Source organism: Lampris incognitus, chromosome 1 (assembly GCF_029633865.1).
Source record: "Lampris incognitus isolate fLamInc1 chromosome 1, fLamInc1.hap2, whole genome shotgun sequence".
In the NCBI taxonomy this organism is placed as follows: Eukaryota; Metazoa; Chordata; class Actinopteri; order Lampriformes; family Lampridae; genus Lampris; species Lampris incognitus.
The window spans coordinates 105,698,714-105,842,892 of NC_079211.1; the positions used below are offsets into that span (position 1 = coordinate 105,698,714).

Genomic DNA, 144,179 nt, shown 5'->3' on the forward strand with positions numbered 1-144,179 from the left:
GTCCTCGATGTGAGAAAAGGAAAAAAAATCAGGAGAGCGAGAGCGAGAGAGAGACTGTGAGACAGAGCTGGGTTGGAGTGGGGCAGTACTGGATGGGTATGTGGGGGGGGGGGGGTCACATCCAATGACTGGCTATAGTTGCATCCAAGTTGTCAGTGTCTAGGAAGAGCGGCTCGCCGCGGCCGGACCGCAGACACCAAACAAACAACAGCTCTCAGATCAAGTAAGCATCCGCGGACGGGCGAGACGCTGTGAAGCCTCCCTCTGTCTTCCGGTTGCCTTAATCAGGCCCGCCGTGAAGGCGATCGGAGGGGACACCCGTCCTATTAGAGACAACAATGCTGCCGCCACGTCGGCATCTGGCCTCGTCGCCGGCCGTCGTCCTTCGCCAACACTTTGCCTTTGGAAGAAAAGAAAAAAAGAAAAGGAGAGCCTGTTGACAAGCTCCCTCTGTGCGGCGTTGTGTGGACACAGAGGACGGAGTCTTGTCTGTGTGCAGCAGCAGATGTCTTGTGGCACTGGCTATAAATAAAGCCGATGAGACCAGCCGGCTGCTGACGACCAGGAGCCACTGGGAGGCCGAGTGTCTGTCTGGTCATTGCCCACATCGGAACCCCCCGACCCCCCCCCCCCACACACACACACACACACATATTTGTATTCTGATTTTGGGATGAATTGGAGAAGTCTGGCTCTGGATCTTTTGTTTTTATCTAAATCCAGTCGTCACCTGTCTCTGCTCTCTATGTGCTTTCAGTTATGCCCATTCAAAGTACACAAAGAGCCCGAACTGATGAAGGGATACAGATAAACCTTAAAAATAAATAAATAAATAAACCACAAGATGTGGGGCCTAATGGGAGGCACTGTGAACACGTTGAGGTTGGTGCAGAGGACGTGTATGCAGCATGCAGCCGTTACCCAGAGTGCGGGCCTCAGAGAGAAGGGCGCTACGACACACTCGTTTCATCGACGACCCCGGCGAGCCCAAAGACACCGGTGGCCCGGGGGCCTGTCTGTCTCCATTTAAACCAGGGTAACGCTGCCTCGTTTGGAAGGGAAGTGGTGTAGTGTCACCGGCCAAGAAACAGTAGGACATAACGAAGCGCTGATGTTTTCCTCCCGCGTCACAGACCTCCACGTCCATATCTGGTGCTGAGCGTAAGCGGGCCGAACCGGCCACGTCGCAGGAGACTTACCGTGGTTCTGCAGCAGATGGCGTGTGTTCATAAACGTGTCCCGTTCTGGCGCTGATGGAAGCGGTTCTGCACAGGACACTTGTCAACTGATCGTGATGCACTGTGAATTCAAACTCCATTACAAACCAAACGGGGGACACAAGTGGAAGAGGAAGGGGTTTTTTTTTGGGGGGGGGGGGAGAAAAGGCCCATGACAGGTTGTCACAGCAGATCAGATAGGAGCCAGGAGGAAGGTGGCGGGTGGGGCTGGGGGTGGGGGTGTCCTTATGGAAAACAATGTCAGAGCCCACGGGCCTCACTACTTTTGATAGGTGCATCGCCACTGGTGAAAGCGCCAGAGCCTGATCTCTCCTCCCGTTCAGCTGAGTGCAAGTGGCAGATAGAGAGAAGAGCGCAGCTCGCCCAGCTGAGACCAGCAACCCCCCCACCTCCACCCTCTAGACACACACACACACACACACACACACACACACACACACACACACACACACACACACACACACACACACACACACACACACACACACACACACACACACACAATGGGTCCCTTGCGACCATTGGTAAACACCCTGGAAACATCATGGCCAGCCTTTCTCGTCTTTCTTGGTCTTCGTTGAATTTATATATTTGTCAGTAATGTTTCTGCTTTGCCAGTCACTGCCAAGGTTGTAAGTAAGATCAACGGGCTGAGAGAGTTACGCCTCGTTTGTGTGATTTATTTTTTGATATTAAGTAAAGTGTTTTATTGTAAATCATTGCGAAGAAATAAAAAGCAAGATGACACACACTGAAGCAAGACATAAAACCTAAAACACAGGAAAACAACACAAATGGGCTGTCAACAAGGACGCCAAGCAAAAGGAAATAGATCAAGTGAGAGAGTAAAAGATATGTGTGGGAGGATGTGTGTGCATGCACAAGTGTATTTTTCACATGGTGAAAAATCAGGTATGGCCAATTAATAATAATAATAATAATAGGCCCTGTGATGGCTTGGCGGCCTGTCCAGGGTGTCTCCCCACCTGCCGCCCAATGACTGCTGGGATAGGCTCCAGCATCCCCGTGACCCTGAGAGCAGGGTAAGCAGTTCGGATAATGGATGGATGGATGGATGGATAATAAAAACAATGATAATAATAATAACAATAAAAATAATTTATATAGCACTTCTTAAAACACAATTATAAAGTGCTTCACCAACAGGATAAAATACACACATACAAATACAAGTATGCATACATACATACAATGTATGCATGATACGTAGACAGAAATGAAAGCACACAACCAAAATAAACAAAACTAAAGGCAAACAGAGCATCTATAAAAAGGCTAACCTATAAAAATGAGTTTTCAGCAGCCGCTTAAAACAAACCACAGATCCAGCAGATCTGGTGGAAAGGCTGTCCCAAGCAGCTACAGCCTCAAAAGTACAGTCCCCCCTGGGTTCAAAATGAGAACGGGGAACAGATAAAAGGATGCAGCACGGTGGCGCAGTGGTTAGCGCGGTCACTTCACAGCAAGAAGGTCCTGGGTTCGAGCCCTGGGGTAGTCCAACCTTGGGGATCGTCCCGGGTCGTCCTCTGTGTGGAGTTTGTATGTTCTCCCCGTGTCTGCGTGGGTTTCCTCCAGGTGCTCCGGTTTCCTCCCACAGTCCAAAGACACGTAGGTCAGGTGAATCGGCCGTACTAAATTGTCCCTAGGTATTAATGTGTGTGTGTGTGTGTGTGTGTGTGTGTGTGTGTGTGTGTGTGTGTGTGTGTGGGCCCTGTGATGGCCTGGCGGTTTGTCCGGGGTGTCTCCCCGCCTACTGCCCAATGACTGCTGGGACAGGCTCCAGCATCCCCGCGACCCTGAGAGCAGGATAAGCGATTGGGATAATGGATGAATGAATGAACAGATAAAAGGCCTTGATCAGAAGACGTGAGTGGCTGACAGCTCCAGCAGGGGCGTACCAACTCTGCCATATATGCAGGGGCCAGGCCGTGCAAGGCCTTGTACGTAATGAGTAAAACTTTAAAATCAATTGTGTTTAACTGGAAGCCAGTTAATGGAGGTGAGACTTGGGGTGATGTGGGGCCGATGACTAGTTTTTGATGACAGCCTAGCCGCTGCATTCTTCACCGACTGCAGGCAAGCAAGAGAGGACTGTGTAATGCAGGTAAAGAGGGAGTTACAGCAGTCTAAGCAAGAAAAGATGAAGGTGTGCACCATTACTTCCAAGTTTTTGGCAGATAGTATAGTAGGTCTGATATTTCCAATATTTCTCAACTGAAAGAAACGAGACTGAATGAGTAATATGAGGTTCAAAGTTTAAATGTTGATCAGAAAGAAGACCAAGATTCTTAGGGGCAGTCTTGATGTTGTTAGCAAGGGGGCCCGATTAGGAGTGGCAAACCCAATTCCAGAGTCACGACTACAACTGTAGGAGATTCTTGTTCAGCCTTGCAACCACACGTTACCGTGTTAGCACAGCGGCTGACACTTTGCAGGAGTGGATATGCTGAGAGGGATATTAGAAGTGTTAATGAAGAATGCATTCCCATTTGAGAATAAGGCAATTAATTAGGGTGTAAATGCAGAGGGAGGACCAAGTGTGACTTCCTTTCTGAGGGAGACCCTCCAACAAATCTCACCTCTGAAGTGTCTGCAGAAAACGTGAGGCTTGATTGGGATTAGTGTGGACAGTTGGTGACGGTAATATTTTACACCACGATGACCAGGAGGGGGTCATGATGTCCGGTGAATAACCTTCGTTTCAGTTAATCCCAACAGCACTCAATATAGTCAAGTCTCACTAAACTCTGGTGGTTTCAGACCAGTGTTACAGGTAAGGCTAGTCAGGTATGGCCAAGAAAAAAGGAGTGGTTAGAGTTATGGAGAGGGACAGGGTTTACCACACTTAATCAATGATGATGTTCTAAAACCCCTGGATATTACTGAGATCCCTATGTAGTTGGCATGCTCAAACATAGTATATGTTTCTTAAGCATTTGTGTTTCGTACATTCTGTCATCTGTACCCCCGTATCACTGACAGAGCCAAGAGAAAATTAAGTTATAGGGCATAAAGGCCAATGTACGTAAATGAAATATGTTGTTGTTGTTGTTGTTGTTTGAACTCCAATTCAAAGAAAATGGAAAATTAATAGACGGCAATGGCCCAACTAGCCATTAGCTCAAATCGGCTAAGAATTGTATCTCTATTGATTGGACACAATAGGGTACACTGTTGGGCATAATTTCATCACCAATTGTCAATATTATGATAGTTAAAAAAGTGGACTTTACAATGTGATTGATTTGATAATATAATAATTTCGTGTGTGTGTGTGTGTGTGTGTGTGTGTGTGTGTGTGTGTGTGTGTGTGTGTGTGTGTGTGTGTGTGTGTGTGTGTGTGTGTGTGTGTGTGTGTGAGCCCTGTGATGGCCTGGTGGCCCTGCCCAGGGTGTCTCCCTGCCTGCTGCCCAGTGACTGCTGGGATGGGCTCCAGCATCTCTGCGACCCTGAGAGCAGGATAAGCAGTTTGGATAATGGATGGATGGATGGATTATCAAGAATGGGATATATGTTGAGGTTTCAGGTTGTTGTAGGGGTGGCTCTATCACTAGTTCAAAGATTTGGTCCTGGAATACTATTGTGTTACAGCCATGCAGTAGGCTTTTTGTTTGTATGAAAAGTGCTACACAAATGAAGTCTGATTGATTGATTGATTGATTGATTGATTGATTGATTGATTGATTGATATCCTGGTCATGCTGGCGGCACACTGGCTCAGTGGTTAGCACTGTTGCTTCACAGCAAGAAGGTCCTGAGTTCGAACCGAAGGCCATCCGAGGTCTTTTCTATGTGAAGTTTGCATGTTCTCACCGGGTTTTCCGGTTTCCTCCCACCATCACAAAGACATTCATGTTAGGGTTAATACTGTAACGTGCATGGATTAGAAGACACGCTGGCCGCTGGCTCGCGGGTCTGACCCCTTAGTCTAGCGGTTAGCGATGTCTCCTGCGGTGCGGGCGATACGGGTTCGCTTCCCGGCCGCGGCAGCTCCTGTGGTTGCGTTGTCCCCCGAATTCGCTACATTGGTGTCAGAAGTGGGATGGGGCGACCGCAAGGCCATTGGAAGCGTATGCGCCCTGAGGCGTGAAGGAGCTGATATGCTTAAACACGGGGACGCGCTTCCCGAAGGAGGGGGGTAGTGTAACGTGCATGGATTAGAAGACACGCTGGTTAGCGGGTCTGACCCTTTAGTCGAGCGGTTAGCGATGTCTCCTGCGGTGCGGGCGATACGGGTTCGCTTCCCGGCCGCGGCAGCTCCTGTGGTTGCGTTGTCCCCCGAATTCGCTACATTGGTGTCAGAAGTGGGATGGGGCGACCGCAAGGCCATTGGAAGCGTATGCGCCCTGAGGCGTGAAGGAGCTGATATGCTTAAACACGGGGACGCGCTTCCCGAAGGAGGGGGGTAGTGTAACGTGCATGGATTAGAAGACACGCTGGTTAGCGGGTCTGACCCTTTAGTCGAGCGGTTAGCGATGTCTCCTGCTGTGCGGGCGATACGGGTTCGCTTCCCGGCCGCGGCAGTTCCTGTGGTTGCGTTGTCCCCCGAATTCGCTACAGTGCTCCTGCCTGTGTCCCTGACCTGCAGCTGCCCACTGCTCCTATACAATAGAATGAGTTAAATGCAGAGAACAAATTCATTGCAAGAATTCAATTCGTTGAAGGAATACAATGACAAAATAAAGTGGCTCTCTTTCTTTCGTCTCATATACTAATTGTTGTCAGTAGCTAGTCCATGTAGCAGGAAAAATATATTAATTGAAAATCATGAAGGATAATAAATAATGGTTTCTTAGACTGGCAACATTTTGTTCCTTCGTTTTGTTCTCTCTCTCTCTCTCTCTCTCTCTCTCTCTCTCTCTCTCTCTCTCTCTCCCCCTCTCTCGCTCTCTCTCTCAATTCATTTCAATTTGCCTTATTGGCATGAGAAATTGTTCATCTGTGATGCCAAAGCTTTTGATACTTTAAAATGTATGTAAAATTAAAAAAACAAAGTAGAAATAACAATAAGTGATAGTAATTAACGTCTCTCTCTCTCTCTCTCTCTCTCTCTCTCTCTCTCTCTCTCTCTCTCTCTCTCTCTCTCTCTCTCTCTCTCTCTCTCTCTCTCTCTCTCGCTCTCTCTCTCTCTTCCCCTCCATTTTATTCAGGCATTCGGTCGGGGCGCTAACCGGGTGTCCTTTATTGATGACGTTGGTACTGATTTGGAGAGTGGTAGAGATGAAACTTTGTAAAGGTTGAGTTGTTCTGTAAATAATAGTCATATCACCTGTACTAATGTACAGCAACTTTTATAAACCTCAGAATGGATCCAATTGTAAATATACAAAGTTAAAAGGTAAGTTGTTGGTCTTCCTGGCCCTGACGGCAGTGACGTGTTTAGGTACAGCGTCTCGCGCAGGAGCTAGCGCGTTAGCAAGAGCTTTGTGCCCAAGGTAGTTCTGTTTATGGGGCCAGTTAGCTTCTTAGCTAACGTTAGCCTTTTCTGTTTCCGCCACATAATGCTGTGGAAAAACCCAACAAAGCTGGTTTAGGCCAGGCCTGTAGTTTTTGCTCAGCTGTTGACTGGAACCTCCAATATAATCACTTAAAGATAACCGAGCTCTATTGCCGTGCTTTCTGTCCGCCGGCTATTTATAAACTTGTCTAATGCAAATGTCAGGCAGCATATCAAACAACTGTTTTGTCCCTCTGCCACAGTAACTGACATATATTGAAATTCATAATGTCTGTGACGCGTCAACCAGCCAGTCCGGTTTTTAGTTTAATAAGAACTCCTTATCATAGTTGGTTACCTTCCATTGATAGAATGGACTAAGTAGACTCGCGTTGTTTATACAAGTTAATGCCTTGGTTGTGAGGAAATTCATTGTAAATTCATGTTTTCAGCTTCAGGCCAGATTAAGGCAAATCCCCCTGCAACTGCCATGCCCCAGAAACTGCTGAAGAGCGCCCAGACTGCACATTACATTGAGCTGGGCAGTTACCAGTATTGGCCAGTACTGGTGCCTAGGGGGATCCGGCTGTACACCTATGAGCAGATCCCAGTGTTTCTAAGGGACAATCCGTACATCACAGATGGATACAGGGCTTACCTGCCCTCCAGACTGTGCATTAAAAGGTGAGGCATCAAAAGAAGAGGCAGATTGCTAAGAGCAGGATGCTATCATGTATGACTGCTTAAGGAAACTGTAGCCTGTTGAAATGGCTAAAATAATCATGGTTATTTTGTTTACATAAGGCTGATTGTCTCATGGATATTGTGACAATTTTTCCACTTATTTTTTCTTTTTAAATAATGCAGTTATTTTGATTCTTACGAGGATTTTAAAGTAAGATAAATCATTTAAAATTTTCAACTCCTTTAATTACTAACAGCCATGTTTGCTAAAAAGATTGTTGCAGCAGAAATTGTCTGATACCTATCATGGTGTTCATGCCACGGCAACAGGTCAGTCAGGGCAGGTACATGTTTTGCTCTTCTGTACTTATGAGCCCCAAAACTGGTATAGAATCCTTAAGAAAGCCATTTTCTACAAATCATGTTGGTCATCATGTAGCTGTTGAAGCGATTATGTTCTAGCTTTAGTGAATGTTTTGAAAAGCTCTCAGCATTCTCTTATTAAGGAAAAACTACCTGTTTTACTCTAACTTCAGCAACTTATGGTTGGATGGATTTTTTTGGTCACAGTTCATGACTCAGTCTGCCAAAGATGGTGGTTCGGTTTTTCATAATATTATATGAATGATATAAATTTCATGTGATAGGTTTTTTTAATGTGAGCCAGCTGTTACAAACTGAATGTGCCATGTAGCTGTACAGCAGGCTGTAGAGGGTAGCACCATGTTACATCTATGTCATCAGGTGAATCGGCCATACTAAATTGTCCGTAGGTGTGAATGTGTGTGTGTCGGTCCTGTGATGGCCTGGCGGCCTGTCCAGGGTGTCTCCCCGCCTGCCGCCTAATGACTGCTGGGATAGGCTCCAGCATCCCTGCAACCCTGAACAGGATAAGCGGTTTGGATAAAGGAAGGATGGATGGATGGTTCATTTACCTTCACTGTGAATATTGCACACTCCTTCATATTATCTAGTAGATTGAAAAAAAGCCTTAAAAAGAAGTTATTCATTCAAGACAAGTTTAACCCCGGAGGTGTACAATTCCATAAATGGCTAGGCTGGAAGGTACACTGGCTTGTGGTGCAATAAATGAAAGATTTATTATGCACGCGTATCAGTGTTGATTGCTTAAATGAATCTGTACTGATGCTTATTTTGCTGGGTGTACCAGGGGAATGTATAGCAACATGGCCACGTAGCCAAATCTACCCCTTAAAATCATTGCAGCTGATAGGTGAAGTGAATATTCACCGTTGATATCTTTAAATAACTTTTGTACTCTCCCTTTGTCCAGCCTCTTCATTCTGTCCAATGAAACGGTGAATATCTGGAGCCACCTGCTTGGCTTCCTGCTCTTCTTCTGCTTGGGTGTGTACAATATGGCCTCAGTGCTACCCTCCACAGGAGCCTCCAGAGAGGACTATGTCATCTACTCCATAGGACTCTTCTGCTTCCAGGTACTGAAGCTCTGATAGAATGGGATTTGAGCTTAGTGTGGCGAAACATGTCATCTGTGATGTTAAAGGGAACTCTCATCTGGTCAAGGCAGACTTATGCTGCCTTCAAGTCATATCTAATTTACTGTAATCATGAGATGACAAATTTCTGAGTGTGTGATGTTTTGGGGCTTGTTGGAGGTCAAAAAGATAACCACGAGTCAGTGACATGTGCACCTGCACACACAAACAAAGATCTCTTTAAATTGGCCATCTTTAAATTGGCTCAAAAACTCAATGATTTATCACTTTCATACTTGATGCATTCTTATTCTTTAATTTGTCACAGAACCATAAAGAACAGCAACATCAAGATAGCAATTTTACTTAAAGTGTCTGTTTTGGTGTTATTTCTGACCAAAACCAAAATGGATGAACAGAAAGCCTCCTTGAAGCCCTTCATAAAGGCCTGATGTCTGAATTTCCCCAGCTGTGTATGCTGTGCTCCGTGGGCTACCACATATTCTGCTGTCACCGATCAGAGAAGACCAGCCGCCGCTGGATGGCGCTGGACTACGCTGGAGTCTCCATTGGCATCCTGGGGTGCTATGTCCCTGGAGTTTTCTATGCCTTTTACTGCAATAATGTAAGTCAAATGGGAAACTTAGGGGCTCAGACAAACAGACAATTCTGGTAGTTTTTACAAACTGAGGGAAGAGTTTTGTTTCGGAGTCAGGCTGCTGTGAGTTGGTAAGATATCAGATGCTCTTCCAGCATTAGCCAGCAGAACACCTTTAGACTAGAACAGGACCTCCGCAAAATACAAGATGTCAATTGATGACAGCAACTGAATTCAAGTGGGAGAAGTTGTACAAAAACAACTAAATGCAGGAGGTAAATTTATGTTGAGGGGGGCAGTGTCTCATGTAGGTATGTTCAGAGAAGTTGGACTTGGGTTTTCATCTGTTCTACTCTGGTCCAGTTGTTCTTCCCTGGTTGGGGTTAGGGGGTCGTTGGTTTTATGACTAGACCATATTGGTACAGTTCATCTGATGGTAGGTGAGCCTTAGAGAAGCTTCTTTTAACTGCTAACACACAGCAAGGGTCACACTTGTGTTAAAAGGAAGAGCCTGGCCGCTAAACCTTCCATTGAGATGACTAAGTAGATGTTCTGCTGAGCAGTCAGTTTTGTGGTATAATTAGGACAATTTATTGTGTCGCCTACCTTGATTTTTCAACAGACTGACCTCTCATAGGGTATCAGAAACTTTGCCTGACAGAGTTCTTGGGCTGGACATGGCTAAAATGTTTACATTATCATAAGACTAAGCCAAAGACCTCATTGGAAAGCTCATGATCTGGAGAGTAACATGTCAGTCTTGAGCACCTCAGTGGCTCTTGCAAAGTGTTATTGACCTTTGAACGTTGACTCAGAGACAAATTTGAAGACATGTGACTCAACAACAAAAGGACCTATAGGCCTAGGGTCAAGTGTTTTGGAAAGCTTTTGACTTCTGCTATTGTGTGGGTGTTGTGAACAACAGGGAGCATCGCTGGAATACAACTCCCTATTTCCCAGTTAGATAGCTCAAATTCATCAAAGCGGACATGTTCCTCACCCCCAAAAGCCACTAATTTCCTGCTCAGTTTCATATTCACACCTTCCAAAATAGTAAAAAAAAGAACAATAAAACTACAGTACCCATGCAGCCCTACATTGCTGCATTTTGCAAGTGTCAAATTGTAGTGTCCCCCCCCCGCTTATGGATGGATAAGAATAGATTTGTGAAATTTGGATTTTGAAATATCTTCTCAATGTTTTAAGGGACTAAAGACTGAATTTTTGTACATTTGTGAGATATACGTATGATCTTAGAGCAAATTAAAAAACAAAAACCAGATTGTTTGTGCTGAGCTGTGAAAATGTTATCCAGAAGAACTCTACGCTCATCCCTTTACTGCCCATAGAAAGCTTTAAAGATGGACACACGAACCTTTAAACTGAGCGGCTCTTTAAAGATGGACATGCAGTCTCAGTTAAATGAAGAGAAAAAAAAAGACCATCTGAAGGGTTGTGCGTCATGTGGTTGGCTGTGTGGCTCCAAATCAGCGTTGCATGGTAACAGGCACCACATGTAGTATATGTGATGCCACATATTGCCATAGGAATGGTGTGATTGGTCCGCTGATATCCACGGTTAAAAGGGGTGATGGTGAACTAATGGGTTGCATCAACATATGCACATGGGTATGATGTAATATTTGAACACTTGATAAACACAACGGCAGTGATTTGTTTGTAAAATTATATGAGGAAACTTAAAACTCTTACTTACCGACCATATTATTAATAAGCCCTGATGAACGATGGCTTGTTGGCTTGACTAGTCAGACAAAATGGTGTTGAATAATCAAGAGGGCCTCCAATAAATAGTGTGAAAGTTCACTCTAAAATGTGGAAATGTGTTCAAGTGCGAGCATGTGGAGGCATCCGGGTGGTGTGGTGGTCTATTCCGTTGCCTACCAACACGGGGATCGCCGGTTCGAATCCCCATGTTACCTCTGGCCTGGTCGGGTGTCCCTACAGACACAATTGGCCGTGTCTGGTGGGAAGCCGGATGTGGGTATGTGTCCTGGTCGCTGCTTGGTCAGGGCACCTGTTCGGGGGGGACTGGAGGGAATAGCGTGATCTTCCCACACGCTACATCCCCCTGGCAACACTCCTCACTGTCAGGTGAAAAGAAGCGGCTGGCGACGCCACGTATTGGAGGAGGCATGTGGTAGTCTGCAGCCCTCCCCGGATCGGCAGAGTGGGTGGAGCAGCGACCGGGATGGCTCGGAAGAGTGGGGTAATTGGCCAGATACAATTGGTAAGAAAAAGGGGGGGGACCCCCCCCCTAAAAAAAGTGCGAGCATGTGTGCAGGGACATGATTGTGATGTGAGCGATTATGTCCCCAGTGTGAAGTTGTTAACCAAACCATAACAGCAGAGAGATGTTAAATGTAGGTGCGACAGTCAGAATGTCTGTGCTGTGCTTCACACTGTAGGTTACCTTCCTGCCCACCTTGCCCTTGTTTCCATGGGAAACGCTGTACATAGCAGCAGTAATTGAAAAAAACTATAGCAGACCCCACAATCTCACTGTCCTACATTGTTCCCAGTGAAGAAATGACGCGACACGTTAGCGACGCTGGGTATTTGAGAAAACATGTCAGTTTTAGAGCCTTACTGCAGCCAGCAGCCACCCACCTTTTCTTCCACCAAATGATTGGCTGCAGCGCAGCTTGTGCCCCCCCCCCCATATATATATATATATATATATATATATATGTATTGGGCTGGTTATCGTGGCCCCGAAAAGCATCTAAAAATCTGCTCCAGCCCAAACCAGATGGCTGTGTTCGCGGAGCGGTCCATCACTCCTGCTCTCCACCATATGACGCTCACAAGTGCGGGAGCCGTTTCTGTGATCAATCTCCCACCCACCCCAACCCCCTTCCCACGCCTCGCCAACACGAGGGCTCCGAGTCTTGGTAGCCCCGGCTTAACTGGAGCCAATTCTTAGGAGCAAGCTGAGTTTATATTGAGACTGTAATACTCCAGTCTAGTCCTGTCAGGGTTTTCAAGGAGTCTTGTTTGGTAAAGGAGGTTTGATATTTATTATGTAGATGGTGGTAAAGCAATACAAAAAAAAAACCTGGCTAATTCCAAGTGGGCTTTTTACTTTGCTGTGAGAATGGACAGGATTTGTCATGAGAAAGTTTGACTGGGCTGAGGCCTGCCTATGCTGGTACAAGTGCCCTGAGGGGACAAAGGCTTTCCATAGTGACGTTCCAGTTCGAAACCTTAATTCTCATCAATTTATTTAATGGATCAGATTGTCAGGAACCAGGAGCACTTTATTTGTCATTTTATTTGTGTTTCCACGTTCATGATTAAATTCTGAAAGTAAATTCTCACTTTGTTTTACGCATTCTGTCGAAGCCGTTTAGCCGTTGCTCTCATCCAGACCGGCGTTGCCAGCAGACGTTTTTAAAGAGGACGCCGGGTGTTTTTTCACATTGTGGCGATTCACAGTTTCATCTTTGTAAAGTTGAACCTAAAAAAAAACCCTGAATAGAAAGAGAAAAGACTTTGTGTGGGTGAGACATTGAATATGGCTCATGGACAACGTGTCAGATGAGGGGTAAAAAGAAGACCGTGGGCATCCGGGTGGCATAGCGGTCTGTTCTGTTGCCTACCAACACAGGGATCGGTGGTTCGAATCCCCGCGTTACCTCCAGCTTTGTTGGGCGTCCCTACAGACACGATTGGCCATGTCTGCGGGTGGGAAGCCGGATGTGGGCATGTGTCCTGGTCACTGCACTAGTGCTTCCACTGGTCGACCGGGGGGCGCCTGTTTGAGGGGGAACTGGGCCCTCCCCGGGTCGACAGAGGGGTTGGAGCAGCGACCGAGGTGACAAGACCATAATGAAAGAGACCAGTTGACATCTAACTCAACACTAAAGATTATGCTTGTCGTTAAACACCACTTATAGGCAAGTGACATGAAATGGCCCAAAACTTACAGAACCGATGCCAAGTGATGTGAGAAGGAGTGTGAACGAGAGATAGACTTAACCAAACCCTAACTTTGTGTGTGTGTGTGTGTGTGTGTGTGTGTGTGTGTGTGTGTGTGTGTGTGTGTGTGTGTGTGTGTGTGTGTGTGTGTGTGTGTGTGTGTGAGAGAGAGAATTATAACAGTGTGTGAGGGTGTGTGTGCGCTGTGTCTCTGGGCCGTGGTGCGAGTGTGTCTGAGCTGCTGTTCTGTGATTGGCCAAGCTCTTTTCAATTTTTAACCTGCATGGCTGTCTTTTCCTTTTTTTCTGTTTTCTCCCACAGTACTGGCGTCAGGTGTACCTGCTGACAGTCCTGGCCATGATCCTGGCGGTGTTCTTCGCTCAGATCCACCCCCACTACTTGAGCAAGCAGTGGAAGAAGCTGCGCTCCCTCATCTTCTGCTCGGTGGCCAGCTACGGCCTCATCCCCACCCTGCACTGGGTCTGGATCACCGGTGGCTTCTCCTCGGAGCTTGTCCAGGTCAGAGCTTCTCCGCTCCCGAACACAATTCCTCGAAGGCAAAATCTCAACCTCCCGTCCGGCATGCCCCGGCTCTGAACGGAGAACCTGTTTACTGTAAACCTGTTGAGCTGCAGGCAGTGAAATCTGTCAGCACACCCCCTCCCCTAAAATCCTATCAGTCATTTTGTTCTCATTTTCATTTTAAAGTTGTTTTTTTCCTAGTCAGATTCACACGATAACTGTTGGACTTGGTGAAACGCTAAAAATATACAACACGAATGAGTAGAATATAAAAACCCTTTTTAAATTAGAAAAATAAGTGTGCCTTAGGATATCAAAATAAGACCGTCTTCACACCTCAGCGTATTGGCGTTTGAAAGTGAGAAAGGAGTAAGGTCATTATGGGGCTTTTATTTTGGTAGATATCTTAAGGATGTGTGATTTTTTTTTTTCTGTATGTGTGCGTATGTATGTGTGTGGTATGTTGAAGTTCTCTCCACGTTCTCTGAACTCTCCATTTATTTGTTTATTTATTTGTTTGTTTGTTTGCCATTGAAAGAAGTGCTGCTGATCATTTTGTTCCAGGCTGTGGTCGAATCATTCTCTGTCCTTCTCTCAGGCTTTTGTCCCACGGGTCATGGTGATGTACTTCCTGGCTGCTCTAGCGTTCCTTTTCTACGTTTCTAAAGTCCCCGAACGTTACTTCCCAGGTAAGCAAGTCTCTTCTTTCTGGCACGCTGAGGATGGTTTTGGGAATATCCTCAGAAATATCATAACTGTCATGTTGACAATTGTGATTTAAGTTGCCGTGTTGGTCTGTGGAGAATCGTGTCTCGTGTTGGATAAAATCTTCAGAAAATTCTGTCCATTTTTTCTTCTTTTTTTTTTGTAAGCACCAAAATCTGGTCAAAAGCTCTGTCTGCATAAAACAAAGTTAAAATTGCAATATTTTTTTTTTATTCACCCCACCCACCCCCTTTCTCCCAATTGTACTTAGCTAATTACCCCACTCTTCCGAGCCGTCCCAGTCGCTGCTCCACCCCCTCTGCCGATCCGGGGAGGGCTGCAGACTACCACATGCCTCCTCCAATACATGTGGAGTCGCCAGTCGCTTCTTTTCACCTGACAGTGAGGAGTTTCACCAGGAGGATGTAGCACGTGGGAGGATCATGCTATTCCCCCCAGTTCCCCCTCCCCTTGAACAGGCGCCCCGACCGACCAGAGGAGGCGCTAGTGCAGCAACCAGGACACAAACCCACATCTGGCTTCCCACCCGCAGACACGGCCAATTGTGTCTGTAGGGACACCCGACCAAGCCGGAGGTAACACAGGGATTCGAACCCCTGATCCCCGTGTTGGTAGGCAACGAAATAGACCGCTACGCTACCCGGACACCCTAAAATTGCAATATTAAACAACAAAATCCTATTATCGTTATTTTGTAGCCTACTAGTGAGGCGTCATGTACTACCAGCAAGAACCAAGAGTCTGCAGGTTTTCTTGCCAACTACAAACTGCACAAGCTACTTTCACTGACCTCACCATCTCCTTCCTCCGAGGTAAAAGGTGTGTGAAGTGGTAAGATCAGCTTGTCATGTTTGCTAAGAGTGAAATTGATTAAAAAATAAAAACCCATTTGAAGTTTTATTGATCATTTAGTAGAGTTGCACTTAAAAGGAATTCAACTTGGTGTGGTTGCTCACAATAACAAACCCTGTAGGAGCCGCACACCCTGGCAGCCCTGCATAAAGCAGTCTTGTCTTTTTAAACACAACTGTGCTGCTTCTCTTTCAGGTCAGCTGAACTACCTGGGCGCCAGCCACCAGGTGTGGCACATCCTGCTGGTTCTGATGTTTTACTGGTGGCACCAGTCGTCCAGCTTCATCATGGCCTACCGGCACAGCCAGCCCTGCCCAGACTACCCCCAGCATGCCTAGGGCCGGCCCCCGACACTGACCCAGCAGCAGCTGCAGAGGACCCACCATCCGGCTCAAGCGGGACTGGATCTCGAGCAGTAAATAGTTTTCGGTCTGCGGTGCTACGGTGGCCGACAGGGGTCAAAAGTCACTCTGATTTTGGAGTCAGTCCTTCAACTGCTAATTTTGTTTGACCTTCACAGCGGTCGGCCACTGCTGCAGACAGTTTTAAAAAAAAAACTAGCTATCATCGAAATTTTAGCACTGATCTTTTTTCTTTTTTTTTTTTCCATTAAAATTATGGCTAGTTACTTGCCCAAGTGGCAGGTGCAGCAGACCAAAATATTGTGGTCGGAATTGTTTCGACGCTGGCCGGTGTTAATATCTCGTCCTGAACACAAGCACTGACTGTCACCGCAAACATGCCAACCGACCATTGAAACACTGCAGACCGCCTCAGGATCTCCGCGTGGGTTTATCACAGCTCAGTTGTTCTTTAGGCCCGTGGTTCTCAGTCTGAGCATGATGGCGACAACTCTTGAATTGTGCGAAATCACATTTTGAATGTGAAATTCATCGTGTCTGCAGTCTTTGTGGTGAATGAATGTCTCAAGAAACGGTGATCAATTGAGGTGTCTTGCAGTAATTCAGATGAAATGCTTTGATGGGGGAAAACGAAAACTCGTTTAGTGTGAAAGCTCATGTGACGAAGAGGTTGAGAACCACCGGTCCACACTGTCATGTGCAAAACCTAAATGTACAATTAGCTTTTAATTTTGAACATTTCAGAGTTATTTGAATCACTCCTCACTACCCCGTGCTAAGGTGGGATGCCTTTTCTTTTAAAGTTTTAATTGAGATCTGATGTCATCATCCCAACACAAACCAAAACATGGCAACTGTTACGTGAGCTTAGTGTTCAAAGTCTGTTCCGGGATCAGTTGTGGTCAGCCTGCGAGGTTCGCCATGTGCAACATTGATGCGTCTGTTGCTCTCTGCTGCTCCGGGTAACAAGGATGATTTTTCTTCAACATTGAGTCGGGTCACTTTCCTCTGTTTAGTCTTGAGTCTGTCGGGACTTAAACACTGTGGACTACAGTTATGTCCCTGATGGTTCGTTGTGTTTCTGTCTAGTCTCTACGGTGGGTCTGGGTTGTTTGCACATGTCCATGACTGTTTCAGCGAATTGGGGCTGCATGTGATAAATTAAGGGAAAAAAGTCAGTTACAGTAAAGATAACCAGCAGTACTTCATCGCACGGCTCACCCTACTTTTCTTATCTTGTCAAAAATGACATATAAAGTTTCTTCAGTCTGTTGTGATTTTTTTTTTTACTTCTTAACCTTGAACTAGTTCCCATCAAGTCCCAGGAGCTTGTCAGTGCTGAAGCGAGCTGCCTCGTCCCCTTTACTTCTTTACTTACTGGTGTGTTTAGACCGCCTGGTACAAGCGACCCGGTTCTAACTTTTTTGCGCTGTATGGCACCGATCAGATATGCATTGCACCGAGAAGCACGTGAGAAAAAAAATTCGTTGATCCATTTTCTAGGTCTGATCTGAATTGTTTTCTCTCCTGTGTTCATGACTTAACAACAGATTGGGGGGGAGGGTTACCGGCATACATTTTCTAAATTCCTTAATTTTCTTTTCATCTGTGAAACAGGAGGGAAAAAAAGTTTTGCCAGGAAAATTTTTCTAAGTTACTTTTTTTTCCATCTGTGAAAACAGGTGAAAAACTTTTTTTTTGGCAGGTTGAATTATTTTATTTTATTTTTTGCACCTAGCAAAACTTTTTTTTCCACCTGTTTCACAGATGGAAACAAAATTAAGGAACTGAGAAAGATTATCCTGGCAAAACCCTTTTCCCCCCCTATTAAGTCAAACACAGGAGAGAAAACCCTTCACATCAGACGTAGAAAATGGACCACCAGGATTTTTTACTCCATGGCCTCTCAGAGCTTCCGTAGCATCATGTCCGTGTAACCGTGGAAACAGCACATTCGTGGTCAAAATCAGATATTTTCAGATCTGATTTTTGACCACGAATTATAATTAATTAAATTGATTATAACTGAATTAATATGTGGACTTAAATTGGATATGAATGTCATATCTGCCAGTGTGGGTCTCATCATCTAAAAGCCGGTGAGGTTTTTCGGGTCGTTGCAAGTCGCACACCATTCAAAATGCGACGCCACTGGTGACATGTTGGATGGTGTGGCATACACGCACGGTTGCTAACTTCCTCATCGCTGACCAGACTGGTGTAGGCCGACGTGTGCAGGTTGCCTCAAGTGTGAACCAAAGAGTTGTGGTGTAAGCACAGAAATCAGATCTGGGTCCCTATTAAAAGTACATGCAAACAGGCGGTAAAAAAAATACAGGCAACAAATTGGAGCGGCATCAAGACCTGCAGTGTACATGTCAAGACCTGCGTTGCACATAGCTTTTAATAGAGTCCACCAACTGGAGATGTGTTAGGTGTGTGGACAGTGTTCCTCGAGCTTACAGCCCACGGTATCTGGTGAGCCCACTAGGCTGGTGTGCAATGTCGAAGGTCAGCTGATAACTTTTGTTTTAGAGGTTTCATTCCAAAACCTACCAGTTTGTACGTTATGGTAAGAATCTTAGCTGTTCATCGTGCAATATTTTAAAAATGCAAATGAGTGCATGTGCTTATTATACTGTGTTGCAATCACAAGTCTTACGCTCATGGTCATGTTTTGGTTGGGTGGTGTCGATGGTGGTTTCCTACATTTTGGAATGAAACTCGTTCGTTTAGCATGCTATTTAACACTTCAAGTGAGTCTTAGACCGAAACCATGTCGTCTGGTGTGATGGTTCTGGATTGAAGCTGTTTTGTGTGTGTGTGTTCTGTATTTATACAACACATTGTGTTGCGGGATCAGGATGTTGAGTTTTCCAGGAACACACTGGTTGATATCTTTGTAACGTGAGGCGCGAGAGAGAAGTCTGAAGATTTTCTAGACTCATTTTGTCATGACTGTCTTTTTTTGTTTTTGTTTGTTTGTTTGTAGACTTTCACTATTACACGGCCACAGGAACTACTGGATGAACTCTGCCGACTGAATAAAATCTGCCTATGTGTTCTCTAATACTTGTTAGGATCCATTGTGGGGGGGGTCTGAACTTGCTCCAGCGTGCAGTTAGACCCCCAAGAACCAACACTTTTCTATAGGACATAAAGTGCTTTACAGTGAAGTGACTGCATATAGGTGGTGCCAGTGGGATTTGAACCCCAGCAGCAGACTGGTCAGTGTCCCAGGCGCTGCCGAAACAGATGACCACTAATGGGTTTTGGCAGGGGAAAGTGCCTGGGGCTTCGTGTATAAACGTTGCTCGCGCACAAAACTTCTGAGAATGTAATTTCCCACTCGCACGTAAGAGTTTTAAAGAGTAAACTCGACATTAGGATGCACGTGCCGCCATGTGAACTTTGACCCCTACATACACACATTTTACAGACGATAACTGTAACTCCTATGGCAAAGTAATTAAATTAAGCATGGTGGCTCCTCCACTCTATCACAGTACAGCTATTTTTATACAGTTTAAGTTGCCCTATTAGATAAAACCTACACCCAGGCATAGCCTATCTTTCTATGAAAAGCACAACTCAACTTTTGATTATTTTGAATTGTGTTTGACTAAAACCGGTCTCACCAGCCCTGTACGCAAACATCACATTTTGTTATGGTTGGCTTCTTGGCAAGTTGAGGCTTTTAATTTTGTGTGTTGTGAACTTTTTTTGGGGGGGTCCCCCCCCCTTTCCATCCATCAATCCATCAAATCTCAGCCCATTTAAGTATTATTATTCAGCTACATGCTTTACGAATGCATCATCATTCAGATGAAAATGGCTACCATTAAGACTTGGCTAGTGGTAGCCATTGTGGGCTGGTCCTAGAGGAATGGACCAGACAGCTGCTTGGTGGTCGGTGATACATGAAAAGAGCATCTCATGATTGGTAGTGCGTTCATTATCATTAAGTTGAACGCAAATCAACTTTATGCAACGCTGTCGCCCGCGGTGCAAGAGATACGGGTTCGCATCCCGGCTGTGGCGGTTCCCGCCCCCCCGAATTCGCTGCAATTATATAAATGTAAGAATATAAGCATGAGTAAAATGCAGAAACTAAAAGGGTACACCCAATGTATATTAAACATACCATACAGCTATTAAAAACTCCAAAACATCAACACAATCAAATAAAAACCCCTGCCCTCTCATACAGGCACATATAACCAACGGTACAAGGAACAAGTGCTACCATACAGGTACACACAGAACCGGGAGCCAATGAAGTGATTTCAATACCAGAATAATGCATTCAAATGTTGGTGTACGTGTAAGGACTCTGGCTGCTGCTGCTGCATGAGCTGGAGCTGGCCTACTGACTTTGGAAAATCCCTTGGTACTCCTACCAAAACTCGTTGAGACGCCTCAGGAAATGCAGTCTCTGCAGTGCACCCGCACATTGACAACATTACTCATGTCTGCCTATAGGCCTAATAAACACAAAACACTAGTGTGTAGGTTGATTATTAGTCAAATAAATAATAAATAAGTTCTACTTACATCGTAGGCACGCTCTCCAGGCTTTTTGCAGTACAAAGTCTTGACACTTTGCTAGCTGGCGAACGCTTCTATGTGGATTTTGCTACGCAGTAGTACACATGTCCAGAACTACGCGTGGGCACACTTTGCACATTTTGAACATACCGTATACTGTAGACTCAGTCCTCGAGATCTTTGATACGAAGGTGGTGAGATAAAGAGGGGTCCATGTGTCTGGGCCCTAAACTGTTGCGGGCCCCAGTGCAGCTGCATTTCCTGCATACTATATGGTAGTTTCACCTCTGACCCGCTGACACGTTTGAAATCAAAAGGATTCTAATAAACTGATGAATTGTTTTGTGTCTGAATTGCTGCTATTGTCAACATTAATATTGAAATCACCCAATATGATAATACTGTCAAAATCAATCACAATTTTAGAAGATAATACTGTCAAAATCAATTGTGATTTTAGATAACAGCTCACCAAATTCTTCCAAAAAACCTGTCTCAGTTTAGGAGGATGATCTGCTGCACAACATCTACAATGTTAGCGCCTGCTAGGCCATGGGTCACTGCAGTGTTTGACTGTCTATGAAAACTTTCAACATCAGTTTATGGCTACTTTTGGGCGGTGAGTGTTGTAAGGGGCTCGTAGTTTCAAGCTGATTTGGGATTTAAGGGAAATTGTGCAGGATGGGCCCTATGCAACTTTTAATTGTGCAGAATCTACGAAAATGTCAACACACAAAGGCCAGAGGATTTAACCCGCACTAACATGAAGAACAAATAAAACGAATACAATCATTTGGGACAGGCAGACTGGAAGAATTACACTGAAATGAATATCAGTTGTTTTATTGCATCAGACAGCAGTATAGCATGATAAATATTACAAAAGATGAACCCTCCTGGGAAAAAAAGACAAAAAAAAAGAAAAATGGGTTGTATCAAATGGTTCCACTGGTGAAAGCACAGCAACCTGCGGGTTTCAGTCAAAGTGAATATGCCAATGGTCAGTAAGCACTTAAGGCCGTCTATGTCGGACAGAGAGAACTAGATGAAGCAGGGACATTGTGACTTGAAGATGAGACAGCAGGATTCAGTGGTGAAACGTGCATTCGTGTGGACAACTGACCTGATTTCAAATCACCCTCAGAAGAGTGTTTAGTCAACAGTTTCCCTTTAAGTATATGATGATGATGATGATGATGATGATGATGACTGGCACTCCCGAGCGTACACCAGTTTACTTCCTCAAGAAAGGAGAGTTGTCTTTTTAAGGTGTTTAAACTCCTTTTTATCCTTAGAGGGTGTAGCCATAGACTTTGGAAGTACACCATCAGGCATCGAGAGAACCGCAGTACAGCTTGGGACTTAAGTCTGTTTATAGGGGCAGTAAAGTACTTTGCCCCAACTCCTAACTAATAATTCACTGCTGATTTGGATTTTACTTCATCCTCATTTCTGACCCGAAACTGAACACAGTACTCACACAAAGGCTTACTCATCAGGGGAAATTAAAAGAAAAAAGAAAAAGAAAAAAAAATTATCATCAGCCTAAAAAACCATCCAAATGAACAGATCGATTTTAATAAGTACAAACAAAAAAAATGATCCCTTCTAGTATTCAAAAGGTATAAATGCAACAAAAATCGCAGCCTTAATCGCTACGCTGGGACTACTGTAAAATTATGCATAGAAAAAGATCTAAAATGGGTTAAAGTAAGTGGTTAATGGACTACTCTGAACAACTCCACAGACACAACAGGGCAACATCAAGCCATTTGTGATGTGGTTTCCGAGGTACTGTGCAGCAAGGCAGAGCCATGCTCAGGTAAGGCTTTATGGTGCTAAAAAAATCTTATTGGTAGATCAGAAGGCAAGCCATAAACTAAGCTTTTTTTTGCGGCGAATCAAGCAGTCAAACATTGAGCAAGCTTGTGATCACAGTACGACTGAGTGGATTTAAAGTCTCCATTCCTCCTCATTCAAAGTCTCAAGCATTACAGATGCAGCATAAAAGGCTTCTCAGCAAACAGCTACAGGTGAAAGATATGCATACAGAACCTGGAATACATCACCCATACTCCACAGGATTTAGAGATTTCCTTTTTCAGATTTGTGACATTTTAAAATATTCTAATACCGTGTTGGGACATGGTTAGCTTGTCTGTTCATGTTTGGCTGAAGGTAAAACTCCATTACCCAGCTGAAACCTGGAAGGTTATTTCAGCTGTACGCATTTCATATTATGATTGATAGAGTATGCTTGTATGTGCACTCTGGAAGACGAGATGAGATAGTCACTGCTTTGAGGGGAAAGGTGCAGCTCCGAAGGGGTCCAGCTCCACCTGCTGTGTGGGTGGTTGCTGCTGTTGCTGCTGGGGACCACCATGAATTACAAGTTCTGTGAAGGGCACCGCCCCAAAATCATCCATGATGTTGCTTTCTCCAAGTGCACCGTGAAGATTATTCATCCAGGATCTGGCATTGGCTGAGCCCATGTCACCCTTGCCGTCAGCCAGGCCTTGATACTGGCTGTGTTTGCTAGCATCTTGAGGATGGAAGGGTTTGGCTCCAAATGGGTCCAACATAGCATCGTCTACAGGCAAAGAAGCTCCTTTGTCTTTCCCTTCCCCCATGGTGATATCGATGCTTATATTCTCTTTAGAGTCAGATGTACTTAGAAACTCGTTGCTGCTTTGCGAGTCTCTTCGACCAACCTTCTTGTGTCTGCGGACTCGCTCAGGGGTGCGGAAAGTGGGCTTGTTGGTCTTCCGACCTCCAGTGGGTGTACCGTGATGACGTTTGCCATTGCTGCCACCAGCACTGGCATCCTGCTTAGTCTTTCTCTGGCGGGACGAAAGCTTCTGCAGGCTGCGCTGTTTGAGCCTCTGCTGTTGTGGGCTGGGTGCCTCATCAAAAGACGTACGGAATATGTCTTCTGCACTCCTGGAGGTGGTGGGAGGCGGTGCAGTGGGACCCGGCTGGAAGGGGGAGAAGCCAAAAATGTCAATGCCCTCGGGAGAGACAGGTGGAGTTTGGCCCACTGGAATGTCACCACTGCTCTTGCCCGACTTCGAGAGGTTCCGGTTGAACGGTGCTTTGGTGAAGACATCAAACTCTTCTACAGCGAGTTGTTCATGGCTTACTTGTCTGAAAGGCGCTTTGGCAAAGATGTCTGTGCTCTCTGAGGGCACGGAGGGTGGCTTGGTGCCTCCAAGGAAAGGAGTGGCGCCAAAAACATCCATGGCGTTGACGCTCGGGGTGGCTCTCGCCTCTCCTCTAGGTGACTCAGGAGGGGTAATCAGAGTCGTACCAGAATCTTCCCGAGGACTTCTTCGGGCCGTGGCTCCTTTGCCACCCTGAAGCTTCTTTGAGCGTCCCCTGGCCCTGCCAGGACCACAGTCTGAATCAGAACTGTGCTTATCATCATCGTCGTCTGCCTCTTCCTCAGAGTCCATGAGCAGTGGCCTCTGTCCCAAGTTCTCTGGCTCAGTGTCATCATTAAATTCTCCATGCTCGCTGTTCAGGCCTTCATCCTCCTCAGGCTCATCCTCCTCACTACTCTTTGGGGAAGGTGGGTCAGACTCAAAGTCGCTGTCCGAATCCTCACCTGGTCTGCGGTTGTGCAGACCAGCAGAGTTACTCTTCCTGCCTGGTTTGTGCTCCTTCGCTGCAGGTGGCTGCAGCTCTTCTACACTTGCTGGCACAGGGGCAGAAACACTAGGGTCTTCACTAGTCTTGTCAGTACTTCTTGCATCGGTACCTATGGGTAGAAGACAAAATGAAACATTACCGTAAGAGAATAAATATTGGAGTTGAGGACTTCAATATTTTTAATGTGCACCAGGTCATGTTCTGTAATACATGACTCTGCATTTAAAGTCCTTATACCACACTTCTTTATTTGAGTACTTCCACATCTTCATCAATCCAAGAAAACGCTCTACAGATAAGCGTGAACAGCTTGACGATGAAGAAGAAAATCCAAGTTTCAAGTGTGATTAAGATCAAGGGTTTAAAGATCACTAAAAAAAGGAATAGCGGAAGAATGATTGTCCCACTTTAATAACAATGCATTTTAACTTCTCTGCTACAAAGACGTGGCTTTACTCAGTGAGGATTACTTGGCTGCTATCTGGATTTCCCAAAGTAGTCCTTCATGACATCCGAGATTTTTTTTCTTTTTAACCGAGAACAAATCCCAACAGTTTGTCCAATATTGAAGCAGAAGGAACAGCAGAAGAGAATTACAAATCTCATATGCTCCTAAAGCTGCTGAGTCTTGCCCCACATACACTTAAAATACGAGCAGAGGGCTTAGAAGCAGAAGAAATGAGATGGCCCTGGTTTCTAAGAACCATAGATGGTTCCTTTAAATTCAAAACTCTCAAAGTGGACTGTTTTAAGATTGCATTCATCTTCTCATCTCATTCACTCCACAGGCAAGTACATATTTGCTTGGCTAGTACAACTAGATTTTTTTTTCTTAGTATGCCAACACATATGTGGCATTTGGCGGAAAAGCAACACCGGCACCACTCGTGTTACTTAAAATATTTCTAAGGTTTATAAGAATATTATCAATAAGTTTGGCCAATTAGCAACTGGTCACTCTCCAAACTGAATGGAATTTTTTGCAAACTGTTCAGCACATTTAAATCAGAACAAAACCCCATGCTGTGTGCACCAAACTGGAAATCTGTTGCCATCTAAAAACATCCAAACTGGCAGGATGCAATGACAGAGCCAGAAGCAACACTCCTGATGAACAAACAACAACAGTGACAACAGGGAAGCAATGTAGGGATTCTCTCACACAACATATTAAGGCGAGGTGCAGCATGTGATGAGTTACCCAACTCTTTGTGGATTACAACATCTGACCATTTCCACCTCTTTGGATGAGGTAGTCTCACTGTCCATTGGAAAATCCAGGATCATAGATCTCAACCTAACAAACAAATGTGATCCCCCCCCCCCCATATTCTTTCTGGGGGACAGAGGGTGGCGATGGCAAGATTGGACCCTCTAAAATATATCTTAAAATTTTAAAACAAGCTGTGCATGGAAAACTTGCTGGCGACAAGCCAAAAGCTGCTGCACGTGTGTAGAAGTGGTAACCCAGCAGTTTGTGAAGTGTTAAGTACAACTGTAGTCTTGTCTGAATTCTGGAACAAATGTTGACAGGGATGGAGAATACCTACTACTGCCATAACAGACACATCTGCCTCTCTACACTGCCTTTCACTACTGGCCTTGCTTTAGGTTAGCAGACCCAATGTCATTCTGACAACGCTGCGAGGGGAAAACTCTAAACAATTTACATTTATGAGTTGAGCCTAAGGGGTTTTCACTTGATATCCAGTTTTTACTGAGACACACAATCTTCACTTAATGGGAGAAGATGAGTTAAATTGTCAACAGATGCGCCCGGGTAGCGTAGTGGTCCATTCTGTTGCCTAACAACATGGGGATCGCTGGTTCGAATCCCCATGTTACCTCCGGCTTGGTCGGGCGTCCCTACAGACACAACTGGCCGTGTCTGCGGGTGGGGAGCCGGATGTGGGTATGTGTCCAGGTCGCTGCACTATCACCTCCTCTGGTCAGTCGGGGCGCCTGTTTGGGGGGGTGGGGATAGCATGATCCTCCCATGCGCTATGTCCCCCTGGCGAAACTCCTCACTGTCAGGGGAAAAGAAGCGGCTGGCTACTCCACATGTATCGGAGGAGGCATGTGGTAGTCTGCAGCCCTCCCGGGATCGGCAAAGGGGGTGGAGCAGCGACCGGGATGGCTTGGAAGAATGGGGTAAGGGGTAAATTGGACAAAAAATACAACCGGGGAGAAAAGAGGAGGGGGGGAGCGTCAACAGATGATCTACAAAAACATACGTGAACCTGATCCAAGACCTATTTTGGTAAAAATAATATGTGTAATCATGTGAGGTGTGTGTGTGTGCGTGTGCGTGAGACAGCAGGTATCATAATGGGTTCTATCATCTATGAATCCCTGCCTGGTCAACCTTTTATCTTTTCTAATAAGATGAGATGAATAGCAGCAGTGTAGCACAGGTCCGCAGGTTTACCACATTTCTATTTCTTATCTTGACTCTTCGGACAGCATGATGACGTGAGCTACACATATGAGGACGTGTTCAGCAAACGCCAGAGACTATTCCAAATGTGCCTGTGAGGGTACGAGCAAAAATCAGTTCTGCTGCCAACATGTACTCTGATGACCAGCAGGTTGAACCCCAAACAGAGTAGGTGACTGCAGGATTTATATACATATATTCAATTTTAAAGTGAATACAACTGATCTTTTGGGGGGGGGGGGGGGTGTCATCAATATGGCTGCAGAGATTAGTGGGGATGGAGTCGTAACCCGTACCGGACTACCACGAAATACATCCGTTACTTAAGACGCTGGCATTATAACTTAAATCCAGCTGCCTTTAAATGACAGCTACCAAACCAAACATGACTTAGCCATTATATTTATCCAGTTACCGTCAGTGATTTGGTCAGTTTTAACAGATCTTAATTATTCAGACTCATTGTTTACGACCCTCTGGTTAAGGTAGGGTCCGGGTCTTGAGAGTATGCCTCTTATGGTTCAATATCGGACACAGCCATTTGTCCAGGGTAAACAAAACACATCCAGTGTGGTCATCACACTGCTGCTCCTCTTCTGTTAAGACCACAGTATACATTACAAACTGCTGTGTGTCATTCTGGTTTTGTTTTTTTGTTTTTTTTGGGGGGGGGTTCCCCCCCCCCTTTTTCTCCCCAATGTATCCGGCCAATTACCCCACTCTTCCGAGCCGTCCCGGTCGCTGCTCCATCCCCTCTGCCGATCTGGGGAGGGCTGCAGACTACCACATGCCTCCTCCGATACATGTGGAATCGCCAGCCGCTTTTCACCTGACAGTGAGGAGTTTCGCCAGGGGGACATAGTGCATGGGAGGATCACACTATTCCCCCCAGCCCCCCCCCCACTCCCCGAACAGGCGCCCCCGACTGACCAGAGGAGGCGTTAGTGCAGCGACCAGGACACATACCCACATCCAGCTTCCCACCCACACACACGGCCAACTGTGTCTATAGGGACGCCCGACCAAGCCGGTAGGTAAACATGGGGATTTAAACCGGCGATCCCCGTGTTGGTAGGTGCTATGTGTAACTCTACCTAAATCCTGACCTCTTATCATTCACCTGTGCGAATAACACATCCAAGCGAGAAGGAAAGAAGGTGGACGGACACCCAGCACGTTTGCCGACATCCGACATGAACACCCTCGGTACAGATCGCTCGCTACGATCGCCGCGGGGTTTTTCCAAGGACTGTGAGAGCAGACTACGTCTCTGGGGAACAGCTATCCCAGCCCCCCCCTCTGTGTGTGTGTGTGTGTGTGTGTGTGTGCGTGTGGCACAAGCTGTTAACTTGGTTTCAATCAGTACCACAGTTTGGTCCGATTTCTGAATGTGTTTTCCCTTTCCAGAGTACAGAACAGCCATATCAACAGCAACATCTTGCTCATGAGGCACAGCGGTGTGCACACACCCAGCTCGCCATAAACCCAGAAACACAAAAATGTCCCCCCCTCTTGATTATCTCTATCTGAAGAAGCCGTAAAAAAAACAATCAAAAGTGTACGTTGCTTTTGGATTTTCTTTTTATTTATCAGTAACATTCTTTTAAGATACATTCACACTCACAGTATGATACAAGACCATGTACACAGCCTGCTGAGAAAAACACACAAAAAGTAACATACTTAACAACTTATTCATCTAAACTTGTATATTTTCGGCATGAGACACCAGTCATTCACATCTGGTCATGACTAAACTCGTTTCTGAGGGGTTGAGAAAATGATCAACCGACACATCCCATCGATGTCAGCGAGTCCAAATAAAAAAAGTCGAGACATGGCGTCTGGTGCCCGCACTGCCTCAGCAAAGTTTAAAGCTGATGATGTTGAAAACGGGGAACCACGCCCCCCAAAAAAAGAAAAAAAAATGTAAATGTAAACATAAAATATTCATAATCTACACGTGAAAACCACTGACATGGTCTTGACCGTTGCATAAAGGCCAGGCTGATGTTTCTCCGTTTCTTGGACTTGTTTTTCGTTTATAAAGTGCAATAAATGGTTCTACTACTCCCTTTCACCAAATTCTTTATTTTACAGAAGAAGAAAAAAAACCACCTACCCCCGTTACAACCCTCCACCAACCCGCTGCATGAACAAGATGTTTCTGAGTATGGCTGTCTCACTAGATGGAAACGAAAAGAAAACGGGGCAGCAGGAACAACAGGTGAACTCGGAGTTCGGATTTTCACCAGTTCCAAAGGAAATCGGGTGAGCGGTGAAATGAAAACACACCACGTGACACTAAAGGACAGACGTTTACGGGTTCTCCCCAAGTTCACTCCCAACTTACCTCGGGGCAAAGCAACTGAACATGGTTTTACCGGTGAAACCAGCACAAAACCAGTGCAACAGATTTCACGTCTGTATGGGTGAGTGAGGGTGGCGCACCGTCTAACTTGCTGTGCCGAGGCACGACGGCACCAGCAGGGTGAGAGTCTCACACATACAGCCCGTTTGGCTTGTATGGTCCATGTGTTACACGGTTCAAAATGTTCACCATTTTGAAGAGAAGTGTCTTTGTAGTCTTGCTCCGGTGTAACATTTTTCCCAGCATACACCGAGTACGCCACTTCCATGGTTTTAGTTTAGAGCACAAAGTTACAGCAATGCTGACGAGCTCAACAACCACCAGCCACAGTGGTTGGTTTCCAGCCCAAAATTTCACTATTTTTCTTTTTCTTTCTAATTTCACCCTTTTTCTCCCCAATTGTACTTGAACTACCCCACTCTTCCGAGCTGTCCCGGTCGCTGCTCCGCCCACACCCTCCGCCGATCCGAGGAGGGCTGCAGACTACCACATGCCTCCTCCGATAGATGTGGAGTCACACCAGCCGGTTCTTTTCACCTGACAGTGAGGAGTTTCACCAGGGGGACGTAGCACGTGGGAGGATCATGCTATCCCCCCCGTTCCCCCTCCCCCCTGAACAGGTGCCCCCGACCGACCAGAGGAGGCGCTAGTGCGGCGACCAGGACACACACCAACATCAAGCTTCCTACCCGCAGACATGGCCAATTGTGTCTGTAGGGACGCCTGACCAAGCCGGAGGTAACATGGGGATTCGAACCGGCGATCCCCGTGTTGGTAGGCAATGGAGTAGACCGCCATGCCACCCGAACGCGTAATTTCACTATTCTTGACTTCATCCCTTGAAGCAAAATTATGGTTGGTCTGAGTGGCTGTTATTGCCCTGTACTTTTGGTACAGTTTCTCAGCCAAAATGTAACAGCTCGTGGCTGGTGTCGATTTCCCCACCGTACGCGAGATCATTAAGAATGGATCAAAGTTCCAATGTTTTGGCATCATTCTTCAAAACAGCAAACGAGAAGCTCTGTTGGCATTACTGGCCAGTATTGTGTAACAGTTTAGCATAACAGTCAAACACAGAATCTGTCATTTGGAGATTTAATGACCTCTATGCAATGCTGCCCCGCCGTTTTGTTGTGGGTTGGATTTGAGATAGGGAGAAGGGAGGGGTGATGCTAGCTTGTGAGCGAGTATGAGCTGTGATGCACAAACTTCTTATTATCGCAGAGTCATGAAATTGCCCACGTTTATGGCGTGTTCAAACTAAGCAACGGCAAACTTTGGCACAATGCAAAACAATGCAGCGTGAATGGACAGAGGCAATTTTTTATCATTTGATTTTGATATACTTTATTGATCCCCGTAAGGAAATTATGCTCTGCATTTAACCTATCCTAGCTGTGTAGCTAAGAGCAGTGGGCAGCCACCGTGCAGCACCCGGGGACCAACTCCAGTTCGTCTTGCCATGCCCCGGTCAGGGGCACAGACTGGAGTATTAACCCTAACATGCATGTCTTTTGATGGTAGGAGGAAACCGGAGCACCCGGAGAAAACCCATCGCAGACACGGGGAGGACACGCAAACTCCACACAGAGGACGACCTGGGACAACCCCCAAGGTTGAACAACCCCGGAGTTCGAACCCAGGACCTTCTTGCTGTGAAGCAACAGCGCTAACCACTGCGTCACCATGCTGCCAACCACTGCGCCTCTGTTTTGCCCTGAGATCTGCATAACATTAGGTATCGATTTATTTGTATAGTTGGCAAAACCACGCTAAGCTAACATTCTTAAAGTGACCATATGGAACTTAACGTGAACTCCAACCGAGTCCAACTCCGTCTCCATCTGACTGAGAGGGAGCCGTACTTACTGGCTCGCTGAAAGCAAATTTGTCGCTCAAGTTGAGCATTTTTCAATTGAAAAGATGGTGGCTTGTTGATATCACCTCTTTCCACTGACTTTGATCCGTGCCTGCACCAAACTTTGGCCACAGCACAAGCCCGTGATTGCTCTCAGCATCGAACGCTTCTGAGCAATGGAGGGCTCTAAAATTGCTAAGAGGATTTAACAGTGACGCCCACCTTTCAACATTTTTACTGTGCAAGTCAATAGCCTTTCATAACTTCCAAAAAGTGTGCTATTGCAGGTATCCTCAGGTGGTGAATCGGGGCTAGGAGGTGTAGCTCCATCCCACAGCTACACCACAACGAAAAAAATGCACCACTAAAATACAGAAAAATGTAGGGTTGGATGATCGTTTCTATTATCAAGTAGTCCAGTCGTAGCTACTCGAGATCACCGATAGATGATCCGATTGCTGTCACAATCATACGTTGTGTCGTATGTTAACTACTCTTATGGAGCACAGAGCAAAGTTCTGGTGAGCAAGCATATGGAGGAAGGAGACATGGGGTGTGTCAGATCCATGGAAAGAGACAGCAAACTGGTTTGTGATTAAGGATTTAAAATCCACTCGTGCTGACTGACGGGGCTCAGCGGGTGGACACGCCGAGCCACAAGAAACATCTCTAAATGCACAGCAGGGTGTAGATTCTAGAGATTACTTTTATAACGTTAGTAAATTAGTTAAAACTGCCCTAATATCAGCGTAGGAAAACTAATCGTCGATCATCCCTTCAATCCTCAATATACGATTCAATCGCCAATCGGCACAAGCCTAGCCAAAAAAAGAAAAAAAGAAAAGAAAAAGAAAAATGCACAGAGGTCACCAATTCCTGATATCACAGATTCTACTTTTAAGTATAAATGCCATGCAAGGCACTTCTAGCTCAAAGTAAAGACTGAAGTAACAGCCTACTTCCAACAATATGAAAAATAAGAAAAACTAAATAGGACTGAAAGACACGCTCGTCTCTGAAAGTAAAGGAGGAAGTGAACTAAAAACTGCATTCAGACTGCAGGTACATAGGTGTGACAGCTAGTTTAAAGTCGAGGCCTGCTGGCTGCAGGGACAGGTGAGCCAATAACATCAATATCACCGGTACGGGATCAAGTGTTGAAGAAAGTCACTTGTAAATTCAACAGCCACCTCTTTTGCACGGACAAACAAGAATGACAAGTGTCCACAATCCTGCAACGGGTTTCTCTAGTCATGGAAAAACTGGTTCTGCAAGCAGGCGGCGGTGTGAATTCACAGACAGGGAAATGAAACAACTAGAAAATCAGCTGAAACTGACAAGCACACACACACTGTAAAGGGACACAAAAGAAGCTGTAGGCCGATCAAAAATTTGTCAGAATTTTCTCATGTCAGCCTATTGAAACGACACCCAGACCAAAGCTGGGTTTTCCAGACCGGACATGAATCTCACTGACAAAGTCCGAACCGTTTGGTTTTAGTCCCATTTACGTGTTCATTTTAGTTTGGTTTTTTTGGTCATTTGTCCACTCAGTTTCACCAGAAACAGACACATCACACTAAGTAACAAAGTTAAGACGATGAACTAACTCCACGCTAACTTAGGTGTTTACGGGGTAACACGGCGTCACTGCTGTCTGCTATTCTACGCTACTCCGTACTCTAGCTGATGCAGTTGCTTTAAGCTTTTGTAAAGACGCAAGGGAGGGTTTGCTTATAAAAAGACAGTCTGTTCTTCCAGTCTAAAAAACACTCGAGTTTTTCCAATGTTGATATCATTAGCTGTTAAATATATTCTGTGTATTACAAACATCGTTTCTAAATCACCTATTAAAACGATCACCTATTCACATTTTGTACATAGGCATGAAAGCTTATTGCTGCGTCGTTACGAGAACTACTACCCTTTCATATTCACATTTTATACCAAGGTTATCATCTCTAATGGGCACTAACTGCATGCATTCTGTTTTGATAAGTAAGCCTATGGGCTTACTTGAGGGTCGTCCAAAAACGAACAAAAAAAAAATATCTTAAGTTTGTAGGGAATATTTGCATTTGGGGATTTTAATAGCTGCGGGACCACTATGGTATATGGGATGTAAGCTGATGGCAAACTGCCATAGCACTGGAAACTCTGTTTGCTTAAATAAGTTCAATTTAGCATTTTCACTATGTACCCAAGCGCCAGTTGTGTTGCACGATACATGTTCCGCTCTTAGCTCTGACTCCTCTCCAGATCACACTGTTAATCACTTGGTCTTCTACGTATTGTGAGTGACACTCACAAGGACGACCAGAGAGCTGGCTACTTCTACTTCTTCTTATGAACTTTGCCATTTTGTGGACACTTTAATCCAAAGTGCCTTTAACTATCATGAGCACAGAAACTTTAGGCATGGGTGGAACCAAAGGGAATTGAACCCCTCAACCTGGTGCTGTTGCAGCTGTGCTCTTACCTGAGGAGCTACACAAGGAGTAGAACCTCTAACCCTGGCAGTAGCAGCACCATGCTCTACCTGCTGAGCTAGACATGAATCCACAACCCATCACCCAAGTAAGTCAACTTATGCTCAAAAGTTACACGGAGCAAGCCAGATCTGAACTAAGCAAATTAAAAAAGTGCTTTTACACAATCCACTTGGGCTCGACTGTGTCTCTCTAGACCAAAGCACTAAGCTGTTCTATTCCCCATTCTTATAAATAAGATCTTATTCCAAAAGAGGAGCAGTCACCTAATACTCAACTTCCCATAATGCTTCACTGAAGACGACAGAAGCAAAACTCTCATTGACTAAATGACCATAGAAAACAAAACCAAAAATAGAAGGATCATTGGTTATTTGAGACCCCATCTTGGGGGGTTTGTGCAGCATAGCAGTCCCTGACAGGAAGTCAGGTAGGTGCAGAGGAAGTAGCACAGGGGCCAGAAGGTCGTAGATGGGGGGAGTTCTGAGGAATGTGGGGGAGGGGAAGTGGGAAGGGTTTTTTTTTTTGGCTCCACAGTGTTGGGTCTTCACGGTAGAGACTCCCTCTAAGACTTGCCTGCGCTGGCCAGAAAGGGGACCGATCCAAACAAATCCTCGGGTGGGAGGGGCTTTGCAGAGTTGGAGGAAGCAGGCAGTCGCTCTGTTTCTATGCTGGATGTCCTTTCCACTGGCTTTTCTACAAACAGAATGAGAACACAGGGAGGCTAATTAGTGGAGTTAATTAGACTACAGGTCCCCAAGTTTGGTCCTCGGGGCCCACATTTCTGCTGGCTATATTAGCAATCGCTTATTGTTGGGCTGACAATGGCTATTAAGAAAATTTGTACATATCATCCAACCCTAACCTAGTTAGCAACTACTCATTTTTGTTTTTTTCGCCTGTGTGTCTTCCCCTTTTGAGAAAACAGGTCAGTCATTACACATGCTAACCCCTAACTCCTGCTCCACTCATCTGGGACGTTACTCTTCTTGTGCAATAAATATGGTAGTTGAGCTCAAACTGCTTACTCCTCCAGAGGACAGTAAGGCCATGCCTGTATATGTGTCATAATTATATCAGTCTATTCATTTTAGAAGTTTGCACTTGTGAGTCAGTGATGAAGGACGATGACTGCATGACCATATATATGAGTATGTTACATGAAGTGTGAATAAGTGTAGTGGGGTTTAACAGGATGTATTTTAAAAATATGAGCAGGTCATGATTTTTTAATAGCAAAGGAGGAATAAAGGTTGAGTTTTCTATTTCATGACTGAATTCCAAGTCTTCAAAAGCAAAAAAAGAAAAGCTACTTGCTTGCTCTGAGCATGTCAAACTCGCGGTCAAGGAGCTCCTCCTCGGTCAGCTTGGAGAAGTTGTCCTCTCCAAAAGGGTTCCAGCCTGACATGTCTGGGGGGTTGCTGACTGCAGTATTATAGCTTTGAGAAGGCGGAGTGATCCCATCTGTACCAAGGAGAGGATTTCTACTGCAAAGAGACCACATTTACACCCAATACTGGTTAGAGTTGGGGTCGGGATTAAATGTGACATGATCCGTTGACAGCAGGACTGTGTGATTGTGGATACAACAATAATAATCTCAATAGCTGTTTTAGATATTGGAATCACAATCATTAATCTGGATGATTTTGGTAATTGTTATTTCAGGGCACTTTTGCATTCTGACCATTTTCAATAACAGAATGTACCTTTGTATATAACAAAATTTACCATTACACCCCTTCCCAGCCCACACCACCCTACTAGGAAAAAAAAAAGCAACAACAACAAATGCACTGCTTCAGATCTTGTACCTGTACTGAATCGAGAACATTTCTGATGAATCTAATCATATTTGAAGGCTAAAATGATGATGGAGCTGCATGGGTAGGGAGCAGGATTCTTACCTGGGGTTAGCATATGAGGCTTCAACAGGGGAGGGTGCCCCTATCCGGCAAGTTCCAGCCCCGCCTCCTGCCCTGGGTGTGGTGGCATTATAGGAACCCAGGGGCAGCTGGAACTCAAGAGGGGAGGTGAGATAGGGGAGAGGCTGCTGCTGCTGCTGCTGTTGTTGTTGGACAAAAGCTTGTTGGTACTGGTGCAGCTAATTGGGAAAGGAAGAGAGGGAGAAACAGAGGAAAGGGAAATGAAAGGACATGGATATCACCACACACAGCCATGACCACTCAGTGATTACGTGTAGTTAGATGTGGTTGTGGACTCAACAACTGGGTGGGGAGGGCAGGTGGAGAGAGAGAGGAAGGAGAAATGTAAGACTATGTTTAAACTGCAAGCCTTCGTGCTCAATTCCAAGTGCTTGCTCAGATCAGATTTTTTTTCACTCCCCGGCCTCGTTTACATCTGGCATTAACGTGTGTCTTGGGTGATCCGGTCACAAGTGGACAGCTCTAAATACAGGTGTGAATGCACCCAATGCATCGTCTTGAAATGTGATTGCTCAGGCCACGTTCGGAAGTGGCCTTGGATGCATTTGTCCACATCGGATTTGAAGTGTACATGCACGTGTCCCAGGCCGCATTGAAGGACCGCCGTGTAAGCAATAGAAATAATACCCAGTAGAGAAAATATCCTCCTGTGTGATTCTTCCGAGTGCAGCTGAACTGTCAGAGGTGATGGACCAAATGCAAACTGAACTGCAGGTAGGCTATAAAGCAGCTGTTTAGTGAATAAAAACACAGGCTGTCTATCTGATGATTGTTTCACCAAAGCCTCCTCTGGGTTTAGCGTTTTTTTTGTTGTTGTTGTTTCTCTTGTCTGTAATTTCTGACACACATCAGACCCACAGCTGTGGAAGAGCACCCGCCCACTTGCAAATTCAACTTCAAGTTCATTTACGTCACAGACAGTGCGACGTAGGACCACCGTTTTGGAGCCATGACCAAAGATATCGCCATGATTAGTCATCTTTCGTTTGAGACGGCCCAAATCGCACAGCCTTTAGGAGGCTTTACACACATACAATCACATGTGTGCCTTCACACCAGACACATCCTTTGCAATGAAGAATTCAAGTACATCTGCTTTGATACTTCATCATTTGCTTTTCAAGACTGTATAGCTGAGCTGCCATTTCATATTTATTGTTTTCATATTACCACTTACAAACATGCAAAATATTTTTTGTATGACTCTAAACTAGTAATGCTAGCTCCTACACACACATCAGTATAGATTTAGTCTACAGCAAACCTGTCTCACCACCTCCTTTATACAATCTGAATAGTATACAGAGGATACCAAACAAAAATGCAAAGTTATATTATTTTTCTTTCTTTGTGCCCAGTCATATTTTTTGGTTTGTGATTCTGATGGCATGGCACCATCTGAAATAACAGTGGTAGCAAAATATTTCAACTTTACAGCCCGTCTTGTTCACTCCTACCACTCTGAGGGTCAACCGAGCGAGCCCTGGTTTCCTGAGTACTCGCAGAGCATGTGGAGATGGAGAGCAATGGCAGAGAACTTTGTGTCATTTTCCCTCTGCTATAATCGCATCATATGTCCTGTTTTAACACCGAGGAAACTACTCGCTTCTCCACCCTCTGTTCCATCCCCTTGGACCAGATTGCCTCTGAAATTTAACAGATGGTGAGCGTCCGGTGGGAAACGGGCTAAAAATTGCTACGCCCTACCACTGGGTATTTGGAGGACCTGTGTTTGCCGTGTTTTGGTGCGCTCGGTGGGTAAATAGCCAACTTTAAGGATATTTGGACAGAATAAGTAGGAACTTGGAGCATCTGCTTCCAGCACCGTTTGGCACAGTGGTGCAGTGATTAGAATGGGAAAAAAAAAACTGGGTGCCAGTGTTTGGAGGAATATTCTAGAGAGGATAATTTTAGGCAATTTTGATGTGATGAAACAGCCAGCCCTCAGCCAGTGTGTTATTTCACGCTAAGTGTGTGTTAATCAAAGTTTTGCTGCCATTTATTGTTGCCTCTGTCATCTGCTGAAATATTTTAGGATTTAAAATTAGTCTCCTAACAGCTTGTATGGCTTTTAACACTTACAATAACGTGGCATTTAGTGGATGATATTATCCAAAGCACCTTTCAACAACAGCATCTATTATGTGGTGGCCCTGGTGGGAATGGTAATCCTAACCCTTGCAGTGAGTCCCATTCATACTTTGCCAACTGATCTCAGGAACTCAGGAAATAGATCTCACAGTCCTGATACCCGTAGCAGTGGCCTGTTCTACCAATTGAAGTACATAAGGACTTGAACCTCTGACAGTGTTGGTGCCATGATTGATCTGAGAAATGAGTTACACACGGAATGGGACCTCTGACTCTGGTAGTGTACTTCACTTAGTGTAAATCAACTAACGTCAACTGACTTGAGCCCGCTTTAGATTAAACCCAGCCTCGTCTTTGACCAGGTTGGCTGTGGTGGGAACTCACCATAGCTGCGTAGTGGGCTTGGGCTTGGGCCTGTGCTACCTGCTGCTGGTACATAGGCTGCATCATCATCTGCTGCTGCTGCTGGAGCTGAATAGACTGCTGCAAAGCCTGTTGGTACTGATCAGGAAAAGGGAGACAGGCTCATACTTTCAAGGGTCAAAGTTCAAGGTTTCACAATCTGCCTGCTGATGGAATTGTCTTTGTCTGCTTTATCGGAAATCTGCATTTTTGGTGGAATAACTTCTCCTAAGTGCTATGATATGAAAATGTGTACATCATGTGCAAAAAGCTGCCAGGATGGCAGGTACAGTGGTGTAGTAGTCCCCTGTGTAACAACAGCGGTTTTAGAAATGATTCTTCATACGTTTATTCTGCTTCTATCCTGACTTGAGAAAATGTTTTGTTTAATGTCATAGGAGAACCAAATTTCTATATTGTGACTGAAGTGGGGGGGGGGGGACCTTGTGCCACTCAACCAGCTTTGTTCATACCTGTGACAGCTAGTATAAAGTACACAAGTTTGGTTTTCAAATGAATCGCTCTCGGGGATGGAAGCTGGGAAAACTGACAGTCTACATCTGCAGGCAGCATGTGTGTTAGAGCGCTGCGTCTTACCTGGAGGTACTGGAGCTGCTGCGTATTGGCATGTTGTTGCTGAACTTGTTGTTGTGGGTGTTGTTGTTGATGTTGCTGTAGCTGTTGCAGTCGCAGGTCTCCGGGCTGGAGCTGCTGGAGGACTCTGTGGTGATGAATGCCAGGCTGGGATTGGGGCTGGGGCTGGGCCTGGGGCTGGGGTTGAGCCTGGAGCTGAAGAGCTGGCTGCCCAGAGCCAGGGGTGGGAGCTAGGTGGACACATATTGATGGATGAATCTATTAAAACTTTTTAAAAGAAAGCACTGGGTTTGAGTCAAACCCTTCTGTATGGAGTCTGCCAGAGGACGCATCTTTGGTGATTTGGAGACTCTAAAATGCCCATCGGTGTAGATGGTGTGTAATCGTGTGTTTAGGTCCTGTGATTGGTGACAACCTGTCCAGGGTGGTCTGCGGGGATAGTCTCCAGCCCCTTGCAACCCTGAACTGGATTAAGTGGGTATAGTGAATGAATAAGTTTTCCGTTCATTGATATATATTGTATCTGCATATTCTCATGTGCGTATAACTGTACTGCATTTAAAATCACCCTCTGACATCAAAATCCCCCAATTTTCCCTCACACACATTGTGATTAAGTTTTTCTAAAAATATGTTATGTTCTTCTCCAGTGAAATTATACCAAATGTGTGAATACTATACAGTAGAGACCCACCATATGCATATTCTTCCTATTACAGAAACTGCTAGTTCCTGCTTTTCACATTCTGATACCCATCATTCCCCCATTTCATTTGAGATGTTCTTCATTTCACTTTCCTTGGGTCTAGATTTACACTATAGAAACTTCATCTACGAATGTGTCTTCAAAAAGAACAGTTTTGTCACTTATGAATGGATTTGGAACTTGTGGGAATAATGTATATTGCCTCAAATAAATAAACATTTGAAAAGGAGGGCAATCTGCAACTAAATATCATGGATGAAGCCGGGAGGTCAGCGGATCAGTTGTGGGAGATGAGTGTTAACTGTGTTATCTTTTGTGGGGGTTTTTTCCTTCTTTTTTTTCATTTCCCATTCATTGTGCAGTTTACTTCAGAGAAAACCCATCATTGTTCCATGACCGTAAGTGTCAGTCTTGTAATCTGACATAGTCAAACTGCATTTTCAGTGATGGTAGGAACCCGATACTTCATGGGCTCTGTACCCTGCACAAATGTTTTTAGGCTATTTATCCATTTATTTACAGATTTTTATTCTGGTCAATTATGACTTCTGTTTTGTAGTTGGGGTGAGCAGAACATGGTTATTATATGAGGTACTCTTACAACTGCTATCATTTGTATTGAACTTTTTTGATGTTTTACTGTTATTGTGCATGTACTGTATATACTGTGTACTATGTACTGTTATTGTGCACGTATGTATGGGCATGTATTTGCACCAGTGACCATATTCATTTCCTAAATGGATAATAAAGTGAAACTTGGCACCAAGTTGCACATATAAAAAAAACTGGAACATTTGAAAAGGTTATGATAAGGAAAGTACAGCATGGCATGCACCAAACCTACATGTTAAAAAGACCCACCCGTGTATGATTTAGTTCTTCCATACATGTTTGCGTTTGTCTGTGCTCATAAGAGTCAGTGAGTAGTTTCCAGTGTTATCTTTTTGTTTTTCATGCATTGCACTGAAGGAACCTTTCAAACCAAAAAACGTCCTTTTCCGTTAATTCGTTTTGCTGGGATGATTCTGGAAGATGCAAGGCTCATTTCAGTTGTGGTACATGAATGTTATCTGTCAAGTCTGGGAAAGTGTGGCAATTTCCTTTCTCTGAGACCTGGCTAGTTTCAGATGAAAGATGGGGTGTAAATAACACAACACTCAAGTCAATATCACTAACATGAAATTAGTACCTTTCTGGCCATTGCTGATGACTGCTGAAGACACAGGCATCTTGACAGGGGTGACGGAGTTGGCAAGGGGCAGCACGCTGCTACTGGCGGCTTTTGGCCTCTGTCTAGGTACTATTGACGTTTCTGTGGGTCCCACCGCATCTGTTATTCTAGAAAAACAATGGTTAAATGTCTGACTTGGTTTCTCATGACCAACAACTCCCCGTTTATAATAGTCTATTATGCAGGGATGCCCACGGGCGACATGTATAATGATATGATAGTCTATGTTGTCAGAGATGGTAGTCCATGTTGTGTATGAGAATTACTACTGTCGCTGTACTACGCATAATTGAATACTTAAATAGATGCTTTATTAGTACGGAGAAAAACTTGCTATAATATTTTATTATATTATTTTATGTGCCAGGAAGTGAACATCAATATGAGAGTTTAAAAATAAATAAATAAATTTCTGCACTGTCGGTTTTCCTGCACCAATGTCACAATGGCTTATTTTTGAATGAATGGAAATGTTACGAACGTAAAAATCCAGAGTAAAATAGTTCAAAATTGTATTTTAGATCAAAAACAAAACTAAACATTAGAACAAAACAACACCAATTTAGAGTAAACACTGCAATTTTATAGTGGACTTCTTTTCCTTTTGGAGTGTTGGTGAATAAAAACACGGGTCTTGGTCATACCTGGCTTTCGTCATACTCTTCTTTGCAGCAACCTCACTAGCTGTTAGTGGCTCTGGCAGGGATGTGGGGAGGGGGGAGTTCTAGAGAGAAATTCAATTATTCATTATATGGGATTATATACTTGGAAGGATCCATCCATCCATTATCCAAACCGCTTATCCTGCTCTCAGGGTCGCGGGGATGCTGGAGGTTGAAAGTGCAAATTCACAGTGACTCACAAAGAGATTTGGCACTGGACAATCTTTCCCAGCTAGCTTGAAGGCAAAGTGGGACACTTGGAAGATGTCTGGTCTCTTCTCTTGGTCGGGCTCGAGCATATATCCTGCAAGAGGAAGTGGAAACAGAAGAGTGAGCGAGGACCCTGGTGGCATGTGTACTATACACACATGGCTGGGAAACTGGTTACGTTTTTGTGGCTGGTGTGCACTTTTCCTCTTTAGCCACTTGGTGGCACTATTGGCCAAAAAATTACAGAGGTGTAGGCTGACCATGCATGAAGACGTGCAGAGGTGTACGTTGTTGTGTTTTCATACGGGAAGGATCCTCCCTGCTCTGATTAACTGGGGAGATGAGACTGGCAAAGTGAAACCATTTGAAAGGAAGCAGCAGTCATCACAGTGTGCCAAGCCAGAGAGACCACGAGCAAGCGAAATATGCTAACTCATGTTGAGTGACATAAAGATAATGTACTAAATCAGTGAGAGTTGGCTTTCAAAACACACAGCAAAACAGTACAAGTCAACACACAACATGACAATCTTCATTTGTATGCGGCGTGCCCCTTTTGTTAAAACATAGCAAATGTGTGAGGGTTTAACTTAGGAATGATTTTATATAAACCCACAAGAAAAAATATTAGATACTACATACTGCAGTTTCTCATATTACTGTATTGATACATTTTTAACTATAGATACTTTGTGCAAAACAATGAAATATAAAATAATATCATTTAATTATCCAATGGTTTTGAGCTATGATTATACATAGAATCTAACAAAGAGCCAACACAGGTCACTGATCTAGAAAGAATAATTGTGGTTTACCGACTGATGCATTTTTTTTTTGTTCACTGTCTTGTATAAAGCAGTGCTTTATACTCTCTTTTTTTTTCCCCCTTTCCTCCCTAGCTGTATCCGGCCAATTGCAAGCCACACTGTGCGATATGGATCTAACAAACTTGGGTACGACATCAAGTGTGATGTATGTAGACTGTACGATAACACCTACTGAATCACAGGCTACGACACGAGTCCATAAAAACGCCATCAGCACGTGTGCCGCATCAGCAAGTGTGTTGCATCAGCAAGCGTGCCGCATCAGCGCGCGTAATCAAGCTACGCCGCTGGTCAAGCAACATGACGCCAAGCAGGAATCGAGTCCTTTCAATAGTCGCCGCAGCTCATTTTGTTGTTCATTTTGTTGAATCCATGGCATTTGGGTCACAGATGATAACAGTCTGTTAGTTTGTGTTTAGCGCTAGCAAAGATTCTGCGTCGCACTGATCAGTGCGTCATTTCATGCTGCATTTCTATTGGTTGGTTAGTAGACGTAAGTCGTAGCAGCAGTCACATAGCAGTCATCCTAAATTTCTGACATTGTCAGACTTTTGTCCCAGGTTATCTTCGGTCACAAGACCACAATAACGGCCGTCTCTGAACCTGTCTCACAGTACAATGTAGGACCACCGTTTTGGAGCCACGACCGAAGATATCGCCACGTTTAGTTATCTTTCGTCTGAGATGGCCCAAATAACCCAGTCTGCAGGAGGTTTTACACACATACAATCATACGTGTGCCTTCACACACATACAGACACATCCTTTGCAATGAAGAATTCAAGTACGTCTGTTTGGATACTTCATCATTTGCTTTTCAACATGTGCTGTTCATGAAGGATTCAGTGAATAATGTTTCTTAGGTTTGAAGGAAGCAGAATTGTTCACTGAAGCAACTGTCATAACATCGCTAGTAGTACTTTAGCGAGGTGTGCTCACGCAGGTGCCTACCCTTTAGAGACCAAGTATCTCTTGCATCTCTTCCGTTTGAGGTGGCAGTCTTTCTGCATGTTGTTCATGTGGCTGCTCAGCGGCATGCTTGTTGCAGAAACCAAAACGTAAAGGAAAACTGTATTTTTTAAACGCAAGTGTTAGTCTCCTACTGTTTGAGGAGTCAAATCGAGCAACAGGTAGCAGAATATTTTAAACAGATTCAGTATTGTGCAAGCCAACATCAGTTGACTACTGTGCTACAACTGTGATGTAATCCATCGGGCCTTCGGGGCAAATGTGCTCACCAATTAACGTCCACTAAAAGAGCTCTGTTTTTAGCATCATCAGGCTCAGAATGTTATGAGAGGAACTTGAAGAGCCTTCGCTGTGCTATCAGTCATGGAGTTGAACAGTAACAATCCATTTCTACACCAGAACACAAGTTTTACCCTATAATCCCGTAAGGAGTGAGATGTTGCAGGGAGACAGTGGAAAAACATCGCTGCGCTGACTGACGTTACTGGTATTGTCTTTTCATAATGGAAAGTCTGTTGATATATAATATATAATTCCACGGCTGATATCATTGCCAAAGCTTTTTAGATTCCTCTAATAATATTCTCAGTCTGTTGATGCTAAAAAAAAAAAAAGAGCTCCTTTCTCAAAGTCATCTGGCAAACACTATTGCCCCATAGGATTACATTGCAGCTTGGTGCACGGCAGCCAAATGACACAAGCTCATCAACACTGAATCCTTTAAAATATTCTGCTACCCGTTGTGCTTGATTTGACACCTACTGATAGGAAAGGGCTGAGGTTAATGAATCCAGGAGTTTTTGATTTAAGGAAAGGGTACATCTCATGTCCAACAGATACCGGTCAACAACGGAATAAAGAGTTTGCAGAGTTAATTTGTTGAGCTGTTGCTTAAATTTAATTTCACTATACCACCCATCCATCATCCAAGCTGCTTATCCTGCTCTCAGGGATGCTGGAGCCTATCCCAGCAGTCATTGGGCGGCAGGCGGGGAGTCACCCTGGACAGGCCGCCAGGCCATCACAGGGCACGCACGCGCACACACACACACACACACACACACACAGGGACAATTAAGTATGGCCGATTCAACTAACCTACATGCCCTTGGACTGTGGAAGGAAACCGGAGCACCCGGAGGAAACCCACGCAGACACGGGGAGAACATGCAAACTCCACACAGAGGACGACCCGGGACGACCCCCAAGGTTGGACAACCCCGGGGCTTGCACCCAGGACCTTCTTGCTGTGAGGCGGCCGCGCTTACCATTGCACCACCGTGCCGCCATCTATGAATATAACATCTTTCTAAATTGCGTATCATTTGTGTTAGGATTTTAGTATATGTTTATACTCATAACAAACTGTTATAACATAAACATATACTGTTTAGTATGTGTTTATATATGTTTAGTATATGTTCACTATACCATGATACTGTAAAATACTAGTTGTGTTTAAAATTATACCAGATATTACTGCTTACAGTAGTTCATTACTTAGTAGGTAACATTTGTTTCTCTCGATGATTTTACAAATCTTGATATTAATGCAATGGATTGCATGTGTGCGAGTGGATTAATATTAATTTTTAATGAATGATTTTGAATGTCAAAGGTAAAAAAGAAAAATTGTCACACTGTACTATGGAGCCAAACACAAACTGCTTCATGAATTTCAGCCCTCAGAGTTCAGACTGAGACTGTCAGAAGGGCGTTTCCTAAGGTTCCTGGGCTGCACTCCAGGTCATAGGAAAACAACAGCCATACACTGTCCGTATAGTTTTGTTAGAGACACTTAGTAACTCTGGCAGCGTGTTGTTGAACCATGTACTTACTGATTAAGCAGTGCAACTTGAAGGAGTATTTGGAATTATCTGGAACGATAAAGGATCCATCACATATGGCGACTTGACTCTCCCCAAATGGAAGTGAGAAGAAACACAGCTTGTACAACAAGCATCCAAGAGCCTGGGAATAAAAAAAAACAAAAAACACACACATACACACACAGGAGAGGAAATTTAATGTAGCAGCCTATTCCAGGGGTTCTCACACATTTTCACGGTAAATGGACTGAATTTACATAAGGCTTTTCTAGTCTTCCCGACCACTCAAAGCGCTTTATAGTGGATGCCTCACATTCACCCACATTCATACACTGATCAGGGAGGCTGCCATGCAAGGTGTCAACCTGCTCATCAAGAGCAGTTAAGGGTTTAGTGTCTTGCTCAAGGACACTTCAACACACTCTCTTGGAGGAGCCAAGGATCGAATCAGGAACCTTCTGATAACTAGACGACCCGCTCTACCTCCTGAGCCATGTCACCCCAAATTCAAGCTCAGAAATTAGGCCACAGAATTGTTGATAAGGTTTGGTCTCTCATTGCAAGGCCACCATTGATGATGTAATGTCAAAACTGTATCACTGTCTTTACCACATAACCGCAAGTGGTCCTTGGTCTGCACTTTGCAAGTGACCTCCCTATTAAACAGTGAACAAATTATATTCACTCTGGTGCAATGTATGTGTGTGTGTGTGTGTGTGTGTGTGTGTGGGCGTGTGTGTCTGCCCTGTGATGGTCTGAAGACCTGTCCCGGGTGTCTACCCGCCTGCCACCCAATGACTGCTGGGATAGGGTCCAGCATCCCTGCAACCCTGAGAGCAGGATAAGCGGTTTGGATAATGGATGGATGGATGGACGGGTGTAATAAACTAGAAGTGTCTGAGTCATTATAGAAACTGACTCCATGTTTTTTTGGTTTTGATACTAACAAACATGGCTTTTATAGATACTGTTATCAAAAGTCCCTTACAGTAACAAGCACATGAAGATGTAGTCATTGAGGAAGTCCCAGTTTTTACTGTCTGCTCTCTGAACTACTGCTACAGTTTGGCACCACTATCGGATTTGTTTGAAAATAACAGCTTTCTCTTCTCCTTTCAGAAGTCTAAAAGGACAGAACAGCAGAGATCACCTGCCTCAATGACTTCAGACCAGTTGCCCAACAATCTGTGGCCATGAAATCATTTGAGCACATCATTCTGTCACACTTGAACTCTTGCACCTCCCCAATGATGGACCCATATCAATTTGCTTATCAAGCCAACCGGTCTGTTGAGGATACAGTTAGCATAGCCCTCTACCATACCCTGCAGAATCACCAAACACGTACGCCCGCATCCTGTTCATAGACTTTAGTTCCACATTCAACTCCATCAACCCACTCAAACTCTTAACCATACTCGTGGATATGAACATTGACCCAGCCATATACCACTGGATTCGGAGCTTCCTGTGGAACAGGCCACAGAGGGTGAAGGTTAATAACCTAACCCTTCACCCTCTTACCCTCAGTGCAGGTGTTCCTCAGGGCTGTGTTCTCTCCCCCTGGCTCTTCTCACTTAACACCACCCACTTTACATCCACGGATAGCTCTGTGAAAATAATAAAATACGCATGAGACACAACCGTTGTAGGCCTCATCTACAACAATGATGAAACCCAGTACCACACTGCAGTAAACCAAGCTGTCACTTGGTGCACAATCAACAACCTTCTGTTTAATACAGCCAAAACCCGAGAACTCATTATTGCCCTCCGATGCATGCCAAATCCCAAAACACCCATACAAATGAACGGAGACCCCATCACCACCACCGACTCTTTTAAATTCCTTGGAACACACATCAGCAATAACCTGAAGTGGAAAATTAACACTGAACACATCATTGCAAAAGCTCAACAACAACTTTACTTTCTTCGGCAGCTTAAAAAATACCGGATCAAACATCAACTGCTCGTTCTGCTTTACTCAGCCATTATCGAGTCCATCATAACATCTTCTATTACAGTATGGTATGGCGGCACGGACAGTCAAACATGGAAAAAACTGCAGCGGATTGTCAACAAGGCATCCAAAATCATAGGCAACCCACTCCCCTCAGCTGTAAAGCGAGCAACGAAGATCATCTCCAACCCCTCACATCCTGCTCATCACCTCTTCCAGCTCCTTCCCTCAGGAAGGCACTACAGGTCGCTCACTGTCCACTAAGACTAAACACTTCACATACATGTTTTCCCCCCTAGCCATCAGCACTCTGAATTCCTCCCTACAGTCCCCTCCTCACACACCATTGGCATAAATACCACCATTCACCCAATTGTTATGCGTGTTATGTTTATTACTGTTATTGTGTAACTGTATTATTCATGATAATATGTGGAGGGTCTGTTGTTGTCCATGTATAAGTATTGTGCTACAGAGTTTGTGTACCAACAACAAATTCCACCAATAAAACAATCTAATCTAATCTAACATCGTCTCGTAACTAGCTGCTTGACAGAGGTTTGCATCTTATTATACTACCTCATTCTACCAAATAAGACCCAGAAAGAATTGTGTGCATCAACCATTTACATTTTCTCTTTTAGTAGACGCTTTTATCTGTGATTTTCAAGACTCTTCAGACAGATAAGATAAACATCTGTAAATAATCCACGCATTAATCTATGACAAATGCATAAAGGGAGACTTCCACAGCAGCCACCACTGCATGGGTTCGGCGGGAATGGAAGCCCCAACCATAGTAGACTAAGTGCCAGGCTCTACCCATTGAACTACAAAAGACTACTGAATACAAAAATGAATGGCTTTAGGCCTATATGTTCTTGGATATAGATTAAAAAGGCCCAGAGCCCTACCCCCAGGGACTATGGCTGGCTGTCGAAACAATACCCACATGTAAAATTGCTCAACTCCAAAGTAATACATTCAGACCACGTAATAATTGGCCGTGGCTTCTTTTTGCTGATGAAGCAGCCCGAGATGAAAGAGAATGTGGAATGAGACTCGTGTTTAGGGCCAGCTTTCCTGGCTTTAAACACTCTATCTAAAAACAGATTCCCCACTGAACAAGCCCTTTCAGCACGATACTACATTCCCAATCTGACTTCGACAACAATGTGCACTGATATGTCAAAAAGTGCCATGATTACTGCCTTTTACGTTTGGGTCAAATACGCGCTCGTACACAGTGCCATCGCATACAGCCACACATGGAACAAGACAGGAGAGGAAGCGGTTTACAGGAAGGACGCTGTGTTTTCCTGTCCTACCCGCAGGTGCAAGAAACCTTCCTATAAAAAGAAACCCATTTGATCAGCAGTCACAGTGGGCATTGCCATAACAAATAAACCTATCAGCCAAATCCACCGTAAATGAGTTAAGGTTTAGACTAGCTTAATACAGCTTGGTCGGGCGTCCCTATAGACACAATTGGCCATGTCTGCGGGTGGGAAGCCGGATGTGGGTCCTGGTCGCTGCACTAGCGCCTCCTCTGGTCAGTCCGGGGCGCCTGTTCGAGGGGGAGAGGGAACTGGGGGGAATGGCGTGATCCTCCCTCACGCTATGTCCCCCTGGTGAAACTCCTCACGGTCAGGTAAAAAGAAGTGGCTGGCGACTCCACATGTATCAGAGGAGGCATGTGGTAGTCTGCAGCCCTTCCCGGCTCGGCACAGGGGGTGGAGCAGCAATTGGGACAGCTCGGAAAATAGGGTAATCGGCCATATACAATAGGGGAGAAAAAAGGGTGGGGAAAAAAAAGAATAGCTTAGTACAGCTATTGGCATAGATAAACTAACCCTCTGCAGTCACAGTTTAGTTAGTAGCAGGTGATTTATATTAATGATCCACTCTGATAAAAACACCTAATAGGATATCATGCTAAGGAAGGAAGGATGCTATTAGCCAGATGAGAAGGCTGAAAAGCAGAGAGAAGTAAGCAATTACCCAAAGGTAGGAAGGAACTAAAGAGCCATAAAGAACTGGAATAGAGCCATGGTACTTAGGGGACTGGCTGCAGTTCATACAGGTAGCTTCACTGGCATTGTCCCACAAATGTATGTCTGCCAACTAAATAGTTCCTAAAGGTTTTATCTGCAACACCCAACAGCATAGTGCCACCTGCTAACAGGTCCGTTAGGAGTGTTAATGTGTTGTTTGATGAACTTTGACCCCAGATGATGATCGTCATCTTTATCATTTTACTTTATTGGAAGACGCCCAAAAAGTGAGGATAGCTATTAAAGAAAAAGATTTTAAAGATGAATTAATGAAATAAAATTTATATGGACGTGTTTTCCAAACACAGACTTTTTGTTTGGGTAGCCTACCAAAATAGATTTGCCCCTGCTCCAATAGATTTTTTGGCGTACGTAAGTAAGCAAGCAAGCAAATGAATAAATATGTACATAAACAAACAAACAAATAAATGCATGTTTGTGTATTTTTTTTTTTACTTTCCGAAGTCAAAATGACTGGAGCTGTCATTTCGCTGCATGCATCCGTTTCAGGCTATGGGAAAGCCAGAAATAAGGGGGAACCAAGGAAAAGATGGTGCTGGGTGTCACATTAACCACCACTTCAGCAGAGGCGGGCAGTTGGCCATTACAGGTCCCTTGGTTGAACCACATCAATTTACACTGTCTCAAAATGGCTCTTGTGCCTGGCTTTCTGAATCACACCTTCAAACCACCCTAGGACCATTACCATTAAAACACACTCAACACACATTCAAAGACAGTTTAACATTCAAGGTGTTCAATGGAAAAGGGGAAGCAGACAGCCATGTATGAGCCGGTTCCACACTGTTCAACAGAAAAACACCAGCTGATTTCAACAAAGGATCCATCCCTTCCTTTCTGCTTGAAGTTATACTGGTAACACTTTCTATGATGCCCATGTCTATAAAGCATTATCAACATACTTATGTGTTATAATCTGCTTATAGCACCGTTATAATAATGGTTATAAGCACTCAAATATTCATATTGCTTTATATAACAAAGCATTTTATGATGACTTAAGGTCAAGTATCATAATACATAATTGCTGGTCACTCGCTGCATTTTTTTTTTTTTTACAAGAATCATAGTGTATTATAATTCTCATAGTTGTAATACATTATAGTCACACTTTCAACAAAGGCACGATGTAGGCTGCTCTTCTATTGTTGGAAAAATACAGACTGTTATGTGATGTATTACAACAAGTAAATCAAATAATGACTAGAAAGCTAAAGTTATTGTGTCAAGAAAACTTAAAAGCCAGTACTGACTGTTCTAAAATCTCTTGTATAGGTGGTTAATAATGTCTCTAAACGGTCACATGACTGGTTAATGACGTGACAACTTAAAAGCCGAGTCATTTTAAATACTGTGAACAACTTCTATCAAAAGTGCTGGGATGAAACTATTTGATGATATAAACGCTGTCCTACCAAATAATCCCACTTAACGTAATTCGTCAAAAAATAATTTCCAATTGCCTGAACGAACATTGTTTGAATAGCTGATAAGTTATTTGCATGAAATCAGTTGGTTAGTTTGGAAATTCTGGTCACTTTTCTGACCGGAGCACAAGGCCTGCAGAGTTCGATACCCCTGCCAGCGAGAGCAATATGCATTCTGCGGCTTATGCACCAGTGTGGCCCGCTCCAAACCCATTGGCCACCACCACTGTTTGTAGCCAAGTTTCATGGAAATTCGTCTCTGGGGGTTTGCCGAGCTATCAAAGCTTTCAAGAAAACCTTGATATCTCCAAATCTGCTGAACGGATTTCAGTCAAATACGTTTTATACTGCTCAGAGACATTCGCTTGAATAGCTAACCGGTGCTAGCTGATACTACAGCGATGACTTGGGCAGCTGGACCTGGAATTTGTGGTGGTGATGGCCGGCCTGCCTGTGGAGGCCCGCATCGGTCCTCAGATAACAAGAACTACTGAACAGATTTTGTTATTTTTGTTATATTTCTTTCACTTTACTTAAAGCAAACAATGACCACTTACAGTGACTTATAATCAGCTTGTAATGCATCATATCGTCCTATAACTCAGGAATTTCATTACTTTAAAGCACCCAATGACCACTTAGAGTAAATTAAAATCACATTATAATGCATTAAAACAGTGATTAAAATGCATTATAAAATGATTATAATTTATTACAACTATGAGAATTATAATACACTATGATCCTTGCAAAAAATCTCAGCCAGTGACCAGTAACTATAAAATCTTATGGTAACTGACCTGAACACAATGCTTTGTGTTATGATTATCGTTATACAGCATTATATTTATGAGTGCTTACAACTGCAATTATATGTGCTATAAGCAGATTAAAACATGTTATAAGTATGTTTATAATGCATTATAGACATGGGCATAACAGAAAGAGTTACTGTTACACTAATTAGTAAATCCTGATGATATAATGATTGGTTGGGATGATAATCTGTATATAAAATGCTCCCCTTGGCACAGGGCAAAGACTGAGTCAAGTCATGACCTGGCCAAGACTGGATCATTTAAGTTTCAAAGGTCAGATTATTCATCATATGAAACAGCCAGGCCTACATACAGTGCAGCCACAGCAGTGAAATGCTTATATGCAGATCCTCAACAGTGAATTCACAAAGTAAAATAAGGTTAAAAAAAAAAGAAAAAAAAAGTAAAAGGAAATAAATGATGAAATCAAAAATATGATACATGAAGGTAGAATACAAAAGCAAAATACAGAATAAAGAGGTTGAGAATGACCAAATGCCATTTATATACACACACTTTATTGTTGTTTTGTTATTGTTACCATTGAATAATCCTCATGTGATGATTTTGCTGAGTTTTAAGACTTTCATAAAAGCAGACTCAGGAGGACGGGGCGTAGGGTGTGGCCCAGCAGCTAAAGCAAAGGCAGAACCTGTTAAACTGGACTGACATCCAGACCAAACTGGCTCTGCAGTGTGCCTGGGTATGGACTGCACCAAGAAAAACAATTACGCGTGCACATGCTCTGATACAAACAAAGCAGGGTTATATAAACACGCGCACACGCACGCACGCACGCACGCACGCACGCACGCACGCACGCACGCACGCACACACGCACACACACAGCGGGACTATCTCTGCCCAAACACACAAAAAGAGCTCTATACACACAGACACAGCTAGCTATCCCACAGAAGTTCACATAAAACCATACACATTTCAAATCACTTTGTTAACAAGCACATACATTAGTATGTGTACATGCATACAAGTTGTGCATGATCTTACCCATATATCAGCCTTAGTGGTGATGGCTTTCCCTGCATACAAGTTAATCATCTCTGGTGCACGGTATGACAGCGTTGTGTACCTGCAAGCCACAAAAAATGAGACATTTTCAAACACAGGTCAAAGTTCAAAGAAGCAGACACCGATGTGGACACAGTGAGTGTACATCCAGCTGTATGGCTACACACACACACACACACACACACAGGGAGAAACTACCCACAGCCATATGTTCCCTAGGGCAGTGTTTCCCAACCCAGTCCTCAAGGACCCCCTATCCTGCAAAATCTGCAGGATAGGGGGTCCTTGAGGACTGGGTTGGGAAACACTGCCCTGGGGGGCTCCTCTACCAGCCACACTGGCAGGTAAGCAATGATTATTTTTCGGGCATTTTTAAGAATTTGATAAAATGCCAACCTGCAAATGAAGGTGGGGTTAAAAGGGGGGAGAAGAAAATTTTTTGCAATTTAGTGATAGCGGGGAAAAAAATGTCTTGAAGTAGGGAAATAAATGTAAATGGCACAACTTCCACCAAACCAACCATCCAGCTGAGACTCAGTAGTTAAATTCAAGTACATCATGTTCAAGTGCATGGTTGGTATATTTTTTCTGTCTTTCGGCTTGCACAAGGATTTCAAGTGTTCGTTTCTGCTGATTAGCTACATGCTTCTTTCTTACCACCTTTTCTTCTGCTACCAAGTTACATTATCACTACGGGCTAATGCAGTTGAAAGCCCCGGAAAACTTCTCAAATCAGTCAGTGCTGTCTTCTTCTTCTTTCGGTTTTTTCCCCGTTTCCCAGGGGTCGCCACAGCGGATTTGAGCTTCCATTGGTGGGCACAGCACTGATGGCGGTCTTGTCAATCCGCATAATGATTTGGCAAAATTTTACGTCGGATGCCCTTCCTGACACAACCACTAACCCTACAGACGGGGGCACAGATAAAAAGCTGGATGCCATCCCAGTATTCATGGACTTGCGCTCATGCCTTTTGCCATTCAAATCAGTTTGTGCTGTAAGCGACAAAAAATAAAGGTGACTAATGTTCACCGTGATGGACTGACTCTCCCAAGCAGGTTTCAAGTCTCAGCAAGTTCATTTTCATATTGTACTGCAATGAATGGATATCAATGGCTGCCTGGAAGTTAGGATAAAATGCATTAAAAAAATCTAAAATAAAATATGATATGGTTTGGTAAATGGCTGGGAGTAAAGTTTATAGTAAATAGGTGAAAACATACAAAAGCACCAGTATGGTCCTTTAACAGCAATGGCAGAGGAAAGCAAAGCCTACAACTGGAAGTTATAATAATTTTTGCATTACAACTGTTATTTTGTCACCAGATTCTCTTCTGAGAATTTTTTGGCAATAAATCAGCAGTGTAGATTTCTAATGTTTGCCCTTTTCGGGAAAGTAATGCAAATTTGAAAATTTGCCCTGACTCAGAGCTAGGAAGCCCCACTAGCTCATGCTCCATACCAGCCGGTCCCCTCTCATCGCACACTACACTGAGTTGTCCGCATGCTGTGATCGTGCAGGTTTGTACTCACAAGTTCCATTTGTCAAGCACATACTCCTCAAAAACACAAATTTGTGGAGTACCCGGTATTGAGAAATGCCCGCGTGCAGCACCCACCCACCCCTCCAAATTAAAAACGATGAATATACCCCGCGACCCTGAGAGCAGAATGAGTGGTTCAGATAATGGATGGATGGATGGAATATACATGACTCACATGAATGGCATATTCTTTAGAAAAAATTTTTATATTTTGCCAAAAGGTGACAAGTTTGCAGGTCTGCATACAGTTGATCAAATGATCAAAGTGGCAGGTGAACTCTGTAATACGCTAAACACTGGCTGGCAGACACAACAGGTTGACCTTCCATCTCTGTACATGGAAACACATACACTCACAAACAGACACACATTAGGATAGACAGAAACACATAAAATTACAAATGACAGAATTGAGCTAGGACCAGAGTAGCAAGAGTTTGAGTTCTGAAAATTTACAAACTCAGCAAATCTGACCGGTTCAACCATTGCAGAGGTGACTGACTTGGTGGTTTTGCATGTGAGACCCAGTTTATGGCCTGTGATATACTGAGGATAAGCTCTGTGTGGTAGAGCTTAACAACTGCTGTAAATGTGGGATGGCAAACAGGCAAATAAGATTGACTGGAGCACTCTGTGCCAGCACTCAGCAGTGAGTGTAGTTTAAACACACACAGAGACACAGACACACACACAATAACTGCACAAAAAAGACATTGGAGTGTTTCATCTCAACATCCTGGTAATCATCTTAAACAATGAAGCAGCGTCTTCCTCACTTTATTGTTCTACTCTTGATAAAACTGTTGACACAGCTGAGGAGATTAGGCGATCTGCCAAAACATCCCCGACCCACCAGGCATGGACTCTACAAGACCCCTGAAGGTGTCCTGTGGTACCTGGCATCAAAGTATTAGCAGCAGATCATTCAAGTCCCGTAAACTGCGAGCTGGAGCCTCCATGGATCGGACTTGCTTATCCAGTACATCCCACAGGTGCTCGATCGGATTTTGATCTGGTGAATTTGGAGGCCAAGGCAACAGCTTGAACTCTGTCATGTTCCTCAAACCATTCCTGAACATTTTTTGCAGTGTGGCAGGGTGCATTATCCTGCTGAAAGAGGCCACTGCCATCAGGGAATACCATTGTCATGAAAGGGTGTACTTGAATGCCAAAACCCAAGGTTTCCCACAGTGCCAGGACCCAAGGTTTCCCATAGTGCATCCTGGTGCTATCTCTTCCCCAGGTAAACGGCACACAGGCACTCAGCCGTCCACATGATGTAAAAGAAAACGTAACTCATCAGACCAGGCCACCTTCTTCCATTGCTCCATGGTCCGCTTCTGAGACTCATGTGCCCATTGTAGGCACTTTCGGCTGTGAACAGAGGTCTTCATGGGGACTCTGACTGGTCTGTGGCTACAGATCCCCATAAGCACCAAGCTGTGATGTGCTCTGTGTTGCAACACCTGTTAGGTGCTGCTAGCCTTCGCTCCCCAATCAATGAGCCTCGAGCGCCCAGGACCCTGTCGCCGATTCACCAGTTGTCCTTTCTTGGACCACTTTTGATAGGTACTGACCACTGCATAAAGGGAATACCCAACAAGATCTGCCCGTCTGGAGATGCTCTGACCCAGTCGTCTAGCCATCACAATTTGGCCCTTGTCAAAGTCATTCAGATCCTTACGCTTGCCAATTTTTCCTGCTTCCAACACAACAACTTCAAGAACTGACTGTTTACTTGCTGCCTAATATATCTCACTCATTGACCGGTGCCATTGTAATGAGATGATAAATGTTATTCACTTATCTGTCAGCGGTTTTCATGTTTTGGATCGGTAGAGAGAGAGACAGAGACAGAGAGACACAGAGAGAGAGAGAAAGGGAGAGAGATTCCAGCAGGTTGGGACATTAATTCCAACCAGCCTTTGAAGGAATGACTAACGCACTCACTTCTTTATCTCGTCCTCCACAGCCGTCACTCCGTCTTTGTGTGGGACCAACACCTTGTGGGTGGCACTGCCGAAGTCACACAGCACGTAGTTCCCTTGGTCGTTTAGCAGAATGTTCTCCACCTTTTACAGGGGAGAGGGTGAAGCTTTCTTTAATAAGATGCACCAGAAACAAAACAAGACAAAAAAAGATGACCAACCCCCCCCCAAAATAATTGACAATATTTAAATTCACACAGTTTAGGTGTAATGTGTATGTCTCAGATAGAAATGGAGTGGGAATGAAAGAGAGACATAGAGAGAGGAGCCATCACTGCAATGACCCTGTCAGAAGGTCACTCTGTGGTCTGTTAAGACCACATACCATTTGCATCAATATGTGAATATAATCAGGCATCATTGTCCTATTTGTTTTTAACTAAATCTGTTAGCTTTATTAAAGGGGCATGAGAAAAGAGAACAGATTGGTGGGAAGGTTGAGAAGGTTGTAGTTATGGCTACAAGAAAGAATTATAAAGAATCATTTCCATGATGGATTAATCTATTATCATTTCTTCAACTAATAATTTAGTCTAAAAAATGTCTAAAATAATGACAAATGGTCATCACAAGTTCCCAGAAACCAAATTAATCTCTTAAAACGGGTTAGTCTGACCAGCAGCCACAAAATTAAATAAACCCTAACATACTCATTTCATAATGATAAGAATAAGAGAAAGGCAAGCGGGTCTTCACATTTGTGAAGCTGTGACAAGCAATTGGTTGGTATTTTTACCTTGATAAAAGACAATCACCAAAATGATAATGCATTCATTTTCTGTCAATTGTTTCTGTTGATGCTTTCAGACCAAGTTAAAGAGATGAGTCAAGCCTTAGACAAAGATTAAAGAAAGAACAGAAAGAGAAAGAAAGAAAAAGAGGCTGAGTGTGCAATATGTGGAAACATGGAAGGAACTAAGAGGGCAGAGATAACTATGGTCAGAGGGTTTAGAAGAGAAAGTGTAAGTAAGTGAAATATGAGAGAGAGAGGGGGAGAGAGATCGATTGATCGAACAGGCAGAGGGAGAATTAGCTTCTTTGAGAGAGAGAGAGAGAGAGAGAGAGAGAGAGAGAGAGAGAGAGAGAGAGAGAGAGAGAGAGAGAGAGAGAGAGAGAGAGAGCGGGAGAGAAAGAAAGTGAGCGAGAGGGAGAGAACAGGCAGAGGACGGTGACCCAGCTTCTTTGAGAGAGAGAGAGAAAGAGAGAGAGAGAGAGAAAGAGAGCAAGAGAGAGAGAGAACAGGCAGAGGGTGAACCAGTTTCTTTTGAGAGCAAGCGAGAGAGAGAGAGAGAGAGAACATGCAGAGGAGAGTGAACCAGCTTCTTTGAGTGAGAGAGAGAGAGAGAGAGAGAGAGAGAGAGAGAGAGAGAGAGAGAGAGAGAGAGAGAGAGAGAGAGAGAGAGAGCAAAAGAGAGCAAGAGAGAGAGAGAGAGAACAGGCAGAGGGTGAACCAGCTTCTTTTGAGAGTGAGAGAGAGAGAGAGAGAAAGAGAGAGGGAACAGGCAGAGGAGAGTGAACCAGCTTCTTTGCCTGGCAGTAGTCATCGACCGTGTAGTAGTCGACTGCCAATCACAACCATATGTGATCAGCAGTCGCCGGTTTCATATGCACACACATGCCAGTTCACCAGTTTCATAAACCAATCGCCATCATTACACATCAGGATGCGAGACAGAGACTGCTGACAGTTCACTCTACCTTCCCCTGACCATGCAGGCCAGGCCTTTCTGGTCTTTTGCTCCCCCAACATGTTACGCAAGTCATAGAGACAGAGACGGAAAGAGACAGAGAGAAGTAAGAGAGTTTTGAGATTAGTCAGATTAGGTAGAAAAAGAAGTGAGGGTATTAAAGTGCAGGAAGAGGAAACTGAAATTGAGTAGGTTCACTAATTCTGAGCCAGCGTGAGCTTCTTTCACATTCAATACGTCCTTTCCTACACAACCAGTAAATCCTTGCATTTAGTACCATCAGACTCTGTCCTGTCTTCTGATCGCCACTCTTATGCCCCCCCCCCCCGTTAATACTGAGTTTGACAAAATAGCAGGTCAACTAGATTATTCTATGCATTACCATTTTTTGAATACCATTTATATCTGGACAACATGTAGTTGTTTTCGCCATTATTATTATTACATCATCTCCACATTGCAGTCAAACGGGGAGAAATATTTGGCCACAAGAACACGAAGCCTTCATCTGTCTTCGCAGACAGAACAGAACGCATTTTCACTGGTGGTGTTTAAACCATGTCCAGCACAACATGTTGAACATGCCATTCTAGGGATTCTGGGAGACCTGCTCACACTGACACAATCCCTTTGCTGTGGTCTACTGATGGACAGACTTCCCTGGACTTTGAGCCACAGACCTTTTCATACTCTCTCTCACACACACACACACACACACACACACACACACACACACACACACACACACACACACACACACACACACACACACACACACACACACACACACGCACGCACGCACACACAAAACAAAATGACAACAAGCAGAACTTCAGCTTGGTCTGAAAAGGATAACTGAAACATCAATTAGCTCTCTCCTTCCACCCCCGCCACCATGTATGTTAGCATTTTAGCTCGCAAATTCTTCTTTCAGCCTTTTCCCTGTTTTTCAGGGATCGCCACAGCGGATTTTAGTTTCCATCAGGACCCTGTGAGATCATGACACCAATGGCGGCCGGTTTTAATGTGGACCTTGACCAATCTGGTATGGTCTTGTCAAGCCGCATTCTGATTTGGCAAAATTTTACGTCAGGTGCCCTTCCTGACACAACCACTAACCCTATGGACTAAAATAAAATAAATTATATAAAAAATAAATAAAATATGGTCTAAAATAATTTGGCAGTACTTATTTGCAAGCTAAAATGCTAAAAGCTAAAATAAAATAAATTATATAATAAATAAAATAAAAATAAAATAAATAAATCAAATATGGTCTGAAATAATTTGGCAGTAATTATTTGCAAGCTAAATGCATGTGAATTCGGGAAGAATCAATGGGCAGATTAGGCTTCAGCGTCTTCACCTGGCTGATATTCATGGTCTTAACACTGCATTTATCATAAACTAAAGTTGTCAAGTTGTTGGTGGTGGCTTCTAGGCTGAGAGGAAGTGGAGTTATCAGCATTTACGTCAGACCCCTCAAAAAAAGAAAAAAGAAAAAAAGACAGAAAAATAAGAATTATATTTCCTTCCCTAGAGTGTTTAAACAGACACGCCGGTTCTATTTTCTGAAAGATGGTTCTGGAGAACAATTTACAGACTTGTAATGGCTTGACATGCATCTTGATTGCATTGACTGATCACCTTATCCTTACACGTTTGCCTCAAAACGTCCACACACACAAAACTGCTAACACATTTTCACTGTTTTCTAGGTACACACAGGAAAGTATGGGAGGCCTTACTCTCAGTAACACACACACGCTACATCAGCGCTAAGTGTAAGAGCTGCTTTTTGTTGCGTTTCCTTAAAAGCATCACGTGTTGAGTGTTGATGTCTTTTAGTTTGCCGTTTGCTTTCTTTTTTTGTTTGTGGGTAAGATGTTTCCAGAGCCTCCCTTGGGTTTCACACAGCTTGGTTGTATTTTGCATTTATTTATTTATTTTTACATTTTTAAATAGTGACTAGTAAAACATTTTGGACACACTTGGAGCTGGAGAGTAGGGGAACTTCTGGTGAGCAACTGGTGGGACCAAAAGTCATAAGTTAGCAGAAGGTCATTATTAACCACCGGGGGCTGGTAAATAAACAAACAGAACAAAATCATCAACAGGGATGGTTTACAACCCTTAAAATCTGGAGCCTGGCCATCACCTAAAAGTGTATCTGTGTTTGTTCAACCGCTTATTAAAAAAAAAACCAAGTAGGGCAAAGAACAGTGAGAGACAGAGGAGGGGATTTAGGGGAAATGGGAGAAAAGGGAAGACAACAAAGAGGAAGAGGAATCAAAACAACAGAAGGGGCAGCTGTAGAGGAGCATCAGCAAAAGGAAGTCAGCAGAGAGGAAAGGAGGGAGAGGGAGGGGGGAGGGTCAAAGGTTTACAAGATGAGGAAACAGAGTGTGAGGGGAGGAAGCAGAGGGGAGAGAGACAGAGAGAGAGAGGGACAGACAGACAGACAGACAGACAGACAGAGAGAGAGAGACTGTTTCAAATGGTGCATCTACATCTTAACAGCTTCATGACAAAAGCTACAGACCTGAAGATACGTGCAAACAAAAGTTTTTTAAATAGTCCCTCTACAACGCATTTAAGAATTAGGTAATAGACTTAGAAACTGTGGAAAAGTTAGGAAAATTATGGAAATATATTGTTGTACAGTATCAATACACTATATGTTCGCATCCCATTTTTGCATGGTTTCGGCCTTAAGTCATCTCAAATATTGCAATGTTTCTTATCATGAAGAATAATTATCTCTAGAGTTACACAACATATTTACTGTTGGCTAACTATCAACATAAATAATACCGAACACCAACCAAAACCCTCAAATCTAGTGAGGAGGTTTAACATCTGGGAGAGGTATTGAATTTTGAAATACAGAACACATCTGAGCTGCTGAAATAGGGCCCTGTGATGGACTGGCAGTCTGTCCAGGGTGTCTCTCCACCTGCTGCCCAATGACTGCTGGGATAGGTTCCAGCATTGCCGCGACCCCAACAGGGATAAGCAGCAGGGCTAATGGATGGATGGATGGACAAATATTCAAATGATGAAGACTTTTATAGTTGCTCGTTTGATTGGTTACTGTCAGGAACGACTTTCTTTCCCAGGAAATGTGATACAGTGCAGAGCATTTTTTGTGGTCTTCACCATCACATCCAAACGTAAAAGAAGGCTGATAGCAGTGAGTTTAAAGAAGAAGCAAAGTTGTTGTGGCTAACAAGCAGTTATGGCAGGCCAAATTCATAGCAGACCTTTATCAATGCATACAACATCAAGACTATTTCATTTCAAATGCATTGTTGGGGTTGGTTTGGTTAAACACCATTGCAATAGCCAACATTGCTGTAGGTGTCAATAGGCCTGTGATAATTATTACCAGATTGCCTGATGGTGATTATTTGAGCCATCATGATAATGTTGTACAGTCATTAGATTCCACAATCATGTTTCCATCCAAATTAAGCGGCAAAGTCCTTTGCTGCTTAATTTCAGTTTGTTAACCCAGCTTAGAATTGTTATGGGCATAACAGCTGATCTGTCATTTAATATTTACTACATCATTATTTATTGTAAAAACACATGTCGCCTAGCTTTCGCATAGCTCTTTATTGACGAGGGGGGAAAACAGCTCAAGTGAGTGTAAAACTGATTTAGCAATACTGTTGTTTTGTGTCCATCCAGCTTTTCTATTTAGATAAGCTCATAAAAATGCTTGGATGAAAACATGTTAACTTTTGAAATTAATATCAAGCATCCTTCTACATTATTTGGGACCTTGAAACATTTTTCATTACAAACAATTATTGACAAATTGCTTATCACAATTATCTGCATGACAATTGTCAACTAAAACTTCATGATCATGACAGCCCTAGTTGTCAGTAAGTTAAAAACGATCAGGATTTGAGCTGTAATGCCTTCTATCATTAATGCCAAGACACAAGGGTATCATCAGTATATTGAATCTTCTAATTTGGCTTATATCTGATTGCTACTTTTTACATGTATGAAAATGTGCCCCCCACCCCATCCACCCCCCTACACACACCCAAACCCAACTACCTTCAGCCATAACCTCACCCTTGCAGTTTCAAAGAACCATGACTCTGTTTCACTGCACAACAGTCAGTATGGATCATTAAGACATAGCTTAATGATCATTAAGATCATTAAGACATGGCTGTCGTTTGCAGATAGCAAACTCTCAAGTGATCATAGTGAATGACGTCTACTGAGGGTGTTTGAAAATGGCAGATACCAGCACACATGCTATTTACTGCCTGTTTTAGGATTTGGCTTTTTTTTTTTTTTTTTTTTTGACCGATGTGGACAACAGAGACTGGAGAAAAGGACCCGGAAGGAAAAACAAGTTACGATGACAATGGTATGACTGTGGTTGCATTGGGTCTCCACAGCTTTACCTTGAGGTCACGGTGGATGACGGGAGTCTTGCACTGATGCAGGCGGGCCACAGCCTCACAGGTGTCGCAGAAGACGTGAAGGACCTCGGCCTCACTGAAGCCCACGTTCAGACGCTGGTTCATCTGCTTCACTACCTGACCCGCTGAAGTGGAGGTGGGAAGTACAGAATCAGAATCAAACAAAAAGTTAATTGGAAAATTAAATTAGCCATTATTATCATAATTATTTATTAATGTCTAGCCATTATTATCATTATATTTATTAATATCATTACTATTATTACTGATATTGCATCATTATGATTTTTTTTACTTATAGTACTTTTGAGTATGAAAATCATAGTACTTTTACTTGAGTTGATTTATAATGAAATAATGTAATTTATTATTAAAGTATTCTATTCCACTATTTTCACTGTAATTCCCGCTGACATAAAAAAGTGACTTATCCCAGCAAAGACTATAAACCATTTAATAAAACTAGGGGTAAAATTTAAGGGGTCCTCTTTTGAGAGCCAATCAATGCAAAGCAGCCAGTGGGCTGACTGAAAACTGTTTAGGCATCAGTATGTATGTAAATATGCCAGAGGTGGTGAAGGCTGAAACAGCAGCAATTCAAGGAGGTAATGCACATAAAAACCATCACTTGCCCTATTTACCATCCCTGTTCATCTTCAACTCCATCAAAGGTAAGAGTGTTATTAGAAGTTGCAAAATATGCCCCCCCCCCGAAACCCATGGAAATCTCCACTTTCTGCAACTCAACTTCCAAACTGAAGAAGCATGTAGAAGCAAGCAAAAAAATGGCCAGCTGACCCATCACTTAGGTGATACCAAGACGGGATGTTTTCAGAGATTTGTTTGGTTTGTTCATACAGTGTGTTTGGCCGGGTAGTTTTCAATGATATAGACTTCATGTCAACTAAAGAATATTTCCATATTTCTAGAGCTACTGTTGTTTTTGCTTGTAGAGATAAAAAGAACAAAAGTAACACACAAAGTAGTTCTTCAAGTAGTTTTTCACTAAGAAACTCATTTAACTTGAGTAATTTTATTAATTGTTTTGCTTGCACGCAAGTAAATGATCACTTGAGTAGCAGTACCCCCCCCTTTCTTCCCAATTGTATTTGGCCAATTACCCCACTCTTCCGAGCCGTCCCGGTTGCTGCTCCACCCCCTCTGACAATCTGGGGAGGGCTGCAGACTACCACTTGTCTCCTCCGATATGTGTGGAGTCTCCAGCCACTTATTTTCACTTGACAGTGAGGCGTTTCACCAGGGGGATGTAGTGCGTGCGAGAATCACACTATTCCCCCCGAACAGGCACCCCAACCAACCATAGGAGGCACTACTGCAGCGACCAGGACACATACCCACATCTGGTTTCCCACCCACAGACACGGCCAATTGTGTCTGTAGGAATGCCCGACCAAGCCAGAGGTAACACGGAGATTCAAACTGGTGATCCCCATGTAGACAACGGAATAGACCGCCACGCCACCCGGACGTCCCAGCAGTACTTTTTACTTAAGGAGGAATTTTCAGGACTCTTTCCAGTTCTACAAGGAATGTCAGAGAGCTGCCATGATCAATAGAGGGTCCAGACAGTTTGAGGAAATAACAAACCCCCAAACAGACTTCCACACGTTAGACTGTTAACACGTGGCCAGAGAAAAGCAAGGTAGCAAACTATGGTGTCTTTACTCTTTTCCAATAAGCTTTTTTTTTTTTCAACCAGCCAGCACCTTTTTTTTCCTTCTAAAGAAATGTAGAAATCGGCTGCAGAGTGAATAGAAAGTGTCCTCTTTAGAAAATAGAAATAAAACAGCTGAATGCTTCTCTGCCAGAAAAAAAGGACTTTATGTTTTAGTTTGAATATTTAGAGTAACATGACCACATTTCAGTGAGCTGACCAGTCACAGTGAAACGAAGCAGCGTCGGCGTCATCCCCCCCCCCCATGCAGGAAAGTGGAAGTTTGACTGAATGGAGCATGGGTCCATCTGTACCTCTGCTCCCACAGCCCATCAGAATTGAAGAGAGCATATCTTAAAAATCAATCTATCCCATTTAATACAATACCAAAAGTAATTTATTGACAAAAATGAACTGTTCACCGTCACTCCTTCACAGGAAAATAAGTGTTAAAAAAGGCCAACTTTCCTCATTCTATCATTCATTTATGTTAATCAGTTTCCTTCTAGTTATCACAGCTGTCAACTTCCATGGTAATCAATCAAGTTATGTACACCTAACAGCTGGTACACACCTACATCCGTAACTTCTTATCCCGACCAAAGGAAAACAGAAGACGCGATTCGCTCGGGTCCTGGAAATATTCTCAGGACTGCCACCAACAGTCTGGATGAGTACACTGAGGCTGTGACGTCTTATATCAGCTTCTGCAAGGACAGCTGTGTACCATCATGCACCAGGATTAGTTACAACAAACTCTGGTATACAGCTAAACTCAGACAGCTAAGGTTAGAAAAGGAGCAAATGTTTAGGAGTGGGGACAAGGTCTGGTTTAAAGACAGGTTTAGCAAGGCGATAGGAGATGCTAAACGACTGTACCTTGAGAAACTTCAACAGTCCTCAGAAAACAACTCTGCCTCTTACTGGAAGGGCCTCAAGACAGATCACCAACTACAGACCAAAGCCCCCCACTCCACTAATGACTTGCGCCTGGCCAACGGCCTGAATGAGTTCTATTGTCGATTTGAAAGACAATGGGTCAGTCCTGACACACACCCCCCCCCCATGACTTCATCCACCAGCTCCAGACCAATGGCTCCTCCTCCCCTGCAGCAGCAGGGGACCGGGATTCTTCACAACTGCCCACCTTGGAGGCCCCCTCCTCCCATTCCCCAATGACAACTCTCTCCATCCTGGAGAGGGACGTTAACAAGCTGTTCAAGAGACAGAAACCCCACAAAGCAGCTGGACCAGATTCTGTCTCTCCCTCCACCCTCAAGCACTGTGCCAATCAGCTGTCTCCTGTGTTCACAGACATTTTTAACAACTCACTGGAGACACGCCACATACCAGCCTGCCTCAAGACCTCCACTATCATCCCCGTCCCCAACAAACCAAGACCCACAGAACTCAACGACTACAAATCCGTCACCCTAACCTCTGTGGTAATGAAGTCTTTTGACAGCCTTGTACTGTCCCACCTTAAAACCATCACCAACCCACTCCTGGACCCCCTGCAGTTCACCTACAGAGCCTACAGGTCTATGGACAATGCAGTAAACATGGCACTCCACTTCCTCCTCCAGCACCTGGACTATGCCAGGGTCTTTTTTGTGGATTTCAGCTCTGCCTTCAACATCATCATCCCGGATCTGCTGCAGGTCAAGTTCTCCCAAATGAACGTGCCTGACTTCACCTGCAAGTGGATCACCAAATTCTTATCTAACAGGAACAGGACACATGAAGCTGGGGAAATGTGTCTCTGACCCCCAGCTCATCGGCACGGGTTGCCCTCAAGGCTGTGTCCGTTCCCTCCACTATTCTCTCTGTATACAAACAGCTGCACCTCCAGTCACCAGTCAGTCAAGCGCCTCAAGTTTGCTGATGAGACCGCCCTTATTGGGCCCACCTCTGGTGGGGATGGGTCTGCCTACAGGTGGGAAATTGACCATCTGGTGTTCTGGTGCAACGAAAACAACTTCGAGCTCAATGCTCTAAAAACAGTGGAAATGGTTATGAACTTCAGAAAGAAAACACCCCCACCTGTCCCCATCACCCTCTGTGACTCCCCAGTCGACACTGTGGAATCCCTCTGCTTCCTGGGCACCATCATCTCCCAAGACCTCAAGTGGGAGCTTAACACTAGCTCCCTCGCCAAGAAAGCACAGCAAAGGATGTACTTCCTGCGGCAGCTGAAGAAGTTCAACCTCTCAAAGCCAATGATGGTGCACTTTTACACCATCATTGAGTCCACCCTCACCTCCTCCATCACTATCTGGTACGCTGCCATTGCCAAGGACAAGGGAAGACTGCAGCATATCATTCACTCTGCTGAGAGGATGATTAGCTTCAACATGTCAGCCCTCTAAGACCTGTATACCTCCAGGACATTTGGGCGAGCAAGAAAGATCATGGCCGACCCTCCCACCCAGGCCATGGTCTCTTCAAAACGCTCCCCTCTGGCAAGAAGTTAAGATCTATAAAAACCAGAACCTCACGCCACAAGAACAGCTTCTTCCCCACAGCAGTAGGCCTTTCTAACAAGCTCCCAGACACCCATAGATACTGACACTGCCCCCACCCCCACCCCCTTTGACCCTCTCTCCACATTACGATATGACATACACCTACATGCATGCACACACTCAGGCACAAACAGTGCAATATATCTATCTGCCCTACTGTGCCCTCTGTACATGGACACTTTGCAAAAAGCCCACACTAGCCTGTAAACAACTCTTCTTCTACAAAAACGTCTCATTCTGTAAATAACTTCTTATTTAAAAATTCTCGTTAACATTCTGTAGAGTACTTGCCATATTCCCAGTGTTTCCACATTGCACCTTATTTCACCTGTTTTTATTTATTTTTGTCATATATATACGTATATATATTATTATTATTATTATTATTATTATTGTTTAAACTTTAACCTTACTGTTACTGTTAACTTTTCCCTCATGCACCAACATACCAAGTCAAATTCCTTGATTGTTCTTGAACTACTTGGCAATTCTGATTCTAAAGAGTAGTGAGCACACGAGTCTGGGTAGAGCCATGCGCCATCATGGACTGCAGCAAGTGCTCAAAAGCACAGATGATTTTGTTCAAAAAAATGACGGGTCGGCACCTGTGCCAAACTTATTACGTTCAAGAGTGGATGCACTACTTAACATGACAAAACACCTTCGCTGGCATGATATACAAATCAACGAGTGTACCGTGTTAGACGTGCTGCGCTAGTCTTCCTTTCCCTCATATGCCTCATCCTCCTCAGCCAACAACCAGCCCCTCGTCGCAATTGGGGAAGTGAAAATTACATGTCTATCTTATTCTTAACAGTGAGACAGCATACTAGCTACACTTGATCAAATTGCTAAAAAACTGTCAAATTTGTGCAAATACTGTTATGTATTTTTTCATCAATGAACATTCACAGAGATTCCTACTTCTCTCTCATCAACACCCACATGGGCTGCAGCTCCCTAAACTGTCATTTAATTGCCTTTTAGACTTTTGCTGTGTTGTCATTTTGGCGGGTTTCAGTGTTACGGTTAAAGTACAGAGAATGAAAAAAGAATTAATGGATTATTATTGAATCATAACATTTAATAACAGCTACCAAATTAAACTGTATGAAATCAATTTAAAGGTTCCATAAACTGTATGATGTCAACTGTGAATATAAATATGACTTGTGACAAAGTAATGAAGGCAAATCTGAAGTTTTCCTTTTTGGCCCCTCTGAGCTCTGTTGAAGTGTTTAACCAACAGTCTTGGCAACCTGTCCACCCTGGTCAAACATCATGTGAAAAACTTTGGTGTGATATTTGATTCCGCCTTCAAGTTCGACAAGCAAGTTAATGCAGTAGTGAAAGTCCGTTTTTTTTCCAGCTTTGTACTATCACTAAAATCAAGCCGTTTCTCTCTTTTAAAGATCTTGAAAAAGTCACCCACACTTTGTTATCCTCCCACTGGGGCTGCTGCAACTCCCATGTATATTGGGATCAGTCACTCATCCTTGGCCTGCAGGCAACTGGTTCAGAACGCCACAGCTAGGCTCCTGACAGGTACCCAGAAGAGAGACCGTATTACCTCTATACTGGCTTCTATCCACTGGCTGCCTGTGCAGTTCAGAACTGATTTTAAGGTTCTTCCATTTGTTTATAAAGCCCTAAATGGGCTGGCCCCCTACTATATCGCAGACTTTTTAACCCTCTATTCCACCTCCAGGTCCCTCAGGTCGGCTGACTTGGGACTCCTGGCTGTCCCGTGATCATAACTAAAACTAGGGGTGACCGCGCCTTTGCGGTTGCAGCCCCTAGACTGTGGAACAGCATCCCCCTCCCTATAAGATCTGTCCCCTCCATCGACTCTTTTAAGTCCCAGCTCAAAACTTTCTCCAGCACTTGAATCCTCCTGGTGTGGCTGATTGCTGACTTGTGCATATGCCCATGTGCTGTTTATTCATGCCTACAAACTATGTGCCTTGTTGTTAATGTCGGTGTTTCTTCTATTTATTTGTGTTTTAGCTACCTGCTCTGGTCTGTACAGCACTTTGGTCAACGTGGCTTGCTTTTAAATGTGCTCTACAAATAAATTTGACTTGACTTGTGTAAAGGTTTTTAAAAATAAGGGTTTTTTTTGTGTGAAATAAGCAAGATCAGGCAGGAGTCTCCGTGGACTATGATGTTTGCAGACGACATTGTGATCTGTAGCGAGAGTAGGGTGCAGATTGAGGAGAGCCTGGAGAGGTGGAGGTATGCACTGGAGAGAAGAGGAATGAAAGTCAGTAGGAGCAAGACGGAATACCTATGCGTGAATGAGACGGAGGACAGTGGAATGGTCAGGATGCAAGGAGTGGAGGTGACAAAGGCATTTGAGTTTGAATACTTGGGGTCAACTGTCCAAAGTAATGGGGAGTGCAGTAGAGAGGTGAAGAAGAGAGTGCAGGCAGGGTGGAGTGGGTGGAGAAGTGTGTCAGGAGTGATTTGCGACAGAAGGGTACCAGCAAGAGTTAAAGGGAAGGTTTACAAGATGGTTGTGGGACCATCTATATGTTATATGGTTTGGAGACAGTGGCACTGACGAAAAGACAGGAGGCGAAGCTGGAGGTGGCAGAGTTGAAGATGCTAAGATTTTCACTGGGAGTAACGAAGAAGGACAGGATTAGGAACGATTATATTAGAGGGACCGCTCAAGTTGGATGGTTTGGAGACAAAGCAAGAGAGGCAAGATTGGGATGGCTTGGACATGTGTGGAGGAGAGATGCTGGTTATATTGGGAGAAGGATACTGAATATGGAGCTGCCAGGGAAGAGGAAAAGAGGAAGGCCAAAGAGGAGATTTATGGATGTGGTGAGGGAAGACATGCAGGTGGCTGGTGTGACAGAGGAAGACGCAGAAGACAGGAAGAAATGGAAACGGATGATCCGCTGTGGCGACCCCTAACGGGAGCAGCCGAAAGTAGTAGTTGTGTGAAATAAGCATGTGACCCCTTTTGACCCTGCCCCTCAAAGAATCGGAATTGAGAATCGTTAAGAACCGGAATTGATCAACAGAATGTAAATCGGAATCAGAATCGATACCCAACCTTATACGGGATTCGTTGTTATTAGTAATAAATACGTCACTAGCTTGCTGTTGATGTTAGCTCTATTGAAACCTGTAATGTTATCCGTATGTATACTGGTTTGACTTAGCATGATATGTGTTAATGGCACTGGTAATTGCTTTGCATATGTTTTAGTAAGTGAAATGTTTGTTCACTAGCACTGCCTAGTTCCCATGATGTTACAGTAGCCCGTTACACTGTTTATTAATATTGTATGGCAGCTTCTAAACCTTTCTACCGCAACGCATCTGCGCATGCACAATTGATATTTGATAGCAGGGAGATTGAGATTTCTCATTTTGTACATGCTCGCTTTGGTGTTAACAGTGCCTTTACTTAGATATGAATATGGGTGGATCTATGATTATGTGTACATTCTTAGGTATATGTATGCATTTATATGTGTGTATATGATATATGCATATTCAACAATGTTTAATATTTTTATTTCAAAACCACATAATTGCACTTTGGAAATTACTACTGGATGCTCGACTATAAAGTTCTGAACTTAAACTCCATCTGTCTCTTATTGGATGCACTGCGGGTTTGAGTCCAGTAAGTAGTTATAATAACAGGTGTGGGCTACGTCAGCCAACCATGCAGATGGGTGAGCGCTTCAAAAAGGCTAACCGCGTTTTTCCATGGAAAACCCAATTTACGGCTTGTTTGGTTTTTAAGTTTAATCTTAAAACGGGCGGCACGGTGGCACAGTGGTTAACGTGGTCGCCTCATAGCAAGAAGGTCCTAGGTTCGAGCCCCAGGGTAGTCCAACCTTGGGGGTCGTCCCGGGTCATCCTCTGTGTGGAGTCTGCATGTTCTCCCCATGTCTGTGTGGGTTTCCTTCGGGTGCTCCGGTTTCCTCCCACAGTCCAAAGACATGTCGGTCAGGTGCATCGGCCATACTAAATTGTCCCTAGGTGTAAATGTGTGTGTGTCAGCCCTGTGATGGCCTGACAGCCTGTCCAGGGGGTCTCCCCGCCTGCCACCCAGTGACTGCTGGGGTAGGCTCCAGCATCCATCCCGCAACCCTGACAGCAGGATAAGTGGTGCGGATAATGGATGCATCTTAAACTAGCTTATCTATACAGTGACAAATAATATATTGGCAGCAGAGAACATATATACAACAGGGATAAATAACAGACATAAGCATTCAAATGAAGCTGAACTGAAAGCGAGTGGACTCTAAACCTTGTGATGAGAGCACAGCTTGGGAGATGGTTAACCCTGCAGCATTTGACAGATAACGTTAAAATCAATGAGGTATTACCTTTGCAGTACTCCATAAGGATGAGGACCTCCCACACACTGTCGGACACGGCGCTGATGGTTGAGTCCAGGTAGCCAACGATATTCTTATGACCTGACAGCTCCTTCTACAAATGGGAGCCACCATGAGGAGAATCGGGACAGAGAGACACAGAGAAAAAGAAATTCAGGACGTAATGTGAAGCAAGGCAGGGAAAACATCAATAGAAATGGCAAACCAAAACAAATTATCCCAAAAAAAAAAAAAAAAAACGAACCGCGTTGTCACAGTGGATTTTGAACAAAAACCAAAATTACCACAAATGAAAATTGTGATAGTACCCTTCCTATTCTAACATAATCATTCATGTGACAAATAAAAGAAATGGTGGGATTGTTTAAGGACAGTAATCAAGATAAGACTGAGTTTGACAAAAGAATATGACTTGTAAAGTTCTTATTTTAGGAGATAATGACAGATTCAATTTCAGGTTCATATTTTCTCCTGGATGGAAGGTTTGCATATCAGCATGGAATGCAAATGAAAAGTGGCTAAAGGAGTTACCGCAACTGAGACAACACGATACAGGAGTATAATACTGGAACGTCAGAATTTCTGAAACTTTATGACAAAACACTAAAATCATACAAGGCCACATACATTAGACAAATAGCAATGTATCTCTGCGAGCACTTTTGATTGTGAATGAACTTTGTCACAAACACACTTGTTTGTGTGTGTATGAGAGAGACAGAGCAAGAGAGAGAGAAATTTAAGTCATTAAACCTCGTCAAACACACCTCCCAGCCTTAAGTTACACAATGCAAACATCTCTAGTGGGTAATCAGCCGTGGGCCGTTTCCAAGGGCAACGCGACGCTGGGCGCCATTTTCCAAGGATCAGAGGCATTGTTTATGAATTAGCTAGCACTTTAGCCACTGAATTAGCCATATATTAGCATTAAATTTGCCTTTACCCTTACCCTTACCTCAGTGAGATGTTTAAAGAAAGATACAAAGAAAAGGTGACACACAGGGACAAATTATGTCCCGATGCCAAACGTTGTTAGTTGACAAAATTGAATGCCCTAAATAACATTGATCCCTACAAGCTGCCAACAAAAGAATGAAGCCACGACCCAGACAAGCTTCCTCCACTAACTTATATGGACATGGAAAATTACCTTGTCTATGGTATTAGTGCTTACACAATGGACCAGTTTAAATCGTTTAAACCCCTCGAAGCAAACGGGCAATTTATGAATCGATGGGTTCAAGATCTACACAGCTTCAAGCCAACAGGCTGCGATAACACCGTGATCTTCGCAAAGGTAAGAGCTAGCTTTATCTAACTGCCTACACTGCTATCATAACAGGCTATTGCCTTAACCTAAACGATTGAATCAATTATCGGTCTTTCAGACTTGGACTATTTCCAAGGGCAACGCAATGCCTGGTGCCATCTTCCAAGGATCAGAGACATTGTGACATCACGACCGAAAGACGAATTCTATGTGCTGATGGTCCTTTTTCAAAATCAGCCTTGCTTGTGTTCTCCAACTAAGCCTACGGATTTAGAAGCTGTGAGGAAAGTTCTGACCAGTTGCGGTAGTACTGGACAACAGGGGTGGAAGGTCAACACAAAGCTAAGTGTATCCTCAGACGTTTCTTTGCCATGTCTTCTTATCTTTGGATATAATGCTGGATAAAAGATTAGATTAAGGTAATAAAAGGGGTGTATACATGTGTGTTTGTGTTGGTTAGGTCCTGAAATGTCAGTGCGAGCAGCAAAGCCGTTGTGTGTTGTGAAAACAGACAATATAAGGGTATGCCACAACAGGCAAGAGTTTTGTCAGTGTTCTCGGTCAGCTCTGTGTATGTGTGTGTGTGTGTGTGTGTGTGTGTGTGTGTGTGTGTGTGTGTGTGTGTGTGTGTGTGTGTGTGCGCACACGCATATACAGCTCAAGCCAAACAGCTCAGGTTGAGCTGCTCAATAACACAGTGTCACAGGTTAAAGAGAAGACATCTGTTGCTATCTAAAGTGGTCAGCTGTCAGAAGTAACATGCTGATGTTGAATGAGGACATGAATGAGGACATCCTGAATAATATCAAAAGTACGTTATCAATCATTTACTCATAGTAGGTAAGTGTCCTCTTGTGCTGTAAAAGCAGTGCATGTCAAAAAACCAGGCGTGTGTCGACATCGCCTCTGTTGTTGATTTGTTTGCTGGAAACACTGGAAAAGGAAATGTGTCAGGAGGACCGCGTGAGGTCTATCCAGGTGACAGCCATTTTAAATGCACTTTTCCCCAAATGAGGGCCTCCTTGTTCATCATTCAAAATATGGACAAGAGCATTTACAGTTTTTCAAATAATTATTTTATTTTAAAAGGTGACTGACTCTTTTTTAAATGTATTTATAAGATGCTTAATCAGACTCAATTCTCACGATTTTGCCATGTGTTATTTGTATTGTAGCCACAAATGTAAAAAAGTTATCCTGGAAATCAGACAAATCTGTGAGCTCAAGTTTTATTTGCTTGCTCCAGCAGATGCATCTGGTCTGCCTCCCATTAAGACAGCTTACTGGCCAACCTGGCCCGGGATAGGCCAATCACAACCATTTATCTTACAGTGGTGCTTCAAAGTTTGTGGACCCTTTCAATAATCTATATTTCTGCGTAAATATGACCTAAAACATCATCACATTTTCACACGAGTCCTAAAAGTAGATAAACAGAACTCAATTAAACAAATGAGACAAAAATATTATACTTCGTCATTTATTTATTGAGGAAAATGATCCAATATTACATATCTGTGGGTGGCAAAAGTATGTGAACCTTTGCTTTCAGTATCTGGTGGGTTAAAACAAAAGTGATGGGTCCACCAAATAAAACTGTCTTTCACTGTATAGTAAATGATAAGAACTTTATACCTACTTTATATCTGTTGTAATCTGCCATTTATTTTCCACGTTTTTGAGTTGCAAATTCACAATACCCCCAAGGTATGGTGTCCAACTGTGGACAATCATTGTTCTTTTTTTCTCTCTTCTCCACTTAACACCAGCTTAGACAATATTTGAGTAGGTACAATACCCAAGGGAAAAGGTTTAGAATAATTTCAACGTTAAAAGTTTCAAATGCACCTACAATAGTTTCAATCAGAAATGACTCGAAATTTCCATAATAGTGTGATGGTTTTGCCAAGCAGTGACGAACCTGGATAGCCACCCAACCCCTCATCCACTTTCAAAGAATATTTTTGTAAATTTTCATCAAATCCATTGTGGAGCAAGAAAAAAAAAAACTTAGTCTATTGTGAAACGTGTCAAAAGAGACTAAACCGTAAATATGTAATGTGCTCTGACAAAGGGATGCAGCTCCTCTTACCATGATGGTGATCTCTCTTTTGTAGATGTTGAGGTCAGGAACGTTGTTGACATACATCCTTTTAAGGGCACAACGCACACCACTATGAGTCCGAGCCAGGAACACCACCGAAAACCCTCCTGGAGGGGAAAAAAACCCAAAAAAAACAACAACAAAAAACAATAAAAAGTTAAGTGGAAAGATTAAATGTTAGTTTAATGTGAGCAAGTGTGCAAATGCAGTGGGTTTTTTTTTTTATTGTCTTCAGTTATCAGCCAACAGGACAGGGGATTATTCATAAGCCAAACATTCAAAAATTTTTACTTTGGCTGGCAACCCTGACTACTCCGCCTGCCAATATTCATAAGTCCTGATAAATTCTAAAAGACAAGTTGGCAGGTAAAAAAAAATAATAATAATAATAATTTTATTTATATAGCACTTTTCTAGAAAAATGTTACAAAGTGCTTCACAAAAAAGCTAAAACCAGACAAGGCAAAAATAACTAAGATCAAATAAGAGTAAAAATAAAAACAGTAGAAATAAAAAGAAATATCAAATATTTATAAAGGCTTTCATAAAAAGAAAAGTTTTAAGACGAGATTTAAAAGAAGCTAGAGACTTAGTTCGTCTTAGCTCAACAGGAAGAGAGTTCCATACTGTGGGGGCTCTAACAGCAAAAGCCCGATCACCCTTTGTAACAAACCGAGACCTGGGAATTACAAGCTGGGCTCCATCTGCAGACCTTAATGGTTGAGGGGGGTGGGATATACCAAGTCAATAAATCACAAATGTATGAAGGAGCGAGCAAGACCATTTAAAGCTTTAAAAGTTATAAGTAAAATTTTAAAATCAATTCGAAATATAACAGGGAGCCAGGGTAGGGAGGCAAGCATAGGAGTGATATGATCATGCCTCCTTGTCCTGGTAATCAGCCAAGCAGTGGCATTTTGTACCAACTGCAGACGGTGGAGGGAGCCCTTGCTGATACCAGAATAAAGTGCATTACAGTAGTCGAGCTGAGAATAGATAAAGGAGTGTACAACTTTTTGCAGATCAGCAATTGATAAAAATTACCCAACTTGAACTGGAAAAAGCATGACTGAACATGTTTGATTTAATTATCAAAACTGAGATTAGCATCACATATTACCCCAAGATTCCTAGCCCCCTGCTTAAGACTACCCGACAGACCACCAAGATTAGTAGCAAAAGGGCTGATGGAATTTTCGGGACCGAACAGAATGACCTCAGACTTATCATCATTAAATTTAAGAAAAACTTTGGACATCCTGGATTTAATGTCAGTGAGGCAAGTTGTGAGATTTTCTAGGGCGCTAGGATCTGTGGGTTTTAGTGGCACGTATAACTGAGTGTCGTCAGCATAAAAAAATGGTAGAGCACATCATGATTTTGAATGACCTGGCCAAGGGGCAGCATGTATATAGAAAAGAGAAGGGGGCCAAGAACTGAGCCTTGAGGGACACCACAACTCAACTGAGCCACCGAGGAGGTAGAGTTACCTAGAACAACAGAAAACGTTCTGCTGGTGAGGTAAAAGTGTAAGAGCCAAGCCCTTGATGCCAACCCAAGTCTCTAAGTGATATAAGAGAATGTTGTGATTGACCGTGTCAAAGGCAGCACTTAAGTCTAAAAAACCTAAAATCGAGCAGTCACCTCTGTCTGCATTCAGCAGTAGATCGTTAGTGACCTTAACTAGAGCTGTCTCCGTACTATGAAGTGCTCTAAAACCAGACTGGAAACTATTAAAAACAGTATTAGTGTTCATAAAAGAAATCAACTGAGAAGAAATTACTCCCTCCAGAACCTTAGATAAAAAAGACAATTCTGAGATTGGTCCGTAGTTACTTAAGGACAGGGGGTCTAAATTAGGTTTCTTCCGCAATGGGTGAATGATGGCATGCTTAAAAATGTCTGGAAAAGAACCAGAGGCCAGAGAATTATTGAGAATTTACAGAATGACCGGGCTGATAGTAGAAAATACCTCCTTGAGCAGCTTAGTGGGAATTATGTCTAGGATGCAGGACGAGGAGCTCATATTAACTGTCGTCTCCAAAACTGAATTTTTTAATTGGCTGAAACTGGGTGACAGAGGCAGGATTAACATAGGGAATGGAACGAAAAGAGACAGGCTGGATTTGGGACCTAATATTCTCCACCTTGTTTACAAAACGAGTGAGAAATTTTTCAGACAACGCAACATCAGGTTCAAATGGAAGTGGAGGGACCTTTAATAACAGAATCAATTACCCTGAAGAGAACTTTAGGATTGTGGTTATTTCTCAATATTAGATCAGAGAAGTATGCTATTCTCGCATCCTTAACTCCCTGCTGGTAAATTAACATTTGGTTTTTAAGGGTGTTATGTGCTAATTCGGACTTGTTGAGCTTCCACTGTCGTTCGGTTTTTCTACAGTCTTCTAAGGGCACGGGTGTGATCATTCAGCCAGGAGAGGTTATTTGATTTTTGTTTCCTAGTTCTAAATGGTGCAATTTAGTCGAGGATGGATAGGCACTGATCATTGAATGAATTTAATAGTCAGGGGTGCACATAATTCTTTTGGTCTGGTTCTCAAAGGAGCACCTGAGGTTCTTGCTTGGTGCTCACCTTTTTTTAAATGCATTTTTCCATGACCCACCCACCTCACAAAATGAACAAAATATGAGGGATACGTGGATAACATTACATGTACTTTAATTTCAATTGAAAATGAATAAAAGCAGTAGGTTACAACAAAATGTCTGTTCTTTAAAGTGCCATACATGTGACTTTCAAATGAAATGACTGCTCTTCAAGCACTGAAAACTAAATATACAAATGACTGCTTTTTCAAACACTGAAAACCAAATCAAACTCACAACAGATACTGCTATTTAAAGCACTGAAAGTTCTGTTATCCTACAGGACATCATCGTCATCTTCATCACTCCCCTCCAGACTGTCTTCCTCTATTTCAAAAACACCAGATGTACTAGGCCTGCTCCTTTCTCGCTGCTTCAGCCTACGATTAGCTGTTTGCATCCACAAGTCTACTGCTGGCTTTGGGTCAAAGGTTTCTGTTGTGAACTTAGATAAGTGGACGTGCATTAGAGATGAGAGGCGATAGTCTGACAGGCAGGATCTGTACTTGTTTTTTATTATATTCAGGTGTGAAAATCCCCTCTCACACGCAGCACTGCTCAAGGGCAGTGTAAGAGACAGCAGAAGGACTTTCTGAATGTTGGAGTAACTGCCTGGGTTGCTGGTGTTCACTACATTGACTAGATCATGCACAGAGGAGGCTGCCAAACGTTTTCCAGCTTGCTTTAAACGCATCCACTCTCTTAAAGTTGAATCTTTGTCAACACGCATGCTGGCCTCATATTTCTCAAGGATGTTACTAAGTGTTGTGTTGCCAAAACCGTGGAAGTCTTTCATTTCATTAGGCCAAGTTGTAGGATCAAAAATCAAAAAGTGATCGCATGACTTGAGGGATTCATATCTGCTTTCAAATTCATGAATTAAAGCTCTCAACACATCAATCTTATCCCTGTCAGCTTCAGCATGTGCCACAGTCTCCTCCCTGTACTTGCCCTCACTGTCCATCAGTAGCGTCAACTGTCCAATAGCAACCATGAGCTCATCTTTGCATTCAGCAATAGTCAGATTGTCTTTCTGGAACCTGAGGGAGGTGACTGTAAAATGTTCCCAACATCAAGCATGTTGGCTAGGAAACAACGAAAACGCTCTGTGCTGATATGTTTTAGGCTACTGTCATCACTTGTTGCCACTTGGATCTGAATGGCTGGTAACATTCTCCATATTTTAAACAGAGTCTCTTGTCTCCATGCAGACCATCTGATGTTGTGGAACTTACCTAGTTTGACAAAATCAATGTCTTTCCCCTCACATATCTTTTGTAGTTGTGCAATTCGTTTTGCACCCCCTTTCTTTAAGTAAAAGCTTAGCAAAGTGATGATAGATTTATTAAATGACTCACAGTATGGGACCGCACGATCAGCTGATTTAGCACAGTTCTCCAGCGTGTGGGTGGTGCACAGGATATGCACAAGGGAATCCCCAATATCCACCATCTGACGTAAGTTGGGAACGACCCCGTTGTAAACTCCAACGTTGACAGCTGCTCCATCACTGCATACCGACACCAACTTTGCCTTCCACTCCGCTAAACCACAATCATTGAACAGTTGCACAAGTCCATCCACTATGTCCTGTGCTGTTCGGTTGGCCCCCAGATTAATTAATCCAAGGAAGTCTGAGCTGTATTCTCCATTGCGGGACACAGAAACAATGTACACAATTTCCTGCTCCGTTTTTGTTATATCTTCGGATCCATCGAAAAGCACACCCCAAAATTCAGCTGCTTTCAGTTTTTCACTTAACTCTGAACTTATTGTCTGAGCGATGCTCTCCGTGATGCGGGATCCCCCTTCTCGCGAATGATAAGCAGTCCCGACGTTAACTCCTAACCTCTTGAGAAGCGGAATATCCTCCTCATATGAACGTATAGGACGTGCATGTTTCGCTTTGTGAAAGGCCAACAAGAGCATGTTTGTCAGTGCTTGATGTTGTTCTTCCGTCAGTCTGTCTTGCCACGTGTCGAGCGGGCCGCTGGATCTCTGGTCCTGGCTGTGCCTGTTAGCAATAGCTTCCGCTACTTTCTGGTGTTCTCTGCTGTTTGCATGCTTATCAAAAGCTGGATGGCTGAAGTTTTTCGTCCCCATATAAAAGTGGCAGTTTCTATCCGCTAATGTGGGATTTTCCCCGACATAGTTTACACAACATCTCAGTGCGGGCGTCATCTGTTTGAAGCCAGCCGATGTCCTGCAGCCATTTCTCAGAAAACTTACGCTTTGACTTTGGTTCTGGTTCAGTATGGCGTTTCTTTGGTGGAGGTGGAGGAACACCAAAGAAATTACTCAATGTCGCTTGCTTCTTTGACATTTTGGAGAAATTAGTGGCTCATACTATAGCATTGGCTAAAAGCAGTGGCTCATACTCTGCACTGCAAAATGTTTGGTACGCAAATGCACAGTAAAACACTTGAATCTGGTGCTCGTTTAATATTTTAAGTGCGCATGCGCACCTGCGCACCACTTATGTGCACCTCTGTTAATAGTGCATCTGGATTGAGGGAGAATAAAGAGGGATTAAATGATGATGAATTAAAAGCATCATGGAATTTAACTGCAGAGCCAGCATTGAGAATGCGAGAGCGTGTTTAAGGATAATGACTAGGAGTAGCGAGCTGTAGTCAGACTTTGAAAATGACAGCTTTATAGTCCGATACAGGCATAGCCACCAAACTGAGACATTTGAGAGAGAAACCAGAGAGAAACCAGAAATCAGTACAAGATCTAAAATGTGGCCTTTGGAATGTGTGACCCCTTTAACAGACAAATAAGAATGTGGATGGTTAATTTCCCTATTTTTGTTGACGTTACATTTTCTTCCCTCTTGACCAAAACACTACAACTAAAAAGACAGTTGTCATTTTGAAGCAAAATCAATTTCAGAAATCAACTTTTTTCTGCATTAATACAGGTGATTTCGGTCTGAACAAGAGGGTCTGAACAAGATCAGTACATTTTAACATAAAACTTGTGACTTTCAACAAGCTAGTTAGCAGACAATTCATTGTACTGCCTACATACTAATTAAAACTAAACACTTTCATACTTAATTCCTCTTGAATGTGGAACCTAAGGTCAGCAAGCAGACATAAAGTATGGTATACAAACTCAACAAGCCATTCCTCAAAGAAAAAAGGTGAACAAAAAAGGAGGCTACGATAATATGATATGATAATTAACCAAGGTTCACTCAAAGTTGTATGCGCAATACCAAAACACGCAATATTAAAAAGGGGCAACTGGTGCCCTTCCGTGAGGCCTAGTAGGCTAAGCTTTTTAAGCTGCCTCTTTTTAAATCAGATGTGCAATAAGAATGTACAATTGTAACTACATATACAAATGTTATATATTAGTTATAAATATAGCACAAGTATGTTATATAGTATAGAATTTATCCATCCATCCATTATCCAAGCCACTTATCCCAACCGAGGTCATGGGGTACACCGACCAGCCAAAACATTTAAACCACCTGCCTAATATTGAGTAGGTCCCCCTCATGCTGCCAAAACAGCTATGAGCTGTCGAAGCATGGACTCCACAAGACCTCTGAAGGTGTCCTCTGGTATCTGGCACTAAACCATTAGCAGAAGATCCTTTCCCGTCTTGTAAGGGCCCAGACACACCAAACCGACTAGCAGCGACGAAGGCCGACTGTTGCGTTGCCTCACGTCGCCTGCCATCCGGGCCAAAAAGTAGCACTTGAACACACCGCAAAGACTACAGCCAACGACCAACTAGCATGTACGTTCTGCACTGAGTCGCTAAGCTGAACAGCCAATCGGAGTGATCTCTCCCACCGGCGGGCATCACTGATTCAACATACTGAATTGGTCGAAAAGCTGCCAACAGGGGTCTGACTAGTACTGACGGTGCAGGACACACCGCAAGAACTAAGGTCCCAGACACTCACTGACAGCCTGACATTGGCCGACGGTGTGTCAGGGCCCTAAGTTGTGAGGTGGGGCTTCCATGGATCGGACTTGTTTTTCCAGCACATCCCACAGATGCTCGATTGGACAGAGAGCTGGAGAATTTGGAGGCCAAGGAAACACATTGAATTTTTTGTCATGTTCCTCAAACCATTCCTGAACAATTTTTGCAGTGTGGCAGAGTGCATTATCCTACTGAAAGAGACCACTGCCATCAGAGAATAAAGTCGCTATGAAGGGGTGTACTTGGTCTGCAGCAATATTTAGGTGGTGGTACGTGTCAAGTTGACATCCACATGAATGCCAGGACCCAAAGTTTCCCAGCAGAACATTGCTCAGAGCATCACACTGCATCTGCCGGCTTGCCTTCTTCCCACAGTGCATCCTGGTGCCATCTCTTCCCTAGGTAAATGAAGCACACGCACCTGGCCGTCCACATGATGTAAAAGAAAACATGATTCATCAGACCAGGCTACCTCCTTCCACTGCTCCATGGTCCAGTTCTGATGCTCAAGTGCCCATTGTAGGAGCTTTCGATGATGGACAGGGGTCATCATGGGCACTCTGATCGATCTGCAGCTACACAGCCCCATATGCAGCAAGCTGTGATGCACTGTGTTCTGACACCTGTCTATCATTGCTAGCATTAACTTTTTCAGCAATTTGAGCTACAGTAGCTCTTCAGTGGGATCGGACCAGGTGGGCTAGCCCAGCATTTTTCAAACGTCTCCTGGAGGACCACTTGTCCTGTATGTTTTAGATCTCTCCCTGCTCCAACACAGCTGATTTAAATGATCAGTTTTGTTATTAGGTAGCTTCGGGACCTCATAACGAGTTGATCATTTGAATCAGCTGTGTTGGAGCAGGGAGAGATCTAAAACATGCAGGACAAGTGGTCCTCCAGAAGGGTTTGAGAAACGCTGGGCTAGCCTTCACTCCCCACGGGCATAGTGGTTTTAATGTTTTGGCTGACTGGTGTATAGTGTGTATTATTAGTATATAATATGATATTAGAATATAAGTATAAAAAGTTAGAAATTATTCAGCCATAACAAAACCCTATAATTGTGACATACCTTGTTGTGCATACATACTTGCCTCCAGCATTCTATTATTCCATTTATTTCTTTTGTTTTTCTTTTTTATTGCCCTTTTTTGTGACTGACATATGTAAGTACTAGAAGCTACTGTAAACTAGAGTCAGAATCCTCGCATGCATAAGCACACTTGGCCAATAAAGTTGATTCCAATGTTTAGTGTTGGCCTCCCTCCCAGTGTGCCTAATCCTGTTGTGAATGAAACTGTAGGGGAGCTTTATAAAATTCACAAGACAAGTTTGGTGGGGATCTGAGATATATAAAACTCATTTTACACTGGGAGTTGATGGCTCATGGAAAGAGGATTTCAGTGTATAGTAGCAGGTCATGTTGACAGCGCCCGAGACGGAGGACATTTGGAAAGAGTGCCAGCAGGCATGGTCAATGTCCAATGTTTCCCATGTGCTTTTACTGGTGAAAGGACACTAGCAGCTCTGATGGTGGAGCCCCTCTGTTGTTAGGATGAGCTGAGTCTCTGTAAAGGGGAGGATTTCAAAAACCTTGGACTGGGGAGGACAGACACAGTGTCCACAATGGTATGCTTGTTGCCTAACAAACCAAATTTCCCTTCGGTCAGCTGGGTAAAAGAACAGATTTGGATTGGGAATGAGTTGGGGGGCTTTTCAAGGATGGAGTGGGCACAAAGACTTTCATTGAAGAGTGCATCAGCGCTGAGCTCAAATGAGACACGCCTCCCTGTCAGTGTTGCTTAAAGAACTCAGTAAGAATAAAACTTAAAGAGTAGGATTGGGCAATGTGCTCCTTAATCAGAATGTCCAATTGTCAACCTGTGAGATCCCTGGAAAGCAGAATCTGATTTTTAAAGTCCTACCTTACACTTTTTTGCCGATTTAAAATTACTGTTAAATGTAATATTTCTTCATTCCACCAGCACAAGCTTCCTCTGACTGGATTGAAGTGTACCATTTGTTCAAACACAACGGTAAACAAAGATGGTATATTTCACACTCCCAAAATCAGGAACCAGGACTACTTTTTTCTTAATGTAATGGGAAAATCTGATTTGTTCATGTTTGTTTATTTGCAAGATGTGTGATTTTGAGACCTGTGCTGTTTTCGCCTTATAATACTTGATGGGGAGAGAAACCCAAAGCACAGGGAAAAAAACTGCTGACTACACAACTCAAGTTACAACTAATGCTTAAGTTCTATATCATCAAGGGTGTAGAATTTGGTAGGGACATGTCCCTACTAAAATTCAGCGACTACTGAATTATCCCTAGCAATGATTTTGATCAAAAAATAAAAACATAACCACTGTTGTCTGTCAGTGTCTAGTTAATGCATATGTATTTGGTACACAAATGGTTAACATCTCGTCCTGCCTCCCTACCCAACATCGTTAATAGGATTGGCTTTGCTGTTACTTGCTAGCGTGTGAGAGGCTGTAGCTACATCTGGTTGTAAGAAGCACCAACACTCCGTCAAGTAGATGTGCATGTAGGCTAAGTGAGAAGGACACCATCCTTATCCCATTACGCTTTATTTAGTAGACTACCATGTGCATCTGCAACAGTTGGGTCATCACAGAGTCGGCGTTCTTTATGCCTAAGTAGCTGGACGAATTTTGTTATCAGACTTTCGCTTTGCCCTTTATTCTTAGAGGTTTTGCATTAACGTTAGAGTCTGTGTGCATGTGAGCGTGTGTATGTGTGCGTGGCAATCAGGCTAGTTTGGTGATATGCTCGGACTGGATGGCAACCAAAAAAGAAAGGTGGACATTAGGAGCAACTTCACAAGAAGTCAAAGTGTAAGTCACTTAGTATTTTCTCAATTGCTAATGTGTAGTCTTGAAATGTGTCCTTCAAGGTTCTATTCAGCTGACACATTTGAGTAAAGAATTTCTTGTGTTCTGTGATTACAGTACTTGGTTATTGGTTACATGGACTACAACACTAAGTTATGCCTATGGGTACTCCCTTACGTTATGTATACGTATGTACTATGAGGTTGATGTATGAGAGATGTTGACAATTTAACCTCATCGGTCATTAATTGCCTTTAACTGACATTACTGAATTCATTAATTAAGTTATTCTTGTATTCGGTACAGCCTAAAAACCTTAATGTTAATCCTTGAATAGCATTGGGTTTTTTTCCAATTATGAACGTTTCCTTGTTTAGATTTCTATCATAAAGTGCATAAAGCTAAACTGTAATGTTGTTGGTTTACATAATCAAAATTGTGTAACTATTGTCTCAAGAACATATTGACAGAAAAAAAACTCCCTTTAAGAATGTGCTGGCTACCACATATAGTATAAATAAAGGCTCTAGATGACATGAAATTGTGGTCAGAAGTCATATATGCAAAAAGCCTCTGCTTCGAGGCATCCAGGTAGCATAGCGGTCTATTCCATTGCATACCAACATGGGAATCGCTGGTTTGAATCCCCATGTTACCTCCGGCTTTGTTGGGCATCCCTACAGACACAATTAATTGGCCGTGTCTACAGGTGGGAAGCCGGATGTGGGTATGTGTCCTGGTCGGTCGGGGTGCCTCCTCTGGTCGGTCGGGACGTCTGTTCGGGGGGGGGGGGGGGGTAACGTGATCCTCCCACGCGCTGCATCCTTCTGGCGAAACCTCTCACTGTCAGGTGAAAAGAAGCAGCTGGCGATTCCACATGTATCGGAGGAGGCATGTAGTAGTCTGCAGCCATCCCCAGATCGGCAGAGCAGCGACTGGGAAGGCTCGGAAGACTGGGATAATTGGCCGCATACAATTGTAGAGAAAAGGGGGGGGGCCTCAGCGTCCAAGGGGGGCCCTGTGGACTACTTTTATGTCTCTGCCAATGTCATCACTTTAAAGCATCCAACCTATATCTGAGCTTTTATCTGCAATATTCTTGCAGGTATTGACAACTGTTTCGGCTAAAAATTACTTTTCATTTAACTAAACCCTCTGTTGCTAGCTGGCAAACTATTCCATGCCTGGTGAATACAAATGCTAACGCCAGGTGAACTCTGTGATGGATAATGAATGATTTCAAACAATGTAGGATTAGTTTCCTAGTATTGGTGATTCAATCAACAGCAGCACACACTTTTATCAATTCAGGCATTGTTTATATCCAATGCTAGACCGTTCTGCCTCTGTTTAAGATGGCGAAAGATGCCCTGTAAACTTTGCCAATGGCATATCACATCGCCAATGTATTATCCTATCATCCACCGGCACAAGTCTATCAAAGAGTAGTCTAACCCAAATTGATTTTTTAAGCTTTAGACAAGTCTACGTGCCATCATTTAAACACTAACCAAGATAGCATTCACCAACCCGCTTTCAAAGAAATAAATACAATTGTGGTACCTTCCTTCAGTTGACATGTTCAGCCTTGCTGCACTGCTAGCCCTGCCCCAACTGGAGACAGTATCAAAGATTTCAAGGTAGTCCGATGTCAGTGGACAAGGACTACACAGATTCCAAACTGTGTGGTCTGAGCTGCATCTCGACACCCCTGGTTTTAGAGACAGACCCCTCCTCACAGCTCTCTGTCCACCTCACATATGTTTACTTTTCAAAAGCATAAGCTGAGCAGAGATTAGCTCAACCTGTGTATTATATCATTGAGTAATGTGAATCATGGGCTGGGCCTGCCTCTCACAATGAGAACAGTGAAGAGTTGATAGCTGTCATCCATGGGCGGTGAAAACATCCAGAAAACAACCTGACAGGGTGTCATATTTCCTCGTGTGCAATCACAATTGGTGTCACTGTAGAGGACATCATCAAGGGGAGGGGTGCCCATCTCCACCAGCCAGCCCAACATGGGCAGCTGATAAGATAAAGAAGAACATGCTCCATCATGCTAGTGATTGAGAAGAGAAACCACAGAACATAAAATCGGGATGAGAGATTAAAACCAAACACTGATCGCTGGTTGATTTGAACTTGGGCTTGGTGAGTTTACCAGCCAGGCCTTAGAGGCGGAAAAAAATTCCAAGTTCTACTATACCAGAAACTTGTCTTAATGGGATTCTCATCATAAACACACAAGAACACAAGTTTTCTTTAAAAATTAGTGTATCTAATAATATCCATAAGAGAGCATCCCAAAGAGTGTTCTATATGTCATTCGGAAAGTCCATGTGGCATTTGGTATTCATTATCCACTTTGCACATAATGCTGGTAAGATAGGGTGAGTTGCAAACACCCACTGATGTAGTCGATCCTAACTCCACATTTACAGAGTGGAAGGGCAGAACCGTGAGCCTTTAAGACCACACTGAATGAGATGAGGAGCCATCAAAAATCTGATCCTAAATCAGCACCCCCAGACAACAGTCTAGAGCTCAGCTTTAGCTTAGTTGCACAAACAAATGACAAATACAAAGAAAAATTAACCTAGAAGAAAACCGACTGCATGGGGCAAACAAATAGTGAGGAGCGCACAAAACAGCTTGGGTCCAAATTAAAGAAGACAAAACATTTAATTATCAGGGGGATACTGCGCAACAGGAAACGTAAAGCTGACAGGCCAGTCTTCAAAGAACAAAATTAGATCAAAACTAAAACAAAATTACAGAAATAAATTGAAACAGGCCTTACATGGTGTGTGTGTGTGGGGGGGTAATTTCAATGTATGACCTGCGCTGTTCACATTTCCTCTATCCTCTCACCTTTTTTTTTTCTTTAACCTTGATCAAGGTTATAGAGTCAAGACCGAACATTTCTTTTACTAAGTGGAAAGTTTTACACCCATCGCACTTATCAAAGTTTTTATCAAACCAAGAAAAGCAAAAAGTTATGCCTGCGGTTTTTATAAATGTTATGTGCAAATAAAACTAAAAAGACGTTCATCTAAACTGGACACAGATGGAAATTGTACAGTCTGGGTTTCAGCTCTTCCACTGCTATGTTATACAGCCAACTATAGACAGCGCTAACAACACAGCGATAACAGCACTTTTCATTAGCTTATGGGAATAGAGCTCCTCAGTGGTAGCTTTAAGACTTGTGTCTTTCAGAATGGGTGGCTGCATGAATGCAAAGAAACATCAAGCAAGCGTATATCTGTGAAGCCCAGGACGGTTTGTTTATGCTTGGAGTCATTCATTGATCAGCGAAGCTCCGACCTGTGTGCTAAGGTTAGTGTGATAGGCTCCCTCCCCAAGAGCCTGGCCAGGGCTGAGATTGATTTCCTGTAACAAGGAAGCGGAGTGCAGAGCCATCCAGAGACTGAGGGGCCCTGAGGTTGAGGCAGAAAATTGAATCATAGGACATTGTGTCTTGTGAGATTGCCCGATCCTTAAAAGTGCAGGAAGTTCTCGTTTATGAGGTGAAGGGACTTTCTGCGGACTGAAACCCTAACAGGCATGACACGGAGCCCGCTTTAAAGCCCTGCCATCTGAGAATAAGCCACTAGTGCATCATCTTGTGTAAACCCTAAGCTTTTTGTGCTGCTTCTACTCAAGAGATGTAGACGCTGTAAAGATCAAAGGTGACGCAGGAACAGAGTCTAGAAAAAGCAGACCTGGAGGTGGCGTAAACTGGAAGACAAGTTTAACTGGCCGAAATTAATTTGTTCAGGCACAGAGCCTAGAGGTTAAATAAAGCAAGCCATTAGGCAGACAAGATACAGATGAAACAGCTAATCTTTGTTGGACATTTTGAGAAAAAAAAATCCATTGCAATCCAAATCTTTTTTCTTTCTTTTTTTTAAAGAATATACACGCAATCTCTTCACTGAACATCCTAACCGCTAGAATCCCTCCCCTTGCTCAGCTTTACACACAGTAAACACACATCCCCAACAGAGCATTCTCCTCAATACTTACAGCCATTGCTTCACACCAGCTAGCTGGCTAGCTGGCTGGCTGGCCGGCAGGCTGGCTAGCTGTCTGTCTGTCTGCAAAGATTGATCTTTGTTCAGATCCCTGCGACAGCCGGTGTAGTGCCTCGGGACGAAGGGTAGATGGCTTTTATGAAAGAGCAAGGGGCCTCGGCCCAGGCCTGCCGACCCGATGAGCATATCTGCCTGCTTGGACTGCCCTCTCTTAGACCAAGGCCATATGCTCCAGGATCAGGTTCTCACTAAATCACTGCCCCAGGGCTTTTGTTGCCTCCCACAACCATGCCAACCACGGAAGCAGCGCTATGGAGTCTATTATTCCCCTGAGTGGCTCTAGATGAGATGGTTTGTTAGGGGGGCTTTGTGCTCAGCATACCAACTTCCTGGATAAATGAAGTGGACCTAAACAGCACAAAAGGCGCCTTACTGTATGGGAGATTGGATTTGACGATGAGAGCAAACAACAACGCCACCTCTAACTGACATCGTCCACACGAAAGAAAACAATTTCCCAGACAAACAATAATTTGGAGGAGCTCTGGTACCACTGTGCAGTAAGGGTCCTAACAAAAAACTGGCCGAGACAGGGATGGGTATCAGCACTACTACTCTTACCAAGACTGCTTATTGATCCAGCACTTAAACGATACTCGTATCGGTTCTGTTTGTTTGGTTTTTTTTTAAAGAGAAAATAAAAGTCAACAGAATTAACATTGCTTTATTTTCTCATGTCTGGAGAGAGCGTTACTTTTAATCATTAACCCATGTTTGTATAGTCAACTCCATGTAGGCTCTAGGCTGCTAGTATACATAACATGCCTGAGGTGGATGGAGCAACAAGAGATGAACTACGAGCTAGGCAGTCGAAAATTGTTTTTCTCCAGTCTGTATTTGATGCACTTTCACAAGATGTTTCGAAAGATAGCTTGTGTCTCTGCCCTTACATGCAAAAGACTTGTTGCACTTGTGGCAACGAGCGTTGTCAGCATCGACTCTAGTGAAGTATAACCACACTTTCGACTGTTTAGTTCTATCTCCGCCACTGTCACTAAGAGCAAGCTCTGTGTGTGTGAGAGAGAGAGAGAGAGCTGGCTCTGAGACTCATTAACCCTGTAACAAATACTAAGACCAACCAACCTCAGGCCAGCACTGCATCCCAAACAAAGTTTACGATAAATCAGGCTATAAAACAAAGCAAGAACAATTATCTGAAACATTGGAACGCTGAAATCAAAACTCAAAACAAACTAGAAGTCTATTGGGCCCTAAAAACAAACTATGATTTGGAAGAATACCTCTTAACTGTCAGAGACAGGAAGCAGCGACAGATCCTCACCAAATACAGGCTCAGTGACCACAGTCTCGCCATTGAAAAGGGGAGACACAAAAAGACGTGGTTGCCAAAAGAGCAACGATCATGTGGTCAGTGCATGACAGATGAGGTGGAGACAGAGGTGCACTTCCTCCTTAAATGTGACAGATTTGAAAAACAGCGCCGGGCTTTTGTCAAGGAACTGGAACACGTGATTCCAGAGTACCAGGAAATGGACGACGCAGGTAAGCTGCGGGTGGTCCTGGGAGGGGGGCCAGCGGCGAGCATTGCAGCAAGATTTATATCATCTTGCCACAACCTGAGGGAGTGGATGACGGCACCTATTGCTACTATTGTTATTTAATATCATAATCATTGTTGTTGTTCCTGTTATTATTATAATCACTGTTGTTATTATTATTATAATCATTGTTGTTGTTGTTATTATTATAATCATTGTTGTATTGTGTTGTTGTTTTACATGCTTTGGCAATATGTACACAAATGTATGTCATGTCAATAAAGCACATATTGAATTGAATTGAGAGAGAGAGAGAGAGAGAGAGAGAGAGAGAGAGAGAGAGAGAGAGAGAGAGAGAGAGAGAGAGAGAGAGAGAGAGAGAGAGAGAGAGAGAGAGAGAGAGAGAGAGAGAGAGAGAGAGCTGGCTCCGCCCCTCGGCTCACACATATGACACAGGCTGTGAGAAACAGATCTCTCTTCTGGATTGGGAATAGCAAAAAGGCATCATAGACGACTGTCTTAATCTTATTGCAAATTAGAAATGGAGTTGGTGAGATAATAGGTGCAAGATAACGTTCGTGTAGCCTAAATAAAAGGAAATCTATTTTCTGAATTTCTCCAATACCGATAACAGAACCGTTAACATCAGAGCTTATCAATACTACGGTCATTAATAATTTAGCACCGGTGCCCATTTAATACCGAGTTTCGGTACCCATCCCTACTGGCTGACGCAAAAGCATGACCGGGATTTCTGAGTGACCGCAGACCTGTTCTTCTAATGAAAGAACTAATGAAAATGCTCTGAAACTCACTTTGTTTTTCTACAACAGAGATTTACAACGAGATACAGAATTGATCAATGAGAAGGCTCAATATGCAAAAATAGGCAGGCACTGAGCATGTTTATATGTAAACAAATAACCAAAGCATAAACCAATCAAGACTTTAAATCAGGCACATGTGCCTCATGCTTTATCAAGTTGTTGTTATGAAGGTAAGGTTGAAATCAGACAAAGTATAACCCAATTACAGCGCCTAGATTTATTCCCAGTGTTTTCATTCATTATTAATGGCATAGTCAGCTGATAAATCAGTTTTTTGAAACTGCATATGCAAAATGTTGCCGGACACACTGAACTGGATGTTGTCTGAACAATACAAAGTCAGCAGTACCCCTTTTTAGGGAGACTTAAAAAAACAAAACTGCTGCTAGCCAATCAGATCCACATGCAGTTGCAAACTTAACATACAGCATTGTAACCAATTCCGTCCATTATATGTGATGCCTGGACAACTTCATTTTCGATTAATTCCCTTTAAAGTTTTCATAAATTCATAAGTTTGGAAAAAAATGTTTAAACAACTCTTAACCTTACACAATTTAAAAAGAAAATATCCACAATCCCCACTACATCCATTTAAAACACTGCCATTCACCTCTCTCTTTTCCACTCTTTGTCATAAAAGTTGGAGTTTTTCAACTGTTTGTTTTTGGGGGGTTTTTTGGGGGGGGTTGGATTTCCCCCCCTTTTTTCCCTCCCCAATTGTATCCAGCCAATCACCCCACTCTTCCGAGCCGTTCCAGTCATGGCTCCACCGCCTCTGCCGAGCTGGGGAGGGCTGCAGACTACCACATGCCTCCTCCGATACATGTGGAATCGCCAGCTGCTTTTTTCACCTGACAGTGAGCAGTTTCACCAGGGGGGACGTAGCATGTGGGAGGATCACGCTATTCCCCCCAGTTCCCCCTCCCCTCCCCCCCGAACAGGCTCCCTGACTGACCAGAGGAGGCGTTAGTGCAGCGACCAGGACACATACCCACATCTGACTTCCCACCCACAAACATGGCCAATTGCGTCTGTAGGGACGCCCAACCAAGCTGGAGGTAACACGGGGATTCGAACCAGAGATCCCTGTGTTGGTAGGCAACGGAATAGACCGCCAAGCTACCCAGACACCCCTCACCTGTTTATTGTTAGAATCACAGATGCCGACATAGCACAGGGTGAGTACAATTGATTACAATGTGGTTTGCAGTGTTTTCCTGTCAGTCATTACATGCACAGACCCAGTTAGCCAACTTTCAGACAGGATAGCAAGTATGTGTTCGCTTGAGGACTGTCACTGCTATGATCAAGCAGTGACAACAGGAAATATTGAAAGAGCACACACATCAGACCAAATGATCATAGAAACCATGTATACCAGCGCTGTATGGAAATCACATTATTTCAAATGATGTAAATCCTTTAACTGAAAACTGCCTCTATCAGATTACTCCCAATAATCGGGTTATTGTTTTCCACGTAAACATACTCATTACCCATCATCACTGCTGGTGAATTTCTTCTCACACAAGCCATCTGGATCAACGTGTTTTCTCCTGCCAAATCAAAACCTCATTCACAAGCAGTCAATGCCACCTAGGAGACTGCTGTATAGACAAGTGCCTCTTAAATTTCTTACATCATAACTTCCAAACACAACATGATGCCTACTCAAAATCCTCTGCAGAACATCAACAGACAAGATGGTTAACACTGACACTAATTAATGATTTTGTTTACCAATTTCAGGGCTTTAACACCAGGGGAAATCCTGGAGGTTGCAATTCATTATTGAACAAGACAAGGGCATAAAAATTATCAGCATTCTAGTGAATTAATCAAACAAGACCAGGTCAAAACCTCGCATATGGCTGGACTGTGTACGGACAATATTGGAAATTGTGGTCAATTTGTTACAGGGCTAGTCAGTGGTAGCATCTATAATGTGAATTCCTGGATATTAAATGTTCAACTCCAATTTGCTGTAATGGTTCCAGTAATATTTGTTGTTAAAGCGTACTGAAGTAGCATATCACATGACATGGTTAAGCTTCGTTCAAGTAAAAAAAAAAAGGACTGTAAATGCAGTTACAAAAACAACACTTTCCACTCATATCTTGGGATGTTCGATTTGAAAGAGAACTTAATTTAATTGTAACTATAACTGTTCTGATCATCTGTTAACGGCCCCTCCTCTTTCATCTGTTTCTATCTGCAGATGTGATCTTGTTGTTTGGGGTGTTTTAACTGCGCGCTCTCCCTCGCGCCTCTCGGTGCATGGAGAGCTGTTTTGTCTCCTACTCTGCTCTATGCTGGTCTGTTACAGTGCATAACCAGATGTGGGAAGAGCAGCAACATACAGTATTACGTTCTTAGCTTTTCAGCAGTATCCACGAGCAGCGATATAATCTGTTCGTTGGCGTGTGATAGATGTGGAATGAGCTGGAACCACTGCGCCGGTTCATTTTGAAAGAACAATGGCCAATGGGAAAACTCCCACTTACTGCCTGCCATGTTCACCGGGGACGTCGCTGGTCGGCCGACCAATCGTGTAACTTCAGTCACTTTTGTTGGTCACCTGATCCAGTGGCCCAATTGTGTAACTTGTTCACTAAATCACTCTAAACATGATCACTCAAGGACATTTGTGCTTCTAGGGCAGGCCCACTGGTCCGGTCCAGGCAAAAAAAGAATTTCATCACATTCCATTAATCATCTTACTTCCCACCGCCCATCAAAGAAGTTCTTACAACACCCTAAATATGACTCTTAGATAAATGGAACAACTCTTGTACTCAAGCTCCACTGTGTTACTCACTTATACAGTCATTTAGATATTCATGTTCCTTTTGACATGTATTAGTTTTGACTTTTCTTTTTACTTATTATATTACTTTTCAGAGAGATTCTCTGAAGACTAAGGGTCATAGTGTTCAACTTGTAAAAAGACAGGTGTGAAATCTTGCTCAAAACATAAATAAAACTGATTGCGATCTCATACACTGATGTACCCAATCAACTTTTGTATGGAAAGACTGAGAGCATGTGCCCTGAGGCGATGGCAACCAACGGCATACCAAAGCTCCCCTCACATGATGCTTCAGCTGAGTCCTTTCAGTGCAGTAAATCACCACTGTCTGTTACACTGGTGCTCGATAGACATTAGTCATATGTGACTGTTAATGCAGCTCTCTCTCATCCAGCATGTTGGCAGCAGTGGGGAGGGGGTTGGAAACACTTCACCGTGACGGCACAGTTGTTGTCAGTTGTTGGAGACAGTCAAGAGGAAACCCCCCACCCCAGCCCACCCAACCCGAGTCAGGCAAGCCAGGAAGAGTCGGGGGGAGAGGGGAGGGGAAGCCTCTAAAGCCCGTTTCTGTTCAAGTCCTTAAATTAGTGGAGAAGTCTCCCCTGGTCTGTGTTTGGCACTGACAACACTGACATCACAACAAAAACATGACCAAAGAGGGAGGGAGGTTCATATGATTTACCAATGACACAACCCATCATTATTAGGGTTAAACTATCTTGTTTCACAACCTTCTAATCCCAACTCGGGTTTCCTATTGGTTGGTGAGCCATTCAACCCAAGGTGAATTCTGCTTCTCACTAACAGCGAAGAGCCGACCTCCCGCCTGCAGATAGACGGTTCGGGTAGAGGGTCCAACCACCTTTTGGGAAACTGATACTCGATTTGCCTTGCCATGTAGGCAATGGGGGAAAAAAACCCACTTAAAAAGGTAATAGCAGAATCTTGATAGGGGAGGATTAGAAGATTTAGGAACACAGGGCAAACAGACGATGGGTTTGTGAATTCTGCTCAGGCGTAGGGCACAGATGTTGTCCGTCTGGAGGATGATGTCATCTGTGATATGACTCTCCGCTATCCCAACACCCCCACTTCTCTAACTCTCTCGGCCTCTCTCTCTCTCTCCATGTCCCAGACCAGGTCTTCACACTCAGAGCTTGTTAAATGTCTACACAGTCTGAGAAAAGAGTTCTGCTCAAAGTCACTCCTTCGGCTGTCGAGCTGCTTTTTAAAAAATTGAGAGAATAACATATAATATAGAGGTTGTTTTTAAACAAGCGGGGGTATTTCCTCCCAGAGGCCTCCTTTCCCCAACATGAACCCACAACCCTTCCCCTACCAGTCTCCACAGCCAGTCAGCCTAAAGTAACTAGCTCAAATCCTCTGTTCATGGCCTGTGAGCAGCGCCAATGCATTACCCAAACACTGCATTAAAAAGTAAAAAGAAATATCAGTTGAAGAAGCCTCTCACCCTCTTTTCAGTTAAGGTTTGAATTTATAGAAACAAAAGGAGTTGGAACAGCTTGCCAGAAAGAAAAAAAGTGGATCTCCCTCTCATATGTTAACAATAGATTCCAAGTCACTGAGATGAAATATGGAAAGCGAAGTACCATCTTTTTCCACTGGGGCCGTTTTGCAGAGCAATTCTTCCCCTTTTCGCCTGCAAATCTCCTTTTGGTGTTTGGCTGGACCGGCCGGCAGGCCAGCCCTACATAAGTGAATGCCTCTGACTGAGTGACTGACTGACTGGGTGATCACATTAGAGTGACTGACTGAGTGATCGGTTTCACATAATTAGGCCACTGGATCAGGTGACCAACAACATCACTGCGGTTACATGATTGCTTGGCCGAGCACCAAGAGGCATGAGGGAGAGCACACAGTTTAAAGTACTCCAACTAATCACTCTGACAAAACAGTCACTGGCGAATTCACAAAAGGTTTGCGTGGCTTTTGCAGCCACTAAACCTGCAAAAGTAAGACAAAAAGAAACCGTGTATTTCTCAAAGCACCCGCAAAGGGTGATGCACCCCTAACTGCGCTGCCAAGCAAATGTCTGTGCAACAACGATTGCTACATGTGGTTTGTCGTCAGAGAAAATCAGAGAAAATCAGTTGCAACAGGTCCATTTCTCTCCGCCTCCAACATCAAACCACACCGGAACATCGTTCTACTAATACTGTGTCCGTCCCAATTCACCACATCGTCATCACATTTCAAAAGGATAAATAGTCACAGATTTCAGTTTTAATGTAATATCAACCAGTGTGTAAACTTGGCAAATAAAAACATTCTGATAGCAATAACTACCCATCTGTTAGTTTGTATTTATGACTACTTCAGTTGTGGGCTCTGCTTCGAGGGATTCATAACAGATGTCTTGTATGATTACAAGAGCAGAGAGCACTTTTTATTACTGAACTGCATTCATAAAAACAATCTAATGTCATGTCTTTTTCTACAGCGAACTGAGGCACCACGCAGGGGCGGGAACTAATGATATTTTTTTTCTATTAAATCAACTCGGGTTCTGAGCTCTTTGCCAGCTTGCGTCTCTGTCCGTCTGCCTAATTACCAATAATCGCTTCTCTAGCCCAAGAGCTTTAGCAAATCTTTTAAGATCTGGTTATTATACAGGTTAATGCAATGGGGACTTTTGTTCGTGGCAGCCAAACGTGGCATTTGGTAAAAAATTAAACTCAAGTTACTATAAACGTGGGTAGGTGATTAACAGAAGTTGCAAAATTGAGCTCAAACGTGTAGGCGCAAAAGATTTAGGTCAATAACGGAAGATCAGTCTACAGCTTGGCCCATCTCGTACGTCTCATTTCTTTGCCATCCTACTGTATCTTTTCTGCTGCTGGTGGAAACATCATACCATTTGTTAACATCAAGTGCCTGTACTCCACTCTTGGCTAGCAGCTATCTGCTAACAGTGCTGTTTGAATTGGTTTTCTCTGGTGTCATCCAAAGTCACACTACAACAACACTCCAGATATGATTCGGTGGCACAGGTTGTCAGCCTAAAAATAGATTTGCGCTTGCTTTTTGTGAGCAGCCGAGAGATTCTGCACTTCGTGATCTCTCCCCCATGTCATAACACAGCAACTTGTCATCTCCTCCGGACCTTTGAAGGCAGAAAACCTACCAGTTCTTCTGACAGAGAGAATTTTACCCTCCGTTTAATAAACTTAAACACTAAAATGACCTCTGCGGGAAATGTGTTGTAGATAATTCATCACAAGCAGATTAACTACAAGCATGACGTCAAAACATACCGAGAAAAAAAAAAAGAATAAAAACAGTGTAAAAGCAAACTCAAATGTGAGCTTCAGTCAGTAAGTGCTTGAAATAGCCAAGTTTTGATATAAAACATCAGCCCCAAGATAAAACTGTTGCAAAATACCATTTTCTCTCTCCACCACTACATTAGCATGACTCAGTAAACACTACAAACACCACATTATACTGACATTTCAAACCAAGTCCAGCACGGTCATAACAAAGAGATAAAGGATGTTTGTAACAGGTCAGATAATTTTAAACCTATGGAGGCGACAGCGGCACACTGCCAACAACACAAAGTGAGTGCAGCCTAGACACTAGTGGCATCCCATTAAAATGAACATAAGGTAAGGAACATAAGAAAAATACAAAGGAAATCACATGAATTGGCCCAAGTTCCAGGCTTTGAGACCGATTTGGTCATAGGCTGTTTACAGCGGCATTTGAATTCATTCATTTAGTAAATTCCAGAGTTCAAAGGCACTACAAGCTGAATTATTTCTCCTGTCAGAAAGATTTATAAGGCCGTTCTCAAGGTGGCTGATTTGGAACAAATCAAGATGTCATGAAAGTCAGCATCTTAACCCCTTGAACTCTACCGGCTTGTAAATATTGAAATGGTAAGAGTTTGAAAGATTACGTATTTTAGAACCCATTCAGAAGGGGTTAGGGAACCCTGGCAGGGCTTTCACTGACATCTTTCCTGTTGTGAACATTTAAAAAAAACCTTTAGGGATGCTGTATCAACAAGTAAAACTAAGACTTATTTCAGCTTATTTTGGACCTCCAAAAAGCCCAATAAATCCCCGTTTTGTTTTGTTTTAGAGTGAACTTGACAAGTCGTTTCATTTTTTTGAGGGATCAAAACACTGAGCGACATTACAATGTACCTTATGGAGAAAAGGCCATATTAAACTGAAAAGTGCTCTGTACGTGTTTGGGATCTGACATGCATATGGAACACAGGAGGGTTACACCACATGATCCATTTCATTAGTCAGAAGTGTTGTCATCCAAAGAGAACCTTCTCAAATAACAGTTATAAGAGAGGGAGAAACGGATGATCCGCTGTGGCGACCCCTAATGGGAGCAGCCCAAAGTAGTAGTAGTAGTAGTAGTAGTAGTAGTAGTAGTAGAATGGGAGAAACTATCATTTCGGTTGAGGCAGGGTATTTGTCTACATGAGCCACTTTGACCAATAACACAGCATCATTTGGAGGATCTATTGTAAAATCTAGGGATGCACCAATACTCGCATCCGATATCAGCCAGATACCAGGCTAGTGGTGGCGCAGTGGTTAGAACTGTCGCCTCAAGGCAAGAAGGTGCTGGGTTCGAACCCTGGGGTAGTCCAACCTTGGGGGGTCATCCCAGGTCATCCTTTGTATGGAGTTTGCACATTCTCCCCATGTCTGCAGTGGGTTTTTTCCAGGTGCTCCGGTTTCCCCCCACCATCAAAAAAGACATGCACGTTAGGGTTAATACTCCTGTCTGTGCCCCTGACTGAGGCATGGCAAGATGAACTGGAGTTGGTCCCCGGGTGCAGCAAGGCTGCTGCCCACTGCTCCTAGCTACACAGCTAGGATGGGTTAAATGCAGAGCATAATTTCCCTATGGGGATCAATAGAGTATATCAAAATTTAAAAAAAATTAAAAATGCAATACTGGTATCAGAGATTTTACCCAAGACTAAAATCCAATTCCGAAAGCCCTAAGTAATATGTAAAAACAAAAAAAAAGCAAAATGGCTTGATTTACTGTATTTCTGGTACATGGAAGCATGCATTTCTTTAATGGTGGGGAAAAAATGATTCTAGCGCAGTTATTTTGCTCACTGATCCCAAACCAATGATCCGAGTCTGTACTGTTCAGCAAAAGTAATGGATCCGAACTCTGCTGACACTTAAAGATTCGTACTTAGAAACGGTATCAGTTGTTAAAAAAAAAAAGTGATAGTGCATCACTTGTAAAGCCATGGTGGGGTACCAAGATAGTGAAAGCAGACTGCCAATGTTAGAATGTAATAGCTGCTAAGACAAGAAAGAAAATATAGTTTCCTGCCCTTCTAGCAGGCCTCATCTATTGGATGGATGCTGGGAAAGTCAAACCATTCTGATTTCATTCTTTCCATAACACCACAAGGGTTGAGCATTGAGAACTGGTTCCAAACTAGAACTGGTTCCCAAGGAATCATTGAGAAATTTTCATTTCGGTTCTGCTTATCAGTTCTGAAACAAATTTCACTCACGCTGGTTTCAGCTTCAATATGAGCACCTGGCTATCTGTCTGCGCGGTTGTGCCTATAGTCACGCGAGTTGAATGCATGCATGTCTTCCCATCTCCCAAGCTACACACTGCTGCTCTTTCTAGACTGGATGACGCTGTAAAACGCGATACATTTCATTTTTGTAGTGAGCACATGAGTCTGGGTAGAGCCATGCGCCATCATGGACCACAGCAAGCACTCAAAAGGCAAGTGGCTTCATTTTGTTCAAAAAAAAACGATGGGTCGGCACAGTGCAACACCTGTGCCAAACTTATTTTATGCAAGAGAGGATGCACTACTAACATGACCAAATACCTTCACCAGCATGGAATACAAATCAACAAGTGTACCGCGTTTGACGTGTTGCGCCAGTCTCCCTCTCCCTCACATGCCTCGTCCTCCTCAGTCAACCCTCAGCCAACAGCCAGCACCTCGTCTCAATCGGGAAAGTGAAAATTAGATAACGTTTGTCTTATTCTTAACAGTGAGACAACATACTAACTATACTTGATCGAATTGCTAAAAACTGTCAAATTTGTACAAATACTGTAATGTCATTTTTCATAGATGAACATTCGCACAGACGTTCCCACTTCTGTCTCGTCAACACCCACATGGGCTGCCACTCCATAAACTGCAGATTGATTTTTAGAACGTGTTGTCATTTCAGCAGGTTTCCGTGTCACAGTTACAGTACAGTGAGTGAAAAAGAATGAACGGATTATTATTGAATCATATCATTTAATAACAGCAACCAAATTAAACTGTATGAAATTCATTTACAGGTTCCATAAACTGCATGAAGTTAATTGTGAATATGAATGACTGACTCTTGTTGTTTTTTAAGTTGTTTTTTTTTGTAAAAAAAAAAAATTTTAATTTAAAAAAAGGCATTTCACCTGTTTTGACCCTGCCCCTCAAAGAATCAGAACTGAGAATCAAATCGGACTGACCTGCCACTGGCCCCACAAACACACAAACCTTCCCACACAGCCACTCCACTGTAAGTACTGGAAACACTGCCTGGCAAGCATGAACTGCAAACACTTCCATATTTGTGGCATGTCTCGGAAAAAATGAAGTGGACTTTTAGTCAATAATTTTTTTTTCCTTATGAACATGCACCCTGCATTCAAACCTTGACTGGCACGCACAAAATTCGTTGTCCACTGTGCTCAAAGCTAGCCAAGTGGTTCTGCCGGCTGTCTTCAAGTCACAACCTACCTGCTTTCTCTCCTACTCTGTCTACATATCAGCCTTCCTATCTCCTACTTCACTACCAGTTTAATCTGCCAGGTAGGTTTTCCAATAGAAAGAATTTGAGACTCAGTGTGCTATACACTTAGACGCTGGACTAAACACAAGAACAGTAATCAAGTTAAAAAGTTGGAAAGTAAATCTATATGTACATAAGTTTGGTGTGCAATTTAAAGATGAATGGTGGATCTCTGTATGCAAACAACAATGCAGGTCTTAGACGATTTCAATTACATCTAAATGTGTAAAAGAGGACATGAGACAGGTCTGCGGTAATAAATCAGATTCTATACCTGTGTATGTAGAGGCGTCACAAAAAAAAAGTTGAGTTGCCTGCTCATGAATTTTGTCTCCAAGGTATGTGATGGAAAGCATCACAATGCAATGACTGAAGCAAGTGTGTGAAAAAAGTCCCAGTCTACCCAAGAAGCAGGGCCATAAAAGGCAATAAGCAGCAGTGTGGAGACGACTGGACATGTTTTTTTTTTGGGTTTTTTTTTTTTCTTTTTTTTTTCCCCTTCTTGTCCAGTACTTAAGTTATCCGGGGAGGTCCTGGCTGTGGGCTCCTCACAAACTTGTGCCTGCAGTGTTTTATGACACGACCAAACAGACACAAGTGGCAGTGCTCTGTAGGCTCTAGCAATGAAACAACAGAGGGAAGGGGATGTAATGCGATGAAAGGATTTACCACGGGGATAAATCGTTACATAGACACAAACAGCCTTGGAAGGAAAAAAAAACACAAAAAAAAAAATCACCTGGAAAAACAATTGAACATAAGGAAGGAGAAGGACGTCCATCTTGTTCTACATCACTGCGATCATCCATCCATTCCATCCATTATCCGAACCGCTTTTCCTGCTCTCAGGGTCGCGGGGATGCTGGAGCCTATCCCAGCAGTCAGTGGGCGGCAGGCGGGGAGGCACCCTGGACAGGCCGCCAGGCCATCACACAGGGCCCCCCCCCACACACACACACACACACATACACACACATTCATACCTAGGGACAATTTAGTATGGTCGATTCACCTGACCTACATGTATTTGGGACTGTGGGAGGAAACTGGAGCACCCGGAGGAAACCCACACAGACACGGGGAGAACATGCAAATTCCACACAGAGGACGAACTGGGACAACCCACAAGGTTGGACTACCCTGGGGCTCGAACCCAGGACCTTCTTGCTGTGAGGCAACCACGCTAACCACATTTTTGTATATTTTTTGCTCTTTTAATAAGAATTGCTGTGTGGTTTACTACAGCTTCAGGTAACCTTACAACAACAACAACAACAACACTGAAAACAATAATAATTCAAGAGAAGGGAGCTCTGGTATTGGTATCAGCAGATAGGTATCAGATCGGAACTGAAAAAACGCGGATCGATGCATCTCAAAAATGTCAAAGGGGATAACGCAAGAATGAATCTTTGGAAATGCAATTTATGATTAGATGTTTTTCTCTTAAAAAAAACATGGAGCTGTGTCATCTCAACCATTCTAACAATTTTATAGTGGTTACGGTCAAATGGGAAATGTGACCATTGTTGTGTAATGTTTTCTTTCCCCAGCAGACTGGATTTGTGGAATAGAGTACCACCACCAGATAATGGCTGGTGGCTTTTCCTCACTGGCTTGCAGAGTGGAAAACCTTATCAAAACTGGGCTGGCGTTAACCTTTCCAACCTGCTGAAGACCCAAACAGCAGCCTGGCCTCTGAGGAATCCTGCTCAAGGTCCTCTTTAGAACCTGTTGGGTATTAAGCTTTCTGGGCAAACACTTCAGGTTTTTATATAAATATGCTTTTATGTAAATATCCTCAATGAACCCCTACTCTACAAGTCAGTTGATTCATTACTCCTTCCATCAACGTAGTAGATCCGTTTCTCTATTTTTGTGAAGACTTACTATGAGTATGTTTTGTGCCATGTGGTTGGGCTGCAAAATCTGACCCAATTAAGTTTTGTATTTACATATACACCTTATTTTCCCAGCTAGACTGAGCTGGTTTTGCCTGTGAATCACTGTAATTAATTACTAAAAAGACAAGACAACATTAGAGAACTACTTCTCCAAATAGACAAGATAATTGCAAAATATGTCATGTTGCAACACTTCTTAAGTCACAATCAGCTTTAAAACAAGGGTACGCCAAATAATTTCATCATCATCATCCTTCGACTGCAGTCTAGCAGCGACAAGAAACCAAATAATTTGCATTTCCCATTTTAATGCAATTTCACTTTATTAAGCACGGAAGCACAAATAACATTCTTTAATTCACAAGTCATATCATGTATTAAATTGTCTAGATCAGAGATACAATACAATTCTGCATGAGAAGAATGTTTTCCTTTTTACAGTCCATAAATCCTGTGGCAGACAGACTGACATGTTGGCACCAACTTGTTTAAAGAATCAGAAAGCCTCGTTGATGAAGGACCGCGAGGCAAACATTTATCACCTGGCTGACAGATCCGTTGTCTACGAAGTGTAGACATGGCAACATCCATGACCGCCACTGACGAGTACGGTTGGACAATATGTCATAATTTTCCTACCAGCCACCATCAGCGATATATATATATACATATATATACATATATATATATATATATATATATATATATACATATACATACACACACACATACATACATACACAACACAGCACTAAAAGGTCTATTGTGGCATTGACATTAAGCATCATAATCCACAAATGTACGAATGCAATGCAAAATCTAATATGGTTAAAACATGAGAACAAATATATGGGGAAAAAAAGGCTGACTGAATTTTTTTTCTTTCCTCGTTCTCCTCAATTGTATCCGGCCAATTACCCCACTCTTCCGAGCTGTCCTGGTTGCTGCTCCATCCTCCCTGCCGATCCGGGGAGGGCTGCAGACTACCACACGCTTCCTCCAATACATGTGGAGCCGCCAGCCGCTTCTTTTCACCCAACAGTGAAGAGTTTGGCCAGGCGGACGTAGTGCATGGGAGGATCACGCCATTCCTCCCAGTTCCCCCTCCCCCCCGAACAGGTTCCCCGACCGACCAGAGGAGGCGCCAGTGCAGCGACCAGGACACATACCCATATCCGGCTTCCCACCTGCAGACACGGCCAATTGTGTCTGTAGGGATGCCCGACCAAGCCGGAGGTAATACGGGGACTTGAACAGCGATCCCCGTGTTGGTAGGCAACGATATAGACCGCCACACTACCCGGACACCCAGGTGAATTTTTACAGCCCCGACCGTCACAGTGACAAGATTATTAATTATAGCATAACCCCTGTGGCTACTTGATCACAAGCGTAATATTCTCAGTCTGTCATAGCTAGCACTGGATAAAGCTAACTCTGGCATCTTCACAAACTGTAACAACACTAAATGCCTCCATCCCACTACTCTAACAGCCAGCGTCTTGAATAAAGTGTCTCAATGAAAATAAGGAAATTAGGGCAACTTTGAGCTTGTCACCAGGCAAAGACACATTTAGCACATGCTGTTATGGTGGATTAATAAATTATGACCTCATTCAAGGACGGTGCAATAAAATGTCAATTTCTATCATAATAACCAACTCATCGCACATTAATGGCTCACATTCACACCTTTATTGACAGGGTTCTACAATTAGACCAAATAATGATACTAAATATTTGGCCATGTAGCACTGTGAATATTTCTGTTGACCATTTCAAACCGCAATAGAAATCCCAAACCAATGTGAATGAAATGTTATAACCATGGAGACACAAAACCGTGGTATTTCAGCCCTGCTAGACCAAGGCTACTGGTAATTTAATGTTTGTGCGGCTCAAATACAAAGCAATGACCCATCTTCCTCTCCGTTGTCCTTTCATCAAAGAAAACCTGAGTCACATGACAAACAAACCCTAAAAAGAAAGCGGAAAAATTAAAACCTCTACTGACACATGGAATTAACGTTCCTGTTTTGCCTCTTTGTACGGCCGAGTTCATCCCCGCATTTGGCTGGACGCCCTCCTCTAATCGGGTGATAATGAGTCGGTCGAAAATAATTCATCTGGCGTTAACGCAAGGGAGGGGAGCGACGGGCATGTGGGGAGGCAGATACAGAGGGCCTCAATGAGCAACCACAAAGGCTGCTGGTTCCCACCATGGGACCGGGCGCTCCATCGTACCAACACTCTTTTCTAGGGTGCTGGAACAAGGCAACAAAGAGGGCCACAATCCACCTATTCATCAGCAGTGCAGAATGCTAATAATGTAGATAGGATGCACTCTCATCGCGCTCTCCGGGCAGAACGGATCATCAAACGGGGTATACAAAAAACAATTAGCCAAAAGGCTGATGATGACTGGATCTGTGTAAAGATGACCAATACGCCCATCCAACATAAAGAGGGGAAACCAAACCAAGCCTCTATGCTCGTACCAATTTCTTCAAAGTAAAACAACTTTGTATTGAGTATCCACCTGAAAGCTGCACATGAGAACTTGGTGTTTGCCAATGATAAGATTAGCCTGATGTTTTTCAAGTTATCGTTTCCTCTATTTCTACAGCGATAGCTATATGATATTTCAGGAAGTTCTGATTAGGTTATAGATATAGAGCTTCTGATTCGTTCTTTGCGTCATGTCTTTCTCAGTACTAAAGCCATCTCTGCTAGAATATTCAGAGCACTGGGGTTTTCAAATCCAGTTTACACACACCGGCTCGTACAAATATTCAGCACACCATGTGACGGACAAAGAATAAAATCAATTGTAAATGCTTTTGTATTGATAAAACTGTTAGGGCACTTTTGTATGCAAGCAAAGAGCCAAAGGCCTGCTGGGTAAATAGTGGGTGCACTGCATCTATCTAGATCATAAACAGCTAAAAAGGACACAGTAAAAACAGCCACATGCTCACTTTTAATACAGCAGCCATCTGCATGGAAACGCTGTTTGCATTTTTCCTGTTTACATGATCTTTACATGATCTCGATCTTGGCTGGGGAGCGCCTGCAGCCAAGGATAAAAATATTGCATTACCCTCATCTCTTTAGTCCCTTCAGGCTTTCTTTCACAGTGAGTCACTTTAAAAACCTGAGCTTTAACATTTCAAGGTTTTCTCTGTTTTGTTTTGTTTTTTTTTTTTTGCTGTGACAGCAAGCAAACGCTGCAAATTTCATGTAGTCAGCATGTTTCATGAAAAACCTTCTTTTTTTGTTTTCCCTCTAGGATTGCTTCACCCCTCATGAACAGACAACACAGGAAGGACAGGGAGCTATGGATGAGAGGTAATAGCTAATTCTGTGAGAGGAAGGCTAAGATGAAAGGAAGGTTAGCAGCAACGCACCGCAAGGTTGAGAAACCCCTGACGTCAGGAGAAGATCGCTCTGGCTGCAATTAATCGAGGTAATAATGAGAAAAGGCCACGCAGTAAACATGCCTGTAAAAGTGCAAGCTTAGGAAGTGAAACCAGCCAGCCGAGGTCCTCCCGTTAATTAGAAAAAGGCAGGGACATTTCGCCAACAAGTAGCCGGTGTATGTAAACAGGGGCCGTTTGCCTTTTGTGCTTTGCTCATATGTGCACACGTTGGCCAACTACCTCCCATACAGCAGCATGTAACTCAGCAACGACGTTGTGTTTGTTTTAAAAGGCTGAAAAAGGGGCGTCCAGGTGGCACAGTGGTCTATTCTGTTGCCTACCAAAACAGGGATCGCCAGTTCAAATCCCCGTGCTGCCTCCGGCTTGGTTGGGCGTCCCTGCAGACACAACGGGCCGTGTCTGCGGGTGGGAAACCGGATGTGGGTATGCGTCCTGGTCGCTGCACTAGCGCCTCCTCTGGTCGGTCGGGGCACCTGTTCGGGGGGGGAGGGAAAAGAGGAGGAGGAGGAGGAGGGGGGGAGGAGGAGAGGAGGGGAGGAGGAGGAGGGGGGAGGAGAGGAGGAGGGGGGAGGAGGGGGAGGAGGAGGAGGAGGAGGGGGAGGAGGGGGAGGAGGAGGAGGGGGGATGAGGAGGAGGAGGAGGAGGGGGGGGATGAGGAGGAGGAGGGGGGAGGAGGAGGGGGGAGGAGGGGGGGAGGAGGAGGAGGAGGGAGGAGGAGGGGGGAGGGAGGGGGGGGGAGGGAGGGGGAGGGAGGAGGAGGGGGGAGGGAGGGGGAGGGAGGAGGAGGGGGGAGGGAGGAGGAGGGAGGAGGAGGGAGGAGGGGGGAGGAGGAGGAGGGGGAGGAGGGGGAGGGAGGGGGGAAGGAGGAGAGGTGGGGGGAGGGGGGGACAGCGTGATTCTCCCATACGCTACATCCCCCTGGCGAAACTCCTCACTGTCAGGTGAAAAGAAGTGGCTGGCGACTCCACGTGTATCACAGGAGGCATGCGGTAGTCTGCAGCCCTCCCTGGATCGTCAGAGGGGTTGGAGCAGCAACCAGGACAGCTCGGAAGAATGGGGAGAAAATCCCAAATAAATAAAATAAAAGGTTGAAAAATAATTAATAACTGGAGGTATCAACAATTAACACTGGAAACTTAGGACACTTGAAGCCCATTACACTGGTACTGTACAGCCAGTGTTTATCTTTGTGTGTTTAGACAGAAAAAGACATCATATCCACAAGTAATGTATATACATCTCCAGACACGGCACAAAGGGAAAAAAAGTTCTCTTGCACCGAGACAGACAGGCAGGGAATGATTTGCTGACTTGTGGAAAATGATCCAACTGGACGTTTACTTTAAAGACTCAGACCCGAATACGTGTTTTGAAACGGTCGCTGCCCAATTTAAGTCAACTGCACAAATGCGTGACTCACATGTACGGCTGACTCAGACGGGGGCAGCGACAGAAAGCCGCACTGGTCGAGCGAGCTAAAGAGGGGATGAAGAGAGGGAATGAAGAGAGGGAATGGCGGGTAGTGAGAACAAACGTTTTTCAAAAGTCTGAATCACCACAACCACGAGAGGGTCTTGATCAGTCATAACTGCAACAAAAAAAAACGTATTAGGCTGATAGGCCTAGGAGTATGCCGTATTAGCTTCGGACCGATACACACACACACACACACACACACACACAAACAAACACACACACAAATAATCCAAAAAAAATGACGTTGCTTTTCTTTTTGCGACCAAATCTTCCTTTTCATGTTTTTCTCCTGTTCCTCGCTTATTTTCAGATCATGGTCGGCGACTAGCGGGCGCTGCTTCGGTTGTTTGATAAACTGATCAAGAACGACTGTGATTGGTGATTCGCTATGCATGCAGAGCCTGCATGTACTCGCTAGCAACACACTGTGAATCCACGAACCCTTATCAGACAGATATCTCTTGTAGATTAGTCAAGTCCATTTTATTTGCATAGCCCAATATCACAAATTATAAATTTGCCTCAGTGGGCTTTACAGCAACACAACATCCTGTCCTGGGTCGTGGAAAGTGAGAACCGTGCGAGTTTTCCTTTTGTATCAAGCAGCAAAAAGTTGCAGCATGAGGTGTTTGAGTTACTTTGCCTTACTTCACATCGCATGTCCTGCGATGTGATTATTACGCATGTGCACATTGCAATGACGACCCTGAAATGATATACTGAGCAGCCCTACACAAAAACACACACGTCTGCTGAATAACCAGTGGCTGCTCTGCACATGGCCCGGTGGGTCCAGGGGGGGATTACAACAACTGATAGGGTGGCGGGCAGATGAGTCTAGGAACACAAAGCCTACCAATGGAAAGAAAAAGTGATTCAGGAGGAATAACCTTGACTTAATATCAGCAGAAAGGAAGTGCACACGACACTTTTTACTTACTCCCTCTTTCGAGTAAAAGGGGTAGCTATTCACGACAGACACACCATTCTCCTGAAGCACAGTAAACTCTCGCTGATGTAAACTTGTGTCCTCTCTGAATCACACCTTTCAGTTGCGGCACGACTCGGAGGCAGCACATGACTGAGCCCGACAATAAAAAAAAAAAAGGGTTCTTGCCAATTTTCTATTAAAAAAAAAAAAAAATCGAAACTTTGCCCGGAGCTTGATTTTTGGTCTGACGCTAAATGTTGTTGAATGACGCACAATAAAATACATGCTGATGTGGTTGAAATAACTATCCACCTCATAATAATAACAATAACACTGAGCAAAAGGGTAATTTATATGAAATGTGTTGTCATGTACTGAGAAATAAACAATCATTTCCTTTCGCTAGGGGAGGGTGATATGGCAAAAATATATATCATGATTTATTTCCAGGCAGGACCACAATCCACAATCTTATCACGATTATTTTTCACATTGGTTTTTGAGACTATTTTGCAAGTTACTGAACAGTACAACCAAACTAATTTCCCTATTTAAAAAAAATTTTATATATATATATATATATAGCCTTAAGAAATTTTGAGGTAACAAAACCTAAGGAAATAGGAACAGGCCAAAGTACCTTTTCAAACAGATTTTAATCAAGTGTGCAATTCTGCAAAGTATGAACATTCAACCAGAATTTTGACATGGGTCAGACTTGTATTCAAGTACAATCTGAGACTTTTGCACGACTCTGAAAATGAACATTGGTTTCAAAAGGTAAACAACATAGCATAGCGGCCTATTCCGATTCCTACCAACACAGGGATCACCTGTTCAAATCCCCGCTTAACCTTCGGCTTGGTCGGGCATCCCTACAGACACAATTGGCTGTGTCTGCGGGTAGGAAGCCGAATGTGGGTATGTGTCCTGGTCGCCACACTAGCGCCTCCTCAGGTCGGTCGGGGCGTCTGCTCAGGGGGGAGGGGGAAATTTTGGGAATAGCGTGGATCCTCCCATGCGCTACGTCCCCCTGGTGAAATTCCTCACTGTCAGGTGAAAAGAAGCGGCTGGCGACTCCACGTGTATCGGAGGAGGCATGTGGTAGTCTGCAGCCCTCCTCGGATCGGCAGAGGGGATGGAGCAGCGACCAGGACGGCTCGGAAGAGTGGGGCAGTTGGCCGAATACAATTCGGGGAGATGGGGGGTGGGGACAAATAAAAGTAAACAACAACACTCAAGTAAAGTGTACTCTTGCTACATATAACATTAAAAAAAAAAATCTAACAGCCATGTTGGAATAATATTTGCGGCTGGGTATCTTATACCGCAGATCGTGTATTTTGAGCAGTCTTGAAACCCTCATTTTCCGCGGTTTTTATGGGAATCATCTCCTTGGCCAGGTAAAATGTATGTCACTGCATCAGTCACCTCTTTCCAGCGCTTACATGTCCTGTCATACCGAGTGTGCTTCTCAAATGCCTTCATTAAAGCTGTTTGTTTTGGTCTCGTAACCTTTGGCTGCGTGGCGGTAGCTGATGCGCCCTCGTGGGTTCCCTCCACTGTTCGACTGTTGGCCTACTCTTTCAGGTGCTTTCTTTCGAGATGGTTGAAGCGGTTCGTCGCTGCCATCTGAAGTGCGAACCTTATCTTTGCAATGTTTGCACATAACTGTTGTTCTCGCCTTGTCGGCGAGTTCCATATTACCAGTGTCGAATTCTTTTTAGGGACCAACTCCTCCGTGTTACCATCCATGCTGCTACGTTGCCAAATAAAAAGGGAGTATGGGAAGAAAACCAAGGCACTACCTACTGTTTGCTATTATTGGTGTGTCTCTAGGGAAAGCACGAAACAGACTAGCAAACAGTGTGATTTAAGATTTTGCTGAGAAAACGACTTTGGATGTGTGTATGAGCCATAGAACAGCAACTGACAGAATGTGCTATCAATCAATCAATCAAGTTGCACTTTATATAGCGCTTTTCTAGCTGCAACAGCCACTCATACTAATGACCTCTCTGTAAAGGCAGATCGTAGAGACATTTTAATAGTTCAAAATCTAATATTGCCATATCACACACCCCTACCTTTCGCTATCCCAACTTTGTGCAGTTACTAGAGGTATGAAGCTTCACTGGCCTCATGATTCGACTACGATCCACCTGTCAACGATTCAACTGCAAGATGCGTCTCACTGTATCGCACATTCAACTTTTTTATATTACTGCACATTACTACTTTTTCATCAATTAATACAAGCAGATAAATCTGAATCCCCTTTTTATTTAGACAGTGCTTTCAAAAATCAGACGACCACAATGTATAATATAAAAAGCTGCATCTTTCAATACCAGTATCTGTGTGACCCACCTCTGTACATAAACCTTACAAAAGCAAAACACAAATCCTTATGTGGCGCATTACAAGTGTACTGTCATCTACAAAAATAAGGTTTTCACATAGCAGCTCAAAGAACGAGCACTTCCCGAATGTGGCAAGCATGACAAATGCCGTCAAGAGGCGCGGGTAACCCGCTGGACCCCACTCATGATGGGGATCGGGGACCAGTGGAGGGTAGACACTAGGGCTGTCCCGAACACCATTTTTTGGCTCCGGCGCTTCAGTAGTAATCAACAGCGAATATTCGGAGCTTCGGCAGTGGGCGGGCATGGCTCGGGAAGGACTCAGCCAGACATTTCCCCTTTCTCGGCTGAGATGGATGGCATAGCGCTGCAACACGTATCTTTCAGTTTGATTAAAGCTATTCATTTGTTAAGCATTCTGTTATTCTACAGTAATGTTGTTTGTATTATTTGTTAATGAAAAAAAATTCCAAAAGGTTTGGTGTGTTTTATGCATGTTTGTTTTTCCGAGAAACGCAACTGAACCAGGTCCTATCTATGCACTTCTTGTGACGTAACAGCTTGTGACAATTTTTCTTATCATGGATAAACCATAGACCCACACAAATCCTCATAATAGGCTCCGAACCTGAGACAATGCCCCACAAAGCGCTGTGAAACAGAAGCACAGAAACAGCGTACTAGCTCTGACAAGCTTTAAGATTTGAGATTTATATTTATAAGATAACATACACTTATCCATACTTCTTTGTCATTTTTCAGTACTCGCATACAGCCATCCATCCATTATCCAAACCACTTATCCTGCTCTCAGGGTCACGGGGATGCTGGAGCCTATCCCAACAGCCATTGGGCGGCAGGCAGGGAGACACCTTGGACAGGCCGACAGGCCATCACAGGGCCGAGACACACACACACACACACACACACACACACACACACACACACACACACACACACACATCTCCTCCACCTCATACCTCCAAATCTCCCATCTTAAAACACATACTGCTATTTAAGACAGTTAAAAATGTTTCCCCCTGCTACCAACAAATTAACTTGAGTCACAACAGTATGTGGGCATATGTAACAGTAAATATCGCTAAAATATCCATACATATATACTTGCATAGAGAGAACAACTCTCATTAATGTACTCATTACTATACTCTCATTATTGTACTCGCATACATTGAAACGAAATTTGTCCTCTGCATTTAACCCTTCCTATACACTAGGAGCAGTGGGTAGCCGCAGTGCAGCACCCAGGGACCAAGTCCAGCTCCAGGGAACAAGTCCAGCTCCAAATTCTGTCAGCTATTAGCCTTAATCTATAACGTTTTACAACCTGAACCTAACAAGAGTCAAACAAAGATATAAAACACACACATTTCTATTATAACAAAAACACTTTTAATGAGACAGCCGTAAAGGCAGGCCTAACAGTGTAATACTCCCAACACTTTTCTGACAAAGAAATAATCACTCGAATACAATATTATTTTTACCAATTACTGACACAGTAAATAGCAAAAAATATATGAACTTATTGTAATAAATAGAACAAGGTAGCACATTTATAATAACAGCGGCCCAGCTGAGGTTTTCAGCATTTTGTCTTCCCTTTAACGGCCAACATGAACTGAAGTGTGACGTCACTGCTGCGTGAGAGGGATGTCGGGCACCCAAGCCGAGATGGTACATGTTTCCACATTTTAACGGTGCAATTAAAAATTATAAATATAGCACAAGAACGTGCTGAAAAAATGTATTTTTGCAGTACACCTTTATTGATAGCCTACAATTAGTAAAAAAAAACAAAAATATGAATCCCAAAACTGAAAACCGAATACCTATCCAACGGACAAACGTCTGAATACTCAAATATTCGGGTCCATCCCTAGTAGACACACGCCCCAGACACCACAGACCCGTTACTGCTCAATCTAGCATGGCTGAATGCCGACCACATGGGGCCGCAATGGCATGCCGGAGTCTTGTTCATTATCAGAATTAGCCAGATAAATCGCTCCACCAACTAATAAAGGCCATGCACCACCATCCGCAGAATAAGAGAAAGAGCTAACAATCTGTCAGTCCTTTCCGTGTCTAAACCAGGTGAGCTTTTCTGTGTGGAGTCAAATTAAGGCCGCAGGCTCCAATCCTCGTTATGCCCTTCTGTCAATTTCTTTAAGGTTCAGCTCTGCAACCATACCCCCCCCCCCGGAACCCAAAGACTTTGGTTTCCCGGGCGCTGCCTGGCAGGTCACGGGTATAACGCCACCGGCTCGCTAGTAGGCATCGTTTACGGTCGGAACTACGATGGTATCTGATCAGAAAATCACCAATCAACGTTAATAGGCTATAATTTTGTGCAATTATGTCCCGCCACTGCATCAATGCTGAATCGCTCCAGTCCGCATCGTGATGCATATTTGATAATCAGGAAATGTCCACACCTCTAGCAATTACCAAACTTGTCAAGAATTAAAAACTACCAGACTAATTTTTCAGACTTTCTACGGCTGAGGACGCACCCTGTATAATAAAAACTATTGCTAGAATGAGAAGAGCGAGGGTGACACATTCGCAGATGCTTCCTGTCACCATTTCTTCTCTCATTTTTTGGCTTCCTCTATGACAGAAGCATCAGATAGCACTAAACAGAGATAATGACAACAAGCTTTAAGTTAAGGGAAGTGAATCATTTCCTGTTCAACATACACATTATCAGACTCAGCAGAGAGGCTACTAATAAAAAAAATGAAACTATCCATCCATCCATCCATCCATTATCTTAACCGCGTATCCTGCTCTCAGGGTCGCGGGGATGCTGGAACCTATTCCAGCTATTAAAAAAAAAAAAGTCAAAACACACACGGGCTTGTGAATTTGTATGAATGATTCCATAATCAGTCAAAATAAAGACCACAGAGAAGGGAAAGGTGGTTTTCGCTGCACAATGCAAGACCAGAAACCTGCACCAAGATTCACAGAGGCTTTCCTCTGCAAGGCACATGGTACTTTTCAGCAGTTTTGCTTTTCAGGGAATCCCATGCTTTTCATTAAACTGGCACAGCTGCTGAGCAACGGTTGAATAAGAGAGGTGGGGGTGGGGGTGGGGGGGATGAGGTTGGGAGCTGAGACTCCGGGAAACATCCCATGATTCATTGAGTATCCAGAGAGCAGTCGCACAACTGACCCACTGCCAGATGATGTCAGGCTGTTGGTTTCGCCGTCTCAGACCAGCCGTGCATACTGATGGACCGCCACGCTCTTGGCCCTGCTACCCTTTGTAAAATATCACCGAGGGTTTGACCAGTGCAATAAACTCCGCATTTTCTTGTGCCTGATATATCCCCAAATCAGTAACACACCTTTACGATGATACCAGTCAACTAGGGCTTCAAAAGACTAAGGCTTCTAAAGGATCGGATTAGATTTATTGATCATGTAAGTTTGTCTGCACAAAAGCGTTAACGTAACTAATGGCTGATTAAATACCAAAGGTGCTAACAGCTCTGACAAATTGCAAACTTACAAGCATCAAGCAGGAAGGTGTTAAAATGCATGCACTCATGATGGATACGCTTTTAATGATTGATCCCGTCAGACTGCATTGTCTTAAAGAAGGGTAGAAAATGTGACGTAGTTGCATGCATGTGTTGGTAGCTTGTAATATTCAGACTGCATGAGAAAAAATTTCAGGCGTGTACGACCATTTATGATAAAGTTGTGAGCATTTTTGTATCACTGTTCTCATGCCACTAGGCGACTGTTGTGTTCTCGTCGGTGCTGTCACGTGGGCTCGATGCTGAGAAAACGCCAACGAAATCAGCACCCATAGAAAAGATGGCAGAAGGTGAATCAGAAGTACGATTTATAGAGTCAGCGCATACGAATTAGACTAACAGTGTCCCTTTAGCGCAGTTTCCTTTAAAGCAGTCCACTAATATGGTGTATTTTGTTGAGAGAGCTAAAATTCTCAAATTAACGGTTTCAATGTTGCCAATATGCTAGCGTACTACCGTTATTACTTGCAGACACTCAAACATGGATGCAATAGTCTAGATCAGTGTTTCTCAACCGGGGGTCCGCGGACCCCTAGTGGTCCGTGGTGTAATTGCAAGGGGTTCGTGAAAATGAAATATCTTTTAAAAAAAGATCCTATGACGTATATAGAAATAGGATTATTTTACTCAAATGTGACTGAGACCTTTATCTACCTCAACTATAAAGGGTAACAGGACCTTTTTCTCTAATTACATCTGTTTCACAAGTGTAATTTATTGTATTTTAATAAGAGATCTCACTCCCGTTTGCATTGTTAAAAGTTACTGCATAAAAATTCTGTTACATATATCTGAAAGTTACTGAATACATACTCTGTTTTGTTACATATATCTGAAAGTTACTGCATAAGAATTCTGTTTTGTTAACTATATCTAAGTTACAACTGAAAGCTCTTATTTTTGCCCCAAAGAGTGAATAAATGCTATAATGCAATTTAAAATGCAGTTTCTACTGTTTCTATCAAATTGCAACCCCCCTCCCCCAAGATCAGGTGGAAGGGTCCTCAGGGTAGATCAAAAATACGCAGGGGGTCCAGGACCCCAAAAAGGCTGAGAACCACTGGTCTAGATGGTTATTTGTGCAGGCATGTGTAAGCACAGGATGCGGCGTAATGACTAGAGGTGGAAGATAAAGTAAGGAAGATAAAGTATATCTAATACAGGAAGGACCGGACAGACGAATACCACTATAGAAGAGTCCTCACATGCATTTAATTTTCCCTGTGACATGTTGAGACACTAACACTTTATTCCTGAAGATTGTTGGTGGCCCAAAATGTCAATGTATGAACGAACAAACTATGGGAGAATTAGATGCACTTTGTGCTGTGAACTCCATTTTTCTGTTTACAGAGTTCAAAGCCATATGCTATCCTCTTAAATGGCTGCTTCCAGCCACAGACAGACAGCTCATGTGATTACATGATGACACAGCCTCATGACTGACTGTGGGAGGTGCATTTTTCAAACTAGTAAGATCATGTACTGTTTACAAAGTTGCATCACTTGAAGGAACATTTTTCAGTTCAATTTAAAAGGCAAATATAGGCGGTCCACTAATATGGTGTATTTTGTGGAGACAGTTATGACTGCTGATGAGCAAGACAGAATAGGGGAGACACAGGAGACAAATGTCTGCGGGACTTGATCCTAGGCTAGCAGGGGTACAGCTTTGACTTTAACTGAGGCAGAATTAACCACTTGACTGAGCACTCACTTTTTAAAACATCGAGGAAACTGAAGACTCAGTGACCATCAATAAGCCATCATGGGACAACGTCAGTACAGGACACTGTGTTCTAGGGCTGACCCAAATGCTTCGATCGTTGCCATGGTAACTGACGGCAAAAATCAGTATTCAATTATTTTTTTCTTTTTCCAGGACACAGTAAATGGGAGTTGGCAATACAGCATGGGAAAAACATGGAAAACGGTGTCCAAGTGAATGCAGCATGCTAGCTGTTCATAATCATAAAGTGATGCCGTTAATTATTTAAGATTTCGTGTAAAGGTCTATACGGACAAAAAGCCTTATTTCTTTTTTCTTTTCATGAGCAACCGATTTCACTATGAAAGTGTTTTTGAAGCCAGATTATTTAGATAAATGAAAAACACCTTGAAGTCTGATTTAGCCTTTGTCTCTCAATAGCACAATAATTAATTACAATAACAGCCGAATGATAGTATGTGATGAGGCAGAATTAACCACTTGACCAACTCTGAGCACTACACTCGTTTTTGAAAACACTGAGGAAACTGAAGACTAGGTGACCTTCAATAAGCCATCATGGGACAATGTCAGTACAGGACACTGTGTTCTGGGGCTGACCCAAATGCTTCGATCATTGCCATGGTAATCAACGGCAAAATACATATGAGCAATTTAGTTGGTATAGTCTAAGGCTGTAGCATGTTTGATTATTGCACACACATGTCGTAGCGAAGCTTCGTATAACCTTGAATACTTGTCAAATTTGAACGGCAATCGGGACAGCCCTACCGTGTTCCTTCAGGTTAGTGTCCATGGTGTAATGTGCATGTGATACAAGTGGTCCTCATAAAATTATTTAATGGTGCGTTTTGTTGATTATCTAGTCAGAGTCAGGCAAGTGTGACTTATTGCTTTTTGCATGGTGTAACCGGTCACCCTCCATGCAATTATCCTGCATCCATCCCAGATCAGTCACGCAGTCAATCTTGCCTCAATGCCTCAGTTGAATCGGATTAGTACGTTGTACTAAAATAGGTCTAACATATGTCAGATAACTAGATACAAGCTAAATCTTCGTAAATTCGGATCACGGAGAAGAACAATACTTAGTAATCTGCCACAAACAATTCCTCTTGGAGAAAGAGAGAAAGTAGTAATTTCATCAAATATTGAAAAACAAAAAAAACAAAAAACTTGGTCTTCTAAAGTGAATACATCAAACGCATATGAGTAACTGCATGGGGACTAGGCGGTTATTAGTCTGAGGCGATCTTCCAAATTTGGGCTCCTGAGGAAGGCATCTAAAAATTCAATGTTACCGAGTTGGGAGGAGCAGTCCGATCCTGCTCTGTCCCTGTTAGTCCGGTTAATCACCCCAACGTCCCACCCACCAGAGGAAAGCTGCCTACCACAAGTCATCCTACAGATAATACCTTGTAAGATTAGCAAATGTACAGCCCGGTAAAGGAAAAAACCGGGCCATCCCCGTGGGGCTAACCCGTTATAAAGAGCAAAACGATAAGAGGCTGTTAGATCTGCTGAGCATGTGGGAGCTGGGTTAGTTTCTCACGACATGGCACGGTCGGGTGTGTCCTGACAATGGTGCACAAAGTGGCAGAGGAGTTACTGTACACAAGACGTGTTTATTTGTAATTACATACCCTCTGCGACGAGCTCCTCCACGGTGACTTGGTACCGGCCCACGGCGAACACTTTGCCGAAGTAGTTGCTGACTCCGGAGCCGCAGCCCGCTCCCAGCCCGCCGCTCTCCGACTTTGGCATTCTGGAAAACTTCTTCATCCTCTCTCGCGCTCTCTCTCTCTCTTGAGTACAGTCACCAAATGCCAGACCCTCTGAAGGGAGGAAGGGATGGCTGTATGGGTGGTTGGTGGGGGAAATCTGTATAACACAGTTAAATTAAAACTCTACGGTTTCCCGGCGTTGCCCTATCTGCTTATCTCAAATCTTCTCACGTCCTGCATGCTCCGCGTCTGGCTCGTCTCTGGAGGAACTTCAGGGAGACATGACAGCACTGCGAGGGGCGCCGCGGCAGGGTAACGTCGCCCCGTCTGTCTCTCAATAACCACGTACCGTCAGAAACAGCGCCGGTGTCGAGATCCGATTGCCGCTAGCTGAAACCACGCATGCCGCTGGCGGGCTGCGGCGGTAGCTATCGACCACTGTGGCGGTCAAGTTGGTCGCCTACACTGCTGCAACAAAAACAACGACGACCGAGGAAAAACGACGCAGCTCTCACAGTGCCGGTTACTATAACCGTGTTATCAACGCGTTGTGCGGCGCGGTCCCGGGCGACAATTCCTCGGCGGTAAGCGTGAATCTGACGCGGTAGCCCCGAAAGACGACCCGAAGCACACGGAGCGCTTAATCCCGCGGCCGGCTCGACACTCCGGCCAGGCAGAGGCTGGTTGACGTTAGCGTTAGCTCGCTAGCAAGGTGTTTAGCGTGCAGGCTAACGGGCTAAACCAGCAAACCCACGGTGAATCTCTAACCCGCAATCCGCCCCAGACGCAGGTGGCTTTAATGAGCGGAGCGTCAAGCAGCCCCGACAAACGCAAAGCGCCCCGTCGTCTGTCGGTTTTCCGGCTCCGTGCTCCAGACTTGTCCGCCTCCGCTAGCTTAACCTTTTCTCCCCCCGTGTCATTTTTCGTTAGTCTACTGTTAAAGTTGCAACTCTCCTGACTCCCAAACACAAGTGGTGGTTTGTTATTACCCAACGAGAATGACAACCTAACCCAGCTCGGGCCCGCCCCTTCTTTGTTGTGATTGGTGTAAATGGCGCGACCACAGACGGGGCTTATCTCTGATGGGGTGGAATGAATGACAGTCTGAACGCTCCCTGTTCGGTTGAGTAAGAATGCTAAACAGCCCCGAAAGAATGCATGCAGACTCAAATCCTCAGGCCAACCACGAATTTACCCGTGTCTGTTTGTCTCTCTGGCCTTTCCCCCCAACTGAAATGTTCCATCAACACATTAACGCCATAGTTTTGCATTTTATTGCACGCTTAAATCGTTGATCGGTCAGGGGGGATTTTCTTGTCTTCTCCCGGGTATGGCAGAGGCTTGTTGCCTGTTGAGAACGGCTAAATTAACCTGACTTTATTATATCGATGACCTCTTCTTACTCCTGACAAGCACGCAAAAGTGGTCTTTTGCAGAGTAAAACAAAAGGGAAACTCATAGGCGCCAAATAAGAGGAAGTAACGAGAAAGCTGCCCCTTCAGTGTGTTTCTATACAAGCACAACAATGCGTGGGGTGATTGTCACTTTTGCGAGCTTTACTTCTTGATAAGCTATACTATATAAAACATCCGAAGACTGCTCTGTCCTCCATCCAGAATTACATTTCTACGGGTAACCGATCACGATGTACATGTCTGGGTCGGTGGCTGTAAAGAGAGCACATGGCCGAGACGAGGAAGAGCAGAGATCTGGATGCATCCTGTTCCTCCTCCCGCCCCGCGTCCCTCCCCTGACACGCTTCCTACTCGTCCCTGTTAAAGTGTGTGCTGCCACCTGTTGGCCTTCGTCTACAAGGACACGGTGAGGAGGGGGCCAAAAACCGAATTTTCCTGCTGAGGTCAATGTATCACAATGTGTCAATGTATCACACACGCAATGCAGGTGGAGGTGTGAATGTGTGTGTTTATGTGTGTCAGCCCTGTGATGGCCTGACCTTATTGGAAGAGAAATGTTTGCCAGAGTTGTGTATGTAAATGAGCAAAAGGTGACTTCTCTGTCACAAGCAGTCAGTCATGGCAGAATTTGTTCTCACTCAAACACGTGTTTGGTTCTCAAGGCCTAGGGTTTATGTCAGTGGAAGCTGAGTCTGGTTTGGAGTCCTTCCTTATACAATTGAGAACAATAGAGTGTTTTTGTTAACATAACACAGGCCATGCAACTGCTGACTGTTTAACACAAATCTAAGTCAGAATTAGAACCAGCTAAATGCTGCAAAATGTGGGCATTGCTGTGAAGTTTAGGGTTTGGGTGGTCTACTCTACCAGCCATCATTTGGAGGCTCTATTATAAGTCTGAAACCAAACTGGTTGACAAAATAAAGAAAGTGGCTGGTCAATTTTGGGATTTACTTGTCAGAGTGGTGGACTAAAAATATAAAACGTGTAGGTTAAGCTCCTGAGCTGGTTGTGTGTCTGTCCAGCAATCAGATCTATGGGGTTTGCCATAGCTCTGCAGCCGAGGCTGAAGAGAGACATCCTGCAAAGCAATTTTACAGCAATGGAAAGTCTAAAAGACATCTAAATGGTATGCACCATCTGGGCTAAAACCAGGCTAATTTTGGCTGAAAGTGAAAGTCTGGTAGACATCTACTAGCCAAATAGCCACTACTAGAACAAAACAATTAAAAGGTTCAAGAACTGTATATGGGTGGCACAGTGGTTAGCGCGGTCACTTCATAGCAAGAAGGTCTTGGGTTCGAGCCCTAGGGTAGTCCAACCTTGGGGGTCGTCCCGGGTCGTCCTCTGTGTGGAGTTTGCATGTTCTCCCCGTGTCTGCGTGGGTTTCCTCTGGGTGCTCCGGTTTCCTCCCACAGTCCAGAGACATGTAGGTCAGGTGAATCAGCCGTACTAAATTGTCCCTAGGTGTGAATGTGTGTGTGTGGGGGGGGGGGCTGTGATGGCCTGGCAGCCTGTCCAGGGTATCGCCCCGCCTGCCGCCCCATGACTGCTGGGATAGGCTCCAGCATCCCCGCGACCCTGAGAGCAGGATAAGCGGTTTGGATAATGGAATGGGGGGAAATAAAGAACAGTATATGGAATTGTGTTGTGCGTTTCAGACAGTTAAAGTTGTGTGGGCAATTCCATATTCATGTCATAACTATTAAACAGTTTGGTCTAAAAATGGGCTTCATTTAGCCTGTTTTATTGCAAGCTAGATGAGCGCCAGTGCATAGCCGTTGAAATCGGGTCTTGTGCTCAGTCCCTCTGTGACCAGTCTGCACTGTCAGCTTACCATCTGTTTTTCTGCTTCCACCATTTATAACGTAACCCTGTCTCTCACCTTCATACCTCTCGTTGTTTACAGTCTTGGGAGAGTGGGCAGCTTTGAAAGTTAAGTGATCACATGAAAGTGAAAGGCCTGGAGAATTTCATAGCAGCCGTGCAGTGCATGGAAGACTGGTTTTGTACGTGTAGTATGTAGTGAGTCAGTGCAACGCCAACTGAAGGGTTGATACCAGATTCTGTTTGTGTCATCCCTGACTGCCGAGGGAAATATGAAAAGGTTCTACTTAAACATTGTGGAGGAGATGATGATTCTTAACACCACCCTCCAGTGACATCTCGCCCTGTTACTCAAAGTCTAGTGCTTATTTTTCATATTCATCATCATCATCAGTGGTCACTTGGGGTCAAGTATGACCGTCCTCCGTCTGGGTCCCTCTGGGTCCTCAGGTGGGTGTAGAGGCCGATCCTGGGGCCACAAAATGGGAGGACGCCTGTGCGTGACAGCTTTTTACGTGGAGTGGCTGACACGGTCCTTGGCAGGGGGTGGCCGGAGTCCGATGGCATGGAGAGCCAAGACAACTGGGGACCACTCTCTGTTGCAGCCTTCATCCGCCTTCACCGCCATTGTGATCTTCCACTAGTAGTTCCGCCGTTGAGGTCTTTAATTTTTAATTTTACTCTTTTTGTCTCTATTTTTTGCTTTCCCCCTTTGTCCTGGGTGAGACGCTAAACTGCAACCGCAGGCTGTAGAGGGGTAGCACCTTACCTCAGCAAGGGCCCTTTGGCTAAGGACGACTTCCCTACTGATAGATCTGTCTTTCTCCTGTATGCCTGTATGGTACTTCCCATGGTGCCCAGTCCAGCCAACACATTGGGATAGGAGAAGAGAACTCTGATTTCAAATCCACCTGCTGCCTTGTGGGTTGATGCCTCTTTAGGCAAAGGCTAGGCGAAGGTAACAGTGAATTCAAATCCCCAGGCACAGTCTACCCAGCTGTCAGTACCTGGAAAGGGTAAACCATGGCGGCTCCGTTCAGTCAACTCGGCAGCAATTCTGGCAAAAAGCAACAGGATTCCGCTGCAGCCGTCTCAGCTACGCTGTGTCACCAAACAACAGAGAATCTTGCCAAGGGACACTATAGAGCACCAAATAGTGTCGTCATCTAGGGTGCAGCCTCACATGTGCCCCTGGCCAAGGCAATGGGAAGAAATAATTGGAGTTGGTCCCCGGGCATTGCACGGCGGCTTTCCACTGCTCCTAGCTACACAGCTAGGATGGGTTAAATGCGGAGAGCAAATTACATTTGTATGCATGTACAAGAATATTCTATTCTATTCTATTGTCTGTTTCTTTCGATTACTCTCTCTCCTGGTCCTCCCATCTTGCTCTCTCAGCGTCCTGGAAAAGCTGTCAGCCCAAAAATTCCCCTCACAAATCTTTCAACAGTGAAATAGCTGCAGGTACAAAACTGTTTTTTACACCACTTTGTTTTGCACTTCAGGACCGTAAACTGCCGGCCAGGGAGAGAAGAATTGAAATTCCCTCTGTAATAGACGGGGACGGACCTGAAGATCAGAGCTGGTCATACACTGTGGCTGCTTGGTGTGACGGGACGACAGATTGAGACTTATTGACAGTTTGGTTCAGGGACTGCTCTGTTTCCAAACCGACACGAGAGAAAAGATAAGACCAATTTCATAAAATCCTAATAAAAGAGAGTCATCATGATTCTACAATTGTTGAAAAGGGGCAAAGAAAAGAGAAATGCTAAGTAAGGAGACACAGGAGACAAAGCTGGGTGTGTTGGGGGGGGGTTCCCCCTTTTTCTACCCAATTGTATCCGAGCAATTACCCTACTCTTCCGAACCGTCTTGGTCACTGCTCCACCTCCTCTACTGATCCGGGGAGGGCTGCAGACTACCACATGCCTCCTCCGATACACGTGGAGTCGCCAGCCGCTTCTTTTCACCTGACAGTGAGGAGTTTCACCAGGGGGACGTAGAGCGTGGGAGGATCACGCTATTCCTCCCAGTTCCCCCTCCCCTCTGAACAGGTGCCCCGACTGACCAGAGGAGGCGCTAGTGCAGCGACCAGGACACATACCCACATCCGGCTTCCCACCCGCAGACACGGCCAATTGTGTCTGTAGGGACGCCCGACCAAGCCGGAGGTAACACGGGGATTCGAACCGCCGATTGGTTCGAATCCCCAATTGGTAGACAACGAAATATATTGGTACGCTACCCGGACACAAAATATACATTTTCCACTGTTTGCCTTACCACCTATGAGTGCAGATAGGAGCAACACAAAATAAAGGGACTGTATTAAACAAAGACTATCAAGTTCAATGGCAGAATAGAGTCTAGCTCCTCAGTCACCATAATGAAATAATGTATTAAAACAGTCAAAGGTTAGAGTAACGATAGTATGACAACAACGGGTCAGAATAGATGACCGTGTGTGACCTTTTAGTTTAATTCTTTTTCAAGCAAGGTTTGGGCATTTCTACTGGTCAGGCACTGTGTGTGGCCCCACCTGGTACAATAACAGACTGGCAAACGGGAAATAATAACAGACCTAATTTACCCATTAGGGAAGTACAGGCAGGAGGAGGAAAAAAATCAATGCATCTCCTTTAGGAGGGCTGTGCACTAATGATGCTAGATAGCCTTGTTGATGGGGGTGGGGTGCAAAGTGGCTAATTCAGCCATATCTGAAGGTTGAAACACTCACACAGGAATGGACGTAGAAATATGATCTGGAGGTTTGCCATGACGCCTTTTTGCATGACATGGGTATTTTACCTGGAAAAGCAGTCAGGGTGAAAATGTGTGATGACATCTACAGATGCAGTTGGTCACGTAGCTTTGTGGCACAATGGACAGGCAGCATGTTTGACTTGTAGCCAGATATAAGCGGTGTCATTCGTGGGTTTTAGCTTCAAGTCTCGCAATTTCACTACAGTCTAATAACTCTTGGTGGTTAACACAGTCAACTCTCAACAAGAGTCCATTCTGTGCTATCGCAACCCCTCTATGTCCACAGTTTCTCTGTGTGGGTCTCCTCTCACAGTCCAGCGATATGCTGGTACAATCAGCTGCAGACTTTACTTTGGCCATAGGTACTATAAATGATTAGATGAGGTGACTGGTGACCTTTCCAGAGTGTCTCTGCCCTCATTACCTGATGGGACAAGGCTCCAGCCCCCCACTACCTCCAACTGGACAATGCACCAATTTAACAACCTCAGGTAAATTCAACAGGCCTCACAGCTTTCGTTTCTTGCAAAGGTGCTGGTGTGTGTGTATATATATATATATATATACATACATATGACCTGACCCGCACTCAACCCACTGAGATTTTCACTAAATATGATACGTAAAGACTGATGGCGGGGGGAATCCAAAAGCAGCTAAAGTGCTTTTTGAAAGAGGACGTACAACTGAAGTTCTTTGTTGACTAGATGATGCTTTTAGAGCTGAACACTCTGACACATGCAAACTTTAACTTCAGATAAGTATTTCGTAGTGTGCATGTAGCATGTCAGAAATTGTTCTCCAATCTTGACTGAAAACTGAAAGCAAATAAGTGAGAAAGCTGACATAAATATAAATAAATATCAGAATCAGAATCAGTTTATGTGGCCAAGTATGTGTAGGCCTACACATGCAGGGAATTTGACTCCGGTTCCTCCATCGCTCTCCACGTACTTACACAGAATACAGCCAAAACAACGACAGCAAGGTAAACATACACATTTAACTACTATGTGCAGATTTACTAGATGACACATATAGATGCATATAAAACGCATATTATAAAAAAGAAAAAAACAATGACGTAACGGGAGGACAGTAGTGCAGTGTTGTAGAGTGCAAAGATGCAGCAATAAATATGTTAACAGGTTACTTCATATGCATGAGGAGGGTGGACATGACAGAATATGCCTGTATACACAGTATAGCCAGCATGCTTAGATTTACTATTTTGACAATGATATGTTAAAATGTGTTTAAACTACAATATATATATATATATATATATATACATACACACACACACACACACACACATATATATATATATATATATATATATGTCATCCGTCAGCAAAACATGACATGCTTCATGCAATTTATTCTGCATCTACCCTGCCTTAGCACTGTAGTCATGGCAGAAGTCAGTCCCCCTTCCTGTTTTCATCCGCATCTCAAATATTTTCTGTCGCCTGTTGTATGACAAGGGCGTTGTGTGTGAATGGGGCTGAAGCTTCACAACAGAGGTCCTACCTTCCTCTAAGCCCCCAGTCAACGAAGCAGCTGCTGAACAGCCCCAAGAGAACCTGAACAGGCCTGTGTGCCGAGCGGCTGTAGATGGCTGTCCGAGGCCAGTCAATAACTCACTGCCTGCTGAGGTGGACGAGAACCTCATGGCAGACATTTTCCTCATTAAAGCCAAGTAATCAGCCAGAGCCCTTCACTCTGCCTCCCTCCTTCCCTTCCGCTGGGAGGAAGTGCAGAGAGGAGACTGCCAGCCTCCTTCTTTATACTCACACAACTCAGTACATTGTTGTGTGTGTGTGTGTGTCAAGTCAGTTTTATTTGTATAGCCCAATCACAAATTACAAATTCGCCTCAGGGTACTTTACAGCAACACAACATCCTGTCCTTACACCCTCGCATCGAATAAGGAACAACTCCCTAAAAAAAAAACCTTTAGCAGGGAGAAAAAATAGGAAGAAACCTCAGGGAGAGCAGCAGCGGAGGGATCGCTCTCCCAAGACGGACAGACATGCGATGGATGTTGTGTGTGCACAGTTTACAGAATACAATTATAATGCAATTATAGAATATATGAAGAATATGATGAGGAGGATGCCAAGCAGGGTCCAGATGCCACCAGAACAGCCCAGGAACTGAGCCATGTGACCACCATCACCATGTAGACCTGACAGGAGAACAGACTGCACATGCACACAAGAGAGACTCACATCACACCATTCACATACACGGGAGAAGAGACAAGAAAACAAAACAAAACATCAGTCACACATCGGAGCGAGAGAAGGACTCTCGCTGAAACATTGAAACAGGATAACAAAATTATATGGCTTTATAAATTATATAAAAAATGTGATGAGGAGGATGGCAAGCAGTGTGCAGGTGGCGACCACCGTCTCCATGGAAACCTGGGAGGAGGACAGATGACACATACAAAGGTGGGGGGGGACTCACATCACACTATTCACTTCCACAGAAGAGAAAGAAGTAGACGTCATTCAGAGAGAGAGAGAGAGAGAAGACATGAGACAAGAGAACAGTTTGCAATAATCATAATCTATAATCTATAATCTCGCCGGCAGAACAGTGCTCGGTAAATTCATTGAGACAGAAACTGACCAGCCATGCAGAGCAGGTCATGAAGTATTCAATTTAAAGGTAACTAATTGTAGGCTAAGGCAAAAAGACGAGTTTGGAGGACTCAACAGACTCTTGATTGTCTGACGGCAACAGGCAGGTTATTCCACAAGAACGGGGCCTGACAGGAAAAGGCCCTGCCACCATCTTAATTTCTTCTTCTTCTTTTTTTTTGGATTCCCCCCCTTTTTTTCTCCCCAATTGTACTTGGCCAATGACTCCACTCTTCCGAGCCATCCCGGCTGCTGCTCCACCCCCCTCTGCTGATCCGGGGAGGGCTGCAGACTACCACATGCCTCCTCCGATACATGTGGAGTCGCCAGCTGCTTCTTTTCACCTGACAGTGAGGAATTTCGCCAAAGGAACGTAGCGTGTGGGAAGATCCCAATATTCCCTCCAGTTCACCCTCCCTCCTGAACAGGCACCCCAACCAGAGGAGGCGCTAGTGCAGAGACCAGGACACACACCCACATCAGGCTTCCCACCCGCAGACACGGCCAATTGTATCTGTAGGGACGCCCGACCAAGCCGGAGGTAACACGGGGATTCAACCCGCCTTCCCCACGTTGGTATAGGTCTCTTTGGTCGCCTAGCTCTGGTAGTGAGAGGTGCAACTGAACGAAGGAGACTAGAGAGGGCCACATTTAAGTCATTAGTGACATTTTCAACAGATTCAAGTTTAGAAGTTAAATTGAAAATAGATTTAAATGTTAAGGCGACACCCCCACCTTGTTTATTTGCCTGAGCTACATGGGCATAAGTATAGTTTGGTGGGGAAACTTCATTTAAGGGGAGGAAAACATTTGGTTTCAGCCATGTTTCACATAACCCAATCATATCTAAACTACTATGTTCAATAATCAGATCATTTATTAGTAAGGCTTTGGTAGAAAATGATCTGATATTTATGAAACCAAATTTAAGCATCTTGTTGAAGTGTTCAGTAGTAGGCAGAATTTAAGAGCTACTAATAGTTGAAATATTAATTGGAATTGAACACCTTGTATTAGTTGACAATTTTGAAGCCCTATGCTTTGGATGATATGTGGTCACACTTTTGATAACATTAGATGTTTGGTTCTGTAGATTATTAGGTGCTTTGTTGCACATTTCACTGCCGCCAGTGGTAGGAATGACTATTGGATTATTGTGATTCACACATTTAGTAGAGGAGAGCTTGGGAGCAATACAGCAGGGTAGGGAGACGGTCTCAATGCTATAGACCAAACTGTCGGTCTGATCACTGGACAACAAAATTTTTCAAATGTTTTGCCTACTGAAAAAAAGAGAGATTATGAAAGGCAATGTCAAGCTGAACAAAAAAATAATTTCAGATTTGCTGTATCACGTAGGGATTTGGGGAAACCTTCGAATAACTTGTATTGAATTTAACCTGTTTAATCACATAATGATGCTGGCACATTGTGTTAGCTCAACTGAGTTTAAAATGTTTTGCAGCTGATTTTCGTTTGTACTCAACATCTGGTGCCTCTCGTGTCAGTGTCCAACTACAGTCGGCCAGCATTGATGGATTCCAGTTGCCCTGATACCTCTTTTCCATGGTCGCAAAGTCCTGGTGAAACCTTTCCCTGTGTTCGTCACTGACTGCACCAAGACCAGCAGGGAACAAGTCCAACTGTGAATGCAGAAAATGACTTTTCAATGACATGCCGCACTTCGTGGTTTTGTGTGTTTTAAGCATGTTGTCAAGCAGCTCAGTGTAGTTTGGTGCTCTGTAGTTGCCAAGAAAATTCTCAATAACCTCCTTAAATGCCTCCCATGCAATTTTCTCTGGCCCCACTAGCAGATCATCTAACTCCCTGTCATTGATGACCTGTCTGGTTTGTGTATTGACAGATACGTTTCATCACGCATCTACGTGACCTCTTCAGTCGACTGACTGCAGGTATCCCCACCCTTATAAACACACACACACACACACACACACACACATATATATATATATATATATATATGGTAACGTGTATATAATGTGGTAATGTGGTGGACACGTATTGGGGACAGAATTCAACCCAGGAACTAAGGGTTAAGTCATGGTTGCCCTGGCAGGTTAACGCAGGGTTAAGTTATGGTTGTCCAGCCAGTTTTCTGGTTATTCTTGCCACCTCCGCTCAGTCGAGCTGTGGGTTTTGTTTGTCTCGCTGATTTACCGTGGATTAAAGAAAGTTGCCTACACGGCTAAAGTGTGAACCTACGGTCTTCTCCGTTCCTTCGGCTCTACACTGGTGACCCCGACGTCGGTTTTCGGATAAGTTTTCTGAAACCACACACATTATGGCTACGAACGCCGTTGCAATTAAACTGCCGGAGTTTTGGGAGTCTTCCGCGGCTACATGGTTCGCGCAGGCTGAGGCACAGTTCGCGCTCAGAGACATAACAGCAGACGAGACCAGGTACTACTACGTATTGGCAGCGCTGGGGTGCGCTACGGCTTCCAGGATAAGCGGTTTCATAACCAACCCACCGGCCGATGGTAAATACGCCGCACTTAAAAATCTCCTCCTTGAAACTTTTGAACTGTCTGCAACGGAGAGAGCACGTCGCCTCTTCGCAATTCAGGGCTTGGGAGATGGCAAACCATCGGAGCTAATGAGCAGGATGTTAAACCTACTGGGTCAAGAAAAGCCATGTTTCCTGTTTATGGAGCTGTTTCTGCGCAACATGCCGCCCCACGTCCAGACTGCGCTCGCTAACTCCACCATCACTGATCCCCGTGAGCTGGCAAAGGAGGCTGACCGATTCTTCGTCGCTACACAACGTTCCTCCCATAACGGGGTGCTGGCTCCTACCTTCACTGGCCCCCCGCCGACATCGCGGGCGTGGCCCGACGGTGGCGCCACAGCATCAGACCGCTACAAGCCCTCTGGACTCTGTATGTACCACGCTCGATTTGGTGCGAAAGCTAAACGGTGCCGTTCCCCCTGCAACTACAGGCCGACGGGAAACGAGAGGGCCAACACTCAGTAGTGGCCATGAGTGTTGGCGATACGAGCAGGCTACTCTTCATCCTCGACACCATCTCCGGTCGGCGATTTCTTTGTGACACGGGCGCACAGAGAAGCGTGCTCCCTGCTACTGATGTCGACATCATGGGCGGGGAGCGAGGCCCCCAGTTGGCGACGGCTGACGGCAGCCCTATCCACACCTACGGCGTGCGGTCTGTAGAACTGTGTTTTGGTGGACAACGTTTCACGTGGGAGTTCGTCATGGCCAATGTAACGCTTCCCCTCCTCGGAGCTGATTTTTTGTGCGCTTACGGTTTACTAGTGGACATTCAGAACAGCCGTCTGGTCGATGCCTTAACCTTCTCCTCCTTCGCATGTACGCGGAGGGAAGCGGCCTATGCAGGTCTAGCCAACTCTCTCTCAGAGGCAGACAAGTTCACCCGCCTCCTCGCTGAGTTCCCTGACCTCACCCAGCCTACCTTCTCTGCACCCACCGCTAAGCATGGGGTGGAGCATCACATTGCTACGAAGGGGCCCCCGGTCTACGCCAGAGCCAGGCGTCTCGACCCCGCCAAACTCGCCATTGCCAAGTCTGAGTTCGAGCACCTGGAACGCATGGGGATCATCCGCCGCTCTGACAGCCCGTGGGCGTCCCCACTCCACATCGTCGCTAAGCCTGATGGAGGTTGGCGCCCATGCGGGGACTACCGCCGACTAAATGACGCCACCACGCCTGACCGCTATCCTGTCCCGCATATCCAGGACTTTTCTGCAAACCTGTCTGGCAAATGCGTCTTCTCAAAAGTCGACCTGGTCCGTGGTTATCATCAAGTTCCCGTGCACCCCTCAGACATCCCCAAGACAGCGGTGACAACCCCATTCGGCCTATTTGAATTCCTACGAATGCCATTTGGACTCAAAAACGCGGCCCAGTCCTTTCAGCGGCTGATGGATTCAGTGCTCCGTGGCCTTCCTTTCATCTTCGTCTATTTGGACGACATACTCATCGCCAGCGCCTCCGAGGAAGAACACCTGTCCCATCTTCATGCCCTCTTCACACGCCTCAGCCAGCATGGGCTGATCGTCAACCCGGCGAAGTGCCGGTTCGGGCTGACAGCCATGGATTTCCTCGGGCACCGCATCACTGGGGACGGGGCAGTCCCCCTGCCCTCAAAGGTGGAAGCGGTGGCGGCCTTTCCGCGCCCCCAAACAGCTCGTGCGCTTAGGGAGTTCATCGGGATGGTGACATTCTACCACCGCTTCATTCCCCGAGCCGCCTTTATCATCCGGCCACTGTACGAGGCGCTGAAAGGCATGTCCCCCAACCAGGCGGTCGACTGGACAGCAGAGCGGGACCGTGCGTTCACCGAGACTAAAGCTGCGCTCTCCCAGGCTACCCTGCTAGCGCATCCTTCACCTACAGCGCCTATTTCCATAACCACGGATGCATCGGACTATGCTGTTGGTGCGGTTCACGAACAGTGGGTGGGGGGGGCTTGGCAGCCTTTGGCCTTTTTCAGTCGCCAGCTTACACCCCGAGAGCGCAAGTATAGTACTTTTGACAGGGAACTCCTCGGTCTCTGGCTCGCCGTCCGGCATTTCCGTTTCCTGCTAGAGGGCCGCGAGTTTACTGCGTACGTGGACCACAAGCCCCTCACGTTTGCCATGTCCAAGACGGCCGAGCCATGGTCCGCTCGCCAGCAGCGACAACTCTCCTACATTTCGGAATTCACTACCGACATCCAGCATGTCGCTGGTAAGTCTAACCAGGTAGCTGACTGCCTGTCTAGGGCAGTGATTGGAGCGGTCCACCTAGGCCTTGACTATGCACAGATGGCTGCTGACCAGGCCACGGACCCGAGCATCCTCCGTCTCCGGGCCTCCGACACGGGGCTCCGCCTGCAGGACGTTCCTTTCAGCGACACAGGTGTCACCCTCCTGTGTGACGTCTCCACAGGACAGCCCAGGCCCATCGTCCCGCACAGCTGGAGACGGCCCGTATTTGAAGCTGTGCACGGCCTCTCTCATCCAGGCGGTAAGCCATCCGTGCGCCTGACCTCTGCTAAGTTTGTGTGGGAGGGACTTAAGAGAGACGTGAAAGCGTGGGCCGACTCGTGTGTTGCCTGTCAGCGGGCTAAGATACACCGCCACATTAAGGCGCCCCTGGAACGCTTCGCAGTGCCGGAGAGACGATTTGACCATGTCCACGTCGACCTGGTTGGTCCCCTACCCCCCTCCCGTGGGTTCACCTACCTCTTCACTGTGGTGGACAGGACTACGCGCTGGCCTGAAGCTGTTCCCCTGGCATCCACGACGTCTGCTGATGTGGCCCGGGCTTTTATTGGGTCGTGGGTCTCACGTTTCGGTACGCCTTCCGACCTTTCATCTGACCGTGGGCCACAGTTTACCTCAGAGCTATGGAATGCTGTGGGTGAGGCTCTGGGCGTCAAGCTTCATCGCACTACCGCCTACCACCCTCAGGCGAACGGCCTATGTGAGCGCTTCCACCGGTCCATGAAGGCTGCGCTTCGGGCTACTCTCAAGGACTGCAACTGGGTTGACAAGCTCCCATGGGTCATGCTGGGCCTGCGGACCGCCCCGAAGGAAGACCTACAAGCCTCCTCTGCGGAGCTGGTGTACGGCACGCCGCTGCGAGTCCCAGGCGATTTCATGCCCAATGCAACGCGTCCCTGGTCAGCTGTGGACCAACGAGCCTCCTTGCTGGACGGGGTCAGAGCTTTCACACCCGTCCCTACCGCCCAACACGGCGCTCCGGTGTCCCAGGTGCCCCCAGGTCTGCAGTCAGCGGACTACGTGTTCATCCGTCACGACGCACACCGCCCCCCTCTGCAACCCCCTTATGACGGCCCCTTCCGCGTCCTGGAACGGGGAACTAAGCACCTGGTGGTGGATTTTGGGGGCACGGCCGAGCATGTTTCAGTGGACCGAGTTAAACCCGCACACCTGGACTTGACGCAGCCGTTGGAGTTAGCCCAACCTCCTCGTCGCGGTCGTCCCCCGGCTCCGCCTCCTCCCCCCGTGGAGGCCCGAGCTGCCTCTTCTGCTCCTCAGGCCGACCTCCACAGGCCCGCGTCAATGCCTCCCAGAGACACTCCGGCCCCTGTTATCCGGAGCCGCCGCGGACGGCCTGTCGTCCACCCGCGCCTGCCTGACTTCGATTACTAGGGCGAATTCTGGGGGGGCTCATGTGGTGGACACGTATTGGGGACAGAATTCAACCCAGGAACTAAGGGTTAAGTCATGGTTGCCCTGGCAGGTTAACGCAGGGTTAAGTTATGGTTGTCCAGCCAGTTTTCTGGTTATTCTTGCCACCTCCGCTCAGTCGAGCTGTGGGTTTTGTTTGTCTCGCTGATTTACCGTGGATTAAAGAAAGTTGCCTACACGGCTAAAGTGTGAACCTACGGTCTTCTCCGTTCCTTCGGCTCTACAGTAACGTGTATATATAACACACACACACACACACACACACACACACACACACACACACACGCTCAGTCGGTTCTCAAAAGGCACCAAGGACCAAGGCAGAACTGGCTCCGCACCGACAGGCTCGAGAACCGGACGTGACGTGACCGAAGTTGGGGGTAATCTCCGCATTTGCGTCGCTTGCTTCTTATAAAGTTACTTTTAAAGTCATTACATCTCGAATTTGAGGGTTGCCTACGTATAGCGACCGCAAACAGCGTTCATAACAGACGACGACTGTGCTCCAGACGACGGGTAGGTATCGAGTTTGAGTTTGTTAGCCAAAAAAATGGTGTTGGTGCAATGCATTGCAATTACAAGGAGCTGCCAATCGTTTGACGCACATGTTCTCTTTTCCCGCTGTTTAGATTCTGAGGCTCCGAAGAAGAAGAAGAGCGTCTGCCGTTGTTTGGACATTTCCTCAAACAAGTCATTGGTGGGACGCGATACGTCCTGGATTTGATCGCGCGCAGTTCATTCAGAACGTCGGCGTTTCCCCGGAGTCATCTGACGGCACATGTCACCGCCTTGGACGAGTAACCGGGAGGAGAAACACCAGTTGTCGGTTGTGAATACCCGTCAGAAAGCGAGTCGCCATCGCACGTTGGAAGCCGGCTGCCAACAGCGAGGACAGGACAGACAGTCTCCTTTTTGGAGTGGGCAATGAGCACAGTGTTTAACTCTCTGAAGGATTTCTGTGATGCCGTAATGACCCTGCTTCTTCCTAGACACGTCCCAGGTCCCGATGCAAGAACGTGTGTGGAAATGGCAAGCTTTTTTTAACTTCCGCCGGGGAGTGCCCCGGTGTGTGGGGGGCTATAGATGGAAGTCACATTCCAATAATAGCCCCAGAACAACATGCTAATGACTATTTCAACCGAAAAGGGCGGCCCTCCATAATACTGCAGGCAGTTGGGGATGGTAAAGGGCTGTTCTGGGGTGGATGGGTGGGCTATCCAGGTAGTGTGCACGATGCCCGAGTACTCAGGCAGTCAAATCTGTGGGAACGGTTGAGTGATGGACAAATATTAAGTCAAGACAAAGTGAAAATCGCTGGCCTGATATCGGACACTTTGATTGGAGACCCAGCTTATCCCCTGCAAAAATGGCTGATGAAACCGTTTGCAGACACTGGAAGACTGACCCCAGAGCAGCAGAGATTTAACTGCAGAATAAGTAGCGCATAGGCAGTTGTGGAGACAACCTTTGTGAGGCTTAAAAGAAGATGGAGGTGTCTGCTGAAAAGAAACGACCGCAAAGTGGACATGATAAAGAAAATGGTGCTGACATGCTGTGTGTTGCACAACATTTGTGAAGAGAATGGCGATCGTTTTTGTGACGACCTCCCAGACATGCTTGTGAACATGCAGCCCCCAGTACACGCTCTACCAGAGCATGGGCAGCAAGAAGGAGCTGATGTCCGAGCTGCATTAATGGAGTACCTCAATACCCAAGACGAGTGATGCTGCAAAACCCGAGTGACGTAGAAAAGACCATTTAAATTGTGTACATATTGTATATCCAGTTCAGTATTTTCAGGCAAAAAAATTTACATGTTTATAAAGTTGTACATGTAAAAAAGTTGTGCAGAATATTCAAATTTTTATTGTATTGAATTAAATATATTAAACAACAACTTGTATTGGTTATAACGTTTGTGTATAATTTTAACCTATTTCAAGAAGAGGGAGGAACACAGGGTGACGTATAAGAGTGGAGGAAAGGGCACACAGGTGGACTATATCTTATGTAGAAGGCGCCATCTGAAAGGGATTGGAGATCCATCCATTATCTGAACCGCTTATCCTGCTCCCAGGGGTGCTGGAGCCTATCCCAGCAGTCATGGGGCGGCACCCGGACAGGCCGCCACGCCATCACAGGACCGACACACACACACACACACACACACACACACACACACACACACACACACACACACACACACACACACACACACACACATAGGGACAATTTAGTACGGCCGATTCACCTGACCTACATGTATTTGGACTGTGGGAGGAAACCGGGGGCCCCGGAGAAAGCCCACACAGACACGGGGAGAACATGCAAACACCACACAGAGAACGACCCCCAAGGTTGGACTACCCCGGGGCTCGAACCCAGAACCTTCTTGCTGTGAGACGACCGCGCTAACCACTGCGCCACTGCGCCACATGTGACTGTTAAAAATGATCTAACCTACTATCATGCCAAAACAGCTGAAGCGACTTGATGACGGAAATAACGCCAGTAGTTTTACAGTTGACCCTTTTCCTCTGAAAGACTCTAACAGCAAAACGGCGTAGCTGAAACTACTTGTTAAACATGTGTTGCACCGAGATTAGGCGTGCAGCAGATCTAGAATAGCTATGTGTACGCGTGACCGTGATTCATACGCATGGGTATCAACGAGCTGGACGTCGCGCGTCAAGTTCGCACTGGGCCACCCCTCACCCCACCCCCCGCGACGGCCCTGGTCAGACCGAATAACACGTGGGAAAGAAAGAGGAAATAATCTCCTTGACTCGAAATCTACCGACAGCAGAAGCAGCGTTATGTTTAAGGAGAGGTGTGCCAGTGAGAGCAGAGCCCCCCCCCAAACACTGACCCCCAAACTGCTCTGTAAATAAGGCAGCACGCCGGATTTGTGGATTTTTGTCTTCATTATCGTACCATGTTGATGTGAAAGGTTACAGCGGGGGGGGGGGTACAGCAGGCACACGAGACATTCAGTCATATCACACCTATGTGACTTAGTGGTGCCAACTGTCTGGCAATGCAAAACTTGGGCTGAGTCTGCATTTATTTGGTGCAAGTGTGATTGCTTTTCCAATATCCAACAAATGTGTGAAGTTTTCCAGCTTTATTTTTTTAATCTCAGGCCAAGTCACACACAAAGGTCACTGGCCAGTCAGGCACACAGCTTGTTGCAGCCTCTGTAACCATGGAAAAACTTGTAACTATGGAAAAACCTGTAACCATGGAAACTGTCGAGGAAGATTCATCCCACCATGCACCCTTCCACTGCTCCAAGACTTTCCATGCTACTTCTGGTGCCACCTCTCCATGTTTTTCCAGCACCGTGAACCAAGAGAGGGCGGACATTTCTGCAGGCGGTAATGTTGGCCACGATCTGAACACCAGCACCCCGTCACTCACAGCCGGTTCCTGTACACGCACTGTGGCAGGTGGGACTTTAGAGGAAGTGGACATACATTTGTATTTCATTACACACATACTCGGTGCTAAGAAATGTCCGTTGCCTGACACATTTTCAAAGAAGAACCCGTTTGTTAGCCAGGGTCGCCACAGTGTGCGAGTCGAGGCACCTTCTGCCTGTGCAGGAACAAGAAGGCTTGCTGATTCAGACAGCAGGCCGACAGAGGTGACCAGAGAAACAGGAGCATTGCCAAATTATACAAACATGAAGCAGAGCATTAACTGGCCATTGCTGCATGTCGACTTGTCAATAACCAATCCCCCCCCCCGCCGCCGCCTTCTTTTCTCCCCAATTGTATTCGGCCAATTACCCCACTCTTCACAGCCGTCCCGGTCGCTGCTCCACCTCCTCTGACTACCGCATGTCTCCTCCGATACATGTGGAGTCTCCAGCCGCTTCTTTTCACCTGACAGTGAGGAGTTTCGCCAGGAGGATGTAGCGCGTGGGAGGATCATGCTATTCTCCCCACTTCCCCCTCCCCCCAGAAATGATACCCCGCCCGATCAGAGGAGGCGCTAGTGCAGCGACCAGGACACATACCCACAACCGACTTCCCACCCGCAGACACGGCCAACTGTGTCTGTAGGGACGCCCGACCAAGCCGGAGGTAACACGGGGACTCAAACCAGCGACCCCCGTGTTGGTAGGCAACGGAATAGACCGCTACACAACCCGGACGCCCGACTTGTCAATAATATACGTGGCTGTGATTGTGACTCAAATATTTTTGGCAGAAAAAGGTTTGCTCAAGCAACTTTCTACTACCTCTTGAATGATTACATGAGATTACATGAAAATTTATATCTATGTATATATTTTGCTTCATTTGGCGCCCCACAGCTTAGTTAGAAGGCTGTTTTTTTTTTTTAAAATTGGTGGATAATTTCAATTAAACCATCTAGAGTAGTTTTTGGTTGAAAGGCTGTTTCCCACGTTAAAGATGCACCTCAAGGGGGCACTATAGGACATTATTTGACGAAGCTGTACCCAAAGGATAAAGGGGGCGTGGGTGAGTTACATACACCTGTATGCCAACATACAGTACAGCGGAGAGAATGATAGGTCTCCAGTAATGCCCAAAGCACCTATGGTCTTTATACATCCATTTCAGTTGGTTTGATGTCACGGGGGGGGGGGTTCATCTTCTCTGTCATAATTCATGGTGAAAACTTTTGTCAGAAGGTTGTCCCCTCCTTTATTTAGGGTAATCTTCTGCCAAACGTTTTCTCTTTCTTGGGATGCGTGAAGCTGGGACTGACTCGATCATAAGAAACACAGCATTCATTGGCTCTTTATGGGTCTCATTGTTTTTGGGATTAATTTTCAAAGAGGAATCGTATTTAATCATAGCTGGAGCTCGTGTGTGGTCCTTTTCGTGAAAAACGTTTAAACGTGCACATTTACTCATCAAATGTGTTTTTGAAAATCATTTTAGTGTTAACTCTGAGGCAATGTGTTTAAAATGTTCACGTGAAATTCGTAGCTAACACGACAACAGGAGTCTCTGTTGTTATTATTATTAGTGTTGATAATGATGCCGGTGTTTTATTGTTGCTGTCCAGCGCCTCATATTCAATTAGGCTTCCTTACGTGGGAATTCCGCAGTATTGCATATTCATGATTTCTACCCCATCAGTTTGAGTCCGAGACGTGTTTGCCTCCATCAGCAAGGTTTGGGTGAAGCACGTCAGAGCCAGCGCTAACTAAGCACACCGGTTTGATTGACAGCGCAGCCTGGTGCGCGAGATGCATCGGAGTTCTCCACAGCTGCATGTTCACTTTGCAGACAGCAGCAGTCCCACATTATCCGGTCACTTTCCCGGTTCCTTGGATGCTATCTACAATTCATATTTAGTTTCTCTGGTTGGGTTGATTCGAAGTGGAATCTATAAAAATCGATTAACCCTCCTTCATAACCTCGTGTTTCATACCACGAGCTCTGCTGAGCTCGCTCCCGCGTCCCCTGTAACATCTGGAAAGGCGGACACTCTTGACGTTCTCCTAAACGACCAGTTTCCTCTTTGAAAATGTCTGGAAAAGTACAAGTGGAAGGTTTGAAATACGTCATCACAGTGTAGACACGACCGGCAAATAATCACGGTCCAAACCACGGAGAAGGTCGAATTAAACCTTTAAAAAAACATGGACTAAACACTTTACTGGACTATTGATAGATATTTTGCTGAAAGAGGATATTATACGGACGATTCAACAGTTCGTAAGGATTTGATCGCTTTTTCTTTTTTTGCGTGTGTGTGTGTGTGGGCATATACTTGCATATCAGCCTCATTAGATGTGACACACAGTTATGAGGGGCCGTGAGGGACATTAGTCAGAATTAACCCGTTCATATACTATACTGAAAACCACACACACACGTGAAATGCTTTTACATACACAACTGAAACACTCACATAAACAAATGAAAGGTTATACTGTTATGCTCGCGCACCAGAACCTGACCCGTGTGGCGAAAACCCAAGACAGACAGACACGAGATAACTTCCAAAGCTGCAAAGGGAGGTTTTATTGTGGGAGGGAAATGTATGGTGAAAAAAGGCGTTCTGTTAGTGGGATGTGTGAATAAACTATGTGTGGTGTCCCGTGGTTTGCGTGAATAACTATGTGTGAGTGTTTTTAGCCAATGTGTGGTGCGGTATGTAAATGACCAGGAGGTGTTGAAAAAATGTGCGTGCACCTGGCGAGAAAGTCCAGTCCGTGATCAAAGAGGGGTTGTCCGAGAAAGTCCAGGTCCGAGATCCGGGAAGTCGAGTCCGAAAGGAGGGGTCCAGATAGAGGGACAAGGGGGGAGATCGCAGGAGAGGTCCGGGGAGAAACGTGAAGGTCGCTGGGGACGAGGGAGACGCGGAAATCGCGGAGGGAGAGTCTTGGGAGGAAACAGAGACACGAAGATAAGACACTGGGGAATAAACAGAATGCAAGGAACGCTGGAGGGCTTGTCAGAACTTTACCGCAGGGTTCAGTACGTCGAAGCCCGGAGTGGTGTTCTGGGAGGCTTCTTGTAGAAGGCTGCCTGATTGCCACAGGTGTGCCTGATGGATGATGGCAAACACCTGGTGCAGTGCAGCGCTCGTCTCCTCAGAGCGCGAGCCGAGCGCTCGGATGTTTCCGGCACGTCCAAGCTGGGGGAGTGGCTTGAACGTGCCGGGGAGGCAGCTCGGGGCGGTGTAACCACAACAGGACCCCCCCTCCTACGGGAGACACCGGGCGACCGTCCGATGGCGTTGGGGTGGGCCCGATAGAACTCCTCCAGGAGTGCGGGGTCGGCCAGGTAGGACCGGGGAACCCAGCTGCGGTCCTCGGGCCCATAGCCAACCCAGTCCACCAGGTATTGGTACCCACGCCCCCCGGCGGCGTACGGCGAGCAGCTGGTCGACATCCCAGACCATGTCACCACCGTCGAGGACCCTGGGGGGTGGAGGAGCTTGGACAGGGGGAGACAGGGGGCTGGTGGCTACCGGTTTGAGGCGCGAGACATGGAAGACGGGATGGATCTTGAGTGAGGTAGGGAGATGGAGACGCACCGCCGAAGGGTTGACGATGCGGTCGATGGTGTAGGGACCGACGTAGCGGGGAGCCAGCTTCCGGTTGAGGGTAGGGAGGAGCAGGTCCCGGGCCAGGAGCCATACCCTCTGGCCAGGTCGAGAAGCTGGGGCCGGCACTCTCCGCCGGTTGGCGCTGCGCCGGGCCCGCTCTGTAGCTCGCAACATAGAGGCCCGGGCGGTCTTCCAAACGCGCCGACATCGGCGGAGATGGGCCCTCGTGGACGGGACCGCCACCTCCAACTCCTGATGGGGGAACAGAGGGGGTTGATAGCCCAGGGAACACTCGAAGGGGGACAAACCGGTAGCCGAACTCTCCATGGAGTTGAGCGAGTACTCCACCCAGGGTAGGTACTTGCTCCAGGAGGCGGGGTTGCTGGTGGTAACGCAACGCAAAGCCGCCTCCAGGGCTTGATTGGCCCGCTCTGCCTGCCCATTGGTCTGGGGGTGATACCCGGAGGAGAGGCTGACCGTGGCCCCAATCCCCTTACAGAAGGCCTGCCATACCTTCGAAGTGAACTGGGGACCACGGTCAGAGACAATGTCCAGGGGAATCCCATGAGGTCGGACGACGTGGGAGACGAGAAGGTCTGCCGTCTCGGCTGCAGAGGGGAGTTTGGTGAGGGCAACAAAATGGACGGCCTTGGAAAACCGGTCGACAATGGTCAGAATGGTGTCATTGCCTTGGGACACGGGGAGGCCAGTTACGAAGTCCAAGGCAATGTGGGACCAAGGTCGGCCGGGGACAGGAAGGGGGCGCAGGAGACCTGCTGGAGGGCGATGGAGAGCCTTGCTACGGGCGCAGGTGGTGCAGGCTGCCACGAACTCTCTGGTGTCTGCCTCCATGGTGGGCCACCAGAAACCCCTGCGGATGAAGGCCGCCGTTCGGTAGACACCGGGGTGGCAGGCAAGATGGCTGGAGTGGCCCCACTCCAGCACCTGGGGCCGGACAGAGGGAGGCACAAATAGCCGGTTCCGGGGTCCATTGCCTGGGTCGGGATGGGCGCACTGGGCCCTTCTCACCACTGATTCGATGGCCCAGGTGACGGCACCCACCACCCGGGCCGGGGGAAGGATGGTGTCTGGGGCGTCAGGGGACCCCTCGGGAAACAGACGGGAGAGGGCGTCTGCCCTGACGTTCTTGGTGCCCGGGCGGTAGGTGAGGGTGAAGTCGAACCGGCTGAAGAAGAGAGCCCAGCGCGCCTGCCTGGGGTTGAGCCTCTTAGCCGTCCGTACGTAGGTCAGGTTCTTGTGATCGGACCATACGATGAACGGCTGCCCTGCTCCCTCCAGCCAGTGTCTCCACTCCTCTAGGGCGGCGTGGACGGCCAGCAACTCCCTGTTGCCGATGTCATAATTCTTCTCCGCAGGACTGAAACGCCGGGAGAAGAAGGCGCACGGGTGGATCTTCTGGTCCTCCTCCGACCGCTGGGAGAGGACGGCTCCGATGCCCGTGTCCGATGCGTCCACCTCCACGATGAACTGTCTGCACGGGTCCGGGTGGGCGAGCACCGGAGCCGTTGTGAACAGCCTCTTCAGGGCCAAGAAGGCGGCTTCCGCCTCCGAGGTCCAGGAGAAGGGGCGGAGGTTGGAGGTGAGTGCAGTGAGGGGGGCGGCCACACGGCTGAACCCCCTGATGAAGCGCCGGCAGAAGTTTGCAAACCCCAGGAAGCGCTGGAGTTGCGTCCTGTTGGTGGGCCGCGCCCACTCCTCCACCGCTCGGGTCTTCCTGGGGTCAGTGCGGACGAGCCCCTTCTCCACGATGTGGCCAAGGAACTCCACGGAGGCGGAGTGGAACACGCACTTCTCGGCTTTCACGAAGAGCCTGTTCTCCAGCAGCCGTTGGAGGACCAGGCGGACATGCTGGTGGTGTTCCTCCTCAGTCCTGGAGAACACGAGTATGTCATCCAGGTACACCACCGCGAACGTGTTCAGCATGTCCCGGAGCACGTCGTTGACCAATGCCTGGAAGACGGCCGGGGCGTTGGTGAGGCCGAAGGGCATAACGAGGTACTCGAAATGCCCTAGGTGGGTGTTGAAGGCCGTCTTCCATTCATCCCCTTCCCGGATGCGCACCAGGTGGTACGCGCTGCGCAGGTCCAGCTTCGTGAACACCGTGGCGTGAGTGAGTGGCTCGAACGTGGAACTCATAAGGGGGAGTGGGTATTTATTTTTCACCGTGATATTATTTAACATTCGATAATCTATGCAAGGCCTCAGGCTGCCCTCCTTCTTTGCCACAAAAAAGAAGCCTGCCGCCACCGGGGAAGACGAGGGCCTTATGATTCCTGAGGCCAGGGACTCCGTGATATAATTGCGCATAGCCTCCTTCTCTGGGACGGAGAGGTTATACAACCGACCGGTGGGAAGGGCGGCCCCGGGAAAGAGATCTATGGCACAATCATAGGGACGGTGAGGGGGGAGGGAAAGTGCACTCTCTTTACTAAATACAGGGGCTAAATCGTGATAAATGGAAGGAACACCAGTGAGATCCGTGGGAGGAGGCACGGGTCTGAGGCCGCTGGACGGGGAGTGGGCGGAGCGAAGGCAGTTGGCATGACACGCAACGCTCCAACCCAAAATCCGCCCAGTAGACCAAGAGATGTAGGGATCGTGCCGTTCCAACCACGGTCTTCCTAACACCAGGGGCGCGCAAAACCAAGAAACGGATAGCTTCCACGTGATTACCCGAAAGAGTGAGGGTGAGGGAAGCAGTGCTGTGTGATTTTATCAAGTGAACGTCCATCTAGGGCTTGGGCTGTGAGGGGTGTGTCTAGGGGGACGAGTGGAATGCCGGCCTGCCGGGCCAGCGAGGTGTCCATCAAACACTCGTCCGCCCCCGAATCCAGGAGTGCACCAACAGACAGTGAGCGGTTACCCCAGGTGAGAGTGACCGGAAAAAGGTGGTTGTGCTCCTTCTTGGGCTGGGGCTGAGGAAGGGTCGTCAGGCTCACTAGGACACCCCTCACTAGTGAGCCGGGTCTTTTTGGGCGAGTCGGGCAGGCCTTGATATAGTGGCCCGACCTCCCGCAGTAGAGGCAGAGGTGGCCATGCATCCTCTGCTCCCTAACTTCCAGCGGGAGCCGTGACCGACCCAACTGCATGGGCTCCTCCTCCGGCCTGGATCCAGAAGCCACCCAGGGTTGCGAGGGGGAGTGTGAGGGTGGAGAGAGCCCACGGGACGCTGACTCAGGGAAGGCACCGGTAGGACGGACGGGGGTTGGTCTATGGGAGGGGCCAGCGCGCGGGGCGCGTTCCTGGCGCCGCTCCCGCAGCCGTTCGTCCATCTGGAGGGCGACGAGCTCGTTGAAGGAGGCAGGGCGGTCCCGAACGATAAGATCTTTGATGGGCTCGCTCAGCCCCCTCCTGTACGCGCTCTTGAGCGCAGTGTCATCCCACCCACTGTCTGCCGCGAGTATCCTTACCTCCAGGGAATTATCTGCCACCGACCTGGCTCCCTGTTGGATGGAATGGAGGCGGCCGGCAGCGTCCTGCCCGTCAGCTGGGTGGTCGAACACCAGATTGAACTCGCGGCGGAAGGCACCATAGTCCGAGGCGAGCTGCTCGGTATGGCCTACCGCCGCTATGGCCCAGCTGAGGGCTTTGCCGGTGAGGAGGGACATGACAAGGGCTACCTTGGTCTCTCCTGTCCTATACCTAGCTGGCTGGTGTTTGAACAGGAGCTCACACTGACCAAGGAAACCCCTGCACAGCTCGAACTCCCCACCGAAGGCCTTGGGGCAGGGGAGGTTAGGCTCGCACCGGGGGTCCAGTGGGGGTTGACTCGGAGGGGGAACGTCGGGACCAGGAACGGGGAAACCGGAGGCCGAGCTGGGGGCAGAGACCGAGGCCAGGGCAGGGTGGTCGCTCATCCTGGAGACCGCTGTGGAGAGTGCAGCGATCTGCGCGGTGAGGGTATCTAACGCGCTCGTCGCGGCCTGAAGATCGCTGATCTCTCCGGTGACACGGGTGAAGGCAGTAGTAAGCTCTGAGCAGAGAGGCAAGTTGGCAACTGTGACTTCTTACTACTGCCTCTAGGGGGACGGAGCTCTGGGGCGTCACAGGCACCATCCGCTCCTTGGGTTTGCCTGGGTCCATAATGGCTTCGACGTTCTGTTATGCTCGCGCACCAGAACCTGACCCGTGTGGCGAAAACCCAAGACAGACAGACACGAGATAACTTCCAAAGCTGCAAAGGGAGGTTTTATTGTGGGAGGGAAATTTATGGTGAAAAAAGGCGTTCTGTTAGTGGGATGTGTGAATAAACTGTGTGGTGTCCCGTGGTTTGCGTGAATAACTATGTGTGAGTGTTTTTAGCCAATGTGTGGTGCGGTATGTAAATGACCAGGAGGTGTTGAAAAAATGTGCGTGCACCTGGCGAGAAAGTCCAGTCCGTGATCCAAGAGGGGTTGTCCGAGAAAGTCCAGGTCCGAGATCCGGGAAGTCGAGTCCGAAAGGAGGGGTCCAGATAGAGGGACAAGGGGGGAGATCGCAGGAGAGGTCCGGGGAGAAACGTGAAGGTCGCTGGGGACGAGGGAGACGCGGGGAGCCGTGGAAATCGCGGAGGGAGAGTCTTGGGAGGAAACAGAGACACGAAGATAAGACACTGGGGAATAAACAGAATGCAAGGAACGCTGGAGGGCTTGTCAGAACTTTACCGCAGGGTTCAGTACGTCGAAGCCCGGAGTGGTGTTCTGGGAGGCTTCTTGTAGAAGGCTGCCTGATTGCCACAGGTGTGCCTGATGGATGATGGCAAACACCTGGTGCAGTGCAGCGCTCGTCTCCTCAGAGCGCGAGCCGAGCGCTCGGATGTTTCCGGCACGTCCGAGCTGGGGGAGTGGCTTGAACGTGCCGGGGAGGCAGCTCGGGGCGGTGTAACCACAACATTATACATTCCCATACACAACTGAAAAGCTTATGTAAAAAGTGTATGTAAAAGGATTCACAATACTATATGTGCGCATTTTAACTGTATGTGAGCACATTTTACTCGTGTGAAAGCTTTCCAGTAGTTTCCGTAAGAGCTTTTCGGTTGCGTATGTGAACGTTGTGGAGTTAGAAAACAACGAGACAGGAGACGTGAGAGTAGACGTAGTCGAGGTAGTTTACTAGCTCCAACTTTACATGTCATATATTCGACAACGACACTGAACTCTCTGGACCGGAAGCGGAAGTGCATTCTCTCTTAGGTGAATGTCTCTAGTTATATAGATGTGGGTCACCACACAGGCCCCCCCAGAATTCACCTACACAAAACAATGCAAAACAGCAAAAGCGCAACTCATGAACATAAAAATAGACTCTACAACAGAACAGTCAATGACATAGTGCAAAGTCACGGGGAAAACAAGTGACGAGTCGGGGGGTGGACCCTGCGGCCATAACGGCTGCGCTTCACAGGAGGGGAAACAGATGGGGCCGAAACCCGGGCCATAGGCGGGGCCGAAGCAGGAACAGAGGCAGGTGCCGGGGCCGACCTAGGAGGGCGTCCCCGCCGCGGGGGTAGGGCCAATTGCATTGGCTCCCCAATGTCCAAGTGAGCAGGCTTGAGACGGTCTATAGCGACCCGCTCCGGCCTGCCCCCCATGTCCACCACAAAGTTCTTATCCCCCGCCTCCAGGACACGGAAGGGCCCGTCGTATGGGGGCTGCAGCGGGGACCGATGGCTGTCGTGCCTAATGAAGACGTACCTCGCCGATGGCAGATCCTTGGGGACGTAGGACCGGGGGAGGCAGTGTTGAGACATCGGAACGGGAGCGAAGGCACCGGCAGCGCTCCGGGACGCACTGAGGTGAGAGGCGGCCGACCAGGGAGTCGTAGCATCCGGAAGAAACTCCCCCGGAACTCGCAGGGGCTGGCCATACACCAGCTCAGCGGAGGAGGTCTGGAGGTCTTCCTTCGGGGCCGAACGCAGGCCGAGCATGACCCATGGGAGCCGGTCCATCCAGTCGCAGCCAGTGAGGCTTGCCCGCAGAGCGGCTTTCATGTCCCGATGGAACCGCTCACAAAGTCCGTTGCTCTGCGGGTTGTACGCCGTAGTGCGGTGGATCTTCATCCC

The 144,179-nt window shown here is 45.2% G+C and overlaps 2 protein-coding genes across 3 annotated transcripts; one reads left to right on the forward strand and one right to left on the reverse strand.

The window, feature by feature from the left end:
• The first annotated feature begins 6,429 nt into the window (after positions 1–6,429).
• Positions 6,430–18,900, forward strand: paqr3a (progestin and adipoQ receptor family member IIIa). Its single transcript, XM_056285997.1, has 7 exons — positions 6,430–6,597; positions 7,149–7,380; positions 8,675–8,837; positions 9,307–9,462; positions 13,699–13,896; positions 14,498–14,588; positions 15,673–18,900. The coding sequence occupies exons 1-7, from the start codon at positions 6,537–6,539 to the stop codon at positions 15,813–15,815; spliced, it is 1,044 nt and encodes a 347-aa protein (XP_056141972.1). The 5' UTR covers positions 6,430–6,536; the 3' UTR covers positions 15,816–18,900.
• A 2,324-nt stretch (positions 18,901–21,224) lies between these two features.
• bmp2k (BMP2 inducible kinase) lies at positions 21,225–117,159 on the reverse strand. 2 transcript variants are annotated; one of them, XM_056287151.1, is made up of 16 exons: positions 116,137–117,159; positions 73,583–73,701; positions 70,209–70,314; positions 61,630–61,772; positions 55,471–55,592; positions 51,958–52,039; positions 44,673–44,805; positions 41,026–41,129; positions 40,808–40,887; positions 40,122–40,270; positions 38,227–38,453; positions 37,612–37,728; positions 35,098–35,294; positions 34,508–34,674; positions 33,767–33,886; positions 21,225–24,144 (listed from the first exon to the last, which is right to left on the reverse strand). In XM_056287151.1, the coding sequence occupies exons 1-16, from the start codon at positions 116,273–116,275 to the stop codon at positions 22,679–22,681; spliced, it is 3,471 nt and encodes a 1,156-aa protein (XP_056143126.1). In that variant the 5' UTR covers positions 116,276–117,159; the 3' UTR covers positions 21,225–22,678. The 2 variants fall into 2 exon arrangements, with proteins under 2 accessions (XP_056143126.1, XP_056143125.1); XM_056287150.1 differs by having other exon boundaries at positions 34,508–34,677.
• Positions 117,160–144,179: the final 27,020 nt, after the last annotated feature.

What these genes read in the sequence shown, in the direction of transcription:
- paqr3a (XM_056285997.1), top strand. Translation starts at nt 6,537, where the DNA reads ATGTACAGCAACTTTTATAAACCTCAGAATGGATCCAATTGTAAATAT. An exon ending in TAGGACTCTTCTGCTTCCAG is followed by an intron (nt 8,838 to 9,306) that starts GTACTGAAGCTC and finishes GAATTTCCCCAG; the next exon opens with CTGTGTATGCTGTGCTCCGT. An exon ending in TCTCCTCGGAGCTTGTCCAG is followed by an intron (nt 13,897 to 14,497) that starts GTCAGAGCTTCT and finishes TCCTTCTCTCAG; the next exon opens with GCTTTTGTCCCACGGGTCAT.
- bmp2k (XM_056287150.1), bottom strand. Translation starts at nt 116,275, where the DNA reads ATGAAGAAGTTTTCCAGAATGCCAAAGTCGGAGAGCGGCGGGCTGGGA. An exon ending in AAAGAGAGATCACCATCATG is followed by an intron (nt 70,315 to 73,582) that starts GTAAGAGGAGCT and finishes TCCCATTTGTAG; the next exon opens with AAGGAGCTGTCAGGTCATAA. An exon ending in CCACTAAGGCTGATATATGG is followed by an intron (nt 44,806 to 51,957) that starts GTAAGATCATGC and finishes TTTTATTCCCAG; the next exon opens with GCTCTTGGATGCTTGTTGTA.